Source organism: Aplidium turbinatum, chromosome 17 (assembly GCF_918807975.1).
Source record: "Aplidium turbinatum chromosome 17, kaAplTurb1.1, whole genome shotgun sequence".
Taxonomy (NCBI): Eukaryota; Metazoa; Chordata; class Ascidiacea; order Aplousobranchia; family Polyclinidae; genus Aplidium; species Aplidium turbinatum.
In genome coordinates, this window is record NC_137488.1 from 12,125,123 (window position 1) to 12,244,967 (window position 119,845).

General features: G+C 38.2%; 4 protein-coding genes and 1 pseudogene across 7 annotated transcripts; 3 read left to right on the plus strand and 2 right to left on the minus strand.

Moving 5' to 3' along the window:
- Positions 1-42,516: 42,516 nt before the first annotated feature.
- On the plus strand, positions 42,517-45,669 carry LOC145786578 (DISP complex protein LRCH3-like). The gene has a single exon (XM_082598260.1). The coding sequence runs from the start codon at positions 42,517-42,519 to the stop codon at positions 44,608-44,610; it is 2,094 nt and encodes a 697-aa protein (XP_082454386.1). The 3' UTR covers positions 44,611-45,669.
- Positions 45,670-50,971: 5,302 nt separating this feature from the next.
- On the plus strand, positions 50,972-70,621 carry LOC145786093 (synaptic vesicle glycoprotein 2C-like). 3 transcript variants are annotated; one of them, XM_082597736.1, is made up of 13 exons: positions 50,972-53,996; positions 54,344-54,423; positions 54,768-54,894; positions 55,273-55,435; positions 56,368-56,489; positions 58,172-58,401; positions 59,621-59,715; positions 60,579-60,755; positions 62,298-62,515; positions 63,021-63,085; positions 63,398-63,518; positions 64,286-65,240; positions 69,791-70,621. In XM_082597736.1, the coding sequence occupies exons 1-12, from the start codon at positions 53,894-53,896 to the stop codon at positions 64,441-64,443; spliced, it is 1,659 nt and encodes a 552-aa protein (XP_082453862.1). In that variant the 5' UTR covers positions 50,972-53,893; the 3' UTR covers positions 64,444-65,240; positions 69,791-70,621. The 3 variants fall into 3 exon arrangements, with proteins under 3 accessions (XP_082453862.1, XP_082453864.1, XP_082453865.1); XM_082597738.1 differs by having other exon boundaries at positions 59,621-59,688; XM_082597739.1 differs by lacking the exons at positions 50,972-53,996; positions 54,344-54,423 and having other exon boundaries at positions 54,688-54,894.
- Positions 70,622-71,329: 708 nt separating this feature from the next.
- LOC145786514 (cytochrome P450 3A5 pseudogene) lies at positions 71,330-75,838 on the minus strand (annotated as a pseudogene).
- A 17,589-nt stretch (positions 75,839-93,427) lies between these two features.
- On the plus strand, positions 93,428-97,519 carry LOC145786189 (uncharacterized). The gene is made up of 7 exons (XM_082597835.1): positions 93,428-93,508; positions 93,690-93,775; positions 93,985-94,190; positions 94,623-94,791; positions 96,622-96,796; positions 96,977-97,142; positions 97,368-97,519. The coding sequence occupies exons 1-7, from the start codon at positions 93,428-93,430 to the stop codon at positions 97,517-97,519; spliced, it is 1,035 nt and encodes a 344-aa protein (XP_082453961.1).
- Positions 97,520-98,470: 951 nt separating this feature from the next.
- Positions 98,471-110,686, minus strand: LOC145786596 (uncharacterized). Of its 2 annotated transcripts, XM_082598280.1 has the most exons (13): positions 110,480-110,686; positions 109,614-109,767; positions 109,234-109,406; positions 108,343-108,450; positions 107,593-107,736; positions 107,081-107,248; positions 106,042-106,201; positions 105,553-105,692; positions 105,127-105,234; positions 101,978-102,106; positions 101,570-101,655; positions 100,549-100,597; positions 98,471-99,375 (listed from the first exon to the last, which is right to left on the minus strand). In XM_082598280.1, exons 1-12 carry the CDS (start codon positions 110,651-110,653, stop codon positions 100,567-100,569), a joined length of 1,575 nt encoding a protein of 524 aa, XP_082454406.1. In that variant the 5' UTR covers positions 110,654-110,686; the 3' UTR covers positions 98,471-99,375; positions 100,549-100,566. The 2 variants fall into 2 exon arrangements, with proteins under 2 accessions (XP_082454406.1, XP_082454405.1); XM_082598279.1 differs by lacking the exon at positions 100,549-100,597.
- Between the last annotated feature and the right edge of the window lie 9,159 nt (positions 110,687-119,845).

Consider the following 119,845-nt stretch of genomic DNA (forward strand, 5'->3'; position numbering starts at 1 on the left):
AATGTAAGCTTATATAATGGGGCTGCTACTATTTGGTGAGTCCGATTTGGTGAGAGCCTTTTTCGGAGAGTTCCCTATTCAGTGTTTTTTTGAAATTTTTGTTTGAAAATTATCGGGTACCGTAGCCTAATTATCATTGCCACTTTTACATCGTTTTAACGTCGCAAAACGTTGAAATAAGACCCTAACCCGTAACCCTAAAACGGCAATGATAATTAGGCTACAGTACCCAATAATTTTTAAAAAAAAATCATCAAATAGGGCTCTCACTTTATTTCAGTTTACTAACAGTTTGCGGTTGTACAATGTACAATGGCTGTGACAAGGTCTAAAAATAAAATTTGGCTGGTAGGTAGCAGTTCAGGTCATTTCCTTGAAAATTTCCTTGGAGATTGTCCTTGAAAAAGTTTTCTCTCTGGTAGATGCTGTTTCTACGTCCCCAGTCATCGACTTATTCGCTCGGTTCCGCGACTTCTGGCCAAGTATAGATCAAGCAAACTTCAGCACATCTCTGGACGATCCTGCTGTTTCTGATCAGTTACAACCTGTCTGCGCAGAAATCCTGAAGTTAGCGGCGACAAGCTAGATCTCAATCATCCTCGGGACGATTACACTGAATTATTAGAACTCAGTATCATATTTCTCGGAGGAGTGCCGAGGAGAGGTGTTAAATTCCGTCACCCTGGTGCACTTCATCGAGCCAGATGGATGGCACGAGCGATATATTCCCTTAAAATATGGCTGTTCAGGAAGCAATTCCAACTGGACCTTCGTACCACTGGCCGAAGACAGACGCAGCCCAAAACGTCCAGTCAATTGCTACGCATGTGCTTATTTATTGTGAGTGTTTACATAGGCCACTGGTACAGCTGTGATTCAGCCATACAGGCACCTCTCAACGACCTGAATTTTATGAAGAACTTAACAACGTATGCTGATGGAGAAGTATCTCAATTAGCCTTCAAGGCTGACTCCAGACACCTGTGGTACTTGTCGGAAGGTCTCATTGCCTTTGCACTGTTAGACAGCAGAGTCACTGACATTGATAAGAGGGAAATGGTTCGCAGTATGGCAAACAATCATGGATCCAAAGATCCACCAAACCGGGCCGTGGTACCTACCGATATTGCTGAGAGAAAACTGTCTGATTTCTGCACTACTGCAACTGAACGATTATTCACAATACTTGGTCTAGACAAAAGCTTCTTAACCCTTGATCCTAAATACTGGGCTGAAAATGAGGCCTACCAAAGTGCCAAGGAAACAGTTTCTGCCCTGAGGGTGACAAACGATTTGGCAGAACGAGGAGTGGCGCTTATGACAGCTAGTTCAATTCGACATTGACCAGAGATGAGGGGCAGAAACAGTACGTTCTGCAGGTAGTGGAGCATCATCGAAGAAAATTTCCCGTAGCCAAAAAAAATTAAAAGCCATGTTTGGATGGTCTAGCTCAGATGTATTTAAACAAGAATATTGTACTCAAGTATGATGCAGTCATTGACATATTTGCCAAGCGCAAACTCTAAGTTTAATGTGATGGCTGTCATTGCGAATCGTCGAGAATATTCAAAAGTATTCGTATTCTACAACTTAGCCAAAGGGTATTAGATGGAGAGGGAATGCCGGAGTGGAAGCATAGTATTGTTGTTCCACTGTTCAAGAGAAAAGGGGATGTGAGAAGTTGCAGTGCATATAGACGTGTAAAACTACTAGAGCATGGAATGAAAATTGTGGAGCAAACACTAGAAAAGAGGTTGAGAACATTGGTGAAATTAAATGATATGCAATTTGGATTTATGCCAGGAAAAGGTACAGTGGATGCTCTGTTTATACTGAGAAGAATGCAGGAGGAATACCGAGAGAAGCAGAGAAAACTATATATGTGTTTCGTCGACTTAGAAAGGGCATTTGACAGAGTACCAAGGAAAGTGATGGAATGGGCAATGAGGAAAAGAGGTATACCGGAGGTATTAGTGAGAGCTGTGATGTCTATGTATGGGGATGCAAGAACAAAAGTGAGAGTTGGATCAAATTATTCAAACGAGTTTTCTGTGAAGGTTGGTGTACACCAGGGATCAGTTTTGTCACCTCTGATATTTGCTATTGTGGTCGACGTTGTAACTGAAGGAGTGAGGAGGGCTTATTGAGTGAAATTTTGTATGCAGACGACCTGGTCTTGACAAACTTGTAATAGTATGGAGGGAATGGAGAGAAAGTTTGAGAAATGGAAAGAAGCATTTGAAACCAAGGGTATGAAGGTGAATCTTGAAAAAACAAAAGTGATGGTGAGTGGAGCAGAAGGAACAGTTGTTGAGAGCAAAGTAGATCCCTGTGGAATATGTGGCAAGAGAGTGATGAGAAATTCAATGCAATGCAAGGAATGTGGAAAGTGGGTACATGCAAGATGTGCTAATGTCAAGAGAGCCGCAACAAGATTGGCGAAGTGTTTTGTTTGTGGGAAATGCAGTAAAGGAAGGAATGAAGTGGAAGGCCATGATGATGAGTTCTGCCATGGCATCGAAACAGTGACAGACTTCTGTTATCTGGGTGGTCGGATAAATGGAAGTGGTGGATGTGAAGCAGCGGTGACAACAAGGGCAAGATTGGGCTGGGCAAAGTTCAGGGAATGTGGGGAAATGTTGTATGGCAGAAAATTTTCACTAAGGATGAAAGGAAAAGTATATCAGAGCTGTGTGCGGCCTGCAATGCTATATGGTAGCGAGACATGGGTATTGAGAGAGAGTGAACTGGCAATCCTGAGAAGAACGGAAAGGTCAATGGTGAGAGCAATGTGTGGGGTGAAAACGAGAAGGGAAAAAAGGACTGAAGAATTGTTGGATATGCTAGAGATGAGAGAGACCATAGACCAACTGGCAAGGGCAAATGGAGTAAGATGGTATGGACATGTGATAAGGAGGGAGGAAGGAAGTTTTCTTAGAAAGGCACTAGATCTAAAGGTGGATGGGAAGAGGAAACGCGGTCGTCCAAGAAGAACGTGGAAACAACAAGTGAAGGATGAGTTTAAAAAAGTCGGGCTGAAGGAGGAAGATGCAAGGGACAGGGTGACATGGAGAAAAGGGATTAAAACAATTGCTGCGCGGAAACAATCGGCCACCCCCACTAGTGGGGAACAAACCGACGATGGATTATGATGATGATTCGAGGTCGGAAGGACTAACTTATTGTTTATGTTCCATTATTGTTTATGTTTTGAAGTGTTTGATATCTTTTGTTGGTTCATTGATTGGAACAGTAACTTACTTCTGCGGAATCGCTCTTGATTTAAAGTATGGGGCCGTTCAAATATCATATGACGGTATTTTTGGCGATTCTGGACCGCTACACGGCTGACTGACACAATGTATTGCCCCCCCCCCTAATAAGCTTTCTAAATACGCCACTGCTTCTGATCATCTCGGTTATGGGTGAAACACGGTGTAAAGGTTGTTAGAGGAATAGTTGCTTTGTTGCTATATTTGCTTTGTTATCCTATAAACGTGCCTGAAATGCGTGCATATTAAAAGTACTAAATAAAGCTGGTTATTTGGTTGCGTATTGTAAAGTTGCTTGTTTTATTGATTTTGCGAATTTTTCAACCTCCTTGCGCAAGTTGTAAATGTTGAAATAATTTCTTGAAATTTGAAAGACATTGTTTTCTTACCAATTGTAACAACCTGGTGCCCTGTACAAATCAAACTTACGATATGAGAAAATTAAAAACACCCTAATACACACTATGTTGAGGTGGCCGCTAACTAGATGACCGCTTGGTCTTTTCGCAGTCTCCTCGTCATATGACACACAACAGATTATTGGATATTTTGTAGGCAGTGGCTATTTGACCGACTCCGGTCTTTTAATCTAAAACACTATCAAGAAAAAAAATGAAAAAAAGTGCCTCTATAACTTCTAAATTCAACAATTTTATTCAACTGGGTCAGTGGCGGGTAGCCGCGTAAGACATTTCTCGAGCTGGTGTTCCCGAGGGAATGAGTTCAATGATACTACCCGGAAGTGTTTTTTTTTTTAAGTAAATTTTGACTCGAAGTGCCTCAATCGTTAGGCTGCTGCATTTATGTGGTCAATTTTTAATTTAAGCAGCCTACAGCACAATTTTTTATATCTTTTCAAATGTGAGTAAAAAAGTTAAAGTATTTTTAATTTTCTGGAATTTGAGATTTTCTCTGGGTAAGTTTCCGTTTGTCATAAGAGGATGTGACCATGTTTGCCGAAAGACGCATTACATTTTCACTCTCAACAAGTTAATTTGGTGGCTGTAAAGAGTTACATAACTTCTTTAAAAAAAATGGTTACCGTATTTATCCGTGTATAACTCGCAAAATTTTGCACCAAATCTTGCCAAAAAGGTTGGGGTGCGACTTATACACAAGGTTCTGAACTTCTGACAAACGAATGCTACAGATTGTTAACGCTGCTATTAAGCGTTTGTATTTTGCGTGCGAGGATTGTGAGCATCGCATTAACATGCTCACTGCACAGCATGTATGTGAATTTTAACGCGAACAATGAACATCTTGCATGTGCAACGCGTGTGCGACACGCTTGATTGCAATGAGAAAAAGGCACGTCTCGGCAAGCAAACACGTGGCGACATGAAAGAAATGCCCCAAGAACAATGGGACAAACTATTTGGCATCAGTGAAGACGAAAACGAGTTTAAAGGCTTTTAAAATTTTGATTGTTGTTTTTCAATAAAATTTGCTAAAAAAAATTTTGTACCAATATTTGAGCCAAATTTTAGGGTGTGACTTATACACGAATACGACTTATACACGGATAAATATGGTATGTCAAGTTTACTTTTAGGCAGTGTTTTTAGCAGGCAATTTAGTTTGGAATGAAATGCTTCTGGGCAGTATCGAACTCATACCCTTGGGAATACCAGCCGGAGAAACATTGTACGCGCCACAGATTCAGTTAAATAAAACTATTGAATTTAGAATTTATATATATTATATAGACACTTTTCTCTTCTCCTCTTGTCTTTTTCTTTGAAAGACAAAATAAAAAAAAATACGTCATGACCGGTCAAATAGTGTTTCAGATTAAAAGACTGGAGCCGGTCAAATGGCCACTGCCTATTTTGTATTCTTTTCATTATAAACGCCGACTTCCAGGGGGGCGGCGCCCTCTGTATATTTATGGTTGAGGGGCAACAAAAATGGTTATTACAAGTGATATTTTGAAAGATAAATACTTCGCGAAAAAGATTAAAATCATTTGAACATGACCGTGTTTGCCAAACGATGCATTATTACATTACTGCTCTCAACAAGTTAGTTTGGTGGCTGTAAAAAGTTATATACAATACTTCTTTAAAAAAATGGTTTCATCAATGTCAAGTTTGTCAATGTCAGTGGCGTGTGCGATGTTTCTCGGGTTGGTATCCCCAAGGGTATGAGTTCGATACTGCCCAGAAGCGTTTTATTTTAAACTAAAGTTGCCTTGATGAAACCATTTTTTTAAAGAAGTTTTGTAACTTTTTACAGCCACCAAACTAACTCGTTGAGAGCAGAAATGTAATGCGTTGTTTGGCAAACACAGTCACATCCTCTTTATGACAAACGAAAAATTACCCATAGAAATTCTCAAATTCCTAATACTCTAACTTTATTACTTATATTTGAAAAGACATAAAAAAGCTATTCGAATTAAAAATTAACCACAAAAATACAGCAGCCTAATGATTGAGTTCACTTTGGATCAAAATTTAGTTAAAAAAAGCACTGTGGGGTAGTATCAAACTCATTCACTTGCGAACACCAGCCCGAGAAAGATCGCACGCGCCACGGACTCAGTTGAATAAAATTGTCGAATTTAGAACTTATATAGGCACTTTTTCTTCTCTTGTCTTTTGCTTTGAAAGAAAAAAAGAATATGTCATGACCGGTCAAATAGTGTTTCAGATTAAGAGACCGGAGCCGGTCAAATAGCCACTGCCTTAAAATTATGAGCTAACAATATCAAATTTTTACTGCATACGTAAAACTAGTTGTTTCTAGTTGCAGTTCTAATAAATTCGGTTTGCGACCTAAGTGTCAATATAAACAAGACAGTAAGCTCAATCAAAGACTATTTTAATTGAGTAAAATAGCTTTATGGAACATGACGTCATCATCCAGGGCTGCGATTTTTGCCTTTTTCGGTGACGAGGTCACTCGACACACGCCATCACTATTCGACAAACACCGTGCCTTACGGAAAAAAAAAAACGAAAAAAATGGAAAACAAAAAGGAAAAAAAACTGAGAGAGGACTAAACGTCGTTAGGTCGAGAAACAATCGGGGGGGGGGGCATCACGTGATGCAATCATAAAAGTGCTGACTTGCGTAAACTTTCTTGTGCCAGGTACTTCAAAGCAAGGTCTAAAAGCGACGCTTCACACGAGAAACTCCCAAGGCGTCAACGCCGCCATTTTGAACACTGCAGGAGAATGCTTTGATTGAAGTTCCAACGCCTGGCATCAAACATTTCGCAACACACTTTTTGTGCTATTCGACACAACGGGTTTCTTTTATAGATGAAATAACCTAGGCTACGTTAAGTTGTCAACGTCTATGCCAGTTTGTATATCGCCGTTTGAGCCAATTAACAATATTGATCTGGTAAAATGACTGTTGGATACTTGCTATGAAAGTTTTTCACATGTAGAAAACAGCCTAGTTTGCGACCAGATGTCCAGAAATACAGATGAAAAAAGCCGCCATTTTTATGGAAAGGAGTTCTCTTCCAGAACATTTTGAACACTGCGGGAAAATGCTTTGATCGAAGTTCTAACGCCTGCCATCAAACATTTCGCCACACACGTTTCATGCTATTCGACACAACCGGTTTCTTTTATAGATAAAATAACCGAAGTAGGCTACTTTTAGTTGTCAACGTGTTTGTATTTATGTCTGACTCATGCACTTGTTGTTCCAAGATTGCAGAAATGTTTTGCAATGTGAATAAAGAATAGTAGACAGATAAACACGGTTGCAACTCGACTTCCTTCCACTAAGAGTTTCTGTGATTAAGTAATAGGCAATTTTGCACATTCACAAAAGCACACAACCCAGCTACCAAACCCGTCGTTTTTACATTGATTCAACGTCTGCAGACGATGAGTCACAATGCATGACATGTATAAACAAGTTTGCTGGATGGGAAGTCTGGACATCTGCAGATAATTTGTCTCACACCCAGAGGTGGGCACCCGCTACTTTTAAAGTAGCGCGCTACCCGCTACGGCTACTTGGGCCAAAGTAGCGCGCGCTACCGCTACCAATTTACAAAAGTAGCGCACTACCCGCTACTCGGGCCAAAGTAGCGCGCGCTACCGCTACTTTTGTCTAAAATGACACTAGGAAACACTCAAGTCCCTAATGACGCAAAAATGATCTTGAAAACGAATGTTATCATTCGTTTACGCTGTCATTTTAACTTCGTTATAGAAAACACATTCTAAGGGAAATTTATTGTTACGCACCTTTCAAAAACACGAGCATTTCAAAATGAGAGTCACTAAGTCCTGCCCGCTTTCGCTTAAGCACATCTTTTCCAACAGAGAAAAGTCTCTCCACCGCAGCACTGGAAAGAATGGGGGTGTTGTATTTAATGAACATATGTTTTAACTCGGTATTCGAAAAGCTCAAGGACTTGCTCTTGTCCGAAAAAAAGGCGTCCACAATTGCTGCTTCCTTCTGCACCGACGTTTCACGGGATGGCGCAAACACTCCAAAAAATACATCCTCGGAGTCATGACTGGTGTTGGTGTCACTTTTCTCGGTATCAACCTGGCTTGATGTCTCTCGCAACAGTCGAATTACATCTGTCTTGACTTTTTCTCGCAGTGCGGCAGCATCATCCGTGGAAACGTAGTGCAGAAATTGTAGCCACGACGTCTTGAAGGAGGAATGAAGACATGATGCCATAACGCATTTCATGTTGTTGAAGCACATGTTGAATCGTTTCTTCAGACTTCACCCCTTCAAGGACTATCACTTTCAACTCCTCACAGGTCACAAGATCACTGATCTCGGTCAACTTCTTCCAGCAAATTGTGATGGTTGGAAACAAGACTCCGTTATATGCCTTGGACTCGCCCTGGAGAATGTCTAAAGCCTGGCAGATAGGCTTCATCACATGGAGATATTCGCCGAAGGAGTTGATGTCAGCTAGAAATGACCGAAACTTTGCAACCAAGCTGATTATATAGCTGCTTGACCACACCAGTATTGCAAAAAAAAACAAGCATTTTTTACAATTTAAATTAAAAAGTAGCGGGTAGCGGGAGTGCGACTGAAAAAAAGTAGCGCCTCTCCCGCTACCGCTACTTTGGAAAAAAATAGCGCCGCTACTGCAGCCGCTACTCCAACTAAAAAGTAGCGCCGCTACCGCTACTTTTACCAAAAAAGTAGCGCCGCTAGTAGCGCGCTACAAAAATAGCGCGCTACTGCCCACCTCTGCTCACACCAGGCGAGATGCCATCCTTTGAAAGATTAAAACAATGATGGATTTATGTAGCCAGTGCATGATGATGAAAATAAATTTAAAATTTCCTTTCCGTTATATAACTTAAAGCAGGTGATTGATACAGGAGAAAATAATCGCAGAAGCACACAATAAAAGAACACAATAAAGCCTACTTATTACGCAAGTTTTTTACATCAAGAAAATAGCCTAGTTTCCGACCCGATGTTCAGAATCAGAAACACAGATAAGAAAGGTCGCTATATTAAGAGTTCGCTTCTAGAAGAATAGTAGGCAGTCAATGGGAGTGGACAAGGCAAGGTAATAGACAAGTTGTAAGAACAGCATAGCTTTGCCCAACTACAGATAGGATAGTCTTCAGTTAGTCAGTATCCTATAATGACTAAAAAACAAAAGAATCCTCCAACAACACGGATTGCAAAAGCTTCGGTCGGTCTTACCGAGAAGCGGTTAAGGTTCAGCAAACAGCGAGTGAAGTGCGGGATCTGTTCGAAGGAGTTATCGAGAGAAGCATTGCCACGTCACTTTGGAACTTATCATTCAGGTAAACTTCCGGCTAATAGCGTTTAGTAGCAAAGCATTCTCAATTTTGAACATGTTTAATTTAATAGTGGTAAGCAAAAGCATGCTTAGTAAAATGCGCCTATTACGTTTTCACTTTTCAACAATAAAATTTTATAGATAAACCCGTTCAAGTGCACAAGAAACAACCAAGCCTCGAAACTGAAGGCGGCCATCGCGGCCATGGCCGCGATTAACCTACAAAAACCGACATTTTGTCCGCCGGGTCTCGCCCTTCCGTCGGCCGCATTTGTCCGCCATGAAGTTCCGAGAAAATTTTACGCAAGCGGCCAAGCGCCCTTGTGAATAAAGTACTTTGTCACTTATAATCACAAAGGATTAGAAAGCAGTCAAAGCCCCCGATAAATCACAATACACACTGTCTATGCTTGAATTGTTAACATTATTGATTGACCAAGCAGCTGATGTCTGACGATAAGCAGGATGCAAGTGATATCACAATACTGTTTATTGATGCGATATATTCAGTCTTCGAAATTAGCGTGGGCAATAAAAATGCCGAGGCCACACGAGCGCTTGTAAGGTTAGGGTTAGACCTTCCTCCCAGTCGTTATAGCACAGCCATAGATTTGTTCCTTAGTCAACACCCTGATGGAGCTCTGCGAAAGAGGCGTGTGGATGGGTATCAAAGCCCGAAAGCCGCAAAACGTGGACGCTTGATTGCGAACGGCGAAGACAGTGTAGATTTACAGCCAAGCGATGAGCCTCTTGGTGTGTCCGATTCCAGTGATGGCGCTCAACCTCGTGCTCCGATACAGCATCTGATGATTCCGATTCTGACAGCTAGTTTTTTATCAAACAGACTTTGTGCTGTTTGCAGTATCGCAATTGTGCCGAAATTATGTTAGTGTATACGTAAATCGAGGCAATCTTCTCGCAGGGAGCTATCAATTTGTTACCGGTAGGCTACCTGGTTGAGCAATATCATAGGCACCGACTTTTATTTTTGCACGGGGTGGCGGATAGCACAATATGGCACCCTAAAAACTTTCAAACTGGATGTTTTTGTTTGATTTTTACTAAGCGTGTTTCGTAGATGCAATTGTCTTTTCACACCTGATTTGTAGCTCGATAATTTACAAAGCAACTTTAAAACAAACCACAGGAAGTAGGCGTGAATTTTATTGTTACGTTGCTGCTCTGACACTTATCATTTGGCAAAAGTATTTTTGCGAACAGTCAATGTCAATCCAACTGTTAATCAACTGGTCAAGTTGTAACCGTGAAGCTTCAGCTTGATAAACATTTAAAATTAGGACGTGGTTCAATCGCTGTTGCGTCATGGTAGATCGCAAGTAGGGTTTTATGCGCCTGATTGCCATAAACGATCGCTCCGCCTCGCAGGTGGTGGAAGGCAACCATAAGTATATTTTCACAATGCAGACCACGTTTGGAAGCATTAATGAAATTGTTTCATTGCCTTCAAATAGATCAAGCAGTTGCGACAATCATATGGACTCCATGCTGTAGATTAAAAATTTTCAAAAAAGATTTTTGAGAGAGGCAATGGAAAGATCGTATTTTATTGATTAATAAATCCCATTGTAAACCTAACAAATGTAACAATTATGACTTATGACAAGTAACAAATAAAACGATCGCAACAACAACAAGGAAAAAACTCGTAGCCACGTGTTGCGTAATCTTCACGTAGCTGCTTGATGTTACGCGAGTATCATGCTTGTGACAAAAACAATCATTTTCTTCGCAATACTGCATTGGTTCACCTCTTGCTTTACGTTGACTTGAAGCGAAAACCAATGATCAAAAAAACATTTTAAACGTTCGTTCAAATTACATTTATTTGCAGTAAGTAATGTAACATAAACGGGGTGGCGTGGCCACCCCGTAAGACGGCGCCAGTGGAGCAATTAACGTTATTTTATGATAATTCAACGTTGCTAGATGTCGAATTAATGTAAAACAAACGTAAATTTCTTATTGGGCATTGTTGTTACGCAGTATAACCCGCCGGAAAATTAAATCGATCTGTGCTGACTCGAACGTTGAATCAACCCAAAATTAACTTACTTTTCCGCCCGTGAGTTATTTAACGTGAATCACTGTAACAGCGTGCGACGTGCGTATTTTGTTGCTCGCTTTATCGCTACTTTTGGCATTATTACATCACAACAAATCAAACAGTGCGGTCGTGATAGACTATTCTAGTATATTTTTCGCTTCTCGTTTTACATGTTTTGGTACAATTGTTTCGTAATAAACGTTCACAGCAATGTCGAAGTTTTGATGGCCGCCATGTGCTTGTGATTGGCCGCCGAACAGCTTGCTTCAGTCGGACACGTTTGGCCGCCGGAAAAAAAAAGTTGTTTCGAGGCCTGAACAACGCATCGATAGCCTACATTCTTTTCTCGACGAGACAGTGATGACGTTTCTGAGTTTGCACAAGCAGTTCGGTCGGTGAGCTACCATCTGCAAATACAAGGTCAGGCCCTGGCGATAGCACGGCTTCACTAGATGTTTAAGCTCATCAGGAAGTTGAAACAACCTCTCATGTTGAAGTACCACCAACAATCGAAAGATCTGGGTTTCGGTCTAAAGTTGCAATGTTGTACGAAGGGGCTTGTTTGCCATCTCGGCACACCTTAAACGCTGTAACATTACGCCATTGTTTTGTATTATCGCAGTATTGTTGCGTTTTCTTTTATCTGCAGTTCATTTTTCGCTATATCTTCGCTGTGTTTCTTGGTAACTTGCATATTTCGCTCCTAACTGTGTTTGCGTGCGGGTACGTGCCTAACCATTTACGTACCAAGCGAGATTAAAGAGATGCCAAAGGAAAAATTCTCACAGTAGGCTACGCTAGGTGTATAGCCTAAGGGATTTTTTCTTTTGCGATCCTCAGTTTCGCGTTTACAACAGTTCTCCATGGAGCAAAACAAATAATATACATGTCCAGTAGGTACATAACTTAGCGCTTGATACTCCTTTGCAATCACTCAACCAGCGTGCGATTAAAAACTTAAGTAAGTGACTCTGATACCACACAACTTGTGTGGTAATACGCTTATAATCTGACTCTTATGACGTCATATTACTATTCGACAAACAAACGCAGAATTTTTGGTCGTTCGACAAGAAAGAAAAAAATCGCAGCCCTATCATCATCTTTCTCGACCCCCAAGGTTGTTTGAAAAGTCGGCGCCTATGCTTGGGTTGAATCCATATTACAGGTTAGGGTTAGAAATAGAAACGTTTCTAACCCTAACCAATAAGTTGAATCATTATTAAGGGTTAGAAATAGAAACATTTCTAACCCTAACCTTAACCCTTTACCAATAGGTTGAATCTTTATTAATGTTTCGATTCCTAACCCTGGATTACTAGGGTGGAAACAGCGGAAAAATAAATCTGCGGAAAAATGAAATTGCGGAAAAATATTTGCGGAAACTGCGATCAGCGAGGGTTAGGGTTAGAACATAGATTACTCGACGGTTAGGGTAAAGGTTACCGGAAACTGCGGTTGGCAGAAACTGCGATCAGCGAGGGTTAGAGCATAGATTACTCTATGGTTGGAGTTAGGGTAAAGGTTAGCGGAAACTGCGGAAAAATGTTTGCGGATCTGCGGTCAGCGAGGGTTAGGGTTAGAGCATGGATTACTCTATGGTTAGAGACTTAGAGTTAGGGTTAGTGGAAACTGCGGTTAACGGAAACTACGGAAAAATGTTTGCGGAAACTGCAATCAGCAAAGGTTAGGGTTAGAGCATAGATGATAGATTAGTCTTCGGTTAGGGTTAGCGGAAACTGCGGAAAAATGTTTGTGGAAACTGCGATGAGCAAGGGTTAGGGTTAGCGGAATCTGCGATCAGCGACTTCGGCTTTGTGCTAACTTTCTCTCGATCTTTTCAGGGGGAAAATTTTAAAATGTTTGCGGAAACTGCGATCAGCGAACTTCCGCTTTTTTTCATTTTTTCTCTCGATCTTTTCAGGGTACGAACTGTTCAGGGTACGAACTAGGTTGCATCCGGATTACTAACCCTCAATAAGGATGCAACCTATTTCGTCTCCTGAAAAGATCGAGAGAAATTTTGAAATGTTTGTGGCAACTTCCGATCAGCGACTTTGGCTCTGTTGTATTTTTTATCGATCTTTTCAGGGGACGAATTAGGTTGTACCTCTTGATAACAGTACAAATTGATAGCATATGATGAGTTATTCCCTTAAATTAGGCTAATGAATAATTACATAAAAAACAAAATTTGATAAAGTGAACTGGAGCTAAGAGTTGCATAGTATAAACCGGGCTGCAGAGCCGCTATAAAAGGGGTCTGGCTACTGCTTTAACGCTGTCAGGCTTTACACCAGTGGCTCCAGCTCTGGAGCTGTCAAGCTTTATGCCGGTGGTTCCAGCTACAGCTCCGGAGAGAAAATATGTGTGTTACTAAAATAAGTAAAATTTTCAGAATTAAACGCATTGGAGTTTTAAAAAAAACACCTTTCAAAACAACAACCAGAGATGTACGTATGCGCCGCAAATTCTACGCCGCATACTTGCGGCGTAGAATTTTTGTTTGCGCTAACGCTTGCGGCCACATTTTTTTGGATAGTTTGCGCTTGAGGATGCGCCGTAAAGTTTTCGCGGTTTTTTAGCGCATAGCGTCAACGCATACTTTTTAATGTCTTAGTTGTTGTTTGCAATTTTTTTTGTCAAACTGCGAAATGTTAACGTCTTGCAATTGCCCATTGTTCTAGTGTTGTGTCACAGTGTCATCTATTGTTCAGTCAGCTGGAGTTTGTTTGTATATCGCACTACTGCCTTTGACGCTAGAGTCCCACGTGGAGACTGAAGTCTTGCAGAAAAAAAGAAAAAATTAGTTAAAACAACTTAGGCCTACTGAGAAATTACTTAGTAAATTACGGGTCAGAACAGGAATGTAATGTAAGCAAGCAAGTAGGTAGGTTGGTAATGTCGCTCCATGTAAAATGTAAACAATGACTTGGCTTCGTAGTGTGAAGTTTTTTTAGTCAAGCAGTGTTGAAGGCGTTTGTGAGCACTTTAATTTATATTAGTTAAGTCTTGCATTTTGGGGCAAATTAGAAACTTCTCAGGCAATGAGCAGTGCAGCCTATGTATCTAAACAAACTCAAATATTTGGTCTCCGACCGTGATTGCTTGCATGATGTTGTACTCTTTCTGTATGTTATATGTAGTACATTACTTTGCCTTTGCCGGTTATTCTTGTTGTAGGCTATGTATGTAGCGTAGTAATGTGTAGGCCTACATACAGTAGGCTATCAAGCTAATGTAATTTTTACTTGACAATTTATACATTCTGTTGCGTAAGTATGTAATTATATATGTTTTGTAACTTGATGAGCAGTTTAGCAAAACATGCATCCAGGGGCCAATTGTGAGAGGCTTTTGAGTAGCCTACTGCTAATAACACTAGTACTGCTAACTATCCCTGAATGCTACTAACAAAGAGTTGTGCAGTTCAGAATCTAAACTTGCTTGTGTCTGGCAGTTTTGTCTTCCATTAACCCACTTTTTAAAAAGGCAGTGGCTATTTGACCGGCTCCGGTCTTTGAATCTGAAACACTATTTGACCGGCCATGACGTCACTACATAAGCACTTTTTTTCTTTCAAAGCAAAAGACGATAAGCGCTTTAAGTTTTAAATTCGGCAGTGGCTATTTGACCGGCTCCGGTCTTTGAATCTGAAACACTATTTGACCGGTCAACACGTTTTCTTCAACTAAGTCCGTGGCGCATACGTAACGTCTCGGGCTGCCATTCTAGAGGGAATGAGTTCGATACTATCCGGAAGCGTTCTTTTTTTTTTTTTCTTTTTTTTAACTACAAAAGGATACAAACTGATATGAATGAATCAACAGGTGAATAAAAAAGTTTCAAAACGACTTAAAAAAGTTTTTTCTAGTCTTTATAATTAACAAATTCCTTTCATTTCTTAGCACAAATTCTCTGAAAAAATCACTCCTTCTAATAGGCTGTAAGATTACGTTTCGCTGAAGTCCGAAGTTAAAAATTAAATCCAGTCTCATTGTCGCACAACAATCAGTCAAGTTTCAAATCATCATCTCAACCAACCCTTCAAGACAACTTTCCACTTTCACTTTACTACGCTACGCTGAAGAGGTCGGGAGATCGAAACACTGGCCTTTGTCCGTAGTTGCTTTTCATAATGTCTTTTTAGACATTCTTTTTGGGTCAATAATGTCTTTTTAGATATTACTTTTAAAGAAATAAAAAGGAGTCAAAAGGCATTTCACTCTGTGTGGAGCTACATGTACTTGAGAGGTTAACTGTTATTGTTTTATTCACAAATTAAAAAAACTTAACTTTATTACTCACATTTGGAAAGAAGCTCTACCGAAGCTCTAACATTTGGAAAGATTAAAAAAAATAGGCTGTAGGCTACTCAAATTAAAAATTGACGACAAAAATGCACTTTGGGTCAAAATTTAGTACGCTTCCGGATAGTGTCGAACTCTTTCCCTCTAGAATGGCAGCCCGAGACGTTACGTATGCGCCACGGACTCAGTTGAAGAAAACGTGTTGAATTTAAAACTTAATGCGCTTATCGTCTTTTGAGACTGGATTTAATTTTTAACTTCGGACTTCAGCGAAACGTAATCTTACAGCCTATTAGAAGGAGTGATTTTTTCAGAGAATTTGTGCTAAGAAATGAAAGGAATTTGTTAATTATAAAGACTAGAAAAAACTTTTTTAAGTCGTTTTGAAACTTTTTTATTCACCTGTTGATTCATTCATATCAGTTTGTATCCTTTTGTAGTTAAAAAAAAGAAAAAAAAAAAAAGAACGCTTCCGGATAGTATCGAACTCATTCCCTCTAGAATGGCAGCCCGAGACGTTACGTATGCGCCACGGACTTAGTTGAAGAAAACGTGTTGAATTTAAAACTTAAAGCGCTTATCGTCTTTTGCTTTGAAAGAAAAAAGTGCTTATGTAGTGACGTCATGGCCGGTCAAATAGTGTTTCAGATTCAAAGACCGGAGCCGGTCAAATAGCCACTGCCTTTTAAAAATCTTATCAGAAAAAAGCATAGAGCTTACTGAGAGAATTGTGGCATTAAAAGCAACATTAGTCTTATTCAAACGGAATCATTTTAAAAATAGTGTTTTTTATAATGGATTTTTAGGGAGCGACAGTTAATAGGCTATATTACTAGGAGCGACAGTTAGTATAATACTAGAATTTTTCTTGATAGGCTAATGCTACAGTTTCTTACACTACACTATTGTATTCAGGGAATAACTTACGGTAATACTAATCTCCAAGTGAAATGGAGCATGATAATACAAATCCATGGCCCTACATGGAAAAGTATTTTAAGCTCTCTTCTTCGAAAGACAAAAACTTATATTTTCAATGCCAGATGTGCCTTCCGGCCAATAAGATAATTTCTTGTAACGAGAAATCGCGAAGTGGCTTGAAAAGTGTGTTGTTTCGAGTGGTTTATACCGTGTGAATGTTTGGCACCTAGCAAACAAAATGAGTTTGCGCTAGCGTATGCGCTAACGCTGACGCTGACGCCGCCAACTTTTTTTACAAGTTGCGTTGACGCATGCGGCGTATAGTTTTTCGAACGTTTGCGTTTGCGCTGACGGCGTCAATATTTTTTGTATGCGCGTACATCACTGACAACAACAAATATTAGAAATAAAGACGGTATGGTAATTCGTAACAAATGAGCTTCCTAGCTGCATAGTTTCCATAAATTTCCTTAATGTGCTATGTTTTGAAAGCTATGTCTTTTGAAATCACAGCCACATAAACTTCTCAAACGTTGTGTGACCTCAATCTCATCAAGCTTTGTTCATTTGTCTTGAGATTTTCTCAGTTTACTTCCATCATCCATGCAGAGTTGCCAGAAAAACATGTTATGGTCCATTCAACAAAATTCATAAGCCTATTTGCCAAATCCAACCAAAATTTGAGAAATTTGTTGGGTTGCTTCTAGTTTCTCGATGCACTGCTCATATCATTTAAATTGTAAATGGAATTTTGTGATAAAATTTTTTAAATCAAAAGTTTTTTTTGAACGTATTTCGATTCAGGACCAGGGAAAATTTTCGAAAATTTTATGAATAAACCCTTTAACGTCAAACTTTTTGTCATTACTTTATATTGAGCTCGCAACCAAACAAAAATTTTGAGACTATAGCATTTTGACTGAGATGTTAGACAATCACATGTTTTTTCCTTGTATTTACGGTGTGGTCACAGCGGTAAACCATAATTTCTTCGTGGGAAAATTGTAACTTAAAGTTCCCGGATCCTTTCGTCTGCATATAATGACCGAAGAAACACACACTTGAACTTCTTTTCAAAAAGTGTATTTCTGTAAAAATTAGCCCACGGCTACCGAAAACGAGGGGGTGCAACGCGTACACCACTGAAAACTGTCACTACAGAACAGATTACTTGGTTAAAAGACGGAACCTTTGTCCAGCTAGCAAGCACTAAGCCAACAGTTAAATGTGCGGCCAACTTTCAAACAATCATTTTACGAATGACCAGAATAGATAGCAATATCTCAAATTCACGTATGCAGTACTGTGACGCAATAATGAAAGACAATTATGAAGTCATTCCAACAGGTGTTTAAAGCTGATGTAATATTTCCTGTTTAAACAGGCCCAAACAGGCCCAAACAGGCCCAAACAGGTTTGACACAATTCTTATGAACGCTGGTGCAATTTTGGCTCATGTTTTAGGAATTTCCATGACGTAATATTCAGTAGACTTGAACGGTTTTTATATGACGTTTGATTTGGTGAAAATTGTCGGGAACACGGTGTACCTTCGACATGGATGAAAATTGTGTGTGTATTTGCTGTTGTGACCACCTCCAGGTAGCCATACTATGCCATATTTTGTTTGTTTGTTTGTTTGTTTATCTTTATCCTGCATTGCGGGAAAGCGGACTTGAGCGCTATGCATCGGTGTACGCCTTCCGACATACACCTGACCCACGCTGCAGCCGACGGCAATGTCTGTTTCCGGTTGTCTACTCTACTTAGCCTATGACTTAAATTTGGTACTACCCATTACTCGAAATCGATCACTAGGTAGAGGCAATTATCGTTAAGTTTCTTGCCCAGAGAAACAACAGCAAGTGCGGGTGGCTGGAGTCGAACATGCAGGCTCTCGACTGCGAGCCCAACGCGCTAACCACTCGGCCACTGCTGCCTAAATTTGTTTGATTCAGGAATTAAAAAATAACAAGTTTATAGTTTTTCAAAAAAAATTGTTTCTTTTAGTAGACATTTTGGTACATTTTGGTTTCAAACAAATCCAATCTTGCTTTTGTTTTTTTACCAGCTTTTTTGTTGGAGTAGGCACTGTAGGCTATATCATTCAGTTCAAATAAAATTCATATCTCAAACACAATACGGTATATAAAAACAAGCTATTTTTAACGATTAAAATTGTTTTTTTTTTAACTTTTGATTCATAAGGTTTACGGATTTTTTGCAATTACGTCAAAACATCAACCTGAAATAACGTTTTTCTAAGGCTAGGAGAGAAAAATTGTCACAATTGATAAATTTGACAGCTCTGAAGACTGTCGAAAGTGAATTCTTCCCCGTGTACACCGCCAACCAATCATAAGCTACGTTTTCTATGACATGAAAAACAGCTAAAAGAAGATGATACCGTACAACGCAAATCAAGTGATGGATTTTCTGTCAGCTGGTTGGCTTAGGGCAGTGGTTCTTAACCAGGGTTCGATCGAACCCCTGGGGTTCGACGAAGCTGTTTCAGGGGTTCGACGCGAACGTCCTCTGAAACATTAACACATGGCCTACCGAATGGTAGGGCTACTGTATATCAGCGAATATTTTTGAACCACACTGAAGTACGATGGCTATCAAGGGGGAAATTAAGTGATGAATCGCGTTTTTGCTTTTTGTACAGATTTATTGGAGTTCTTAAAAAGTCACAACCATCGGCATTCAGAACACTTTGAGGACAAGTTTTATCCTTACTTTGGCTTATTTGGCTGACATCTTTATAGTGCTCTCAATCAGTTGAATTACAAAATGCAAGGAGGTACGGTAGTAAAAATGTAGGCCTAATAGAAGCTGAAGAGCAGTGGCGCGGGAACTATTTTTCTCTAGGGGGGGCTGAAGCTGCCATTAGTGTTGTGAGCTCAGTGGTGCCGAAGTAGGGGGGGATGGGGGGATATATCCCCCCCAATATTTTGGCAGCATCCCCCCCAATAATTAAGAAAAAAATATTTGCTATAAAGTTGTAGCCTACTTCGATTTAGTTGTGTGCAATCATCTTGCATTGTTGTTGTTTTTCTTTTATTGATGTTTGATCACAGGTCTAAATTGTCTTAGATTTGACGCTAGCTAATGAAGGACCTTCATTGAAGGTATTAAGGACGAGTTGGACCAGGCCACCGGCCACGGCACTGCAGTAATGCTTATGAGGAGACTCATTGTTTTAATATCCTGTGCAGGCCTTGTGTCGTTGGTATGCAATGGATTAATCTCCTGCGTTTAATCGTAGCTCCTAACTATAGTGTCTGCTGTTCTAATCTAAAAGAGCTTAGCAGTCATTGTCCGAGTTGGAAAAACCTCTCCATTCTCAAATACTTCAGCTGATTAAGATCCTCTTAGTTTGCCTGGTAAGCTCTGCTGCTGCAAGAGGTCATTTTCCAATCTGCATAGATTGAAAACCTTTCTGAGAAATACTTTGGGACAAGAGAGGTTGAATGCTAATATTATTTGCAACATTCACCAAAATATTCTTAATGACATCAGCATAAATGACATTTCTAATGAGTTTTCAATGTGCGCTACCGTAAGACACAACATGTTCGGTTGTAACAAGTTCTTGTTAAGTGTTTGAAAGTTATTATTTTGTCATAAATTTGCAGATGTTCTTCTGTAGTTTCGATTGTTTTCAGTGTCCTGACTAGTGACTTTGTCTTATAGTGCACTTAGTGTAGTGATTCTAGTGAAGGAGAGGACAAGAAGAAAAGTATAACTTCTGTGTTTTTTTGAAAAACTAAGTATTCATTGGAAGGCCATAAGTTCGAATCCTGCTGGAGTTACCAATTTTTCTTTGACTGCTGCAAGAATAAGAAACAAGCATTCACAAGCGCACTGGTAGCAGTTTTATCTCCATGATTTCTTATCTGTACCGTATATTATGCTGTTAGCAGCTAATTTACCCAGGTCCGGTGATTGTTTAATAAATTTAATACCTGTACCACTAAAATTGTGTACAAAAATTTGCATCCCCCCCAATGTTCAAAAATCGTCTAAAATTTGATAAATTGTTGAATTATCCCCCCCAATCCTAAACTAACTTCGGCACCACTGTGTGAGCTTCTGGGGGGCTTCTCACCCCAGACCCCCCTTATGTAGGAGAACGTTTAAAACTGGTAGCAACTTTTATACGTCTCTCCTGTGTGTTAAACGACGCCAACACACACACACATTGTAAGTTGTAAGAAACGAAGAACGGCAACAACAAAGCAGCTGATCAGAAAATTAAAAAGAAAACGAACAAATTAGAAAGCGATGTGAAAACGACAGTTTGTGAAAATGAGTTCTCACACTCTTTCGAAGATCGCTTTTCGCTCAGGTTTTTCTCTATATGAACTGTGTCATGAGCTTTTTGACATCGACAATGTTCAAAATGTTTTGGGACTTTGGGAGACATACATCAACGCAAGATGAGTAGGCTAAGTCTGTATTGTGTCATTGAGCTTCTCAACCACGTTTTTCAGGCGTCTTAGAGCAGAAAAAGAACTTTCTGATGATGCAGCTGAAACCGGGAGGCAAAGGCAGAGCTCCACAACTTTTCACGTTTCTTTGAAAAGATTTAGTCTTCGAGGGTTTAGTTGCGATAATATCTCAGCAACCTTTTGAACGAAGTTTGCGGTTTTTCCACTTATACAGCATCGCTGAGCAAGGTAAGTTCCGTTTTAGGCGATCTTTTCTGATGGCATCCGGTAAGCTGATCTCAGTATCAGATCCTTCACCGTTTGCACAGCTCAGAAGGGCCTTTTCTCTGTTGGCTGCTGTAAGCAGATCCACCTGGTTGAATCTTCGATCAAGCTCAGCTTGAACAAATCAAGGGCTTTGATGTGCCGATTCCACGCTCCTTCTCCCGCGGACGACAAAGCATCCGATTCCTCTGTGTTTCAAAATTTTGCTGGAGTTTTGCTCACTCGGAGATCCTTTGGCGTCTTTAGGTTATTGGCAGACGCTGGGACGTTCGCTGCTTCCACAAGCTTGGAAACGGATTCATCTTTTCTGCGATTTTTGATCCGTTTGTGGGAAATGGTGATGGATCCAAAGCTGAAGAAGCGGAGATCTTCTTGTTTTGGAGCTGTCTAGCGACGGCTTCTGCAGGCTAAAAAACTTCACCTCTCCAGGTAATCGCAAAATAAAGCCGCATCGTGTGTGCTATATTTTACCAAGCTGAATAGGCTATCTTTGCACGTGCGTCTCCTTCCATTCATAGGTGTACGGGAAGCATATTTTTTGGGGGTGCAAAAGAATTCTTGCCCAAATATAATCAACTGGCCTAAACAAAAGTACTAGCCTACACATGTAAGAAAAAGCAATAATATAGCCTTAAAAAAAACAGCATGAGGCATCAACTGACAAGCCTTCTACAAAGCCACTGGTATGATAAGTAGGGGAAGGCGGGGCAAGTTGAGCAGGTTTTTTTAAATCTTTTTTTTTTTATTTCACTAACTTTTTCGAAGACTCAAGTACAGTAGGCTATTGCATTTCAAAAACATGCTAATGAGCCAAGTTTTTAGACAAAAACTGGTTGGTTTTATTTATTATTTTGCACTGTATTCAAGTTTAAGTAACGATTGCACAACTTGCCCCGGATTATTTTTCCGGGGCAAGTTGTGCAGCACCATGGGGTAAGCTGTGTAGCACATGGTGACATGGGGTAAGTTGAGCAACAACAATCGTTCGTTTTGACTAGGGGCAAGTTGAGCAACATATTACGGCCAGCAAAAGTACAGACAATTTAACAAATCAGCTATTTTTACATTCATTCACTAGTCATTTTGTACATTCATCCACGTGGAAGACTTTGAAACTATGTAAAAATGGCTAATAGGCTAGAACATTTGTAAATTAACAAAGGCGGTTTACAGGAACAGTTGCACAACTTGCCCCGTCATCAATTGCACAACTCGCCCCATTCACACTTTTTTTAAAGAACAAAAAATTTCAAGAAAACTAACAAATGTACGAAAAAATTTTACTTGCGAAAATACAACTACATCATATGTCTATTGACCCCTACTGCTAAAGTTTGACTAGTTCTACTGTGCATCCGAAAAATCAAAATTTCGTTTGCATCCAAATTTAGATCCTAAGACCTAAACACCTTATATCGTTGATCAAGCCTAACCTGCCCAAAAAACTGATAACTGCGATTCACGTGCTTCAAAGGCGTTATAGGTAAAATATAATAATGGCGTTAAAGATTCATTACGCTATTTATTTCCTTTCAAACGGGGACTTGCACAACTTGCCCCGGGCCCGTTGCACAACTTGCCCCGCCTTCCCATATGGTATAGGAATTCATCAAAAGACAATTGAAGGGAGTAGGCTAATTGACACTACACTAACGAACCAGTAGAATGCAGTAGCCTACTACCGGTACGCGGTACATGGCTCTAAAACTGCAAAACTAAAACTGCAAACTGAACTAAAAAGTACTGATTAGTGGTAGTCTGGTGGTATAGGCTAGGCCTACACAAATTTAAAAGAAGTATTTGTTTTGCCCACTTCGTTGTCCAAATATATCTACAATGCGATTGACATCCACTTTAATTGTTGTTGGCCTTTCCAAGTGCAACAAAGCTAAGTTTGACAGTCGTGTTTGGCCCATTGTTGATCTCAGATATGTCTTCAATCGTCGTAATCCGGAAAAAGACCTCTCAGCTGAACATGAAGTTGCAGGAACTGTTGCTAGAATTTTTGCTGCTTTGGAAAAGTGGGCATAGTTTTATCTAATCCATTTGAAATTAGGAATTTTGTACATTGTACAGCAGTTTTGATTTCTCTGTTGCGAGTGAGTTGGTGAAAAAGTTGATATTCCGATTCCAGGAAATCCTGTTTCAAGGTGTAGAATTCAGATATCAACTTCAAGCTTTGTTGGTTGGCATTATTTGTATCTTCCGAAAATTCTCCTTTTAAAGAGTAAGGAGAGAATTTGGGCAATTTTTCATATTTGGGCAAGATTTCACACATATCTATTCTCCTTTTAGGATAGATAGGTATAAAATCTTGCCCAAATATGAAAAATTGCCCAAATTCTCGACAGATTGGGGGTGCGATTGCACCCCCTGGACCCCTGGCTCGTACACCTATGCTTCCATTGCACTATCTTCTGTCATGTCGGTCAGACCATAGACTTTACATACGTAGACGAGAAACTTGGCTTTTTTCGTGCTTTATCTCCGTTCCAGTCACGCTTCAGTGGTCCTAACTAACTTCCCTCAGAAGGTTGCGAGATTGGCGGCAGCATATTAAAAAGAACTCTATTGCAGAAAATTAGCGGTTGGTTTGATGGAATGATGCTTGTGTACGGTAATTGAGATGTCCAGTGAGACCTTATCTCATATTATTATTGTTATTATCATATTATAGACCTAGCTTACAGTTGCATTATAAGCATTTCAGCCAGGGCCGGATTAAGGTTTTCATGGACCTGGGGCTATTGGTAATCTGAGGCCTATATTTCATTCCCCTCATTGTACCAATCAGAATTAAAATGAAATAACAAAAATTATACCCGAAGTACAGTATTTACTTATTAAACTCATTCAAATGACATGTTTTCTGGATTTAGACAAAGCAAAGCTGTTAATATAACATCATCGGTGTCTATTTTTTTCCAAAATTTTGTTTTCAATGCAGAGTAGAGCTAAGGAATGCAATCTTTTCTGGTCCATGGATGAACGCAGTTGATTCTTTACTCTTTTAAGCACTGAAAATGAGCGCTCACCTGAACAATTAGAAATCATCAGACAACGATACATTCTTAGTAGCCTACAACAAATACGTCAGGAAATGCATAGCCTACATAAACTCATTTTCATTGATGAATCTAAACATTCGAGTTTTTTTGCTGCATTCGCTGTTAAAATAGTGTTGTTTAAGCAATGCAGAAAAATGAATCATCTCTTCAGGCAGTGATTCTTCCAAAATCTAGATCATCTGGATAATAGTGAAGCAATGTTTTAGCACTCTCTTCAATTTTACAGTTAGACATGGTCAGGGGCGGCGCCAGCCAAAAATGAGTGGGGTGGACAAAAATATTTCGAGGTAATATAGCCTACTAGCGTAAAGTATGGTCACTATTATTACCAATTGCGATGTGATTCACTGCAGCTCGGTTGTGAAATTTATTGAAAAATAAACAAAAGAAATTGCAAGGGGGCAAAAGCTCGTTTTCCATTGAGAGCACTCTGAATTATGAACAATAAAATAGATAAAACGGAAATGATCCGTTTTATAAAGTAGGCCTACGAAGGTATCAAAAGTTACCAAAATCTTGGTGACATATCAAAATTCAGTTTTCTCTGGTTATAACCAGTGTTTTAAGTCGTTTTATGGGACCAAACGCTCCCATACATTTCCTCTGCGGTCCATAGAATTGCCGACTATACGATCTTGATGTTAGCAAGCATGTCGTTATTTCATGTGATAGAGCTGCTGCAATGATAGGCGGCCTCATAAAAATTTATTGGGTGGCCCCTTAAACAGAATTTTAAAAAGCCTCCCAATTACCCAATAATAGCCTACCTATAGCCATAGGTTAAGAATCACTGCGTTAGAGTTTTATTTTGCGCTCGCAGGTCAGTTTAAAAGCTTCCACCAACTTTTGAAGATCAGTGTTATCGGCAATGTCTCACTCCCTGCTGATCTGCACCAGATGTTCAAGTCTTTGTGATGACATGGCAGCTCGCAGATAATTGCTCATTATCTTAACTTTGCTGTGAATACGTTCACAAGATGCCACAGTCACGGGCAAAGTAGCAACAATAGCAATAATTTGAAACAAATCGTTGTACAAATGATTAAGATCGTTTTGTTCAAACAATTTCAAAAGTGAAGGCAAACACAACCACAGGGTCTTACACAACCACGTGGTCAATCCATTTTTGTGCTTTTCAAATTCTAGTTTCCACTTTTGACAATTAGCTGACCTCAAAAAAAAGAAGATATTGCTGCCCAACTTGATTTTCATCGAAATTATAGAATTTGGCTAAATATTCAACTGTAGGCAAATTTGATGGAGACATGTGCGTGGGATAAAATGCAGGTGCATTTGACATTAATTCACAGGGTTGATCTGAGTAACGCTTTGTAAGTTCATTTTGCATTCTGTCAAGAAAGGGATAAAAAAATCTCTTAACTTTTCTGTAATGGATTCAGATTCACTCCATGGAAGACTGTTGCAACCTGTCAATAATGTTTGACCATCTCGGAATTGGCTGGGTAGGTAGCGGCATCGCTCAGCCGACGTAGTGGTTTCTCTGGTAATTTGATTTCGATCCGCAAACATAAAACAAAATGCAGCATCTTTCGAAGTCGAGTACTCCACCCACCCAAACTCTGAATACCATTTCTTTTGAAATCGGTATATCTTTTTGCACTGCTCCGACTGCGGAAAAACTATCAGGGGCTGAATCGGGCCAGATTTAACAACAAATTCGCGATTATCGCCGTGGATCACTTCAGACGCCGGATCCCTTTCAGACATTTCGATAAATAGCAAGACAGCAATATTCCAATTAGGCTACCTCTTCGAGCCAAATAAAATCGACCTTCACTTAAACTTAGCTCATGAATCAGTTCAGTTCAGTTTGTTTTTATTTCTGACCATCACAACGAAAAAACAATATATGACAAACATAGCAGAGGTCTAGAAAAAGGTAGAAGCGACAAAACGCGGACGTTATAACGTGCATGATACCAAAGCAGAACAAGCAGTTTAAAATATGGCACGGTCGCAACACCTTAGTGAATGATTACTGATTTAAGATTTTGACTTCTGAGGGTGGCCATCGACTCTTTCTATTAATTCTATATCTTGATTGTTACGTCAAAATTACGGAACAAAAAAACGTGGTGAACTAGCAAACACCACAAAAGCTTGTGTCTCAGCTGTGACGTGACAAAAGCCATCACCTCAAAATGGTAAAATTAAACTACAATCATCAATCAATACAACAGAGCGATAACAATGAAGTTTCTTCATTTCTTCGTATAAGTCAATGCTGCAAAAGTAATAGTAATAATACGTAAGAAGTTGAAATTAATTTATGACGCTGTCACTAGGCTCCCCTAACCTTCCGCATACACCCCCCAAGTTTTCTCATCGGATCTCGACGAATTACAAAATCGACTCTAAATAGGAGTGGGGTGGACATGTCCACCCCAGTCCACCCCGTGGCGCCACTACTGGACATGGTGTTTAATTCCGCCAGAAACGAAAATCTTATTTGAAGACGATCGTATGCTGCGATGCGGGATTTCATACACAAAATAATTTGGTCAATGATTGGCAAATATGAGTCTACTTTGAATCTGCACGATGGATCAAGTGATGTGTTTTCAGATCCACCTTCGCTATCCAAGCATACTTTTCTTCTCTTCCTTCTTGAAATTTCTTCATTCAATATAATGATGACAGCCACTTAATACTCCCCGCCAGGATTACTCAATTAATTTTAACAAAGGTCCAGTTTAACAAGTTGTCTATTTTTAGCGGTCCGGTGAACAAGTTATTTCACACGCAACCACGAAAGCTAAACTATTTTATCAAACCACTTTCTTAAGTAAAATGTAACTCGAATTAGATTTCTGAGGAAGTATTGGAGAGTTTGGGAGTCGAAGACCCCCAGCAATTAGGATAATCACAGTAGAAATTGCTTCCTTCCAGTAGAAATATGTTTAAAAAAGCCCTGAAACGTGGCAAAGAGGGTATTCTTCCAAAAGCTCAAGGTCCACCATCAACCCCCAGAAGGTCCGGATTCAGACCGCGGTCCGCCAGTTGAGTAGCCCTGCTCTACCCTTTTCTTTGAGCTTTTGAAATTGGGATCTAAATTTTTGAACAAAGTTATGTATACCCTGAAGCAGATTTGTGGCCTTATTCAAAGTAATTTTGCTATCCTGGAGCGCCCGACTAGTTTTATAAAACCGTTCCATTATGCAAGACCATAACTCAATTAAAATAACGGTTTACACAGTTAGCGTTCGTTCTATGATATTCGTCCTTTATTTTTTCGATCCTGATAATAAGCATGTCAGTTGCTCTTAGTAAGTTGTTATCGGTGGGCTTATTTTTTTGGTGGGCCTGGGGCTGCAGCCCCATCAGCCAGTGGCGCCGCCAGACCTTCAACATTGGGGGGGCAAAATATTGACAGTGCAAAAGAGTAGCGTAGTCAAAAATTATAGAAGGAGGGGTGTTGACAGCCGGCGGGCGAAGCCAGATGGCGTGTTCGCCAAAGGCGACACTTAGCGACGGGGGGTCTGGGGGGCCTCCCCCAGAAAATTTTGAAAAACTACTTTCAGTTTGGTGCATTCTGAGAGCATTTTCAACAAAATTGTGGGTATGAATATTTCTGTAAAATGGTGCTGTCCGGTGGCATAGCAAAATGATAAGATCACGTTTTCTTCGGCATTTTTCGGAAATAAAGCTAAGTCTCTATGTTTTCTTGTTGCTAATTCCAGACTGAGATATTTGAATGTTTGGTATTGGCAAAACTCGCTCTTTTAATGCAGTTTCGTTTAAAATTAGGCAAACTTTGTTTTAGAGACATAGGTTGATTGCTTTTTTTTGCGAGATTATTACAGTTTTATTATTTATCAATTTTCTCCTTGGTTGATTCAAAAAGCGATCTTATTCCGGTAAGTCACTAACTTTTATGCTCTGAAGTCAACCCAAAGTTTAGAAAATGTAACGTCATAGAGGTCATACATCTTGATGAGTGTCAAACAAAAAGCTTTGAGACAATGAAGTTACTTTAGGTTATTTCTGATATATTCAAGTTTTGTATAACGAATAGCTGTTTAGATGTTAATCTAGATCGAACAAGCGATCTCAGCAGTTGCAGATGGCTTGCATCCTTGCACAGTTTGACGAGAAATTACATCATAGGCTAAAGCTTTTCTTGTAAACAATGTATTAACATTCGTAAATTCAATTTGAAAGGTTGAAACCCCCGAACCCCCCTCCCTTGGCTACGCCACTGGTGCAAGTTGTATCACTAAAACCACTGAGGCTGCGACTACGAGATTTCTTGACTTTTCCTAACTTTTATTCACCTCTATTGAGCAGAAATGTTGAGCGAATAAAGGTTATAAATTGAAAGATATAAGGCATTTCTCAGCACATCCTCTGAAATATTTCATATTCTATTGTGAAACATTTTCCCACCAGCTGGATGAAAGTAATTAATTTGGCCCATGTCTGGTTAATCCTAACTGTTTCACAGCGTGAAGGGCATTGGCTGTATGTAAAATAAAAAAATTAATCACAACATTACAATGCACGTTCTTCATTACTCTACCAAAAAATAATGTGTAAACTCACGCTACAAATTACACTCATAAGTAACCTCAACATTTCAACGTATATGAGCAGTTCTAAAATTCACATAGTTTTAATTTTCGGATATGCTCAGCGTGAATACTTTTACAAAGTGAATCCCAAATTTTGAAACCGTGCCAAATAACAGAGATATCACTCCTAAAGCATAAGAAGAATCGACAGCCCCCCCCCCCCAAAACTGAGCAAGACTCCAGGAGCCCAACCTTCCAAGGGTTCAAAGTCATGTCGACTTATTCTTGATGCCCCCATTATCGAAAATTGTTCTTTGTAGTACCGCTCTGAAGGTGGATTACGACTATGAACAAAAGAATAAATTTTAAACTTCAATTTGTATTGAAAATACATGACGTATTGTCTTCCAACCTTATCACATTTTTTTCATTACGTAATATTTACCACCACCAAACCACTTTTGACGATCGAATTTGTTAATTTATTACTCGGTAAAATGTTTAGATGATGTCACGTCATTACGGCGATTTGAGATATAATTTCATTCATGACGTCGTATGGATGAAAAACTTTTACAAGTTTTATACTCTGCTGAGATTAAAGAAGAAACATAAATGATAAATATTGGAGAAATTGAGTCTCCTTTACAACTTAAAAATCGAACAACTCAAAACTGCTGAAACAAAACGTTTTGTTTAAGTGAAAGGATCACTGCAAGCAACCAATGCCAAAATGCGCGCGGAAGAAGTCATGGGAGTGTGAGGTATCAAAAATTTAACAGGTAGTTATTTTTCTCCATCAATGTGACGTTAGTTAAAACTTTAAAAAGTCTATATATTTGCTTCTGTAGAAAACCTTTTTATCTACTGTACAATTTAGTCATCAAGGCTTTCCATACTTTTTTTAAAGAGAGAGCTTTTACCCCCCCCCCCCCCCCACCCCTTTGCAACTTGAGTTGACTTACTTGAGGTTGGGATCCAAATATTTAAAAAATAATATTAATATGTATTAATAAAAAAAAAAAAAAATTAAAAAGATGATGCCCAAAACATTGGGGGGGCAGCTGCCCCGCCTGCCCCCCCCTGCCGGCGCCACTGCCATCAGCCCCCGCCTTAATCCGGCCCTGATTTCAGCAATTAAGGTAGGTAGGCCTACACCAAGTGAACCAAACCAGAACTCTGTTAAAAAGTATGAAAACCAGACAATATAAATTTCTCGGCCATGTAATAAGAAAGCAAAAACTGGAGCATCTCTCTTTAACTGGTAAAATTTTTGGAAAGCGGGCACCTGGCAGACAAAGACAAACACATCTGGAACAATTTAACGACAAAACAGAAACAATTATCCATGCAACTTATAATAGGAACATTTGGTCTAATTATTCATCTGAGGCCGTCGATGCCTGGTTCAGGCAAGGCAATTGAAGAAGAAGAAGGTAGGCCCAGATCAAGTTACGGTACTTAGTGGTATAACATTCTGTCATTCCATGGCTCCAAGTTTCTGTTGTGTTCCTGGATGTTCTACCAGGTATAAAAAGGAACACTATGTTTACATTAAGCAAGTGAAAAGTTTAAAGTGTTTGAAGAAAGACATTGATGAATATCAACATCAAGAATTGCTTAATCGTTTGGTATTATCATATCGAAATCCAAATGCAAAAGAAGATAACATAAACTCTCAAATTCATCGTGGGCAATGTGGAATTTGCGAGAAGCATTTCAAAACTTGTGATTTCATCTTGAGTAAGTTCTGTTGAATTTCATCATTGATTGCTGGTATCAGTTGAAAAATCGGTAGGTTTACAGACAGTAGGCCTATCCAGGCGCGGATCTATGGGGGGGGGGCCCCAAGGGGCCCCACCCCCCGAAATTTTGTGAGAAATTGTTGAATGGTTTGATATGCTTCTAAACAGGTGATATTAGTCCCACAGCGGACTTACAACCCCCTTTGGCACGCGTGTGACGTCACGATATTGAGAATGATGCTTTCAGTCTCCATGTCTCTAAAACAAAGCTTGCCTAATTTTAAGCGAAACTGCATTAAAAGAGCGAGTTTTGCCAATACCAAACATTCAAACATCTCAGCCAGGAATTAGCAACAAGAAAACATAGAGACTTAGCTTTATCACCGAAAAAATGCCGAAGAAAACATGATCTTATCTTTTTGCTATGCCACCAGACAGCACCATTTCACAGGAATATTTATACCCATATTTTTGTTGAAAATGCTCTCAGAATGCACCAAATTCAAAGTATTTTTCAAATGTTTCTGGGGGAGGCCCCCCAGAGCCCCCGCCGCTGGGTGTCGCCTGTGGCGAAAACGCTGTCGGGCTTCGCCCGCCGGCCGTCAAACCTCCACAATTCCTGGCTACGCCACTGGTTGTTCATATCTGTTTTTTCTTACTTTTTAATTCATTTTCAAATTTTCTGGCCCCCCCCAAAAAAAAACTCCTACATTCGCGCCTGGGCCTATCGGTATGTTAAATATTCATATTGCGTTAGGTGACAAGCCGAATATCTCAAGACAGCCTCGAAGCCTACTTTGGTCACCAAAGAGCATTGGGGAGAAGGCACCAAAATCCCAATATTCATGAGTTTGGATACCGAAACAACACCATTGTGTTAAAGCGCGAATTACATCACGGTTGTGCAGTTGGTCAACCTTTCAAGAAACGCCGGAAAGAGTAGTGGTCCATTTTTAAATTTGCTTGTGACTGCCTAGTGTTTTATGATAATGTTAATGTTGAGTTTCTGCGAATGAATTATTGATTGATATTCTTTTTGGAAAAAAAAAACAACAAATAACTGGAAATACTTGTATTCAATAAGCGAAAAGAATGCAATTCGTCCTCTACTCTAGTGTAAAGTCATATGAGAAATAACACATGACTTAAAAAGGCAAGCCGAATAACAGATAAAATACAACAATCACAGCCAACAAATAAGAATACGGCACAGAACACAAATAGGAAAAATAAATCACTTACGGTACAGAGTTCAATAGCAAGTTACAGCTTTTTCAAAGAGTTGCGAAGAGACTTACTGTTCTTTGCTGTGGCATTTTCTGCTAATGACTTAGCAAAACGATGGCCCCTAATTTTAAAAAATAAGCGAGCAATTCTGTGGACGCACGAGACGCATGGCCTGGTATCTTCAAGATCCATATGTACACACATTTGTTGTATATGTGCTTGGACATGTGGCAATGCCAGACACTCGTTCATAATAGGCCTATTTAAATCGATACCAGCGAACGACTAGCTCTTTCGAAAGGCTTTTTCGAAAGCAATCAATATGCGAAGAAGGAGGTCTGTTATTTTGAGCAGTGAAGAATCCGAACTTTTTTTAACGCACTTTTGCAAAAAACATTTTTTTATTTCCTTGTTCCAAGATTTGCGTAGCAGATTTTTTATTATATAACCTCCAATATACTTCACTGTTTTTTTTATCCTCGTCATTGATAACAATGTCTGAAGATTGCTGGCAGCAGCTTCATTCTTCCGTTTGCAAAAAATTATTGGAATGACATCTAAACATTTTAGGAGCTCGCCTATCGAAAGACCAATTTCGCAGGACAACCGCTTAGCGTCTTGAGAAAATAGCCGTAGCCTATCAATCGCCCTTCATAACGACTTTTCAAAAACTCTGAAAAAGAAAGCACAACCATCTCAATGTTAGCTACTGTATATCTGTAAAACAGGAATACATTTTACTTTATCAAAAATCAGCCGACCAAAAGCCTTAGGCCTACTCTTACCGCTCTTACAAAAAGTAACAATATTTCTTTTATCATGCACATTGCACACTCTCTAAGGGGGCTGAACTGAATTAAAATCTCGGTAGTAGGACTATTTGACAAGATCAAACTTCAAATGAAATCGGAAACTTGAATGTGGAAACTCCCAAGCAGGTCTGGATCAAATGGTCCTATGCATAACGCCTCCGACGTTTTCCCGTAAATGGAGGATAAAGATGAAGAATTAAAAAAAGCATGCAACATTTTTCACTAGTTGGTTGTTCTTATATCGATTGTTGTCATAAAATTAGCCTACAACTTACCGTCGTAAATGGAAGTCATGACTTCAGCAATAGCTTTTGGAGTAATGTCGGAAGACTTCTTTGACAATCCTGCTGCAACTGCTAGGCACGATCCACGTTGAATTACAGTATTTCCGATAAAGCATTCGATTAGTATCTGGTTGGTGTGTAGCCTATCGATGTATTAAGACTTAAACAGCTTTGTAATCAAAGTCACAAAAAACTATCTCGTAACTTTTAAAACATAAAGCTTACGGGCGGAAGTCGGTATGAGCGGCAAAAGTCTGGGTCACAGACCTTTACGCAGCTCCAAACAATCCCTGGCTCCAAAATAGGCAGTTGTAAAGAGAACCACAACAAACAGTCTCTGTTGAAGTAGATTAACATGTTAAACCATAGATTTTAGACAGACTATATCAACGATAGAGTTGAAGTATTACTAGTAAAAGTTTCGCTGAAATATTTTACTGTCCGAAGCACGGTCTCCATTCACAGTCTCTATATTACTATATTATATTATTAATATAGAAACTGTGCTCCATTATTACCTCCACATGTATTTCCCACTCTTCATCAGAAAGGAATAGGTTTTTACCAGACACTGCCATTGCTATTCCTGCATAAGCAATAAGCATGAAGCTTCCGCTTCCAGAAGTTTGAAATTGTAAGAAAGTGTCATTTTCTGTTTTGCCAATGGAAAGCCAGTTAGATCCAGTCATGCGTGGCAAGGCAGACACATGATTTTAACGCGGCTTTGGTTTGTTGCATTAAAATCGCCTTTTTTCTTTTTTTGCAGTTTCTCGTCTACGTATGTAAAGTCTATGGTCAGACATTGCAACAGGGTAGAGTAGCACTTAACAACACGAGCGAGGGCAGAAGCACGAACGCACCAACGAGTAGGACACAAACCCAGAAAATTGCAGGCAAATTCATCGGAACCAAAAAACGACATGAATAAAGATTTACGTTTAGAAGATTCACAAATTACAACTGCAACACCTTGAACGAAGTTTAAGGCATCGGCAATAAGCCTCATCTCTTTTACAACGTCTTGCAAAATCAAATCGAGAGCATGATTACTGCAGTGAATGTATAACGATCCAAGGCATAATGCGTTTGGCCCGCCCTCCGTTATAACAACCAGATCTCTTGCTGTTCTATGCTGTAAGTGTAAAGTGAATATTGCAGAATGATGTCCAATAAACGATGGAACGACGTGTTAGTAGGGAGGGTGGCTGGAATCGCTACTGCGAGGTATAGTTCCCTATGATTGACGACTCTTTATTTCGAATGATAAGCGCGATCACACGTAATAGGAACTCGATTCATCGTAACAATTATTGCTCGAATAATTTTCTGAAAATATGTTATGTACCATAAATTATCAAAATTTTCTAGGGTAGGCTGAAGCAATTATCCAAAATTCCAGGGGGGGGGCTGAATTAGCTCTAGGGGGGGGAGGGGCTGAAGACCCTTGTGCACCTCTACTTCCCGCGCCTTGCTGAAGAGTAAATGAGTTCTTTTCAGAGGAAATTACAGTTGTGGTGGCAGCGATTGGAAAATAGCAAATTCGCTAAATTTTCACGTTTGGACAAGATAGTAAGTAGGCCTAGTTCCGATACAGCAATTAATGGCGAAGGTTCAGAAGTTCAGAGGCTTTAAGCCAGTATTTACTGAGCATTTGCAGAAGTTGCAAAATTTATTTCAAAACTAATTTCCTAAACAAAACGCAATATCCAGCATGGATACGTCAACCATTTGCTTATGATACCACAACAGCAGATATAAAAAGTTCATACTTGGATGACATTATCGAGCTTCAAGAAAGCGAGATGCAAAAAAGAAACTTAACATAACAAATCTTTAATCGTTTTGGTGCCAACAAATTGAAAGTTATCCTCTCATTACAAAAGTTGCCCTTGAAGTTCTTATGCCATTCGTAACCACTTATTTATGCGAGCATGCGTTTTCTATTCTGGTGGATGTTCAAGCAAAAAAAAAACGATACCGGCTTGCATGCCAAAATGACATGAGAATTGCTGTTTCCGAGACAAAGCCCCGAATCTCACTATTGGTCTCAGACAAACAACAACAGAAGTCTTATTGATTCAATAATGTATTAGGCCTACTATTAAATGTAGATTTTTGTTTTTGTGACTCAGCGAAAATTTGGGGTTCAACGAAAGCTTGCAGATTAGCGTAAGGGTTCGGAAGGTTAGTAAAGGTTAAGAACCACTGGCTTAGGGGGTTAGGGTTAGGGCTAGAAAGTAATTAGATTCCCACCACTGCTATTGCCCTTTTTTCTTCTGTAATTACCAAATAAAGTTCAAAACAAGCATTACCTCTCTTGCTGAGTGCTAGAAAGGTCACAATTGGACGGTAGCCTCTTATAACATGTTCTGATTGGTTGGCGGTTGCATTGTAGTCATTCGCAGTGGCAGAATTTCTACTTGTTAAAGTGGCTACCGTACCTTCTTCCCCAGCCCAAAACAGCAGTGTTATCATATAGAAAACTTTAGAAACTTTTCCTATTCCTATTAGAAACTTTTCCTTTTCCAGCCACCCTCCCAAGCCAACCAATGAAGCGTGATGTGGAAAACGTACCATTTCACGAACTGAATTAAACTCAATTCATTTTTTTCTTTGTCAGAATGCAGAAAAAATGATATTTAAAACAAAAAATACAGCAACAAAACCAACATAAGGAAAGGTGGCAAAACTCTAATGGTTTAAGAAGTGCATGAAAAGATCTAATTCTACAGTAGGCCACTAGGCCTATATGCATCGATAAATATAGTTAAGCACGGCCATCAAACCTGATACTTTAAACAAGTAGATGAATTTGTTAAGAATATTTTCCAGAAGTTTGTTTGGAAATTAATTCGAAAATTTAAAAAAAAAATACATTCCTCACCAACCCCAAAGTTACCCGCATGCCATCAAAACCATGCTCATAATCTTCACTTCCGGTAGGCTACGTTTTTCATCATTTGACCATCACTTTAATATCATGTTCGAATAATAAGTAATGTGAATTCCTGAACCTGTCAGTTATCGATTATTATTTTAAACCTCTTGACGGCTCTCGGCTGCGTAGCGGAGTGGTGAGAACGTCTGCGCGACATTCAGAAGGACGTGGGTTCGACACCGCTCCAGAGCACGCGGCTGTGTCTCAGCAAAAACAGTGGCAAGCCAAAATAAGGGGAGCAGCTGACTCGAAAACTAGCCTATATGTCACTTCGCTGCTTCCTGTCGTCTGTTGTATTGTATCGCATCTGTGATCGCAGTGTACTGTATGTTATCTGGCGCAAATAAAAACACGATTATTATTATTACCATTGTTGTTGCTGTGAACAGTTCACTTCATTTATTTAAAAGCGAAGCACTGTTGCCTACCTACATAGTTTTTTTGTATTATTGACTCAGTAGCCTACCGTGTGTTTATTCTTAATGTTCGTGTTTTTGATTTTTCTTTTTTTTTGTATTGGTTGCAGTAGCGTAGCCAGGAATTTTGAAAGGGGAGGAGGGGTTTTGACGACCCAGCGGCGGGAGGTCTGGGGGGCCTCTCCCAGAAAATTTTGAAAAATTACTTTGAATTTGGTGCATTCTGAGAGCATTTAATTCAACAAAAATGTGGGTATGAATATTCTTGTAAAATGATGCTGTCCGGTGGCATAGCAAAATGATAAGATCATGTTTTCTTCGGCATTTTTCGGAAATAAAGCTAAGTCTCCATGTTTTCTTGTTGCTAATTCCTGGCTGAGATGTTTAAATGTTTGGTATTGGCAAAACTCGTTCTTTTAATGCAGTTTTGTTTAAAAATTGGCAATTTTTTTTAGAGTGAAAGCATCATTCTCAATATCGTGACGTCATACGCGTGCCAAAGGGGGGGTTGTAACCCCCAAAACCCCCCATCCCCCCTTGGCTACGCCACTGATTGGTTGTAAGTTTCAGTCGTCCCCGCCTGACTTTATCAACTGGCACACATCCAGCTGCTTTCTCGTTCTTTCAACCAATTCATCTTATTTAAATTGTTGCGGAAAATTTAATTCTAACTGCTGGAAAGAACTATATGGCTAAAAATCGATTTCGATAACGTAGCCTAATCTTGATTTGGTTTTGAATCTTTATCCTCGGACTGACAAAGCCTTGATAAGTTATTCCTGGTAGCTTCGCATAGCCTACTTGTAGACGCTTTTAATGCAGGGCCGGTTACCGAGATTGACAGAGTGAAATTTCCGATTGCTGAAGTCTTGTTGTAGGGGAATTATTCCATCCAATAGGTGCCGCTGAACTGAATGGAGAGCAGTCCTTAGAATGCCTTGCTCACACGCGCCAACCAACTGAGCTATCGGGCGGACAAGTCCCTATCTTATTCAAATAAAATTGTTTTTGGATTAATTGGCGCTAAAAAAAAATTTGTATTGAAGTTATTTCAACAGTTGTTTTTTCTATTGAACTTCAATTGCTTGCTAGCCCCCAAAAAAACTGTAACAGCTGACCCAAAGGCTAAACTTTGTTGCCGAAATAAAGATGCTGGTGCGACTGCAGGGCTTCCACTTGCAAGATTTTTTTTTATCTGATGATAGCATCCTTCCTATATCACTTAAAATTCATAAACGGGCAAGTTTGAGAGGAAGTGATCAAAATGTAAAAATTAGAACATTTGCAGGAAAAATAAAAACCGAAAAGGATAGGGCGAGCCAACAATATAGGACTGTTTTTCATGCCAAAAATGAATGAACATTAAAGTACAGTTGAAGTTGAACAATTTAATCCGTTCATGCTTGTTGCCTGTTATGGAACCCTATCACTACGGTATGTTATCCAAAACATAACGATTAGGCCATATTATTTAGACAAGAATTACAAAAATAGCTGTCTTGATGGTACTTAAAATTCGCTTCATAAAGTTATTATATTAAGTTCTATGAAAGGGTTATTGGTAGCCTATTCTATCAAAAGCGTTTTTAATGATTTTAACTGCCGTTACACTGTTGTTTGAGTGAAAGAATCTTTGATCTTTATCTTATGACTGAGAGAAAGTTTCTTTTAGAGCTTAATCCTGGCAGTTTTGCATATATAGGTTACTTCTAGAAGCTTTAAACCACTGACACCTAGGGAAGATCACTGAGTTTGACAGAGTGAAGTTTCCGAAGGTTGAAGTGTTGTCTTTGAATTATTCCATCCACTAATAGCCATTGTATAGTGAGCTGTCTTGAAATCACATCTCCTATTTGTTAGACGTTTTGATATTATGATGATCGGTACGTATCCAATTGATGCATTTCACCAATTTTATCAAGAAAAAAGGTTTATTGTGAATGGACTAGCTCCCGTTATTAGTGATTAGGCAATTTTTTTCTTGTACGTCTTTTGTGCATCCTTACCTAATATACGGAATAACAATTTGGGGGTCGTCATACAAAACACATATTGGAAAGCTTGGTGTTTTGCAAAACAAGGCAGTCAAAGCTGTTGTGAAAGGCAAATGGGCTGACCATGTCACACCCTTTTATAAACAACTAAATATCCTAAAGTTAAAAGATCTGTACAACTTTGAAATTGCTAAGTTTATGTATCAGTTTAGTTTTAATTTATTACCCGGCACTTTTCAAAACTACTTTAAAAAATGTAACCAAATTCACAACTTTTCTACTCGAAACTCGACCAACCTAGATTACTATCAGGCCTCGAAACTGAAGGCGGCCATGGCCGCGATTAACCTACAAAAACCGACATTTTGTCCGCCGGGTCTCGCCCTTCCGTCGGCCACATTTGTCCGCCATGAAGTTCCGAGAAAATTTTACGCAAGCGGCCTTGTGAATAAAGTACTTTGCCACTTATAATCGCAAAGGGTTACAAAGCAGCCAAAGCACCCGATAAATCACAATACACACTGTCTATGCTTGAATTGTTAACATTATTGATTGACCAAGCAGCTAATGTCTGATGATAAGCAGGATGCAAGTGACATCACAATACACTTTGTTGATGCGATATATTCAGTCTTCGAAATTAGCGTCGGCAATAAAAATGCCGAGGCCACACGAGCGCTTGTAAGGTTAGGGTTAGACATTCCTCCCAGTCGTTATGGCACAGCCATAAATTTGTTCCTTAGTCAACACCCTGATGGAGCTCTACGAAAAAGAAAGAGGCGTGTGGATTGGTATCAAAGCCGCAAAACGTGGACGCTTCATTGCGAACAGCGAAGACGGTGTAGATTTGCAGCTAAGCGATGAGCCTCTTGATGTGTCTGATTCCAGTGACGATGCGATAACCTCGTGCTCCGATACAGCATCTGATGATTCCGATTCCGACAGCTAGTTCTTTATCAAACAGACTTTGTGTTGTTCGCAGTATCCCAATTGTGCCGATATTATGTTACTGTACACATAAATCGAGGCAATCTTCTCGCAGGGAGCTATTAATTTGTTACCGGTACCTGGTTGAGCAATTAACGTTATTTTATGATCATTCAACGTTGTTAGATGTCGAGTTAACGTAAAACAAACGTAAATTTTTTATTGGGCATTGTTGTTACGCAATATAACCCGCCGGAAAATTAAATCGATTTGTGCTGACTCGAACGTTGAATCAACCCAAAATTAACTTACTTTTCCCCCCGTGAGTTATTTAACGTGAATTACTGTAACAGCGTGCGACGTGCGTATCTTGTTGCTCACTTTATCGCTACTTTTGGTATTATTACATCACAACAAATCAAACAATGCGGTCGTGATAGACTACTCTAGTATATTTTTCGCTTCTCGTTTTACATGTTTTGGAACAATTGTTTCGTAATAAACGTTCACAGCAATTGCCGAGGCAATTTCAACTTTTGTCGTTTGGCCTGGGCAACGTTTCTGCCGAAGTAAAAATGTGCTAATTTTGAAGACTGAATTGATGCGTGTCGAAGTTCTGATGGCCGCCATGTGCATGTGATTGGCCGCCGAACAGCTTGCTTCAGTCGGACACGTTTGGCCGCCGGAAAAAAAAAGTTGTTTCGAGGCCTGACTATTATTATCGATACACAACCACAAAACTACAACGCTCAATAAAATACTCTGGCGCAAAAATTTGGAATAATTTATCAGATGAAATTCGCAAATCCTCATTCACAACTTTTAAAAGAATGTACAAAAAGAAAATTATTGACTCATATTAAACAAATGCTAAATTAACCTACTAATCAGTTTTTTGATTTCTTATCATCTTTGACAGCTTCACCGTTATTTATGTATTATTATCTCTTTGTCTCAATTATTCAATTATAATTATTGATGAGTTAAGGGTGGCTGCTTGACTTGAAGACCTTGAACGGTCACTTCGCAGCCTCCCGCTGCTGTGATGCTACCATCATTTTTTACTCGTTTTTTTTTTATTGTAAACTTTTCAACAGTTTTACTGTACATTGTGTTTTGATTTATTGTACATATTTTTCGCAGCGGCCAATAAACAAACCAATAATAAGACAAGAAGATTAATTAGCATGGGACTAAGATAGCCCGTGACACACCGTACTTTACCCATACGAAAACAGCTCGTACTAAGATAGGGTTAAAAGAATAAGTCAGATAACAGTATATTTGCTTCTAGTTTGCATACTTCATTCATTTAATTGTATTATTTTACCAAAAAGTGAAAAAAGAATGTACGAGGGTCGGGTGCAACCTAATTCGTATCCTAAACAATCCGTACCCTCAGTTAGTACCCTGACAAGATCAAGCGAAAAAATAGCACAAAGCCGAAGTCACTGATCGCAACAAAGGGTACGGTACGAATTAGGTTGCATCCAATGTACGATATCTTGTTTATTTTACATAATTGTTTGCAATGTTCAAAGGTGAGACAGACGCTTGCAATCAAAACAAACCAAAGTGTTTGTAATCACATGCTGTAATCTTATGTGCAAGACATGGCACTGCAAACATACAATTTTTGCACAGTTAGGCTTCGTCGATACAAAAGAAAAGACAAAAGGAATAATCACACTTACCAATAAATAGGATGCAACCTAGTTCGTACCCTGAACAGTTCGTACCCTCAGTTTGTACCCTGAAAAGATCGAGAGAAAAAATTAAAAAAAAGCGGAAGTTGCTGATTGCAGTTTCCGCAAACATTTTAAAATTTTCCCCTTGAAAAGATCGAGAGAAAGAAAGCCGAAGTCGCTGATCGTAGTTTCCGCTAACTCTAACCATAGACTAATCTATGCTCTAACCCTAATCTTTGCTGATCGCAGTTTTCGCAAACATTTTTCTGCACTTTCCGCTAACCCTAACTCTAACCATACAGTAATCTATGCTGTAACCCTAACCCTCGCTAATCGCAGTTTCCGCAAACATTTTTTTGTAGTTTTAACTAACCGCAGCTTCCGCTAACCCTTACCCTAACCTTAGAGTAATCTATGCTCTAACCCTAACCCTCGCTGATCGCAGTTTCTGCAAACATTTTTTTGCAGTTTCCGCTAACCTTTACCGTACCCTAACTCTAACCATAGAGTAATCTATGCTCTAACCCTAACCTTCGCTGATTGCAGTTTCCGCAAACATCTTCCCGCAGTTTCCGCTAATCGCAGCTTCCGCTTACCCTAACCGTCGAGTAATCTATGTTCTAACCCTAACCCTCATTGATCGCAGTTTCCGCAAATATTTTTCCGTAGTTTTTTTTTAACCGCAGTTTCCGCTAACCATAACCCTCGAGTTGTTTGCAGAAACTTCGATCAGCGACTTTGGCTTTGTGCTATTAAACTGCAATCAGCTACTTCGGCTTTTTCAATTTTTTTCTCTCGATTTTTTCAGGGTACGAACTGAGGGTACGAACTGTTCAGGGTACGAACTAGGTTGCACCCCAATAAATATACTTAAGTGCGAAAGAAATAAAATTACTGATTGTAAAATGTTGTGCGTGATTTCATTTGTGCAGTTTCATTCAGTTGAAGAACATTGCAGATTAATTAGCCTATTTTATTATACAGCTCTTAAAAGACTTAAAAAAGTAAACTTTTGCGATTTCAGAGCGGCCTTTTTGTTCACATCTCTATTTTGTAGGCCACATTCATATGCATAGCTAACGGCTATGCAACAGCTACAGAGCTAAAAATAGCATGCTTGAAGCAACAGCTCCAGCAGTCAAAGTTCGCGTTGTTATGTCACAGAGATTGGTAAGACAAAAGTAGTTCAATTGCCGCCTTTTGCAGAAAAATGCTTTGATTGTACATGGTCTGGAACGATCACTGATATATACATAGTTAAAACATGGAAGTCTATAGTTAACACATGCACATTCCTAGCAATTCCGCTCATGTACAATAATCTTTTTTTTAGCAAATTGGTTAAGCGTTAGTCTTCGAGCCAGCTGCTCCCCTTAATTTGGCTTGCCATTAAGTGTCTTTGCCGGACACAGCCGCGTGCTCTGGAGCGGTGTCAAACCCACATTCTTTCGAACGTTGCGCAAACGTTCTCACCACTCCGCTACGCAGCCGGCCAAAACATGATATTAAGCAGTCAGTGTATTTTCTAGTTATTTTGCTTAACACTTTAGGTGCTAAACTTTGTAGATCTAATGTGTGTGAGAAATGGAATGCATTCTGTATGGTGTGGGAGAGCACTTTTTGCTGTACTAGGTACTGACAGGTTTTTTATATTTTGATTGCAAAGCATAAGTGTTTGGCTGCCAGGAAGAAGCTTTGGTAGGCCATGTTTGGTTGCCAGAAAAATAAAGGAGTTTAGATGCATGTATTATGCTTTTTTTCTTTTGATTAACAACAACTTGGGATATGAATTTCAATATTTCAGATTTTTATTAATTATGTGGAATTTTTAAGTTGTGATGATGCTATTGCAATCTGATGGGAAAACTACTAAAAGCCTTGTTGAACAAGCAGAGCTTTCTGGTGAATTACACTTAAAGAATCGGAAAATAAAAGACCTGAAACTTTATATTGTCGATCATGACCTATTCGATGTGACAGTTGTAGATTGCTCTTTTAACAGTCTATCTGAAGTGCCTCAGGATGTGTGTGAGTGGCTTTGCATCAACTCACTCAATTTGTCACATAATTTGATTAAAACCATTCCAGATCTAACTGGTCTATGTTTAATTGAAGTTTTAGATCTTAGCAACAATCTGATCACTCATCTTCCCCCTAACATATGTGAACTGGATGCGCTGACTTCTTTGCACCTCCAAAACAATAAAATTGTGTCTTTACCTAGTATTGTAGGAAAACTTTCTAACTGTCAGTTGTTAGACATTGGTGGAAATGAATTGAACAGTTTGCCCCCTGAAATTGGAAGTATGATGTCTTTGAAGCATCTTGATGTGTCGCGAAATAGTCTAAACTCTTTACCAGAAGAATTGTCTCAGTTAGAGCTTGTGTATTTAGATGCTAGCTGTAACAAAATATCTACCATTCCTGCCAGCTATCAAAATATGAAAATGCTCCAAGTTGCTATATTCGATTACAATCCACTGACATCACCACCTTTGTCAATGATAAAAAAGGGAAGAGTTCATATTTTTAAATCTCTCCAGTCTCAGTCTTCGAAAAAGCAGCAAGAATTGGAACCACAGTTCATGAGAAAAAGGGGACTAAGTAAGAAAATAGACTACAGCTTGGCTGAAGTTATGGAGAGCATGTATACAAAAAATGCAAACAAGCATAATTTGTCATTAGCAAGCAATGACACAATAGAATTTAAAAAACTACCTGTATCTCCATCCAAAGATCATGAGCAAGTGCGTTTTGACAAAGAAAATGTAGTTGAAAAAATGACAGACATGCCTACTGTTAATGGTACCCACACAATTGATGATCGAGTTAATTTTTCAAAAGATGTAGGTGTAGTCTGTGAAGCTCAAAATAAACGAAGTCCTAAAAAATCCGAAACTGAATGTCTGGATAAAGTCATTGATGAAATTTCAGATATTTCTGAAGAAGACATTGATGTTGTGATCAGTTCCAATCCTGAAAGCCCTGTTAAATCTAAAAACAATGATACTGTTGAACCTAAAAACGTAAGTCCTGTTAAATCTAAAGCTGAGAATTTTAGTACATCAAAAAACAATAGCCCTGTCAAATTTAACAATGAAAGCACTGCTAAAAAAGAAAAGAGAATCAAGAGTCCTATTAAATCAAACAAGAAAAGTCCTGTCAAGAATACTGAAATCGCAGGCACTGTCAAAAATAAAAATGCAACTCCAACTTCTGAAGATTTTACACCTAATCATTCTGTTCGTCAACCTAAGATTCCCAATGCCAATCTGAAGCCCAAGCCCATAAGCTTTCCTGGCTATACTCCTGCACCACAAATTAAGCAGAAACCTAAAAAAAGAAATACAGGTCATCTACATCACGACAATGTTGACAAAGCTCATTATCTTGAAGTGATAAAGCCTCGAACTGCTGTGATAAATCGAAGAAAGCATTCGAATTCTGAGAGTGATGTATCATTCACAATGCGACGAAAAACAGAGAAGATTTTCGAAGAGCTTGAGTTGTTAGAGCAATTGCGTAATGCCATTGAAGCTGCACTGAAAATGCCTCTTCCTCAGGACCTACTTCCTGCATTGACAGATGGAGTCTTGCTGTGTCATCTTGCCAACCATGTAAAATCACGGTCCATTCCTACTATTCATGTACCTTCTCCTGCTGTTCCAAAGCTGTCATTAGCAAAGTGTCGAAGAAATGTTGACAATTTTTTGGAGGCTTGCGCCAAACTTGGTGTAGCTAATTCCAAGTTATGTACACCTAATGACATAATGCAAGGCAAAGGACTGTCACGATTAGTGACAACAGTTGACGAGTTATTAAAGCCTGCAAAAAAAAGTTCAGCAAAAGCTGAGCCTTCTTTTTCCACACCTTCTGTTCGAATTGCTCCATCATCAATAGTGAAGCAAAAATCACACTTATATAACAACTAAAATTGGCATTTTTAGTTTGAATTGAGTGATGTCAAATGATTTGAATCATACAGTTAAGTTTTACTTTCACTTGTTGCGTATGTATCATCAGTTGCTGCTTTTGATGTGGTAGTTTATCTCTGTAAACTATTTATATTTATCCAACAATATGCAGATATATATATTTTTGATATGCTTTTGTTTGAAGCCTTTTGCGATGGTAAAAATATCAACTTACATTTCTAATGTTCAATCTACCAATAATTGTAAATCATTTTTTAGTTTTGATTTTGTAATTTTTTTAATTAAATGCAATTCCAGTAATCTTATATGTAGTTGACAATAGCATATCCCCAGTGAGTATAATCTCTGCTCTTGTTTCATTGATTCAGCATTTGCAGACATTGAATCAATTCAAAAAGAATGGATTGTTCTCTGTGCCAGTCATTGCGAGGCGTGAGCGCCAATTCTCCGGATGGTGGTTCAATTTTAACACAAATGCTACTGCATTTATCAAACAACGCTTTAGCTTTGAAAATAACTTGCTCGTTGTTGTTTTAATTTCTTCATTCTAATTTTGCATGTAGTTTACCCAGAAAGCTGTTTTTTTATGAATTCTGTGTAGGTTCATTTTTCTTGTGTTTAAAAATATGTTTTGTCAAATACTGTGAATGCTAATAAATGAATTTGTCACACACGTTTATAGCTGTTTTCTTACCATTATTGTAGCTGCTTATTGATTATTCCTCCTAGTTTGTTTATGGTAATGACTAAACTGTGTGAATAATCAGTAGTTTTCTGGACCAATTATGTCACAATACATCAAACTTTAAAATTGTGAAGATGTGTCAAGAATTCTGCTTCCTCTTTGAATCCAAAACTTTTTTAGAGTTGCAGGTACATTTTGGTTCACTGCATTTATTATAAAAAATCTAAATACAGGATTGAATAGCACAGATTGTGCATTAAGTAAGTGAACCAAAATCTTAAAGCAGTTTAAAATTACCCACCGGTTTTAAGTTAATAGGAATGTCGCAAATGTAAAATGCTCATCAAAATTTGACAGAATAATTGAGCTAATCACCGAATTAATCAAATTGCAAGTTTTTTGTGCGTTTATTATTTAACATTTACAATTTTCTTTGTATGATAATTGTTATGTGTATGTAATGTATGCAGAAATACTATTACAATAGTATGTATTTCATCCATTTGCTACATGCTTTGCAACAGTATGTTGCTAACCTTTTGTATTTTACCAATATGATATGATTTTAATTTCTGATTATGTTGGTTGTTACGTAGTACCAGTAACCATAAATACACAATAGCTTCAGGTTTACTTGTTTCATAAGAAATGGTAGTGCATGAATGAATAAGGTTAAGTGGTTTGATGATGACTTTACTGCATTGGTTAGTGAAGGCTTCATTTAATGTGAACTATATTGAATGGATTGTTGTCTTCCACTAGCTCATAATTTATCTCTTAAAGAAAAACATCATCCTAATTGTGTTACAGTATCAATAAGGAGTTTACACAGATTTATTATAGTACTGGAAAATACACAATGCTTCGCATATTGTAAATATGGCATAGCTAATTACTTAAGTTATATACATTGGGTTAATAAATAAACTTTTAGAACTAGAGTTTACATACATTTTGTGCTTTACAGTAAACTGTTCAAATTTATTATAAAAGTATATATATATCATGAATCCTAACTTTTTTATGTGTAGCCTATGATATGCATTTGAGTGGCATTTTTTTGTAAATTTTTAAGAATTTTTTTTTATAAACCCAGCGGTTTAGGATTTTGCCAATAGTGTATTTGGATTGGATTTAGTATGCTGTACTACTTTTTAAACCAACACGTTTGATGAACCTAGGAAGTCAAAAATAATACACATCTTGATGAATGATGAAGTTTTAACTAAAGTGCCCAGTCATGAAATGGGCATGTTATAACTCAGATCTTGTTGTTGCCAAATTTATCCGTATTGTTTGTGTCATAAGGCATGTGACTGGCACTTGGGCCATTTTTCAAATTAATGTTATCTAAAACATACTTTAAATTCGGAAGTGGTGAAATCTAATAAATCAATAGTTCACATGGTTATCAATTCTGTTGATGGCATGTCAGCGACAGCATTATACATATTTTTGATTAATATTGCTGTTTAATCTTGTACACTGTGGTTCCTTCTTGCCTTTGACCAGCATAGTTTTCAGTTGCTGTATATTCCAGAAGTGTCTTATTTTTTACTTGTGATTGGTAGATCTGTAGAGATAATTTGTGTACAGAAGATCGTTAGTGGTAATGGTGGCAATACATGTCGTGCCTACCAAGCTGTTAATTGAGTTCAGATTTTAGGAATAGAATCAATGCGCACAAAAAATTGTATGGAGTGAGGTTGTATGTTGCATTAATCAATGGCTGTTAAGTGTTGTTAAGTCACTAACAACATCCTTTCTTCATGAAAGGCTTTTGGAGCCAGATGGAACTTTACTTAATCTGTTATCTTTCGCAATTACTTCTACTCGGGATGGATAGGTCGTGTGGCGAGTACGTGTAAGATGATGCTCTACTACTGTTGATACATTTCATATGCACCCTGGCTACAAATTGCAAGCATAATGGTGCGACTTTGTTCGTTATTAAACCTATGGGTTGTTGGTGGAAAACTAAGTTACTCTTCACTCAAGCCTACCACCCGCTTGAATATCGGAATGGCTCGTTTCGGTGAGTCTGATTTGGTGAGTTTCCTATTCGGTGAAAGCCTTTTTTGGAGAGTTCCCTATTCAATGATTTTTTTTAAAAATTATTTTAGGGTTAGGGTCTTATTTCAACGTTTAGCGACGTTAAAACGATGTAAAAGCGGCAATGTTAATTAGGCTACGGTATACGATAATTTTCAAAAAATCACCGAATAGGGAACTCTTTGAAAAATGCTCTCACCGAATCGGACTCACCGAATAGTAGCAGACCCCTTGAATATAGGCTACGGTATATTTTTTACTGATGTTTAGTTGAACTCAGTCATGTTCGGAAACTTGAATAATTTATTGATAAAGCTTTCGCCGACGCAAACCTGGACTAACAACAAATAAATCCCGACTGGGTTTTTTTTTTCGCTGACACTTTTCGGTCATTTGTCCGAAATGACTTAATAAAATTCGGTCATTTTTTATTTATTTTGGTCATTTTTTCTGATGAAAATATTTCCTTTCAAGTAGCTGATACAAACCAAAATTTGCACTTCCTGACTAGCTACAACATAGGCGCCAACTTTTTATGCTGTATTGATACATAAAACAATAGATGAACTAGCGATCGGCAGCAGGACAACATTTTTTAAATGCAAACCGCAACAGCTTTGCGAAAATAATCACTAGAACGAGTAGGATGCTACAATTCCACACCAGACAAAATCTGTCATTTTTACATTGATTTAACGTCTGCAGACGTTAAATCAATGTAAAAATGACTGATTTTGCTGCCTGCGACATAGCAAAAATCTACCATTTTGTGTCGATTTAATGTCATCAGATGTTGAATGCACCCAAAAACAACATAATTTGCTACGTAGACGGAGCGTGCGTTAGGGTGCATCATCTCCCCCTTATTTTTTAAATCAAAGTTGTGCCATTGAGAAATGGTGTCCATTTTAGGTCAGATTCAGCCAAAAAAATTATGGGGGTTGTGGGACCCCCCCTACCACCACCTCCGCAACCCCCCAAATCCGCTTCACTAAAATCGCAATAACTCAAAAACTAAACAAGATAGACATATGGTGTTTGGTATCAACATCATCGCAACTACTTGATTTAATTCAAATCTGCCAAAAAATTTGCAGTTTTATGTGAATTTTAATTTTTGATTTTGTGACAGGGTTCGTATGTTCATGTGTAATACAAAAATATTTGAAAATCAATCAATTTTTGAAATATCATTTGCTATAAAATATCTGATTTTGTGATAACTGGCCTAATAAAGTTAGTTCATAGCCAATTTGTATTATTTTAATGTTGTCATACAAGTTTTTGCATTATTTCCATCTTGGTGTAAAGCAAGCCTGCTGTTATTTGCTGCCATACCCAGTTTCCAATTGAACAGATACAGATACACAACACACACTGATAGAGTGAAATATATCAACACATTGCATATCTTTTCAGCTTTTTGGTGTCCTTGGGTTGTAAAACCAAGCATTTTCTGGCATTATTTGGATCCATCACTTTTTCCGCCTCCATAGATAGCAATGAAAGCTTTATTACATAAATCACTTTAGCCATCCATCGAGCTTTATGAATTTGAATGGCTTGTGTGGGAGGGGGAGGGGGGTTTGAAAACTAAAAAGAAGTAGTTGTAAAAGCTCTTCATAGTCCGCCCTAGGGATATCACTGAGCTATCATTTTTTGTCAGCAGTTGAGTAGCAAGGTCTGTAGCATCTTTTCTTTGTTTATTTAGGAAATCTATTCCACTGGTTGAAATGCACTCGGCTTCACTAAAATAAGGAGGAAAAGATAAATTATCTTGAGAAACATGGCTAAAGAAACTTCGAACGTTTTTAAATATTGTGATCTCTGGAGACTTGGATGTTTCAATTTGCAGTGCATCAAAAACACTGCCAGCAATAAGTTCGCCAATGTGCTTTCTGCAGGCACACCATAACAGTGGTTTGCTTAACCGGTCTTGCAGTTCCACACAACCTCCTGACCATAGACCAGTGTTTGTAGATGTAGTGTCAAACACCATACTTATGGCCCCATCTATAGAGCACTTCCATTCACATAACAAGTCACAAGCGAAGTCACTGATAATGCTACCAGCGGACTGACCAACTTTGGGGCTGAAGGATGGCACATCAAGAAGTTTTGTTTGATGACCATCTGATACTAAAATAGGCATAACTTCAACCTTTTTGTATTTGTTGTTAAATTCTGGAATGAGTTTAGAATCCCAATGTATGTTATACAACAAGGGTGGTGTCCAATTTTCCTTGATGGTTTCCGCTATGTTAGCATTTGTTTTTCTTTTGTATCGATCACAAGAAGCATATGACAGTGTAAATTTTGATAGTAACTGTGTGCCAGTCAATTCTTCTTTCCCACTTCCCAGTGTATGTTGATTCCATTATGATGCTCTGTAGAAAAGCTGAAGCAGATGCTGGAGAAATACCGCACCTTGTCATAGTTTCAACAACTGAATTTCTTGACAGGATATCATAAGGCACCTCAAGCAGTGCACCAGTTTTTGACTTTCTCCTGTGAACCTCTGGTGCTGTGCTACAGCTGGGCACATCGTCTTCAGAGCTTGCACCATCAGTTGATGATGATGAGCATGGAATATTCTCTGATGGGACCATTTCAAACTCGCTTCTTGTTGCAGCAGTTGTAGCATTCTTCCTTTGAACTGGTTTGGCCTCCTTTTGTTGTTTTTGATGAATTTTTACTAAATTTGATCTGTCATAACTTCCAAGTGTTGCTGTTCGATCTCACAACATTGAAGTCAAAAACAGTCTATCTTCTTCATATGTAAATAATTTTGAAAGTGCATCAGGTGTTGTAATAATGAAAGTTTTGTTCAAGAAAGTTTCATGTTGTTTCAAATGATGCTTGAATTTTTCAGTTTTCCGTAATGTTGATTTTGTTTTTCTTGTTGAGTTATCTTTTTTTACATATTGAATTAACTTCTTTTTTGCTGCTAGGTCTGTAATGAGTCTGTCTTCCAAATTTGCTTTGGCGTAATATACTTTCACTTGCTGTAGTACAGCTTCTGCACTTTCCCATTGACTTAGCTTTGTAAACTGCTGGTGGTACTTCATGCATCGAATTACTGGCTTGTTTGTTGAAAGTTAAGCTCCTTTCAAAACTGCATCCTCAAATGATATTTTGCCACCAAGCTTGTTGTTATCATCATATAATGCTCTATTAGAAGTCATACAACTTGCAACAAAATAAACAAAAGTGTGCTCTAGAAATTAACAAGATTGATAGCTGTGCTTAATTACAGTACGGGTACTTATCCCTGTAATAGAATAAGTTCAATAGTGCAAATGTTATGAATTTATTGAGAATGACTGGAATACTTTTGAGCAGTCTTAAATTTAACCAGCCAGAAATCTACAAGCGACTGGAAAAGTCAACATGAAGATTGATTTTCATTTTTTTCGTATTACACATGAACATACAAAACCTGTCACAAAATCGAAAATTAAAATTCACATAAAATTGCAAATTTTTTGGCAGATTTGAATTAAATCAAGTAGTTGCGATGATGTTGATACCAAACACCATTTGTCTATCTTGTTTAGTTTTTGAGTTATTGCGATTTTAGTGAAGCGGATTTGGGGGTTTGCGGAGGTGGTGGAAGGGGGGGTCCCACAACCCCCATAATTTTTTTGGCTGAATCTGACCTAAAATGGACACCATTTCTCAATGGCACAACTTTGATTTAAAAAATAAGGGGGAGATGATGCACCCTAGCGTGCGTTTAGCTTTATGCGCTTGCAAACAGACTCGATGTTGCTTTCGAAAGTCGAAACCTCTACAGTGAATTGTCGCGGCAGTGAATCGCTCGCTGTGAAAATGAACTTGAAGTCTCGGCACGACGTAACCACCAACCAACGCAACAAGGGCTGGTACAAACCGCATTGGAATAATCAACGCAACAACGGACTCGCGCAAACGGCATGGCGCACACACGACCATTGCCATAGAAACCTGATCAAAGGCGGGAATATGCGCATCTTTTGTTTCATCTGCAACACGAAAACAGGTCAATCATAAAGTTGAAAGCAGGTCAGTCATAAGTTGCGAGCGATATTGTAGTGAAAAGGGAGCTATGTCAAGTCGAAAACTTTTAAAATCAAACGTCTCTCCGTAACTATTTTTCAAGAGCTGTTTACGAATGTCAGCAACTTTTAAATTTATTCAAGGTGACGTGCTGTTGAATTGATGTAAACGTGAATAATTTTACTTTCAACAGGTATATTTTCAAGCGTATAATCAAGTTAGTATTTGCATTCCATTTAGGGAACGTTCAAATATTACGTAACGCTTTTTTTCCGAATTTTTGACCCCCCCTCCCCCATGTAACGCCAACGTAACGCTTTTTTCAATCCCCCCTCCCCCATGTAACGCTTTTTCAGTACGAATTCAGCACAAAAAACTACCATTCCGTACTCGAAAGCGTTACGTAACGTTTTGCTTGAACCGCCTCCCCCCCAATGTGACGCTAAGGTAACGCTTTGCATAAACCCCCCCTCCCCCTCGAAGGCGTTATGTAATATTTGAACGTTCCCTTACAGTATACCTTTTACTTTTTAGTAAACCTTTTCATCTCTTGTTTCATGCTAATAAATCTAATTCGTTGCTAAACTTTATGTTGTGCTTAGCTTAAAGAATTGCAGTCCATCAACCGCTAGCCTACGCAGACGCATGGCATGTGTTTGCTTAACCGAAGTGGTCGAGTTTTGTTTATAATAATTGACGGTAGGTCGAACGTAGCGATAACTCCGAGTGTGGCAATAAAAGCAATCCTAGTGTGACGACATAACTATGTCATCCATCTGCGTGACATTTTGCTGAATTTACGTTGCTGCTGATGAAACACGCTTTCGCCCCCACGGCCAAAAAAATAGTTAGGTGCCTATGAACTACAACATTAAGTTTCGCTGAGAAACGTTGTCGTGTTTTATCTGAGAAAAGTTAGAACAGACAAACGTTTCTTCAATGTTCATCAGCGAAACTCAACCTTGCAACACCCAATTTGACTATATATTTTTCGGACATTTTGACCGAATTGACTATATTTTTTTCGGACATGTTGCTAAAAAATCGGTCAATGACCGATAAATGACTGAAAAAAAGAACCCAGAATCCCGAACACGCGTATTAAAAAAACAATATATTTTTCTGTTCAATATAAAATTTTGTGTGAAAGGCATTGCCGGTTTAAGCAGCTTCACTCACGGAAGCCATGACATATTTTTCTTTTCAATATAACATTTTGTGTGAAAAGCATTGCCCTACCTGCCAATCTGATATAATTTGCAGACTTTACTACTTACTAGGAATAGCACCTAAATGACCGGGCGCCACAGTGTGCGTGACTATTTGACCAGCTCCTAATTGTCTGCACCTAAAAGACGTGCTCTCTTACTGAAAGGTACATAGAAAAAGAGTGGTTTGTTGTTACGTTCAAATTGTGTATTTGTTATGGGGTAATGTATTTAGGAACCACTGTCTATTGCATTGCATGGTCGTTATAGTTTCTATGGTTTTATAACAGTTCAACAGTCAGCACATCAGGTGATGATGGCGACATCATGTCCAATAAAAAAATATTTTTTTATAGGAGGATGTTCTGAGCTCAAATGATTGGATGTTTCACCAAGATGCTAAATTTGTTTGAGTTTTATTTTAAAGTGGATGTACTTAACATGCTGTTCTTCTATGTACTATTTTTGGCATAATATTTTATAAGTGTTTGATGGATGGAGAAGCACTAAAAGACGTCGCAAGTTATCAGTGTAAAACCAAGTGCCGAATGCATGAATAAGATCTAAACTCCATTATGCTCAATCAATAAAAAAAATAACGTTTTGTGTCACTGCCATGTATGAGACAATTATTTTTATTGTTTTTAAAACAGGGTAGTTTCCATACAGAAAAAATTCTTGATATATTTTTCCACTTTTAATTTCATTGGATTGATAAACTGTTTTATTGCATTGTGTTAGATATTTTAAGCTAAGAAACAACTTTTTCAGTAAATAAAGGTCTCGTTTTAATATCAAATTTTTTGCTATGTTCAGAAATGTAAAAAAATATATTGTTTTGTGCTTTATATAGGTTTGGATGATTTTGCATCGCTGTATTTGTTATAATTGATCACCCAATGACTGCCTATTACTCGTGTATAACATTTCAGTGCTTTTTACTACCTTCATCTAAAAAGCCTAGCCTATTGTATATTATGACAAATAATTACGGACATTTGGAATTTTTTCATTATGTGTATAATCTGTTACAATCTAATCTCTGTAGCCTACTTGTGATCTTTCATTTAATGTTGACGGATTGTATTGTGTATTTCAATTGCTCAATACATTTCTTCGTGTTGTTTCTATTGCTTGTACCGTACTGTATATTGAAACTCGGTGTAGGATAAAGTGTGTTGATTTGACAATTTTGTTACTTAGGCACTTGCATTTGTAATAGTGTTTTGAAAAGTTTTCAAACAAGCATACATGATAGAGCTTTCGGTTCTAACTAAGTTGTTACTGCATCATCTCCATGCCAAAACATAACAAACTTCCTTGGAAGTCGGACGAGCTGCATGAAGATGATGAAGCTCAAGAAGGTCTTATTCAAGCTACAGAGGATGCTGGACCCAAGGGTATTTTGTTGTAAAGTATTTAATAATTTTGGCACCGTGTTCTAAAGCAATATAACACAAAAAGATTCAATCAATTATCATGTTGTTTTTTTTAATGAGATTTTTAAAGTGTTGACAAATACCAATAAATTTTGCTAAAATCTCTCTAGCCTACTTTTAAAAAAAAATCATTGTATCTCCAAAGCACAATATCAGTTTGAGAGCATTTTGCTTTAAAACAATCCCAGGGTTTTGCTAGCATGACTAACTACTTGCTTTACATCTGATAATAGAAAACCACCCTTTCATACTCTTATTTCACATCTGTCGTATCGTAGTGTTGGTATTTAATGCTGTTTATTTTTCAGAAGCTTCTGGAGTGGGAACATACCAAGAAATTTTTGACGTTGTAGGCTTTGGTTGGTGGCATTTCTTGCTCTTGGCGCAAGTGTGTACTTAAATAAGTAATTTGGAAACTGCTCTCATGCCATTGAATGCATTAATTAGTTTGTTAAAGTAATATTGTGAAGCATTGCAAACAAATATTGATGAGCACATGTTTCTGTGCCTACCGTATTCAATTTTTTCTGACAAAAACAATTGAGTGTACAAAGATGTTGCTGATGGTTGAAAGATTTTTAGCCTACCCTACCGACTGTAATAATTATGTAAAAAATTAGACTTACATTGTCTTTGTCTATAACTTTACTCTACATGTTGTTTGAAACAATACACCGCTTGAGTACAATGTTGTAATGGAAACCACACTGTGAAGAAGTTTGTTTTTTACAGTGTGGCTGGGCGAACGCGAGTGATGCAATTGAAATAATGTGCATTTCATTTACCGTTGATTCCGTGCGTGGTTCTTTGAAGATATCCTCAGCTGAAGCAACGTGGCTTACAGTGGTGTTATTTTTAGGTGAGGCTGTGTGCAAGCAATTTCCTGACTGATACTTAAAATGTTTGTATGAATTTTTTCGTCTTTTAAATTTTATGATACTATTTACTTGCTGCTTTACACGTAGTAAGAGTAAAATCACGTCTTCCATAATATATAGTTGCAACTGTTTCGACCTGTTAAGGTCAAACCCTCAAGTAGATCGAGAAGTATATATTATGTAACTTATAAACTGTTTAAAAAGTGAATCATATTCTCATGACAATTAATTTATAGGGATAACTGTTTTACCATTTTAACTTTTTTATATGATTACAAGCTCTCATTACTTAGCCATTTGACTTGCCACTGAAAGTTGATATGTTTGTGAGTTTGAAATTCTTAGAGTGTTATTTTCAGGAATGATGTTTGGGGGTTATGTATGGGGGTCCCTTGCTGATTTGTGGGGTCGTCGAAAAGTAGTAATATATTCACTTGCCATCAATGGATTGTTTGGAGCAGTTTCCGCTATGGCTAAATCTTATTGGTTGTTACTTTTGCTTCGTTTCATCAGTGGTTTTGGGTGAGTAAACGTGTATGTAAATCATTTCCAGCAATTATGGCTTTAGTTTAGCCTTGCTCCCAATTGCAGTTAACTTTTCAAGCTCAGCTTCCCAGCTGCTAAATCTTTGTTACTAATTTCGAGCACTGTTTAATTTTGAACTTTTGATACTTGTCAATGTATGCTCTTGTTTTTTTGTTTTTTACATGATATCGTTGATGTCTAGCTTTAACGTGCAAGAATAAGTTGACTATACTGCAAGCCTCACATATGAATTGCTATCGACACCTTGCAGCTTGCACCGTGTGCTTGTTTTGCCGACTCTGTACGGTAGACGAGTCGTGGAGCCATTCTTCTCGCTGATTCCAACTAAACAACAGAGTGAACCATTACAAATCAATGTTTATTGGCCCCTAAACTTTTTCACAATATGTTTTCATCGCTAACATAGTGTTTTATACTTACCATTCCAGACAGCAAGTCTACAGACGTTGAATCAATGTAAAAATGACGGATCTTACTGTCTGGGATAACACTACCAGTTGTTTTTTAGTTTAGTTTTAACTTACCAATGATGTCATGTTATCGTCTTATTCTCTAAATAGATGAACGAGTGAATTTGTACGGTGATATGGATTCTCACTCGCTTTAAACAATTTCTACCATGGTGCCGTTCAGAAACAGTTAAAGAAACTGCATAGGCAACTATTTTATTTCCTTCTACTGAAGGATGGCAAAGTTTGGCTGTCAAGCTGTCATGATGACCAAGCAAATTAGTATTGCTGAGTAATGCGGGCTAATATATCAGCGTTGAAACGTTGAGCCAAAGAACTCGTGCTTCAGCGCAAATAAAGAACAAAAAACATCAGGTTTCATTGACCACGTTGGTAAATCATAGCAAAGGTGTGTTATGTTTTCTAAACAAACATGCTCAGCAAAATATTTTTATTTAGCGCCGGCGGTTCCCTACCTGTGGTCTTCTCGTATTTCAGCGAATTTCAGCCAAAAGATAAGCGGGGTGCCATGATTAGTGCTCTCGCAACATCGTGGATGGCTGGAAATATTGTCGCTGCAGGTAATGTCTTCTGAGATTTTGTACTAAGATGCTACTTTTGTATGAGGTTCAGATGGGTTGTTAAGTCACTTGTTATATTTAGTGTGACTCTACGCTTTGAAGTTTGCTTTTATCACAGACAATTTATAAATTCCCAAAGAATTTTTGCATCACTATAAACAAAAACATCAGTTTTTGTGGTCGAACGACCATAACCGAACACCTTACAACAACCGCTCGGGCATTTTGACACCATGCAAAACATGCCATCTTTTTTGTTCACCCTTTCTTCGTACATTGCCAATTGTACCAGGGTATCTGTCCGGGTAGGCTGGCTTAGTATAAAAAGCACGAGTTTTTTTTTGTTGTTGTAAAAATTAGTAAATCTCAAAATTTTTACAAAATACAATCGTGCTTTCGTGCTGTCTGTGTATTGAGTTGTTTTCCCTAAATACAGTTGACTCCTGCTCATAACAAACTTACAAAAGCGACTGTGCCACCTGTGTAAGTAGATACAGTAATAAATAAGTGGACTATTTTTCATGTGTGCTATATGAAAACGTATTCACATTGTATGCATGGAAGTTAGTGAACATAAAGCAACTGAACAAACAGGAAAACAAACGTTGCATTTTTTTAAAGACGATTTTTTTTCCAATTTTTGATTTGCAGTAATTCATTTTTAATAACCCTGATTGCATCTAGTAATTTTTTTTATCCCAACTAAAACACAAACTGAATTTGCAGTAGTCAAATTAATATTTTTTATTCCGTTGGAAAGACTGAAAACAATATGTAATTTTGGATAAAACCAATTGACTGTGCTTGAATACACAGTTACGTATTACGCTTTACAGAACAGCTTTCTAAGTCAAAAGATATTTTTTTGAAGTTGATTTAAAAATCTTTTTTCAGCCTACATTGACGTAAAAAAAAGCTTTTGGAATTAAAGTGATTGTTTGGATGGTGTGACATGTTTCTGTTGTCAACCGTTACTTTATACTTCCGGTATTAACAATGGCCAGGAGTTGCATCACTAAGTACAGTAGCTTAGCTTTCAGAAAATGCTTGCATGCGAGCGTACATGTGTTTGTCTACTCTATTCTTCACGTGACTGTGACAAATAAGGCTAGAACATGCTGTCAATGTGGTTCACCTGCATGGTTGCATTTTAATTTGTTAATTTTATTATACATAAAGACCAGGAAAAGACCAGCGTGTGAACAAGATGGCATACGATACATGTTACGATTGTTACGTACCATCAAACAGTCCAACTTTGCCTGGGTGGACAACCTTGCGTAAAATTTGTGAGTTGAAATCTGACCACAATATGGCAAAGTTGGACTGTGTGACGATATTTTAAAGTAACAACGATATCATACGCACTTTCTCTGTGATGAGTACTGGAAAAAAATGATGCAAATGATGCTATATTTTCTGCTTTTACCGCGATTCGCTCATTTAGTGTTTATGAAAGTAATGCGAATTATGAATGATTAAAGTACTGCATTGTATAGGCTTTTGTAACACACTGAAGAATACTTTGTGATATTTGAATTGATCAAAACAAATGGCACGACAGTTTTTATGTTCTCAAGAGCTTTCCGACTTTTGCGCTCTTTTCAGATACAACAACAAAAACTACTTGTTTGTCTGGTGCTCTGACAATCGTAACCATCAATCACTTTATTTTTGTTTAGGTTTAGCTTGGTTGACAATCCCTGCCTCTGATTTGGCAAAGGCGTCGCCGTTTGGTGACCAGTGGAGATTTTTTATAATTATTTGTGCTATTCCAAGTCTCTCGTCTTCATTATTTTTCTTTCTGATGCCCGAAAGTCCAAAGTTTTTGATGTTAAAAGGAAGAACAGACGAAGCATTTGCAGTGTTGAAGCAAATTTTTAAAAAGAATCGACCGAACGATCTCTTTCCGGTAAGCACGAGCACGTGGACCTGCTTTTATATTTTTAAGGTTCTCTGTCAGCTAACTATTCCAATGAGACTTGTCCTATATTTACGCGATAAATGGTTTGTGAATACAACCACGTCACACCTTTTTGCAGAGAATTGAATCACGGTCACAAGTTTGCTTTCAAAAGTCAACAGTTTGAATATTCCATTAAGCAAAGTTGAATTGAAGTTACTTCCAATAATCTAATCCTTTTTTTCCACTAAACTGTTTATCTTAAAATGCAGCATGAAAAGTATGACAAAGTTGTTACAAGTTTGTGGTAGTCAATGAAATATGAATGGGGATTATAGGCCGAGGTCCGATGTAATTTGCCATCATTACAGTTGTAATTTTTCACTGTAGCTTGATTTTTTGGTTATTATCAATGATAATTTTCGAAATTGCTTTCATTATAACTGCAGATAGGAAAAAACATCAGATATTTGTTTATCAAGTTCGAATGTTTACCTTAAAACTGGCCATATTCAAGTTTCATCACATACTGGTCGTGTCAATTAGCAACTGTAGTACGTCATAACGTTTGTTTGGTTCGAACAATGGAAACAACTTTTTGATCTACGCACGAAACTTGTGTTGAATGTAGTTGTTGCCGCACGACTTCTTCGACACCTCAAGGGCTTTGAAACTACTGCAGCACTGATATTGCTGACTTGAGCAAGGCTGGCCATCATGGGATATTTTGTAAACGTAGTGACATCACTTCCTGCTATTTTCCGTACTGTTGATGCAGCATGGCCTGACTGTATTACTGAGCGTGCTATATGGTTAAATGCATAAGTTTCAGTAAGTAACACCATAACATCTCATACTGTCGCATCACGGAGTTCAGTGCGAAGCAAAACCTTTTTTTAAATAAACCAGTCACTCCGTCAAAGCCGATGTTTATATAACCTTGATTGTATAATGTATTTGTTAAAAAATAACCGTATGTGTCATCATATTTTATGATGGCTAGCCATAAAAACAGTAAATTATTGAGCTATTTATGCGAATTTTTTTTTACGGCCGACTGGTTGTTTTGTTTGTGTGACGAGATAAATGATTCTATTGACGCCGTTATGCATGAAAGATTTTGCAGTTTAGCGCACTGCTAAATTGTCATTGCGCATGTTTTGGAATCATGCGCCTTTCTCGACATTGACGCTTGTTGGAGGTCTGTCACCATGTTCATGTTTTTTAGTTTACTGCTATGAAAGAAAACAGCGATGAACGAATGTTTGGTGCATCTCCAGCTTCTTCAGAATATGGGTCGGTAGCGTATTCACAGCGTAACAGGTTTTTATCTCTGCTGCATTTACACAATGTTTGTTTTTTTATAATAGCGCAGTAATAAAGCGTTTTTACGTTATTTACGTTTACTACGTTTTTACGTTAGAACCGTGGACGTTTCCATAATGTTATTATGCTGTAATACTATTGTAGCGACGTCCACGATTGGAACCATTCAATAAAATGCATATTTCTGCCTCGATTTTTGAGCTAAGTTTATTTATTTATCCCTCCAAAAGGTAAATTATCCCTCAAATGTGTCACTCGTATGATCGCGTTCAAGAAGCTTTGTACTAGAACTCGCAAACAAGAAACCGCCATTCATTTTCATAATCATCGTCCAACATTAGTACTTCCTATATTTTGCTTAATTGATCTCCGAGTTTTCTCCCATGTACAATTTTCCCGCATAGGTGAAGTCATTCTGGGTCAAGATTCTTCTAATAACATTAGCCTTCATTTCCGCCATTCGTGGTGTAGATATTTCAATACCAAAGTTGCAGTATATACTGTATACGTATAGTATACTATATACTGTATATGTACAGTATTATGTGTACGTACTTCTATGCTTGCCGGAAACCATGCATCGTCTTCCTGGTTGATGCACTCTGGCTGTGGCTATATGAAACTCTACATTTTGAATTCAGTTTTGTATCTGTGACAGATCAAAGCTTTGTGTAACCTGACCAATGACCATTTCGAGAACGTTCTTTTTGTGTATTAAACAATTTTATCTCAACACTCTCATGCCATATTCACAAGCATGAATGTAAATTACTCATGTCAATTGTCAATGTTATTTTTGTGCTATAGTTCCGGTATGCCTTCAGGTGTGCTGGCATTATTATAACTTTGCTTGCGTTCAGAATGACCTATCGAATGCCAAGGATTTCGCCAGGAAGGTACGTTCACTGCTGCTGTCGGGTGTTTTCCTCAATTGGGAAATCGATCTTGCATCAATTTAGAACTGTTTGTGGCTCGGGCAGTGAATCCAGAAAGGAATCCATGTTTATGATGGCAGTGTACTTTTCCATTGCCTTCGGGTAAATTTAAATAGCATTTTTAAAACTTTGGCGACTTTTGTTACCAAGTTGGTACCGGTAGTATGAAAGTTGAATGAAACAGTATCCTACACGTAGTGGTGAGATTTGGCCGCTTCACGCGAACCGCTTCCTAAAAATGAAAAAAGTTTGCAGATCTAGTTTCTGACCACCTTTTTCTAGTGGACCTAATGTAATCACTGCCTCTGCGTCATCCTTATGTTCTGTTCTTCTTAAGTGACGTTCTATTCATAGCCGTAGGAGAGTAAAACATTTTTTTTTTTGGGGGGGGGGGGCGAACAAAATTTCCTTAAATTTTGTCTTTGCAAATATAATTTCAAAAACGCATTACTCAAAATCTCTGAGGTGGTGTACAGTCTAATACAGGGGTCAGGAACCTTTTCACGTAAAAGAGCCATGAAAGCCACATTTTTGGAAATGTATTTCCGTAAGAACCATATAATGCTTTAATTAACACTTAATACAACTAACATGTAGTGGCAGATGATTTGTAAAAGTGAGATGAGGTCGTGTGTCTACCGTAGATAAGAAAAACAGCGGGGGGTCTGGGATACCTTCCCCACACAATTTTGAAAAAATGCATTTAATTTGGTGCATTCTGAGCGTATTTTCAGCTTCAAATTGTAATGGAAAGTTAAGATGAAACTTTCTGTGAACCAGATGCCGTCACGAAGAGCCATGTATGGCTGACGAGTCTCGGATTCCCGACCCCTGGTCTAATAACTCCACAGTCATCAACTTGGCAGTGTACGAAAACACAGGCAACCAAACGTTCAACTTAGGTGAACTGAACAAGGCTGACTTAACTTTAATCTAATAAACCATCAAATTGAACCTTTCTTACATCAAACTTGCACCTTTGAACAAAACTACTTTTAGTGTTTGATGTAATATTGCAACGAAATCATAGTCAATGTTCTTTCAGTACCATCGTTACGTTAATAATTGGTAATTTTTGCCCACATGTTTTTACAAATAGCTGCATTAGTAGGATATGGACAAAAAACCTAAACAGGTTTCCGATGCTAAAACAGAAATTGCATAAGGTGACAAGTATCCAGTAAGCTTTCAAAATTGCACCTATGAAGAAATGTAGGCTAGTACCCTTATGGATATCTGAAATAAGCTTGCACCCATTGCATTCTTTTACATTTAATTTTTGCACATACTGACACTGTATCGAAGCTCGTATTCAGCCCAAATTGCAACATCAAAAACAAAAGCTTCCAAAATTAATAATGCTACATTTTACATTGTAAGAAAATTGTTGAGTACAACACAATGCAAAGTTCCTAAAATGTTGAAAACTCATGGCAAATATTGATTTGTCCCAAATAACTGGACATTTTTGCCCAAATTTGCGACGTTTTTTTCAGCGGGGTAGCGACCGCCTCCCCTGCCCCTCATTTTCTACGGCTATGATTTTATTTATTTATCTCGTGTTTTAATTTAATCATTTAAGAAGTTTATTTTCTGTTTCACTTTCAAAAATCATTTATTGAGTTATTTTTTTCAATATTCCAGTGGTTATGGCCTGACTATGTGGCTGCCTTCTCTGATGCAAAGAGCTGAAGAAAATTCTGGATCACCATGCGCAGCCCATAGTCCTAATGCAACGTTAAAACATAATAGCAATAGTACGCAAATGTATGTTGACGTCTTTATCGGTGCCGCTGCACAGTTACCAGCCAATATCATCACCATACTTGTTATTGACCGGATTGGTGGGAAAATTGTTGTAGGTGAGCTGTATTACGTCACATTGTTTCAATTAAAATGGATAAAATACATTATTACCGGCTCGACGACTTAGTATGTCCTCCTCTGAATTAGTAAACACGGTTCGATGCCCTGTCTTGTGATACCTAAGAGTTTTTAAAAGTGGTACTAAATCTTGTTTCTGCTTGGCACTCAGCGAAGGAATAGATTCAGGATAATAATTTATTTGGCTGCGTGCCTGCGTCGCTGTGCAAATGCACTGGCACTGTCTGCTTTGTGAAGCGCTGAAAACAAGGCATATCTGCGAGCTTCATATGAAAACACACATTATTATTTGCGGCTATTATCTGGAAAAATTATTATCTGGTAAAAAGAAGATACATAAACCCACTAGCTGTATCATATCTTAAAAGTGTTGCCTTGGTAAAGTCCAACTCACCAAGTTTTATCATGCAACGTCTTGTTCATCGTAGAAGAGTAACCCAACCTATAGGAAATATTTTAAAATCTATATATTTTTTTATACAGTTGTATCGTTGTTACTGTCTGGACTGAGTGTGCTGTTCTTGTATATCGTCAAGACTAAACTTGAGGTAAGCATTGTCGAGTTTGTTTTTGATTCACCAATCAAGTTGTGAAAAATTTTCACCTCTCACCGCATTTTTCTCTCGGAATGCTCGAAGACTTCAAATTGTTGCAGAATGAGAGCAGCTGAAATTTCCTATAGCTGCACGTTAATTTTGCTCTGAGAATTAGCATATTTGCCTAATGCCTACTATCCAGCCAAACAATGCCTTGTTTGTACATCGGTTCAACGTTTGTGGACATTAACATTTTCTGGCTGACTACCACTTTTAGATGGATTGTAGTTCCTGCAAGTTACAATACAAAGCTCTGCTTCTTAGGTGATATTAGTATCAGCCGCTTTTAATTGCGTTTCCACCATGGTATGGAATGGGTTGGATGTGATTACTCCTGAGATGTACGAAACCTCTGTGCGTGCCGCTGCCTCCGGTCTTCTTACAGGTATGTTCTCGTTCTGTTTTACATGTCCCACCACAGTATAAAATCCAAGAGCTTGTTCACATATCACATGACGCACTTCAGGTCATGTGCGGTCGTCCCTCCAAAAAAATAAAATAAAAATTATTTGCAAGGTTGCATTGAGACATGGTCTTTGGGTGACATTAGTCATTCTTTGTTATAGCACAGGATTGTAATGCATTTTTACTCCTCGTACAGAAGCGACGCCTTGGCCGTTATAAGGTTCCGTTGGTTCAAAATAAAACCATTGTCCCAATGGTCGTTGTCGATGGTCATCATTGTTTTATCTAGCAGTTGGTTGGTGTTGATGGCGGTGCTAACTTGGATAATACACTGCAGCGATGCTTCCTTGAATTACCTTATTTCCTGTGCTGCTACACTTTATGACACATAGCACAATGCCTGTCTTAATGTTTTGTTGACCGAGTGCGTTTTGAAATGGTTTTGCCACGGTAGATTATCTTTTTGTAGGATTTTCTTTGCCTAGCCAATCTTGCTCAGTCTAGTTGATGAGCTGATCTAACAACACATTACACACTCATGTCCCTCACATTGACCACGAACTCTTTCGATAACGCACCAACCACGTCTTACCAACATTGCAATGATCTACCTTGTTTTTGAAGATTAGGGTTCGAAGTTGAAACTCTGCGTTTGGAATAAGCTTATTTATGAATGGAGTGATTGATAGTAGAGCCAGCCATTCCAATTGTTTTGATATCTCCTTTGACATGATTCGTTTTTTCCAGCTTTGTCCAGAGTGGCATCAATCCTTGGCACAGTAATATTTGGAGTTTTCATGGACTCGAATTGCAACATTCCTATTCTCACCGTATCTGCCGTGCTTTTATTTGGTGGTATTGCGTCTATGTTTCTACCAAATACGAGGCGTATAGAACTGCGCTAGCGAATCGTGTTTTATTGCACTTCTACTGTATTTTTGTCGACGATTCAATCAGTTGTATGCAACATAGAATAGACAATATGTGCCTAGTAATGTGGGAGTCGACTACAGTGCTTGTCAACCTGCTTTTAAAATAATATTCACTCTTTTCAGTACGGTACCGGTATAAAGCTGAGTCCTATATTTTAATGCAAGCATCTTATTCAAATTATTCGTAACAACAAGAGCAATGCTTCTGGAGCAAGCATTTTTAACTACGAAATATATATTACAACTTTGGTAGAGGTGACTTTCTTTAACCATAGACAGATAAAACCAAGCAACCACACGGCATTTAACATCACACCATTAGAGAGAACATAAAACTATAAAATACTAACGTTTTCGGCCATACTCAAGTTTCGGCCAAATATACATTAGGTGCATTTTTACCCAGATAAACATCGCCCATGTTGTGTCGCATGTTCAACTTGAGCGTCGCATGTTCAACTTGAGCACTGTTTTCATTATCCGACCTCAACGTGCATTTAAAACTAATATTGCAATACTTATTTGATGGTTATCTTCAATATTGCAAAGTGAACACGCTTTTCCTTGATACCGTATGTATTTTATACGAAGTTGATTACGTAAGGCATTTGACTATTTAACTCACAAATTTGCCTATTTGGAGATGACAGTATACGGGGTACAAATCTTATGCGTGAAAATATTGCGAAAGAGAGCAAGAAAAATGTTCATACAACAGAGTGCAGTTGGGATACAAGTTACTTTTATATTGTTGTTATTCTTGTAGGTGGGTGTTGTAATGTTCATAACTTACGTGTAACGGTAAGTTGATCTTTGTGGGCTCTTCGTAAATCAAGATGAAGGCAGATTCATTTACTCTAAAATCTGGTGACCTACCACAGCTGTAAACATCACATAATAATGAATGGTTTGATCGGCACAGTGCAGTAATCAGTGGAGCGTGTTAAATCCACATGAGGCAGTATTGCTTATCTGTTACACCTCCCTTCTTGCAGGATGTTCTTAAGCATTACTAATGACATTCACAACTGATAACAAATCACAAGCACGGTATAAATAATTCAATCACGATATCTCGCAGGTGTCTTAATATGTCTGCCAGATCGTGTCGTGCGATTAAGAGTATTCTCAACAACCTGCGGAGTAGTTTCATTTGGTGGGGACACTAGGTTGCTCTGTGTGGATGACACTTGAGCATTGTGTGGGAAGCTGGATGAAACTATGTCATCTAAATAATCATAGTTACGTACAGGTGTTGAATTACAAGCTTTGTACAAATCACGCCGGTTTCGTCTAATTTGTCCATGAGAATTCTCAATGACGTACGAACGAGGCTCATCTCTTTCATTATTTACCATAGCTTTTTCCCAATAATTGTTTTTACGATAACGGACTTCATCTCCCTTTTTCAATACAGGCAATGACTTAGTTCCACGGTCATAATAGTGTTTCTGACGACTTTGCCGGTTACACAAATCATCATAAGCGTCAACAATTTGCGGTACAAGCAATTTCGTCGCGATAGGCAATTTTGTACGTAGTCTTCTGCTCATCAACATTTGTGCAGGTGAATACTGCAATCCAGCAATAGGCGAGTTACGATACTCTAACAATGCAATATACAGATCAGTATCATCATCATACGCTTTTTTCATCAAATTTTTGACAGTTTGGACAGTTCTTTCAGCCTGGCCATTACTTTGACTAAAACCAGGGCTAGATGTTGTGGACTTAATACCCCATTTGCTGGCAAATTGTAAAAACTCTTTACTACCAAATGGCATATTATCCGACACAATTTCCTCAGGAATGCCATGACGTGAGAAAATTTGTTTCAATTCATTAACAACACTTTTTGCAGTTTTATCCACAAGTTTCACTACTTCAGGGTACTTGGAGTAATAATCTACTACAACAAGATAATCAACATTGTTAAGAGTCATTATGTCCGTTCCAACTTTAATAAAACGTCCATTCGGAATCACATGAGAGATTAATGGTTCTCTCTGATGACATCTTTGATACTTGCTGCAAGTTTGACAGTTTGCAACAACATCTTCAATGTCTGCACACATTCCAGGCCAATAAAGCAGTTCTCTTGCCCTAGATTTGCATTTTTCACCACCTAAGTGGCTTTCATGAATTAAAGTCAACATTTCAGATTGTAACTTAGAAGGAACAACAATACGTTCATTTGAAAAAACAATGCCTTCAGAGAAGTGCAATGTGTTCTGCATATCCCAAAAACGTCTTGCTTGAGCCGGTACGCTTTTCCGTAGACTTGGCCATCCATTCAAGCAGTAGTTGGATATGGTTTGTAAGGTTGGGTCTTCCCTTGTAGCTTTTCGGAATTCTTCAAGTTTCGGAGAAGAAACAGGTAAATTTGTAATAAGTGAGTGTATAACATACTCAAGCTCTTCATTCAATGCATTGTCTGATGTCTCCGGTAAATATGCTCTCGATAACGTGTCAGCCATATACATGTACTTTCCTGGTACAAATTTTACTCGAAGATCATATGGTTGCAATCTCAGCATCAGTCTTTGAAGTCTCGGTGGAGCCTTGTTTAAAGGTTGCTTCATGATTGTTTCCAGCGGTTTGTGGTCGCTTTCAACAGTCACGTCTTCTTTTCCATACACATACTGATGGAATTTCTCGGTTGCAAACACAATGGCAAGCATTTCCTTTTCAATTTGTGCATAATTCTTTTCGGCTGATGTCATTGTTCTGGACGCATATGCAATAGGCTTACCCTTTTGCAATAAACAAGATCCTAAACCATTCTGTGATGCATCGCACTGAATTGTTACCGGATTGTTTACATCATAAAACGATAAAACTGGCTTACTTGTTAACACAGTTTTCAAGTGTGTCATCGCTTCGTCGTGTTCATCTGTCCATTTCCATTCAGCGTTTTTCTTTAAAAGTTCACGAAGGGGTGCTGTAATCGTTGACTCATTCGGTATGTACTGCGATAAATATTTTGTCATTCCCAAAAATCTTTGCAGAGATGCAATATCGTTTGGTTGAGGCATGTCTGCAATGGCAGATACTTTCTTGTTGTCTGGCTTCAACCCATCTTGTGACACGAAATTTCCCATGTATTCAACAGTACTGACTTTAAATTGAATCTTGTCCTTGTTGAATTTCACACCCTTGTCCTGTGCTCTGTTGAGCACACTTCGAAGAATTTCGTCATGTTGTATTTCATCAGTGGCTGCGATAATCAAGTCGTCAGCAATAACATGTACACCCAGTAAGTCGCCAAACGTTTCTTCGTTTCGTTTCTGCATAACTTCACTGGCGGATGAAATACCGAAGGGCATTCTTAAAAATCTCTTTCGACCCCATGGCGTGTGAAATGTTGTGAGATAGGATGATTCGTCACTCAGCTTCACATGCCAATACGCATTCTTCATATCAATAACAGTGAAAACATTTTTTCCTGATAACTTTGCTTGTACATCTCCTGGCGTCGGGATGTTATGACGTTCGCGCATGATAACCGCATTAAGTGGTTTGGGGTCTAAGCATATACGCAAGTCTTTGTTTTTCTTCTCAACTACCACCAAGTTGCTCACCCATTCTGTTGGAATGTCTACATTCGCAATGATGTCATCCTCTTCAAGCTTGTCCAGGACGCTTTTCAGTTTGGGCTGTATTGCATATGGGACTCTACGGGGTGGTTGAACTACAGGTTGTGCATCAGGCTTTATCTGAATGTGGTACTCCTTTGCATAGGTACCAACGCCGGTGAAAACATTAGCATAATTAGTGTTTACGCTGTCACGTGATAAGGGTTCACTACATACATCCACTCGCTTAACTAAATTAAGTTTCGCACACGATGATTCACCCAATATTGATAAGTTTACAACATCAGTAACATAGCACAATAAATCAAAGTAATCACCGTTCTTATTTGCACATTTAATCACAGTAGTGCCTAAAGGCTTCACATTTAGATTTCCAAAACCACAAAGCTTAGTGTTGGTTTTAGTTAGTACTTGGCCAGTCATGGCACTAAACAATTTCAACGGTATCACGTTGGCTTCGGCTCCTGTGTCTAGTTTAAACAAGACAGAAAATTTGTGATTATCTCCATCAATAACGGTAAGATGAGTTTTCATTCTGGATGTAAACTCTTCGTTACTGTTAATTGATGAGATTCTCAGGAAACCTACATCCTCATTTTGTGCTTCAATTTCATGCACGGGTACATGTCTTGCCGCACTGTCATTTGATCTCCTACAAACACTAGAAAAATGATTACGTCCACCACATTTATGGCACGCTTTGCCGTAAGCTGGGCATTTTCTAGGAGCATGTTTACCACCACAATATTTACACTTAGTAGGGCTATAATCAGTTTTTGCTACTGCACGTTTAAAATTATTGTGCCTAGTATTAGTACTGTGCTTGCTCACAGCATTGATAGCATGTCCGTTTGCAGAATTCATTACTTTCATGTGATCCTTGCTGGCTTCTGCCGCATGACATATGTCCAGTGCTTTAGCTAATGTTAGATCAGGCATTTGCAATAACCTTTCTTTCACATGCGAGTCCTGCACACCAAACACTACTTGATTTCTTAAGTTTCGCTCTTTTTCACGTACAGTCTCAAAATTACATCCTGTGGCAATGGTTCTTAAGTCATTGATCCATGAATCAACGCTTTCTCCTTCCCGCTGTGTGCGCTGCTGGAAGCGATGCGTTTCAAATATTTCGTTCTTTTGTGGCTCACAGTAGGTCTTAAACTTTTTTAGGACATCTTCTAGAATATCTTTCTTGTCTCCCTCTTCATTGGAGAACACGAAATTGTCAAAAATTTCCTGGGCCTCAGCCCCAGCCGCATTCAAAAAATTGGCTATCTGGACTTCCTGTGCCTTTTTGGTGAGTTCAGCTGCTACGTGGTACACTCGATATGCACGCTCGAATTTGCGCCATGCTTCTGCAATATTTGTCACAGAGAAGCTCATTTCCTTTGGTTGCCTTAACTCCGACATGTTTTTTACAATGTACGGATTACTAGCGCAAAACGTACTGGTCACTCCAGTTGGACAACTTCAGTCCAAATTAACGTCTACCAACTTCTTATCTCACTCTGACACCATGTAATGTTCATAACTTACGTGTAACGGTAAGTTGATCTTTGTGGGCTCTTCGTAAATCAAGATGAAGGCAGATTCATTTACTCTAAAATCTGGTGACCTACCACAGCTGTAAACATCACATAATAATGAATGGTTTGATCGGCACAGTGCAGTAATCAGTGGAGCGTGTTAAATCCACATGAGGCAGTATTGCTTATCTGTTACAGGTGTGGTAGCCTTTGCTTTTTTGGCCAGTTTAAATGTTAATAGTGTCATGATGTCAAAAACTGTCCAAATATTACTTCTACACACGATTCAAAAGTTCTTCCACTCAATTGATATTTATAATTTATTGCAAACATTGCTTTACTCACAGTAGCATATGCTTCAGTTCAAATCTCTTGATGTTCAATATGAAAGTGAGCTTTGTGTCGCTTAAAAGTTGTCAGCTGCGTGTAAACTAGAGTTTAAGGTCTGCAGACGTTGATTCAATATCAAAAGACCAATATGCTGGCTAGGAAAGGCTCCGTGTTGTGTTTGAAGGGCACCGTCTGCCATCTGATTTTATACGCTTTGTTAGAGTATTGCAGGAACACTAGAGAACCTAGATGGTGTCCACAAAGTCCAGGCCCGTCCTAGCAAATGAATGATGTTTATTTATCTTAGTACATTGCTTCAAGTTTATCTTCTAATGATGTCGGTAAATTCAATGGTTCAGTGGAACCTCACCAATCCGTGTGCTACTTTGAATAAGGGAACGTTCAAATATTACGTAACGCTTTTTTCCGAATTTTTGACCCCCCCTCCCCCATGTAACGCTTTTTCACTACGAATTCAGCACAAAAAACTACCATTCCGTAACGTTTTGCTTGAACCCCCTCCCTCCCGATGTGACGCTAACGTAACGATTTGCATAACCCCCCCTCCCCCTCGAAGGCGTTACGTAATATTTGAACGTTTCCTAAACTGGAGTGTGTAGTTTATTTACGTTAGTGCTGTCCATACATATTTCGTTTTCTTTTCGCTATTTTTAAAGAGTATATATATACAAAACTTTACGCAAATTTTTAATTTGTACGTTTATATTGACCAACAGGCAGGGACTAAAAGCGGGATTTTTTTTGCAAATGAAAACGCAGTGTGAGGTTTTATTGCTGAAATCCCTTGGAAAACTGCGGTGAGCCACTGTGTAACTGTAAAATAAGGACTAGGTTGGTTTTGAATCTTTATCCTCGGACTGACAAAGCCTTGATAGGTTATTCCTGGTGGTTTCCCGTTCTTGTAGACGATTTTAACGCAGGGCCGGTTACCGAGATTGACAGAGGATATTTCCGGTTGTTGAAGTCTTGTTGCCGGGGAATTATTCCATCCATTAGGTGCCGCTGAATGGAGAGCAGTCCTTAGAATTAGAATGCGTTGCTCAAGCGCACACCCCGAGAGTCGAACCAGCGCCGCTTGATCTTGAAGCTTCTTCATTCACGAAGTCGCGCGCTAACCAACTGAGCTATCCGGGCGGACTAGCCGAATGTCATATGACGTCATCGAGGTTAGAACTGTCATAATAGCAATAAATATATATTTCTAATTATTAGACTTTCCAAATTTATTTCTTTTTTTTATTTGATGCAATTTGCTCTGCTTGGCATTGAGCCCTTTTTGTAGTATTAATACAGTAGTAACTTATGTATTGCGCAATAGATATTTAAATGTCTCACTGCATCTCTGGAACAAAAGAACGACTTCACATATTATAGTGCAGGAAAAAATACCTTTGAATCATTCAATATATTTTCAAACAAATAATTGCTTGCAATTGTACAAACACCTGGCAGCGAGCATTGACCGAAACGATAAATTACAACTCCACTTACAACAAACACTGTTTAAGTGGAGGTTAACTGTCAAGCAGTTTAGCTGTCAAGGCTTTAAATTAAAACAATTAGTGTAGTTAGAAAAACAATATATTTGGCTTTACAGAGGGGTTTTGTTCGTCGTATCCAGACTTACACCCGGTGGTTGAAAATTTAGATTAAGTGGACAGGAAAGCCAATCTTCGTGTCCACCTTCAGGCATGCCTTTAAGTGTCCTGCCAAAGACACAGCCGCATGCTCTTGAGCGGTGTCGAACCGGCGCCCTTTCGATTGCCGTTCCAGGGCTCTCACCACTCGGCTATGCAGGGGTTGTGAAAAAGCAAGAACTGTAACGAGTATTTCAACAGCTGTGTCGTTGCTGTAGGTGTCCGACGTTTTCTTCGTAAACAGTTTTTCGTAAAACAATTGTTCGTAAGCAATTCTTCGTAAAGCAATTCTTCGGGCATGCAATTGACCGTAATACTAATTGTTCGTAAACAAATGTTCATAAAAGTTAGGCTACAGCTTTTTTTTTAAAAAACAGTTACAATTGTTTACGAACAATCAATTAGGGTAGCCTATATGCTAGAGATGTGCTAATTGTGCTTAAACACATAATTGTGCCACTGAAAGAAATCTGCAGCTCCTTGCCCGTTCAAAGCACTGGTATGCTGACGGCACCTTCAAGACAGTGCCTTCACTGTTTGAACAGCTTTACACAATACACGGACTGACGGAAAACACTTCAGTGCCTCTGGTGTATGCCCTGCTGGGGGACAAAAGGAGAGGGACATACATTCATGGAGTTGTTACCTGCTGTTGCTGTTCCAGAGACAATCATGACTGACTTTGAGATGGCCATGGTCAATGCAGTAAGCAGAGAGTACCCACTTTCAACTCACCGTGGCTGGTTCTTCCATTTGTGCCAGTGCATTTGGAGAAAAACGATGGGAATATATTACCAGATGTTGCTCAGCCAGTAATTGACTACTTTGAAGACACTTGGGTTGGGCGCCCAGATCGTCGTCAAGGGCGCCGTCCTTCAATGTTTGCAATTTAAATGTGGAACTGCTATGATGGCGTCCTCAGTGGCCTTCCCAAAACTAATAATAGCATTGAAGGATGGCACAGAGGGTTGATGTTCCAGGTATCTGCAAATCATCCAGATATTTGGAAGTTCATATCTGCAATCAAGCGAGAGCAAAACCTAAATGAGGTTCGCATTGAACAGTATGTCAGTGGCCAGGCAGGACCCCCTCCAAAGAAGAAGTACAAGGACAGTGCAGAAAGACTAACTAGAGTCGTCCGAACCTGGCGTCAAGACTTTCAAGATGATGAAATTTGTGATTAGCCTACTTGCGTGGAATTGCACACAATACTTCATACTAAACTTGGCTTGTGGACAATTTGTACGAAGTTACTTAAAGTAGTATTGGTAGTGTAAGCAAAGAATTGCTAAACACAGACAATTGTTGTATTCCAATAAATAACAAAAAATGCGCTTTTTCATTGTGCTTATTTATGTATGTCTCGTAACTTGGTTATTCAGAAAAATTTGCATTATGCACCTTCATAGGAAATTGCAAGACAAACCTTGCTGTTGCGAAAAATTGTTCACGAACAACTGACCTATCACCTGTTTACGAACAATTCACCTATACGAAGAATTGATGTATACGAAGAATTGCTTTACGAAGAATTGCTTTTACGAACAATTGTTTACGAACAATTGTTTTACGAAAAACTGTTTACGAACAATTCACCTATAACCGTTGCTGTATCTACACACACTGTAATGAACTTCAAATATATATGTTGATTGTTGGAACATGGTAAAAAAAAACGTCACATGACGTTCGCACAACGCCTCAACTCAAGCAAGTAGCCTAAAAAAAACGCAATCTACAGTACATACATATTACATATCTTGTATAGGTAAAGTGCTAAAACAAGATCTCACAGAAAAATCAACAATCACGTTCAAATATTCTTATGTCACTACCAACCGAAAACCTGTAGATTGCTTTTTGTGAATAAGACTTACATAGTATTGGTGGATTTCATAAAATGTTACTGTAATTTAATTAAGTTAACAAAATAAAATTTTTTAACGGCTTCTAAGCTCGAAGTCATTAAAAGACCTTCGAAACTACCGCGCCGGTAGGCCATATTTGGTCGCCGGCTTCCACAAGCCCTTTCTTCATTCCGTTGGTATTCGAAATGTTTTTCTCTTCACTCACTCGCATTAGCAATCTTTTTTCACAAACAAGGCAAAGTATGAGAGTCACTGCCGACCTATAAAAACTCGAAGACCAGCTCTGCACCTACTTGGGAAGCAGTGCATTTAAATACAACTGCAAATATGTTTCATGACCTTGTTTGCGCGGTTCTTTGAGTGAACGCAAAAACACAATATCAATTTCCAGATTTTTAAAAACACAATTTTTTAACGGATGTTTTGTTCAGGCTGCCGGAATAATAAACAAGCTTAAAGGCCTGACAAAATACGCAGCAACACCCAAAACAAATAAAATATTTTTCAAACGAAATGATTTAAGTGCTTTTTTTTCTAAACAATTAACTTCCATCACACAATATAATGTTTGGTTGCGAAATTTCAACATAAATTATTATACAGAACTACATGACATACCAGTATAAAACAATTCAGAAAAAAATCTTTACAGTATAAAGTGCTGTGAAATTGCAACAACAACAAAAAAAAAGTGCATTTTATTGAGCCAACACCTTTGTTGAGACAACATTTTTTTACAGATTGATAGAATTTATGTTTATTTTCTTTAACAACTAAACATTTTTTTCATATGATCTATATTCTTTGTGAAGTATTGTTCAAATCAATCACTAAAACTTTTTTCAGCTGAAGCAGTTTCTCTTGGAATAACCTTGAGATAAATGGTTTCTTTTGGTTTCATATTTGCTTTAAAAGTTAGTTCAAGAGGAGGCTTTGGTGTATCACTGCAAACATCAAAATCAAACTGGGTTAAAAGATGGCAAAACGCCACCTTCATTTCAACCACAGCAAGTCTCATTCCAATACAATTACGTGGACCAGCTCCAAAAGGCTGATATATTATTGGATCTATTTTGTTCATATCTTTCATTCTATCTGGATTGAATTGAAATGGCTCATCCCAATACTCAGGATCATGACTGAAGCCATACAGAGGTGCAATAACTTTTATTCCTTTGGGTATAAAAATCCCGTCAAGCGTAATATCTTTTCCACAAATTCGGCTATTTCTTGGAAGTAGTCCATACAATCGCAAAGACTCATTGATGCACATGCTGAGATATTTCATGTCATTGACAGCTTCATAAGTTAGTCCACATGTCTTTGTTTTTTCCTCAATTTCTTGTCGAACTCTATTTTGGACATCTTTATGAGCAGCTAAATTGTATGCCAGAAATAACATAGCATTGCCAGTCGTTTCGTAACCAGCTAACATCAAAATCAAACTATTACCGACAATCTCCTTTTGTGTTAATCCTTTTTTAACACCTGCTTTTACATCTTGCTCAGAAATCCTAGTCCGCAGCATTTGCTGCATCAAATCAGTTCTGGACATCTCTCCATTGTTTCTTTTTTTTATTAGCACATCCACTAATTTAGAAAAGTAACTGATGGTATCAGCGGGGAAAATGCTGTAATTGTATAAAGCCATTATGTTTTCAATCCAAGGAAACATAAAAACAAGCATAAACAAAGGTGTGCTCGCAGCGTTGAGGCTAAAGTCAAAAGCTTTTTGGGCAAGCTGCACTATTTTTGGTGGTTTTCCATCGTTGTTTTCTTGAGAAAGAACGTTTGTGCTGAACGCAGTCGAACATATTACATCCAACGACAACCTACTAAATATTTCCTTAGCTTGAAATCGACCATCTTTTTCTTGAGCAATCGTATTTAAGCGAGATGCAGTTGCATCAACACATTGTTTAATAATTCCAAACATGTCTTTTAACTTTGAAGAGGAAAAAGATGGTGATAAAGTACTTCGTAGTCGTTTCCATTGCTCACCAGATACTACATTCAAACCATTGTTCATTTCTTTTCCATTGATTTTACAAAATATGTTGTTACGGTCAGAAAATACAGAAAACTCTTTAATAAAAATCTGTTTCAAGATTTTAGGATCAGCAATAGTAATTTGAGGAGTTATTCCCATGTAAGCCCCATATACGTTTCCAAACTTTTTTTTCCTCTTCAAATCTGCATTAAAAATTGAATCAGGGTCTTTTGCAAGATCTCCGAGATTTCCAAGTCCCAGCAATGATGGGGGTTCGTGAGGAACATTTAAATTCTTGAGCACTTGCCATCTTTTATAAATGTAAAGTCGACACAAAACTAATACAGTTAAAACCAAAACCAATGTTTCAATCCAAATCCAATCAAATATGTTAAACATGTTTTTGACAGTCTGCAAAAATAGTACATTTTAGTCATCAAAGAATAATGTTTTCCATGATTTCAAAAGGACTCATCTGGAGATAAAATCTTTAAGCTATTATGAATACTATATATACGATTGAGAGAATGTTGTTTGTTGTTCCATTGTTTTAAAATAAATTTATTATATATATTGGTTTTATTAGAAAAATATTTTGTTTGGCTATCAAAATAAATTCAAAAATTTTTACACAAAATTACGCTTTGTTTTCCATTTCTTGTAAATAACTCATTTTCATGTTTAACTAATTTTTACAGATGATACTTTTTTTTGAAAACCCTTAAGCAACAAAACAACCGTCATTAAGATAGTCTGACACTGACTGAATAGCTCACTTGAGTGAACAAAATTTCACCATAACAACTCAAATTCCAGCCTTTTGATACAGTAGAAACCGGGGTTCCCAACCTTTTTACGATCTTGTACCACTTGGACACTTTGTACTGCCAAACGTACCACTTCTTGCAGAACAACTAATTCGATCGAAACATATTTTATTCAGAAGAATAATATTGGCCTACTAAAATAACACTAAAGCACCACAACTAAATTTAATGAGATTTTTGTTTAGGCTACTGTCCACCAATTGGACGATGCACGGTGTAAATTTGCCAACAGCGCATCAAAAGCCTGATCGAAAGTCATTTCCGGGCGCACCTAGTCGGTTTCGATTTTTGACTTGATATTTATCATGACTGAAAATCCCTGCTCGCATTCCCACGAGGAAGGAAAATCAGTAGCTGTGGAACAGCATGGGAAGCTAGCATTGAATATGAAGAGGTCATGCTGAGTCAGAAGTTTATTGGAGAACATTCCTTGTAACTGTTTTTGAACATTTTATTCCGATCTATTTTTAGCTTACAACTAGCATTATTCAACGCTATTTGTAGCTTAAGCTATAAAACAGTAGATGATATCTATCAACACCAATCATTTGACATAATTAACGCCCACTGTCCCGCAGCGTTGTACGGCTTTTCAAAGCAATTGTTGACAATTGACATGACCTGTATTTTGAAGATCGTAATGATACGAAACAACAGGAATAGTTACGTAACAATAAGAATAGGCTTCGATACTTTTTTATTGTAAACAAAACCAGATAAACAAAATATAAAGTTGTAAATGAAACGGAAGTTACCCGCGCACCACCTGAAACACCTTCGCGTACCACTAGTGGTACGCGTACCACAGGTTGGAAACCCCTGACCTAATTTGACACTGGAAGGGGAATCGAAAAGCCAAGAAACTCAGTTAGGGGCCAAAAGCAGAATGCAATGCAGAGAAAAACGCAATATCCTATATGATTGGCCTTTGATAAAGCCGCGGATTTATTCGCAACATGACGCTCAGTTTGAAGCCACAAATCTATTTACAGCATGACGTTTGGTCGGAACCGGAAATTTATTCACAGCATGACGTTCAGTCGGAAACCGGAAATTTATTCACAGTATGACGTTCAGTTGGAAGCCGAAAATCCCCAATTCAATTAACAGCATGACATTCAGTTTGACATCGAAATCGTCAACTTATACGAAATCCCTTTGGTGGGGACTGTGAAAAAGGTGTCTAATTTGAGAAAAGATCAAAATCTCCGGTGTCGAATTAGCTAGGTTGGCTATGTACGAAACCAATGGCGTTTTGCCGGGACCAGGGAAAAAGCATCGACTTAGGCGGAATGTCGAGTTAGCTGCTGTCGACTTAGGCCAGGGGTTCCCAACCTGTGGTACGCGTACCACTAGTGGTAGGCGAAGGTCTTTCAGGTGGTGCGCGGGTAACTTCCGTTTCTTTCACATTCACAACTTTATATTTCGTTTATCTGGTTTTGTTTACAATAAAAAAGTATCGAAGCCTATTCTTATTGTTACGTAACTATTCCTGTTGTTTCGTATCATTACGATCTTCAAAATACAGGTCATGTCGATTGTCCACAGTTGCTTTGAAAAGCCGTACAACGCTGCGGGACAGTGGGCGTTAATTATGTCAAATGATTGGTCTTGATAGATATAATCTACTGTTTTATAGCTTAAGCTACAAATAGCTAAAATCTCAATTGCTAAGGTAACAGGGATCAGTTGTCAGTAGATGTTACAGAAAATATATTTCGCACTTATTCAGTGCATCGTCAGTTTCGATCAGAACTGAGTCAGTTCTGATCAGAACTGACGATGCACTGAATAAGTGCGAAATATATTTTCTGTAACATCTACTGACAACTGATCCCTGTTACCTTAGCAATTGAGGTTTTAGCTTTCTAGATATGGAACAGGGATCGTTTCAGAATAAGACTAGGTCAGAAAGCGAGGCAGACTCCGACGCAGCTCAGCATCAGCCAAGAGCAGTTAGCTACAAGCTACAAATAGCGTTGAATAATGCTAGTTGTAAGCTCAAAATAGATCGGAATAAAATGTTCAAAAACAGTTACAAGGAATGTTCTCCAATAAACTTCTGACTCAGCATGACCTCTTCATATTCAATGCTAGCTTCCCATGCTGTTCCACAGCTACTGATTTTCCCTTCCTCGTGGGAATGCGAGCAGGGATTTTCAGTCATGATGAATATCAAGTCAAAAAATCGAAACCGACTACGTGCGCCCGGAAATGACTTTCGATGCGCTGTTGGCAAATTTACACTGAGCATCGTCCAATTGGTGGACAGTAGCCTAAACAAAAATCTCATTAAATTTAGTTGTGGTGCTTTAGTGTTATTTTAGTAGGCCAATATTATTCTTCTGAATAAAATATGTTTCGATCGAATTAGTTGTTCTGCAAGAAGTGGTACGCTTGGCAGTACAAAGTGTCCAAGTGGTACGAGATCGTAAAAAGGTTGGGAACCCCTGACTTAGGCGGTTTCTACTGTAGCTCAAATTCTGTATGCCCATCGCCCGATAATTCAGTTAGGTTAAGTTTTCCACACAAAAAAAAATAGCAGGATCAAGTAGCCTTGGTGCTTGAGCAACACATTTCACGGACAGCCACATTTTAGTTGCACCTGGTGGATGAAATAATTCACAAATCCCAGTTCAAGCAGAAACTTCACTTTGCAAATACATACTTAGCAAGTTTTTTTTTAACACATTTGTTCCTATTATTATCCACAATTCAGTTCACATTTATGTGTTTCATTTTTCACTTACTTATTGAAAGTGGTGGTATCAAAACTTTTATCAGTCGATAAACCCCTTTGCAAATTTCATGAACTTGGGTGATCGGCTCAATCAATCACATATCACAACAACAACAACTGTAAAATACAACCACAACTGAATGTCAGTTATATTGTTTTTTGCCTGAACAACCAACACGGGCTTAGGAAGAGAATCACAAAGGCAATCAGCAAATCATGGACTGATGATGTTGAAAAAAAAACGGTAGCCACTTTTGGTTAACAATATTTGTAAAAGCTTGTAAAGCATGAACCAATCAGCTTATTATGACCATTCTAGCACTCAACCAAAGAGAGTTGATCAGTGCTTTGATTTGTTGCTGGGTAATTACAAAAGTAAAAAGAGTTATGACAAGATGGGAATCGAAAGGTATTCCCTAGCTCTAACCCTGTAGAACACGCTGGCTACGGAGGAACCTTCACTTAATTTACTTTCAAGTAAATTGAATCACTATTATCAAAGTAACCTTTACAGCGTGTTTCACCCTTTGCATGATGGTCAGTAGTAGGGACAGTGGAATATCTACTTCTACCATCCCTAGTCAGTAGGTGCTTATTGAAATAGAAATCAGAACTGTTAGCGTTTTTTCGTTGTTTTACCTCTAGCTTCCATTTACGTAATGTCGTCACAGACAACGCAGCTTCTGATTGGTTTATGTTTTACATACAGGCATTTACAAAAGTTGTTATGTTAAAGTGGCTACCAAAAAAATCTGATCCCAAATGTAATCCGGTAGGATTTGAAAAAAGACAGTTCATCATCATCATCATAATCCATCGTCGGTTTGTTCCCCACTAGTGGGGGTGGCCGATTGTTTCCGCGCAGCAATTGTTTTAATCCCTTTTCTCCATTTCACTCTGTCCCTTGCATCTTCCTCCTTCAGTCCGACTTTTTTAAATTCATCCTTTACTTGTTGTTTCCACGTTCTTCTTGGACGACCGCGTTTCCTCTTCCCATCCACCTTTAGATCTAGTGCCTTTCTAAGAAAACTTTCTTCCTCCCTCCTTATCACATGTCCATTGTCCATACCATCTTACTCCATTTGCCCTTGCCAGTTGGTCTATGGTCTCTCTCATCTCTAGCATATCCAACAATTCTTCAGTCCTTTTTTCCCTTCTCGTTTTCACCCCACACATTGCTCTCACCATTGACCTTTCCGTTCTTCTCAGGATTGCCAGTTCACTCTCTCTCAATACCCATGTCTCGCTACCATATAGCATTGCAGGCCGCACACAGCTCCGATATACTTTTCCTTTCATCCTTAGTGAAAAATACAAAAAGGGTGTGATTCACAATTCACACGCTTACCATTTGGTGTTACTAACGGTGTGTCATTTTTTCAACAAATAGTTGACAAACTGATCGAAAAGCATAATTTGACTGACACCTATGCCTATCTTGACAATATAACTGTGTGTGGCAATGATCGATCAGATTATGACGCGAAATTAAACGCCTTGTTTGCTGCAGCTAAAGCTGAGGGCTTAACTTTTAATGAATCGAAATGTGTTTTTGCTCGTAATGAGATTGACTTACTGGGTTATAGACTTTCACACCGTAAAATTAAACCTGACCCCGAACGCCTTCAACCTTTGCTCAAACTTACCTTGCCGAAATCTAAACCTGGATTACAACGGGTTTTGGGAATGTTTTCTTACTATGCCAAATGGGTACCTGATTTCTCTGAAAAGGTTAGACCTTTAGTACAATCCAATCTATCATCTTCTTTTCCTCTACCCTCTGACGCTATTAAAAGCTTCGAAACTTTACGTAAGGATCTTGCATCTGCTTGCCTCAGCAGTGTCAAAGAAGGAATTCCATTTGTAGTGGAGTGCGATGCTTCGGAGCATACCTTAGCTGCCAATTTAAATCAGGGAGGGCAACCTGTTGCCTTTCACTCTAGAACCTTTTCTCGTTGCGAAGCAAACTATTCAACTGTAGAAAAAGAAGCTTTGGCTATCATGGATGCGGTTAGAAAGTGGAGCCATTTATTACATGGCCGCAAGTTTACACTTCTAACAGATCAAAGGGCCGTTTCCTTCATGTTTGACCCAAAACGACTAGGTAAAATTAAAAACAACAAAATCCAGCTGTGGCGTGCCGAATTGGGAAATTTCGATTACGACATCTTGCTTCGACCTGGTAAGAGCAATCTAGTTCCAGATGCGTTATCCAGAGCGTGTATATATGTGTTTTGCATGACAACCCCCAAAATTGGATTAGCCTAATTAAATCTTTGAAGATTGATTAAACTTCATAAATATTGCAAACAAAGTAGATAAAACAAGTGTTTTTTTTTTAATTTCAATTTAAAATGTTAAAAAAAATACTCCAAAAAAACGCCCAAAAATACTAAATTGCCAAACCAAAAAAGCCTGCCAAACGCATAATAGCCAAATTGGCATTAAAAAATCCAACATGGCAACTTTACAACTGACTATGATCAATAAACCAACCAGAACATGTAATTCAACAGCCAAAATAACTGACATTTGAACAAATGTTTATAATGCTCAAATAAAAACAGCAGTGCTCACTGACTGTATTGCAGTGCAGACCATCTTCCAGCATTACAATTGCTTACAAATAGGATAATTATATATTAGTCAAACAGTATAATTTTCAAAAAGAACATAGAAATTTATGTGATAAATATAATTATTGCTATGCTTACAGAAAAGTTGCAACTATTAGTAGATATCTCTAACATATATTATAAAACAGTTGCAACCAAAAGCATATGATACATTTACTGACAAGTATAATACTCTTTTCAAAACTTGTTTTCTAGTACGCAGTCCTCGAAATTAGCGGAGGCACACGGCAATTGCCGTGGTAAATGCTGCCACAAACATCATAATGGCCATTCTGCTACGGCAATAAAAATGCTGTCGCAAAATGAGCACTTAATTTGGACAAAAATTGTTCAAAATTTCTTCCTGTGTTATTTACTTGCAGCGGGAGTTTAATCAGCAGAAACATCGCACCAAGACCTCACCTCGAACTATTTTACTTGCTGTGAACACTCATGCAGTCTTCAAAATTAGCATATTTTTACTTCGCAAAAACGTTGCCGAGGCCAAACGGAAAAAGTTGAAATTGCCTCAGCAATTGCTGTGAACGTTTATTACAAAAACATGTAAAACATGAAGAGAAAAATATAATCGAGTAGGCTAGTCTATCACGACCGCACTGTTTGATTTGTTGTGATGTAATAATACCAAAAGTAGCGATAAAGCGAGCAACGCGATACACACGCTGTTACAGTAATTCACGGGGGAGAAGTAAGTTAATTTTGGGTTGATTTAACGTTTGAGTCAGCACAAATCGATTTAATTTTCCCGGCGGGTGATATTGCGTAACAACAATGCCCAATAAGAAATTTACGTTTGTTTTACATTAATTCGACATCTAGCGACGTTGAATTTTCATAAAAATATTGCTCAACCAGGTAGGCTGCCGGCAACAAATCAACAGCTCCCTACAAGAAGATTGCTTCGATTTACGAATACACTAACATAATTTCGGTACAATTGGGATACTGCGAGCAACACAAAGTCTGTTTGATAAAGAACTAGTCAGAATCGGAATCATCAGATGCTGTATCGGAGGATGAGCAGGGTTCGATCTTAGCACTGGTCCTCTGGCCAATGTCTAGTGCGAGTTCCCCGCGGACCAGTACGAATCGTTTCGCACTGGTCCGACTGTCCAGTGTGAAAATATCATCGTATTATGTCGTTTGATCGTTTAGAGTGCGTGGTTCTCGTTTGCGCTTTTCTTCAAACAACAAAACACGTGATCCGTACGTGCTAAACCGTAAGAAAAAGGCAATCGCAACATCACGTGTTAAATCGTAAGAAAAAAGCAATCGCAACGTCACGTGACGGTGTTAAATCGTAAGAAAAAGGGTAATCGCAACAACACGTGAGCTGTGAGGGCAAGAAGGACCGACACTGGCTATGTGTTTACAAGACCAGACAAACACACATCGGATTCTGATTATGACCCCGTGATCGTCCCGTCATCAGATTCCGATTATGACCCATCATCGGATATCAAGTAGATTGATTGATCCAAGTAGATTGAAGAGTCAACGTAGATTGAATGTCTTGCCTAGATAAACTGTTGTTACTGTTATTGCCGTTGTATATTTCCATGTTATTGCCACCATTCATTATTGTCGTTTTAAGGTGGTTTTCCCTGGTTGGCCTCGTGCTTCCCACGACAATCTTGTTTTTATCAGTAATCGGGACGGACCAGTGCGATCTCGTGCGGACCAGTGCAAATGGTGAGCCACTGGTCCGGTTGGCCAGTGCGAAAAAAAGTTAAGGTCGAACCCTGATGAGGTTGTCGCGTCGTCACTGGAATACTTGAAGACGCAAAACTGCCCGTTTATGAATGCGCGATGCCATATGATCGGAAGCATTACTTTTCTTTACTGCCGAAGAACCATTTATCCAATTTTGTACTACTTTTTATATTCGTAACGACACCGAAAAACAATAGGCTAAGCATTCGATGAAACTTTTGCGTAACAATTAAGAATTAAGCCAGTATTTATATAATAAGGTTGCAAACTTTTTACAGTTCACAAGAGCATTGTCAGCGCATAAAATAGCTTGTGTGATGCTCTGGGCTACCGCCGTATGACACCGGAATGGCCCGTTTCGGTGAGGCCGATTCGGTGAGTCTGATTTGGTGAGTCCGATTCGGTGAGTCCGATCCCTTAACAGGGGATTTTTTCAATTTTTTTTTCAAATTATTGGGTACCGTAGCCTAATTATCATTGCCGTTTTAGGGTTAGGGGTTTGAGGTTAGGGTTAGGGGTTAGAGGTTAGGAACTCACCGAATCAGACTCACCGAATCGGACTCACCGAATAGTAGCAGACTCGTATGACACACGATGAAGAAGAAGCGCATAAAATTTCGTTTAATTAAAACACACAGCAATTGCCGCCGCAATCCAAGGTTTGTTGATTTGGCGACGACAATGTTTTTGCCGTCGTACATGGAAGCTAATTTCGAGGGCTGAGCATGTAATGACAAAAACAAGAAACATAACATATATATGAAATGGTGTGATAATGAATTGAAAGAAATGCATCGAACAAAAGGCATATAAAAAATTTCTTAGAAAACCAACACTAACAAATAAAGCAGCTGAAAATAAGCAAAGAAATACTTATGACAGATTATTAAAATTTCAGAAACAAAGTTATTTCAAAACCCTTGTATAAGCACAAAACTGATTTTAAAAAGACCTGGAGTGTCATGAATACTCTGCTTGGAAGGGAAAAACCTAAAAGTGACTACTACCCCATTAACATTAATGGTCAGGTAGTAAATAATGTTACACAAAAATGCAATCATTTTAATGAACATTTTAAATCTGCAGCAGAAAAATTACTTGAAAAAATTCCCTGCTCTGCTGATCATTTTTCCAAGTATCTTCCAAATTCATCACCCAAATCAATATTTTTAAAACCTGCAAGTTTTGAAGATACTTAAGGATTTATATATTAAATCTTTGAAACCAAAGTTAAGTTGCGGTACTGATGGCAATCCAGGCAAAATTTTAAAGCATACCCCCGATAACATAATAAAAGTACTAACAAATATTTTTAACTTATCTTTGGTACATACATGGTGAATTTATAAAAGCATTTAAAATTGATAAGGTAGTGTAAATCTATAAAAAAGGAGACCCAAGCAATTGCAGTAGGGTCATTTCATTATAATTCGAACGGGCATTGGAACCATGCAATTTTTTTATTGGCTTATTGTATTCCTCTCATTATGCTGAGAAAAATGACACCAATTTTATGAAAATTGGGTCAGCGGTTTTCGAGATATCACGTCATTTATATGCTGTCACTAGGTGTCCTCACGAACATAAGAGTAACACGTTTATGACCATAACTCTAGACCCACTGGTCCAATCTTAAAAATTTTTGTGTCTAACCCCATGTTTTCACTGGTGGGCTTTCCAATAACATTGTGTAAAATGAGCTACACGGAGTAGTTTTCATGATAGACCAGTTTTGACTACCTTTAATCCGCGACTAAAATAACAATGATCTGAGTTTTTTTTTTGAAAAAAAAAATCATCATTAGAAAAAGGAAGGTTACATGTGGGTTATATGCCATTTTTAGATAGTTACTACATCAACTTCGACTTTTACAGTAGCAACAAATTCATGTATTTCAAGTTTTCAGCAAAAATAGAATATATCATTATTGAATATTTTTCGGTTGGCTGTGCCGCTCAATATAAAATTTACAAATATTTTTTTAACCTTTCTTAACATTTCAACAATTTTGGTCTCCGAGTAACCTGGTCGTTTTTTGCGACAAGCCAAGAAAAGTCACCTTGCGATGGTATTGGGGGAACAGTTTAAAGCGAAAGTTGGCCAATGAAAGCTTAAGTCGACCAAGGGGCCAGCAAATTTGAAATGCTTCAGATGCATACGAATATTGCAAGAAAAACATCAAAGCTCAAGGGCATCAGATTTACATTCATGATGAAGTGGACTGTCAAAGAACGTATCTTAACTCCAAGAGATTTCCAAAGGGTTGCACAGTCCCCGATACCAGAAGGTATCATTTTGCTTGCTCTGACTGAGGGAATCGGGTCAGTCAGTTTCAAGCGTCTTTCTGGTGATTTTCAAGTTGCTGGAACACATCAGTTCTTTTCAAAAGCACCTTCACTGGACATTGAAAAAATCAAAGTATCAACATATGCAGCGTGTGTTTATGATGGAAAGGGGTGGTTTGGTATGATTGACCATGTTGATCGAGAACATAATGACATTACTGTTAACTTTATGCATCCTCGTGGACCATCTCCTTCCTTCATTTGGCCTCGTCATGAAGACAAATGTCTTATGGACATTTCATCTATATTCTATACGCATGACATTAAATGCACCAACTACATCAACAGGACGTACGATGTACGTCTTACATATATGATCCCAGATTCCATTGCGAAAGAAATTACCAAGCTCTTATGAACTTTCATGAACAACAACCGAAGCTCTCCTGTACGTTCTAGTTAGAGATTCTTTGACAATGCGGATAAAAAGTATTAGAATTTGCAATGCATGTTGTTAATATGTTTGAAGGAACTGTTCAAAATGCTGAAATGCATGTTATGCATATTTTCTCACATTTTCGATTCTGCCTATTAAACCTGTGTGTAATATGTAGCCTATGCTTGACAGCATTGGTTGTGCCCATAAGCGAGTTTAAAAATGATGATGTGATTGAAAACAGTTAAACAATCGATGCTTAGAATACAGCATATTCTATGCTCAGAAGTTTAAAGTTGCTCTGTGCATATATAAAAAGTGTTAACTACAAGTGTGCAATTGCAGTTAAGTTGCTCAAAATCAATCTATTTCGGCTAAGTGACTGTTACACAGCAGTATTTATCTGTAAACAATAATGCCAACCTTGAAATACAATACTGATCAGGTTTGAGCCTAATGAGTTACAAAATGCTCTTAACTAAAGAGTAACTAGTTGAAAATGATATACAACACACATCAAACCTTCCACTTCCATTTCATAAAAAAAAAATCAAAAAAAAAAATGCAGATCATTGTCATATCTGCCGCGGATAAAATGTAGTCAAAACTAGTCTATCATGAAAACTACTGCCTGTAGCTCATTTTACACAATGTTATTGGAAAGCCCACCAGTGAAAACATGGGGTTAGACACAAAAATTTTTAAGATTGGACCAGTGGGTCTAGAGTTATGGTTATAAACGTGTTGCTCTTCTGTTTGTAAGGACACCTAGTGACAGCATATAAATGCCGTGATATCTCGAAAATTGCTGACCCAATTTTCATAAAATTGGTGTCATTTTTCTCAGCATAATGAGAGGAATAAAATAAGCCAATAAAAAAATTACATGGTTCCAAAAAATCTTAATTTTGTCTGAAATATAATGAAATGACCCAGTAACTATAGACCAGTTAGTCTTCTGTCCTGCTTCTCAAAAATCTTAAAAAAAGTCGTGTACTCAAGATTATACTATTTCCTCAATCAGAGTAACTTCTTTCACACCCAGCATAGAGCTCGACCAACATCACTTTTTCAGGCCGATAACGATATTTATGAAATTTTTAGGCCGATACCGATATATATCGGCCGATATTTGTTATCGGCAAAAATTTGTTACCAACAAAGTTACTAAGCAACAAACTAGTCCAAGAAAGTTTATGCATTGGTTGCTGTAATGGAAAAATCATTCTTAACACTAATCACAAAAAAACACCAACCAAATGCAATATTGTTTTGTTTTCAATTCAATACATATTTAAAGTAGAGGCCAGAGGGCTTTTTAAAATTTCAGCAAAGTCACTCCGAAAGGCTTTCATCGGACCAACGATGTGCGCTTGAAGAGTCAAAGCTCCGTGTAGCTGCTCAATATGCCGCATAACTGAATAATTTCCACCGAACGAGGTCGTGTGGCTTCTTGCATCACAATGCTCTGGGCACGAATCGAAAAACTTCTACTATGACGCTACTATTTTCTTCTGTGCAAAGTTTCACTAGGTTTTTTTCTTTGGGTTTATTTTTGCATGTCATGTGAGCGAAAGTTAATTTTTCCTGGGCCTTTTCTTTCTTACTGTAATACCAAAACTTGACAAATTTTGCTGCATCTTGCCGTGATAGCCTACTCGTATGATCTAATTTTGTAACGAATCTTGCCTTATCAATATCACTCGGAGATCAAAGCCAGACATTGTGATGTAAGACCTGAAATAAGTTGAGCAGGGTTAGTGTAGAAGTACACCAGTACTCCCATCGATTCTTTGCAAAAAATTCACCTTTATTACGCTGATTCAATGTCATCAATCGTTGAAGCAACGTAAAACTCGAAAGTTTTCCTGCTTGAATGGAAGCTAAGGGATACAGTATTAACATTTTCTAGATGCGCGCACTAGAATGGGTGGGAAATTATATGCTCGCAACAATTGTTCGTGCTATGCAAGCACATTTGAGCAACTTGAGTTTCTTTTAAAGGCCGGAATGGCCCGTTTTGGTGAGTCCGATTCGGTGAGTCTGATTCGGTGAGTCCGATCCCTTAACGGGGGATTTTTTCAATTTTTTTTTTAATTATTGGGTACCGTAGCCTAATTATCATTGCCGTTTTAGGGTTAGGGGTTTGGCGTTAGGGGTTAGAGGTTAGGAACTCACCGAATCGGACTCACCGAATAGTAGCAGACCCTTTAAAGGCATGTATGGCTGGTTTTAAGTGTGATTTTGCTGGCCGATGCTTATCGGCGAAAAATAGCCGATACAATATATCGGCTGACCGATCCATCGGTCGAGCTCTAACCCAGCAGTTTGGTTTTAGACACAACCACTCCACGAACCAGGTCACTACACTACTAACCAACAAGATCTATAAAGCAATGGAAAATACAGAAGCAACCCTTGGCATCTTTCTAGATTTATCAAAGGCTTTTGACACAGTAAATCATGAAATACTTTTGGCAAAACTTTATCAATGTGGTATCAGAGGAACTCCACTTCAGTGGTTTCAAAGCTACTTAAATAATCGTTTTCAGTAGAAACTTCTGGTAGTTTCAACTCCATTAGAGACAAAGTGTTGTGCCCCAAGTTCTATCTTAGGCCCCCTATTACTCATAATTGATATAAATAACTTCCCAATTTATTTAAATTGTACTGATTCTATCATTTTTGCGGATGACACAAATATTCTTAAGTCAGGTAAGAGTGTGGATAAATTGCATGAGTCAGCCAATATAGAAATGCAAGAAGTTGTCAAATGGCTTATAGCAAATATATAAATTATCACTCAATGTAAACAAAACAAAAAATACATGGTATTTGACACTAACAATTTACGTGCAACTAAGTGTAAGAAAACCTTATGCATAAATGATCAACCAATTTAGATAGTGCAAAATATTAGTTTCCTGGGCCTGATTCTGAATAAAAGTCTTTCATTGAAGCCACATATATGCAACATTTGCTGCAAAAGCTCAGAAGAATTTTTGGCACAATTACTAAGATTAGACCTTGTCTTAATTTTGTCCAGTTTGCTTATACCATTCATTAATTGAAAACAAAGCAACCTCAGGTATTGCATTACGATTTGGAAATATGGAAACGAAGGACTTATCCAAAAACTTCAAAAAATCTGTGACAAATTTCATCCTATTATACTTACTTTTTAAAAATGCTTACTCAGCATTCAATAGAATTCACAGGTGTGAAAACATGGAACAAATTTCTTTCTTCAATTAGAAAGATTGATACAAAGTCACTTTTTATCCACAAACGAAAACAACATTTATATAAGTGAAACGCATACGCAATAGAAAGACCATGTTGAAAGGCTGTTTTGCAGTCTTGTGAAAATTTCAGTTGAAATTCGAAATAATTTACAAAAGATTAGGCGTATATACCTAAAAATTGTCGACAGCTTGCGCTGTACTTTCATGTTTATAAATATTAACAGCAAACGCAACACTCCATAACTAGCACGACACCATTACAAAAGGAGATGAGAGCTTCATCAACACTACCAGGACACAGGGGCGCCGGAACGGATTTTGACTGGGGGGCAGGATTATGAAAAAAGGGCACTTTTTTTAAAGTTTTAAGATAAGATACCGGTATAGAGATAATGTTGGGCAATTCGTTAATCGTTTCCCCCCCATTAGTCATATCATCGAAATGTGAGACAGATAAAGATAAATGAATAAATATATTGAAATAACTTGAACAAGAAGAAACAAAAGATAAATTTCCCGTTCATAGCATCACAATCTGCTGCAAAGTATAATAAGTGTCCACGAGATAATTTGTATACTTTCGCCTATATAGGCTAGACAAATATCAAACCAATCCAAAATACATTTTACGCGCGTCGGTTACTCGAATGAGCTCATTTGCAACAGCTTCTAAGTCAATGGTGTCCATCACCTGTTTGTGAATAGTCGCTAACATTCGGTTGTTTAAACTGTTGTTCAGTTTGTTTTTATTTCTGACCATCACAACAAAAAAACAATATATGACAAACATAGCACGGTAGTAAAAAGTCGGAAGAATACTACTTGCTACCAGAAAACAAGGTCATGGAGATTCCATTCGCCTCTTTAAAGTTCCACTCTTAAACTTTGAAGCAGACGAATACTTTGAACTGATTGATTGACAGCAAGTATCCTTCAAAATGCGATTGGCTGTTGTCAGCCATCTGGAGTGATTCATCTTTCCTGGATTACGATAGGCAAGCTTGGCATCACAACGCCCTAAACTAATTGCTTTACAGATGTCATACAAGTACTGCTGGTCTGTGCTTAAGTTCACGTCAATTGAAGGCAGTTGAATATCAACAGCCTCAAACTCAGCAACTGGTAAACTGTCACACTCTTCAAGTTTTTTACCAATGGAGCCAGAAAAACTTTGTGGAGCAGACGTAACTCCATCAAGATAATACATTAAGTGCCTCAGTGGTAATTCATTAAAATGCAAGAGACATACAAACTGCTGCAAAGGCTATTTCAGGCCCAGGCACATGAACGATTATGTTGCTTAAATGGACTAATTGAATCGTAACAAATATCCTCTATGATGTCACACGCAATAGTTTTGCTGTGGGAAAATTTTGAAGCAGATCCTGATATTTAATCTGCAAGTCCCTTGTAATCTTGAACTTGCTTGCTGCAGACGTAAACTTTATTTTAAAACGCTGAAATTGCAAAGTTAATTAATCAAGCCACACTACAACTTTTAATCGCTATTACGGATCAAAAATCATGATTTTTTATTTTTCATTCCACCCTACTACACAATAGCTCATTATCGAGTAATAATACCAGAACTACATACCGGTATATAAAGAACAACAGCACGGAAGGGCATAATGCTATGTTATATAATGATGTAGCCTACTGTGATACAGAATTTTGTGTGTGATTGTGAATATTATTTTGAGGCAAAAATGAAAGATTGTATCGTAATTAGGCTAAAAGCGAATTGCAAAAATTGTTATATTGAAAAATGTGCAGTACGTAGCTCACATGACCTTGAAAGGGCACTTTTTTCCCCCATCCAGAGAAAATTTAAGGGCAGGGGGCAATCGCCCCCCTGCGCCCCGCTTCCGCGCCCTTGCCAGGACATCATCATCTTATCTACCAGCTCATCCATTGCACTGCATACGTGCAACTTGTTTTATTTTTGGAAGTGGCTATTTTCCCACACTTAATGCCATGGCAAGCCTTAAAGCAGCCGGCGACCATCGCAGCCATGGCCGCTAAGTAGTGGTTGAATGACCGCCGGTGCTACCTCCTCCGTCAGCCAAGTTTGGCCGCCGGTTTCTTCTAGCCAATTATTTAATTTTGCAATAGAATGATCGTGGATTAAATGACGAAAATATGTAGTATCAAAGAGTGACGCAGAATTAGGTCAGCGCATCATAGTCACTACTGTTGTATTGAATATATACAGCTGCAATCACCAGCGCTGTAAGTCTTGTTTGCAATTCCCGATGTTTATTTTAACGAAGTGTTAATCCGAACTGCTAATTTACATCAGCTGGCAATATTGTTGTTTTCATATCGATTCAATGTTGTCGGACATTGAATGGTTGTTAAAAAGGAGAACTAGGTTAGTTGACATCCGTGGGTAAAACACGTGTCTTCATAGTTGAGAACGCTGTGGGTTAGTGACTTCACGCCCTCTATGGTGACATCATAACGGAATAAATGGTCAGGTTTTATGAAAGGCGGTATGCAGTTGAAACAATTTACTGAGCTGCGAGCAGTGAAAACAATTTAAGGTCGTTAGATGGTCCGCAATACCGGATTACAATCCCGATAAAGCATTTAATGCGTGGTGCAACGATTCTATTGCAGGACGTCGCCCAGACTTCAACAACGCTAAGTGATCATTTTAAATGCAAGTTTAATGCTATTTACTTGTGCTATCATTATTGTATTTTGGCCTCCAAGCACGCAGATTTGGCCGCCGAGAAGGAGCTCTCGGTAGGCCACGATGGCTGCCGTAAAAAAACACCAGTTTTAAGGCCTGCATGGTTACAATCAGGTGTTGCCAGAGTGAGGATTAAAGTTAGGAAGGGTTAGGAATAAGATTAGGGTTTTGATCTTTGCCCAGGACTAAAAAAAAATTCCAAAATATACAAGTTCTTGTTTTCAACACCTTTAAACTTTTCTCAAATTAGGGCATAATTCCTTATCTGGCAACACTATTGAGGCTATTATTACACTAGGCTATATAGTGTAAATATAGCCACAGCCTTTATTTTTGGGGTTTTGTTACCGAGCCAACTACAAACATATGGGCCATGGCCTATGATTTACTATTCAGGCACATTTTAAACCTTTCAAGGTTTTGCCACCTTTTCTCGTTCATTAACGTGCTAGTAGGCGGTTAGGCCTATATCAACTATACCGGTACTATTGTAGTTACTAGGCTAGTATCTTTTTCGTCCCAACATGTTGATGATGAAAAAGAAAATGAATGACTTGCAACTAACCACCGGACTGGATTCGCTGGATGGAAAACAAACTTTTGATTAATTTTTGCAGATAAAATTTCTGTATTTATTCATGTGGAACAGTTTTTACCGCTGTACTTCGTTCAGGCTGCTCAGCCTCAGCACACTACAACTTTCTTCCTAACCTCTTGCAAATTTCAATTTTATAGTAGAGTTGTCTGTTGGTCCAGTGCAGGTCCTATAGTATTTTTTGTAAGCGTTCAGTATTTTGTATTAAAAATGAATGGAAAATCGCTGGCCTGCTGCTTCGTAGTCAGGACTCAGAAGATCCCTACCCTTAATGGAACTCAATAAATGTATTTTTTGTAAGCTCATAAACTTCCATTGAAATTGTTTTTTCGTGTTAAAACAGGTATTGGTTAAAAGCGGTTAAAAGTCTTCTGAAGAAGTGGTTGTGTAACGGGGGTGGATTTTTCATTCAAAATTTGACTGGAAGCAGGTAAAAAATACAAAAAACACATTCCAATACTAATTGTTCTTCAAACATTTCCCGATTTCGTTGTGACAAGGTAAAATTAAGTCAAGTCATTTTATTTTGTTTCAATAACATTTGAAAATAATTTTAACTTTGGCCAGGCTTAGCTCATGGACCGGCATTTTGAATTTCAGCTGTTTTGTAAAAGAAGTGTTGAGGAATCTACCAATAAAATATTGATGCGGATTCTTTACGGGCATAAAAAAATTTCATGAAATATTGATGAATTTCAATGCAACTAAGATTATGCTACGGTAGTACGGTACCTTGGCTAGATGCCACAAATTCTGAAAACTTTCAAAACATTTTCGAATAGTGTGACTCCAGAAATACCGTAGCCTATAGCTATGTCATTTTCTGGACGCGCTCAGTTACCAGCAAATATTTTAAATGATGGTGCAAAATCCAACGGAAAACAGTCGGCGGTGGTAAGTTAGACGTAAGCTATCGTAGCTTTGTAAAACGCCAAACTAGCGATTGATTGTGAGAATATACAAACGTGATTGTAAGAATCTCAAAAGTTGACTAACTTAGGCTACTATAAACTTAGATGAAAGCTAAAATAACTTAGTTTGGAAGAAAGCGTCAATAGCCATCACCTCTTTATAGAACTCAGTCTTAGCTGATCTTCGAAGTGACGTTGATCGATTACGCTTGGAAAACAAGGAATTGGCAAAACAGTTGCATATTGACAGGTGGGGAGCTTGCATATTGGGAGGTGACAATTTTAAAAAGTAGGCCTAGGCTAAACGTAGCCTGGAGTAGTTAGGCTACTTATACTTACCATTAGTTGGGCTATTTATAAGTTAGCATATCATACAGCCCATAGTTGGATCAAACTTGATGCTGCCTGTGACGAAGAAGATAAGTAAAACCACTTAAAATAGTTCAAAAAAACTTTCAGATATGTGTCGAAAAATCGTGCCCATCGCATGATAAACGATCTTCGGACCGACAACGTGCGCTTGTTACGAGAAAATTCAGCTGCGAAGGAGCGTGTCGTCGCTCTGACGCGGCAAGCAGAGGTTGCCGAAGCCGCAGTTCACGCAAAACAGAAGGAAACTGAACAGATAAAAATGATCATAGACAACGTAACATCAAATAACAAAGGTAAGTTTTAAACTAAAGCAATAAAATTAAGCTACAAGCCCTGAATCTTTGGTTTTGAGATAGCTTAAAAACAAAAAAGTTAAGTGCACGACGAAGACGCCATCATTTATTGCTCGATATAGGTGTAATGCCAATCACGAAAAGCGGGTGCACCGGTGCAGGTAGATAAAGCAAACTTGTGTTTGACATTGCCTGAATATGCAAAAAGTAAAGCTCTTAGTGTTGGTATTGGTAAGCAGATTATTAGTAGGCTATATCTTCGCTACATAATTAAATCGTGATGCGCCATTAGAAACAACTAAAGTGGTGGTGTCCAAATAGCCCAATTTACAAAGACGAGAGATTCAGATTGGGACAGCTGTAGACCGTCTTTAGGTTCACCACAAGTTAAACACCATGATCATAAATAAATGTTGAAATTATTGACTGTAGAAATGAAAGCGGCCATAAATCAAACAAAGAATGAAAACGAAAGTGAAGAAGAAGAAATTAGAAAAGCGAAGTTGTCGATCGACGACCTAATGAGCAAAATAAGAGAAACTACCTCCATAAAAGACGAAGAATCTCAACTTGTGGATGAGTTAGAAACGGCAATTGAAAAGTAACTTGTATAAATACTTCATTTACAATTTTTCTTTACCAAGGCATCTTAGCCTATACTTTATACAAGAATTAAACTGCGGCCTGCCGGTATCCCGCGCAAGATATCTTTCCTAGAGTAAAATGTTGATTGACGATGGATTATATCGTAACGATTATAGCCTACTAGTTATAATAATGTCATTCTAGTCTAGTTGATAATCGATTATAGGCCTAATAGTTATTAGGTATTAGCCTAATCATAATCTAATTTAGTTTAACGACGATCCATCTACTAATTTAGTTAATCCTACATCATAACGTAAAATCAACACGTTATAAGTTAGCTTGGTCCAACTGCAGGCCCGCGGACCAAACTTGGCCTGCGAGCTCCATTTTTTTGGCCGCGAACTTGGTGAGCTTTGCTTTAATCTAGCAATATCAATACATTTTTTTCTTTGTTATTGTAATTGACAAAAAAACTTTGTAAATGATCCTTTGTGATGCATAACAATACCACTTTGTTCAAAAAATTTTCCCATGGGCGTAAGAGACTGAGAGTTGGTACACAGCCTCCAGAGCTTCAACTACAATTATGTGAACTTCAAAACGATCCGTTTTTGCTGTCAAAAAAAAAAATCCTGCAAGCTTTTGGAAGTTAGGCTAGTGTCCAAGGAGAAGTTTCCATTTATTTTAAAAGATGCTGTTTTGAACCTGTAGGCCACTCGACGTTTGAAAGTAGCCTACATACATTTGCGAATGTACGTTTTCGCCTTTTCGGCAATGAACAATGTTCAAACCAAAAATCGAAATCAACTTGGAAACGAGGCTCTTTACGCTTGCGTTCGCACGGCCGCAACTACGATTCTCGTGGATACAGGCCCGGATTAAGGTCAAATGGGGCCCTGTGCTAATGCATTTTATGGGGGCCCTTACCAGCTTACGTGGAGCGTAATGGAAGTAAGCTGGTTTCGCTTGCAGAGGAAACCGAGCCTTGCTTAGGTAGCCTAAGTTAGATAACTTTGAAATAGCACGTGATCGATGATTAAATAAGCATGTGCAAATTAAGTCAACAATGTTTACGTTATAATGGATGCAATTATTTGCTGCGGTGTTGCCAAAGAAAAAATACAAAAACCATATTTTTATTTCACGTGAAGGGGGAGATATATTGACAAATGTGTTACTTTTTTTAGACAGAGGGGCCCCACTTTTCTTATTTTTCAGGAAAAATTTGTTATTTTATTTATTTCATTTTTAGGAAAAGTGGGCCCCTCTGTCTGCGGGGCCCCTGTGCTTTAGCACACCTTAGCACAATGGTTAATCCAGGCCTGCGTGGATACCAACGCTATTGCCTAAAATTAAAATCTAAAGTTGATAAAGATGATTCCCCTTTTAGGGTGAAACAAACTGTAGAGGTTTTAGAGATTAGTAGCCTAACTATATGCCAGGCCCAGGCTTTGTATAATTTGCCAGCAAATAGCCTATGAATTGCTATTTAAAAACATTGGCCCGCAAGATAAAAAAAATATATTTTTGGCCCGCGATGACAAGAAGTTGGACCACGCTGAGCTGGACTATTGCCACATGAAAGCAAATTAAATGTTTTTATTTTCGTTTTGTAAGTTTTTAAACTTTTAGAACTGAAATTCATGATTTCTGTATCACGTCACTGTGATCGGGAAAGTGACTACAGGCTATTACCGAGCTTTAATTTACTGAAAAACATAGTCTGGAGACGTTGAATCAATGTAAAAATGACGGATTTTTTTGATGGGAAATTACTGAAAAATAGCCCACTTCGAATACACTACCACTCCGTCACATAGACTGATAACGTAAATTCGTACAGAAGCACAATCGACATTGAAAAACTTCAGCATCGTCACGATACAAAAATAAAAGAAAGTCGAATGTGCCAACATGTGATTGAACAACTCAGCAAGCAACACGACAAAGTGGAAGATGACGTGGAAACACTTAGTGACAAATTGAAGCAGATAGAAAAAGAAATTTCAAATCTCGAGGTAAAAGTTCTCAAGTATCCACTGGCAAATTACGGTGTAGGCTACATTGCAACTTACGCCGGTTAAAACAACGCATTTATTTTCATATTTTGATGAAAAAAAAAAAGAATAAAAGTGACTGTAACTTGAAAAAGTAATGGTTTTAGACTACAATAGTCTGACAGCAAACTTTTGCTGAAGGAGAAAAAGCAGAAAACTGAAGAAGAATGTGGTTTGGTGAAGCAAAGAATCGAGGCTGACTCGGCTAAACAGTCAGTGATTTTTCATGTTCTTCAAGATCAACCAAAGCTTTCAAAAGAAGTGCAAACTGACTCATTTGTGGAAGGAAAATGGTCAACCAGTGCAGGTGCTTCGTAGTAACTACAAATAAAAGCTTCTTTAACCATGCAATTGATAAGCTATATAACTATTAGCTTACACAAAAACTCACAAACATAAATGTTAAGTCAAGTAAAACAGTTTTTGGTGCAAATATCTTGTTGGATTTAAGCCTACTACATTTTACCAATTAGCATATAAGCTTGTTCTGTCAGCAACACAGAAAACCTCGCTATATTTTCTCATGTTTTAGACGGCCAGGAAAAAGCCGGCTATGAACGAGGAAGCATTGTTCGTGTGATGGGAGTAGGAGGAAATACTAAGAGAAAATTCGGAAAAGATTTGGAAGTTCGAGCGACCAGTTATTCTCGTCACGTCAATCTCAATGTCAAACTGAACAAATAAACTCAATGAGAGCGCAAACGGTATGCACAAAACAACCAGGGGTTGGATGAATTTTGAATAAGACAAAAAGACTAAACACTACAGAGCTAATTAACAATTTTCATTAGAAACCAAACAATTTGAAATGTTTAAAAGCGATAAGATTTTTGCAACTGTATTTTGTTTGTAGGCTACCACATACAGATAAAGCCTAGTAACATTACCGGGTTCAATATTGTTCTCAAACACGCACCAAAAAAATACATTCGGCTAAGCATTTACATCAAAAGGTTTCGACAAATGATAATGTACTCATCAAGCATAAAAATTGGTGAAATGTGAAATGCAGACGGCAGCCCACATTATCAAGGATTGCTGGCTATACAGACCACCTCATGGTATGGAAGGCCTAGTTTCTATCGATGACGACACCAGGCAGTGGCTAACCGGCAAACCAACGGATGCCCTGACATATAGCGACAACACGAGAGAAGAAACATAAAAATGATAAAATTCAGCTGCATCCAAAGAACAAATACAGCAAGTAGAGATTGAACTTATCTGAACTAGCACTGTAGACACATGTTGAGCCCTGTTACTTGGTTTTATAAGATTGCAGTGCAAGGCGAACTCTCTACCAAGCTTTATTTTGATTGTGTCTATTGGCTACTCTATCATGTCACGCGCACCTATTGCGTCCATAAGAATAATGTTTTCCTTTCAATTATATTTGTTGATTACCATAGAGCTGTTTTGGTTTGACACAACCACAAGTCCTGCCAAAAGTTGAAGGAGTCTTCACTCTATTGTGCGCGCAGATGAGCATTTGTATGTGCATCGCCAATAGCGCGTTCCGGTTTGAACAGCACTTGTGAGCAATTTCTTTGTGACATTATTTACACGAGTGTTTTTTCACACAGGCTTGCAATAATCTGATTATCTCAGTGAAAAATATAAGTTGATATATTCGGTTCAGTTTTATTATCTGAATATTTTGCAGTGAGTTGCGAATAGGTAACACAGTGTCTGGTTTCAACCAAGTTATTCGAAAATTTCATCAAGATATCGTTTTACAATATTACATTAAAGTAAAATGTGACTTTGATTGAGTAATATCAAAAACGAAGTTTCAAAAAACAGCATGAAGCATGAAGTAATACTGTAAAATGAATAACAAGTTGCATTAAAATCAAAACACTTATTTCTACATGTTTCACATAGTTTTACTTCAAAACATCAGAGCAATCTAAGCACATATTAAGAGTAACACAACTTCAGGAACTTTTTTTTTACAAAACATCACACTTAGGCACATAGGCTTTTGAAGCGTTTTCTAGATAAAGTAGTTTGGTGGTAATTAAGTAGTTTGTACTAGGAGCGAGAAAGATTGTCATAAAAAAAGCCAGAAATCACTTAAGCGACCGTTAGTACGACTTAGGCCTGCACGTGATAAACTACAATCGTAGCAAAATCTAAAATAAAGCCAGTGCAGATGCATGCATGTTGACAACTGAATTATTATCGATCTTTATATAGCTCTGGTGAATGCGGTCAAACGTACACTCTAGGTAACAAGAAAATAAAAAAAAACTTACAGTTAAAAGTAATATAAAAGTTTGCTGTGTATCCAGTCAACACATAAATTATTAAACAGAAAATACTTCGTCGTAACTTACAAATAAAAACTGGAGCAATGATACTGTAAAAAGTAAAGCATTTTCTCTTAGACTTGACATTGTGGTAAGCGTAGAAAAATGGTTAATTCTTTAAATAAGGCAGCAAAATAAGTTTAAAAACCAGATCTTGACTGTGCCATTTCCTGTTCTCTTTTTTGCTTTTCCTTTTGCGTGTGCTCCAAATTTCCAATAACCAGTTCACTAATGATGACAGAATGTATTAGTCGGTGTAGGTGATTTCGTGATTGCAACAATCAATATACGTACTTTGGAAACTTTCACGATATTCAAACTATAGTTGCATTTTGATTTAAGAAATCTTTATTTTTGGGCTAAGAAAGATTCTTTGAGAGCCTAATTCTGGCAGTTTTGCATTTGCATACCTGTAGACCAGAGGCTTTGAAACACTGACGCAGGCCCGGTCGCAAAATTTTTGTTCCCACGACATTTCTGTCTGATTGATTCTAGTCACTCTAAAAGTAAGATTTTCCGAACGTGTTTTGAGAGATTGGTTGATTCAGATTGCGAAATAACTATTTGCCAATGAAATTCTGCAATGATAATAAAATATAAGCTTTCCCTAACCCTCCTGTTTTTGAAAAGCTCTTGTGCATCGCAAAAATTAATTTAAAGAAAAAAAGTTTGACTTCGACGGGCGTCGAACCCTCGTTCTCACGATTACTAAGCAAAGGATGAAACCACTGAACCAACCGTGCCAACGAGAAAACGTGGCATTTACACGGTTTTAATACAAACTTTTAACAAAATATCTAAATGAGACAGAAATGTCGTGGGAAAAAAAAATTCGCGGCCCGGTCAACAAGTTTGACATTTAAAGTGAAGTTATCCGATTGTTGAAATGTTGTTGTCCGCAAATTATTCCATTCACTAGGTTCCACGGAATGGAGAGTAGTCGTTGAAATGTGTTGCTCAAGCTAAAATATTCTTCGTTATGAGTCACTTTAAGCCTATAGATAAAATTTAACTAAAGCATATATTCCAGCAAACTGAACCCGCCATGTCAAACAATGGAAGCAGAAGGAATTTAGCTTCCGTCGAGTCAGAATCGGTGACAGGGTAATAGCTCGTACATAGAAAAGTGCCTACTGCGGTGGAAACCCTTTGATTTTTGCTGCTTAAGTTACCAATGATACAAATAATCTAAAGCTGTTGATGTGTAAAATATCTTAGATTCTGGGTCAGTGCTGAGTTTCCATTTAAAAGTTGAACACTTTAACGCAGACTCTACAACTGACTCGACAAAAATTCAACTCTTTGAAAAACACTTGTTGATTACATTGCCAATAACACATGAGCAGAAAATTAGTAAATAGTTGGAACTAAAAACATTAAAAAGTACAACAAAATTAAAACCTGTTTATCTTTGCAGAATTAAGAGAAAGCAAATAAGGTCACCGTGGCACTGCAAACACAAAACAGCAAAACGCATGCAGTTAATCAAGTGAAAAACGATGATTTGCAATGATGGGCAGCGTATCTCATAAGCTTTGTGTGCTGGAACAGTTTTGAATTAAAAATTTGCAAGAATTAAGTTATAAACTGTTATTGTTATTTTTTCGACCAGTGCTTTGCAAACCAGTGTGCTGTGACACGGTGGTAATAGCCACTAGGTAGGCTACATTGTAGAAAATTTTCGGTTAATCTTATTTAACTTTTCAATTTAGCTATCTACTCTATTTTTACCAGTACCGGTATACTTTCTTTTTGTGTCTGCTCATCAAACAAGAAAAAATATCACAATAATTATGAAGCGTTTTTGGATTTCGTCCATATTTAGCAAATTTCCCAATAAATTTTTGTAAATTACAAGTGAAATGTAATTGAAAAAAAAAAACGTCGCAAAGCACTGACTTAAACATTGCGCAATGTTCATGCAAAACCATTGTTTCAATTTATGGGCGACTTGATTGACAGTTGATCATATTTGTGACAGCAACAAGCCAGCTCATCTACTTTTAAAAGCACAGATGAACAATCAAACAAACCAAGACAATCAATGTGAAACGAAGTTAATGACAACACTGCAGTCTCAAACATTTGTAATTTTTGCGTCGATTTAACGTCATAAAGCTCGTTAAATCCATGTTAAATTGCCAAAACTTAGCTCGTTTAGTCACAATGCATTGATAGTCTTTCAAGTCTAAACTAGTAAAATGTGATAACGCAGGCAACAAAATCTGCCATTTTTACATTGATTCAACATCTGAGACGTCAAATCAATGTAAAATGACGGATTTTGCACAAGATCATCGAAACAAAACATCTTGCTGTGGATTAATCTGTTTTATTTCTGCAAAATTAGCAATACAAAACAGTGTGGGCTCTATACAAACAGGTTTGTGCCTGTCTCACCACACCAATGGCATTATTGTACCTGTAATTAATCTCTCCATCGCCATCTTTATCAAGCTGATCCAACAATGCCATCATCTCGTCTTTTGTCAGCATTATGCCGGCAGTCTACAACATTGGTAAAAAAAAAACTATTAGCAATGATAACAATATCACTACCAATTCGTAACCACATTTAGAAAGTTAGTAATCTCCAAAACGTTCATTGTAAGAAGCCGTAACAAAACTTTCTTCAGAGTTTTATCTTCTTATTTGAAGTCTAGTTCTTAGAGTTTATCTTCTCAAAGAAATAAGGTCAACTAGAATGTAATTATTTTGTTGTTTCACAAAAAAATAACTCAAAAAGATGAGTAATGGTCAAACTGGACCTACACTCTACAGATTGAAAAAGCTATTTTACAAAGTAACATTCATAGATAAGTTGAAGTACCTCGACACCCTGTTGGAATTCTTCTCTAGTCACGCTCATGCTGTGATCTTGGTCAAATTGATTGAAGAAATCCACCAGTCTCAGGTTATTCTCTTCCATGTACATTTGAAGCTTGGTCATCGGATCGACCTAAGGATAAAAAGTGTAAAAAATTAAAAGGGATAAAAGTGTAAAAAATAAAAAGGATAAAAAGCGTAAAAAACAAAAGGAATAAAAAATGTAAGCTCACAAACCAAGAATGATATATCAGACATACTAATTTAAAAGATCTGCTTGTATTTTTTTAATCGCAGTTGCATTAGTTTACTTCTTTAATTGTACAGATCGTTCTTGAGTACGTGTTTGTTTGCTATGTAGGGTGACACAAAAAAAACGTTCATCCATGGCCACCTAAAGATACGGCCTGATTTGTCACATTTTGCAGAAATTTCCAGGTTTTTCTAACTTTGGGCGAACGTTTAAATAAATTTTTCTAAAAATTAGATTTTTACGCTTTCTTTATTCTTTTCCGCAGATGACACAGTAGGTTTTAACATCCTCACATGTTGAAAAACAAAGACAATTTGATTTTGTAAATTTTAGTCAGACTGTTAATTTTTAATAACAGTCTGATTTTGCGTTTTTCAACTTACTTTTTCTCATTTGCTACTGCTTCCCCAAGGCAACAAAAAGTTTTTTGTCATTAGGAAACCGCAAAAAGTAAAAACATCTCAAAAAATGTCAGTCAAGCACTAGCAGTAGCTGTAATCAAAATCTGCAAGATGTGACAAATCAGGCCGCATCTCCAGGTGGCCATGGTTCATCAGTAAAAATCGAATAACTTCCAAAATTTTATTTAGATCAACACACAAATTCAGCTACATTAGGTTAAGTATATGTAGCAGACATCTCCAAAGTTTCAAGTCTATACCACAAAAACTCTTTATTTAACTGGCGCTCACAAAATGTGCTCTAAATGAGCTCCCCGTTGCTGCAAGCACATTTGGATCCGGCGGGCAAAGTTCTCGATGACCCTCCCACATTCTTCCCTTGGGATTGCTTTTATTGTTGCTGTAATTGCTGCCTTTAGATCAGGAATAGTCTGGGGGTTGTTGCCATACACCCTATCCTTAAGGTAGCCCCACAGATAAAAATCTGGGGCGTTCAAGTCCGGTGAATACGGCGACCACTCCGGGTCACACCGGCAGCTGATCAGTCGGTCAGGAAAACGCTGCTGTAGCCATGCCAATGATTCGTTTGATATGTTCAGGTGCTTGGCAAATTCTGGACAGCACTTGGTCGGAGAAGAGGGGTCGTCAGGGACCTCCAGTGGTTCCAGCAGGATGGTGCCACCCCCCACACCTCAAACGAATCATTGGCATGGCTACAGCAGCGTTTTCCTGACCGACTGATCAGCTGCAGGTGTGACCCGGAGTGGTCGCCGTATTCACCGGACTTGAACGCCCCAGATTTTTATCTGTGGGGCTACCTTAAGGATAGGGTGTATGGCAACAACCCCCAGACTATTCCTGATCTAAAGGCAGCAATTACAGCAACAATAAAAGCAATCCCAAGGGAAGAATGTGGGAGGGTCATCGAGAACTTTGCCCGCCGGATCCAAATGTACTTGCAGCAACGGGGAGCTCATTTAGAGTACATTTTTTGAGCGCCAGTTAAACAAAGAGTTTTTGTGGTATAGGCTTGAAACTTTGGAGATGTCTGCTACATGTACTTAACCTAATGTAGCTGAATTTTTGTGTTAATCTAAATAAAATTTTGGAAGTTATTCGATTTTTACTGATGAACGTTTTTTTTGTGTCACCCTGTATATTAGAGAATAGACATTTAGTCATTGAAGTTGAGAATGATGGACATTGAAGTCGCATGGACGGAGGGCTCTTCAATCTTGCTCACTTCCGTGCTAAGTCGAAAACCTCTGCTCATGAAACAATTCATGAGTTACAGTTTGCCGATGACAATGCCACACCTGTTTGGTCTCCTGAATGATGACCTCCAAACGATAGCCACCATCTACAACAACTCTTATGAGCATTCTGGAATGGAAGTTAACACTGATAAAACTAGGATACTCAACCAAACGCCACCTGACCACACCTCCCCAGAGATCAATATCAACGAAAGACCTTTAGGTGAAGTAGACTACTTCTCTTACCTTGGTAGCATACTTTCAACAGCACCAACATGTGCAAAGGATATTGAACAACGTATAAAAGCAGCTCACTGTGCCTATGGAAGACTTAACCATCGTATTTTCCACAACCATGCTATATCTTATCTATCCGCACAAAAATTATGGTCTTTCGGGCAGTCGTTCTATCTACCCTTCTCTATGCTTGTGAAACCTGGACATTATACCGCCGTGACATCAAACGTCTTGAAAATTTCCAGCAGAGGAAACTGAGGCAAATGCTAGGTACTCGTTGGGAAGATTGTCTTACCAACGATGCAACCCTTGATCGCGCTAGGCTGCCCAGTTTAGAAGCCACCATATTGCAACACCGTCTTCGCTGGACAGGGCATGTCATACGAATGGGCCCAACGAGGCTTCCATGAATAATGCTTTATGGTGAACTAGTGACAGGAAAGAGACCCCCAGAAGACCAAAAATGAGATACAAAGATCAATTGAAAGTCTCCCTCAACCATGCAAACATTGATCTGGATTCATGGGAACTACTTGCTAGTGACAGACCACTTTGGAGGAAAAGAATTAGGGAAGGCACGGAAATTTTTGAAAAAAAAACAGGATACAAAAAGCCCAAGAAAAACAAAACACTAGAAAAGAAAATCTAAAACTACCACGTCCCCCACCCTCCATACAATGTGAATTGTGCCCACGTCTTTTCCATCATAGACTGGGCGCCTCCAAAGCCACATACGACATCACCACCAAAACCAAATTCAATTTGAAGACGAAACCAATGCTCGGACACGAGCTGGAGCCGACGATATTAGAGAATAGACATTTAGTCATTGAAGTTGAGAATGATGAAAATACCACAAAAATACAAAAATAATACCAATATGTTATGCTGGCCATGGAAAACTAGCTATACTCGCCCTGTTGTTAAGCTTTTAACTTGATCAGAAGCAAAATTGCAAAGAATTCCATTCATGAAAACCATTCACACAATTTTAAGTATTGCTTACCCTGGGTTTTGGCTTCACTCTTTCGGTTTCAGCCCCACCGTGGTGTATAACCAACTTTGGATGAATCGCTTTGACTTCCTTTTCTAATTCAACAAAGTCTTTGTTCACCTGCACAACAACCGCAAACGTAAAATATTCAACACTGATCAAAAACATGACGACGTTAGAGAGATGCACCTTCATGTCAAAAAGCGACCATTGGAAGTTTTTCTCAAAATAAAAACTATCACTGTTATAAGACTATACAAGCGCGCGAGATTTGAAGTTTAAATAAAGCGCTTTAATGTTGATTAACATCTTTAATTGTAAAAATCTTTCAATCGCGAGGTGAATTACATATTTTTGATGAGTTTCGTCAACTGCAAGCACATTCCTTCAGCTTTTATTATGTTTGAATTCTATTTACGAATTTGAGCAGGTGCATACCACGACGTCGGAGAAGTCCAAAGCTTCCACTATTGATCCGGTATTTTGCCGCAGGGCCGTTAGAATACCGTAACATCCAGCACTCTGGATCGGGTTTTTACCGATCTTTAACAGTCTTAGCGTCTCGTTTGTCAAGAGGCCTAAAAAAAAACAGTATTTTTTAGACAGTAAAATAAATGCAACAACTCTGATCTAACATCAACGCGGTTACACATGAACTTCTGCTGTTCCAAAGGTAAACACGTGAAAGTGTGAAAATAAAATATCAAATTTAGAAATCGAACAAAAAAACAATTTATTAAAGAAAACTTAAAGTTTCTGTGGTTCATAAGCCAGAGCCAACTTAATTTTTTCAAAATATAAAATTTGCTAGTTTTGCAGATCTTAACACAATACTTTTCCTGAGTTTTTTTTTTTTGCAAACAAAGCAGGCAGTAGCCTTGGCACAAAATAAACAAAAAACTTTTGAGTAAGGAACAAAGACAACACCTTTAGCCATTATAACAGCTCCTTCTGTGTTAATTCGGTTGCTGCTGGCATCCAATTCCTCCAGAACATTATTACTGCGCAAGGCGTCACTTAAAAATGTGGCGCCTTCCAAACCAAATCCATTCCACGCCAGATTGACCCGCTTCAAAAATATGTTTGCCTGAACAACAATAACATTTATTTTTAGAAACACAAACAACATGAAAGGACACGTAAATTTGAAATTCCACGACGTTTCTTAAAACGGAGTAAATATGTTGAGGTCACAAATTTCTCGGTGATAATCAGAAGTCTGTCATAAAAATCGATTGAAAAAGTGTTTACAGTATCTTCGAACTAAGTCTTCTTGAAAGCCATTCCTGAGAGATTAACACTGCAGAGGCTTTAGTTTAAACCTTTGTGCAAGCCGAATGTCATACTTGACAGTTTCAAGTCTCTGACTTGTCCTTGTAAAATTGTTGTCTTAAACTACATCCAGATGCTGCTAGATGAAGAGTTGTGTATGGTGGGCTCTAGTGCATACATCCAGAGTGTGATCATAGTTGGTCGAACTTGCCTTTTTTTTTTAATGCGGTTGGATGCTCATGGATCAGGTAATGCTATTAAACAAAACTTGAGGCGCACTATCAGAAAATCATAATTATTAATTAAGTTCTGTTCAAATATCATGTGACAAAATTGTTTAGTTTTACTTCAGCCGTTCATATGACATTTTTCACTAACCCATAAAATTACCGCTATGCACTACCGCTTCTAATATCTTTCAGGCCGTCATATGACGTTTGAACAGTTCTTAGGGTTAGGATTTAACATCAAATGGAGTAATTTAATTTTTAAATAGTAAAGGGTCATACTTTACAAAGACAAACTCATCTGAAACAATTTAACGACAAGACAGAAACAATCATTCATGTAACATATAATGGGAGTACTGTATTTGGTCTAAAATATTTATCTGAAGACGTCGAAGCCTAGTTCAGGCAAGGCAATGGAAGAAGAAGAATGCTGATCAAACAAGAAGCAACAAGTTTCTGCTTACACCAATTCCTTTGGCAATGGCAACAGCTCCGTTACGTCGGAAATGATTCCAACTCAAGTCCAGGTCTTTTATTGAAGTGTTTTCCGCGATCGCTTGCCCAAACAGCTCGCCTGCTTGTCCAGCAAAGTTGTTATGGCTGAGATCTAGCTGCTCCAGCTTTTGCGTGCTCTGCAAAAAACTTACAACTGTTGATCCAAGTATAATGCAATAAAACACGAAAGTAATTTTAAAACATTAACCGATTGATATGTCGTGTAAGTCTGTTCTTCACTAGTAGGCTATGGGTCACCATCGTTCATCTGCAAAGCTCAGAAAGTAATGTTAACAGGTTACAAAATCTACAGAAGTGATATTTATACAATTATCCTTGGCCAAATAGTAATGGTTAAAAAAATGATCAATTTAATGTGATGCTTTTCTGTTGAGTCACAGCATAATGCTGGGTCATCAATACAGTTAATCAAAGCCTTTCTAAAATACAATTTTTGTTTGACCAAATAAACAAAATCTACCGTGATAATTTCTGCTAACGGCACAGCAGCAGCGTCATCAAAATCGTTCCCTGAAAGCGTCACCCTGGTAATCGTTGTATTTTCTTGCAAAGTGGCGCAAATCGCTTGTGCTCCAGCAAGACCAAGATGATTCTCTGACAAAACCTACCTTGCCCACAAAAAAACACAAAAACCATTTTTGAAAAAGATAGTAGAGTTACAGTAACATCATGCTATAAAAAGACAAGATACCTTTTTTGTAATTTAAAAAATCAAGAGCAGAAATTTTACTTTTCCTTGTAAAAATAATTCAGGATTTTTTTTATTCACTTATAAGCTAGGCATCTTCAATCTTCATATTCTTTTTTTTATTTTCTATTGCAAATTGGTGTAAAAAGATAGGCTCTGTGAGGATATACGCGTTGAAATAAAACATAACACTGCAAGTGCATTGCAATAGAGGTTCAGATAAAGCCTGAAAAATAAAATACAAACTTTGGCATAAAAGCATGTTGCAGGGGTGTGTGGGTCAACACAGATTGTTTAACTAAAAAACGTTATGTTGATGACGCTTTCTCAACAATCTTACAGCGCTGATCATTAGTACGATTACAGATCTACACTTTGTCTCCTATCAAAGACCCAGTTTTGTTATTGCTGTGAAGTAATGACACGTTACCAAAGTTTAACATAGTATCATGCAAAAATTACCCCCTCTCCCATAAAAAGTTTTTGCATATGCGACGGAGTGGTTATAACAAAATATTTTACCAATTCAGATATATAGAGGTTCTCTTTCAACATGTCGGCAATCACAATCCCTCCTTGTGGATTTATCCAGTTGTCGGATAAGTCCAGCTTTAAGATTTTTGTATTGGACTGCAAGACAAAAAAGAAGTGCTCGATGAAATGAAACGTGTTGTAGCTCCAGCGAGCTTTGCACACGTTCGCTTTCACGTTTTATGACGTCACTCATGCTTGGGTCCTTTAAAATTCTGGAATCTGCTTAAACCCGCGCGCTCACAGTTCATTTCTGCGATTCTCGCCTCCCTTCACAACCTTTAGGATAAAATTTCACACAAAGCTTGATTTCCCTCTCACATTTCGTTATATACATAGTTGTGCGGTTCCTTACATTGTGCATTTGTATATAGTGATTGCAATGCCCCAAGCGACACACCTCCAATTAAACTAGGGTTCTTTCTTAAGCAGCTGCAACCATAGTGTGCGCTTTACTTTACCGTCATTACTACTATTACACTGGTCGGTTTTTGTTGGTTTAGATGTTAGGTTGGCCGGTTTTGTTCTCTGGATATTGTTCCATATGCTGATATTACTCATTAGGCCACTGTATTGCCTCGCCTTCATGCCTACATTTATAAATAAACCATAAGTGGAAGACCGTGAGTCCTGATCACACCTCGCCACTATCGTTTCAACCTACGACACGCCATGTCCGCTGCAGTGTCATTTTGTGGCTGAAAGAAATACGAATAGGCCACATCACATTCATCTCCTCTGTTTAAGAAATTGAATAGAATTTTGAATACGGTAAACAAAATATACAGAACAAGTTCGACTTCACAATAATTAAGTTGCAATAGGATTGTTTAAACTTTTATAAAATGAAATAAATTTAAGTTCATATAATTAAAAACTCACAACAAGAGAAATAGCTATTGCTTTAGCACCAGCAGAACCAAGACCATGATGTCTCATTATTAGTTCACTGTCTTGCATGTGTCGTAGAAAGTAGGACACAGGAATAACACCACATTGCTTGCAAGCATCTTTGTATGTAGTTTTCCCAGTGGTATCATATTCTTCCTTGCTGTCTGACCAATGTAGAAGAAATTGTAGCTTACTCATTGGAACAATAAAATACATTTAAAAGCAATAAATAAACATACAGTAGTTTAAGGTCAATTTCGAACCTATCCTACTAATAGCCAATTTTGAATCAATTAATCATGTTCAATTATCTCATAATCATATTAACTGCAGCTTAATTGTGTTTGCTAATTTGTCAGAAAGAGCCTCACTTTCTATTTCAAGATCTGTGTCATATCCTGCCTCCTTGTCTTCTTCTTGGACCTGAATGATGTTGTCGTCCTTGTTTGAATCTGGTGTACGAGAAGATAAAGTTGTGGGTGGTCTTGTTACATGAGAATGAGCACTGCCAAGTCGGCTGATAGTCTAAATGCAATTGCTTTTCATTAAAAAAAAACATTACCATAACGCTCAGTTTCTAACTTTTGTAAGCATGTGAAGTTAGTAACATTACAAAATCTGATTTCATAATCTGTGTGAAATAGGTAAGCAATCAACTTTAATATGACTGTACGTACGGCGTACTAATTGCTAACTTGTATACATAAAGTTATGCTTCATGTTAAACTTTTACTACAAATGTATGTGAAAAATTGTTTACATAGATAACTCCTATGTTGTAATGTGTTATTATTGTGTTAACAGTTCCCTAGATTACCACAAGCTAGAGATGCTTCAATTACCGGTAGTAAACAGAGATTGGTTTAAAAAAGCCATGCCAAATCAATTGTAGCTCAGTGGGTACGCGCCTGACTCAAGATCACGCGGCGCTGGTTCGACTCGGGGTGTGACTTGAGCAATGCTTCAGGACTGCTCTCCATTCAGCGACACCCAGTGAATGGATAAATTCCCAGCAACAACACTTCAACAATCGGAAAACTTCACTCTGCCAATCTCGGTAACCAGCCCTGCATCAAAGAGCCTCTACAAGTATGTGAAACTAGAAATAACCTATCAAGGCTCTGTCAGTCCGAGGATAAAGATTCAAAACTAAAACCAAACGTGAAGTAAGCATTTCTGCACCACCTAATACTTTCATAAAAAATTTAAATTGAGTAAATGTGAACTCTTATAGTACCTTACGAGTTGTTGAAATGCTTCCTCTGCTCTGTGGTCTTGCTGTGGGAGAGGCCCTGGTTTCAAAATCATTATCAGGTGGTTCTTCGACAGCATTTTCTTCATCTACTTCAACAATATTTTCCTCCACTTTTGGATTATCATTATCGAGATCAGTCTCACTGGGTTCAGGCATATTTGATTAAAAATAAAAACAACAATAAAAACTAAAAACTGCTTACGTTTTTCACATAAAACAAAAGTAAATTAATTTAAAATGCACATGTACTACACACAGCTGATAATTACAAGAAAAAACTTTCCTAAAATTGTTTACTTTATTGAGATAATGCAAATGACAAAACATAAGCTTTGGAAGGTTGACTAAGAAGCTGGCAATGATTGAACTGAAATCCTGACTGTTTTAACTGTTTGCAGAAGTGAACATGATCTTAATCTTAAAAATCACTTTTACTTTAAATAGTGATCTTGATCTAAGACCACTTTTTTGTGTGTGATTTTGGCCTTGAAGAACAATCAGATCAAGATCACTTTAAAATAGAATTTTACTTACTAAGTATATATATAGGCATCTTTTTAGAGCTAAACAATCGGAGACCTAACTCTGTCAATCTCCGTAACTGACTCTGCAAGTATGCGAAACCAATCAATCAATCAAGTTTATTTTTGGCATAGCTCCACATTCATTTTCAAAGTACACATCAAGAGATATAACAAATAGCTTTTTTTATATGGAAACTACACCATGGAGGCACCGAAAAAACCACGCGGTTATCTAAGTCAAGGTGCCCCCACATGGGATGTTTTACTGGATACAATATATAATTGGATTAATAATACAGAAAAAACAAACAAACACACCTAGTGAATGGATAAATTCCCAGCAACAACACTTCAACAATCGGAAAACTTCACTCTGCCAATCTCGGTAACCAGCCCTGCATCAAAGAGCCTCTACAAGTATGTGAAACTAGAAATAACCTATCAAGGCTTTGTCAGTCCGAGGATAAAGATTCAAAACTAAAACCAAACGTGAAGTAAGCATTTACGCACCACCTAATACTTTCATAAAAAATTTAAATTGAGTAAATGTGAACTCTTATAGTACCTTACGAGTTGTTGAAATGCTTCCTCTGCTCTGTGGTCTTGCTGTGGGAGAGGCTCTGGTTTCAAAATCGGAAAACTACGGATCAGGCAAAACTACCAAGAATAAACTATCAAGGCTTTATCAATCCGAATATAGAGATTCAAAACCAAACCAAACCATTGGAGAACTCAATGTTCATTTACTCAAAGAGACAAATCCTCACGCTATTTAGATCTCAGGTACTGCAGTATAGCAAAGTCCTGCCAGGGATGTCTAAAGAAGGGGATGCAAATGCTTTTATTACATCTGACAACAGAATGGCTTTGCTTTATCATAAAATGATAATTGGCACCGATAGTAACTTAATAAACCTTGTTATGATAACCTGCATTGCTTTTTTTCATCAGGCATGGATATTCACTGAATGCTCATAATTACTTGTTAATTTAACAACCCGTATAGTACTTGCTTTACACCTAGCCTACTGTAAAAACTTTGTTAAGAAAAACAACTTACTGGTAACTTTTCAACTGTCTTTCCAAACAAGTATTCCCTAAATATGCTCTACATAACATTTGCTGACCGTGTTCGACTGTTTGTGCCACCTGCACTACAAACCTCTCTGCAATTTTAACCCATTCATGGCCGGTGTCCTGTTAAAAGGACATTGTTTTGAATGCATCAGTATTGCATCATCTTATTTTGATTGAATCATTTTGGACTTGCTAGTAGTTGTTTAGGGTCTGTTTTGGAAGGTGTTGATAAATATTTGCAAATAACGTACTTTTTCTGAATTTTGTGAAAGTTTGAAAATTGTTGAAAAATGAGAAGAGCCCGATAAAGTGAAGTGAGGAGGAACATGCATGTTTTATTGCCTATTGGTAATAGATATGAATTATGTTTCTTCATAGTTTGACACTCTGTAATATTGTGCTTCCTACTACACTCTAATTTGTGTAAGGTTTTGCTTCTTTTATTTGTTTATTTTGCTTTATATTTATTGTTGCCTTTTAAAAGGACACCGGCCACATGGCCACATTTTTTTGGTTGTTTGTAACACTGTCAAAGAATATTGAACATCGTGTAAAAGCAGCACATTGTGCCTATGGAAGACTTAACCATCGTGTTTTCAACAACCATGCTATATTTATCCGCACAAAAATTATGGTCCTCCGGGCAGTCGTTCTATCCACTCTTCTCGATGCTTGTGAAACCTGGACATTATACCGCCGTTACATCAATCGTCTTGAAAATTCTCAGCAGAGGAAACTGGGTCAAATGCTAGGCACTCGTTGGGAAGATTGTCTCACCAAAGATGCAATCCTTGATCGTGCTAGGTTGCCCAGTTCAGAAGCCACCATATTGCAACACTGCCTTCGGTGGACAGGACATGTCATGAGAAGGAACAACGAGGAGAGACAACTAGTGACAGGAAACCCCCCCTTCAGAAGACCAATAATGAGATACAAAGATCAGCTGAAAGTATCCCTCAACCATGCAAACATTGATCTGAATTCATAGGAAAACCTTGCTAGTGACAGATTACTCTGGAGAAAAAGATCTAAGGAAGGCACGGAAATTTTCGAAAAAAAAGGATACAAAAAGCCCAAGAAAAACGAACACTAGAAAAGTTAAAACTACCACGTCCCTCCCTCCATACAATCTTTACCCCCATACAATGTGACTTTTGCCCACGTCTTTTCCATCATACACTGGCCTCCAAAGCCATATATGACATCACCATTCAAAGCCAAATTCGATTTGATGACAAAACCAATGCTCGGTCACGAGCTGGAGCCGACGACTGTCAGTGGCGTATCGGTATGGTTTGTGCCGCCCGCGGCGGACCATGATTTTGCACCCCTGAACGCGTGAAGTAGGAACCAGCAAATAGAATTCGAGCCAAATCCATTTCAAAAAAGATTTTGACTATGCTTTTTCGTTTACGTTTAAAAATATTCTACTGCCACAAGCTTCCGACCGGGGGGGAGACTGCCAACTGGGGGGACACCCCCCCACTAGCTACGCCGATGGTTACCGTGAATATAATATGTTCATACAATAACTTTGAAACGTCCTTCAAGAAAGATCTGACAAATTTCTATCGAAACAAACACCTTCTTATCTTAAGGTATCGCCAGATTTACATTTGACTATGTGGCCGGTGTCCTTTTAAAAGGCAAACAAAAAAATGCATCAAAAAAGCAAAAATGATCAATTTTTTTTAAACTAATTCAAAAGTTATGGCAATACAACTTTGTGGCTAAAATATTTCCTAAAAAAAGCAACGGGAACTTGTGGCGGCTTTTAATCGGTTAAAAAGAACTGCATGTTTAACAAGGAACCAACTACTGCCCTTCTAGTCTCATTAGAATAAGCATTTGATGTAAGCTTTCGTATCCCCTTCTTCAGATAACCTTGAGTCCAGCAAACAGATTTTGTTGATTCGTGCCACATTGCCACAATTATGTTGCTCAATCTAGCCTAAAGATCTCTAAAGTAGGATGGTTAAACATCAACTCCAAAGAATAGGTTTGGTTTTGAATTTTTATCCTAGGACTGACAAAGCCTTGATAGGTTATTCTTGGAAGTTTTGCATACTTGTAGAGGCTTCTGACGCAGGACCTGTTACCGAGATCAACAAAACAAAGTTTTCCAGTTGTTGAAGTGTTGTTGCTGGGGAATTATTCCATCCATTATGTCGCGCTGAATGGAGAGCAATCCTTAAAATGTGTTGCTGAAGCGCACACCCCGAGTGTCAAACCAGCCCCGCTTGATCTTGAAGCTTCTATCTTCACGGAGTCACACGCTAACCAACTGGCTTTCGGGGCGAAATTATTGTAATTCATCACTATTTGTATGAAGCAGAAAGTTTGTGATCAGTTGAATGGAAGAATTTGGAGCCAATTTTTCATCAGATTATGAAGTTTGTGGAGGCCTGTTATTCTCTTGCGAGTAAATAACATGGAACAACCAAAAATAGTCGGCAGCAGTGGCCGAGTGGTTAGCGCGTTGGGCTCGCAGTCGAGAGCGTGCATGTTCGACTCCAGCCACCCGCACTTGCTGTTGTTTCTCTGGGCAAGAAACTTTACGATAATTGCCTCTACCTAATGATTGATTTCGAGTAATGGGTAGTACCAAATTTAAGTCATAAGTAGAGTAGACAACCGGAAACAGACATTGCCGTCGGCTGCAGCGTGGGTCAGGTGTATGTCGGAAGGCGTACACCGATGCATAGCGCTCAAGTCCGCTTTCCCAATATGCAGGATAAAGATAAACAAACAAACAAAAATGATGGGTAAAACTGCACTTTAGCTGCGCAAATTATTTGCAAACTTTGTTTAACTGCATATCCTGCACTTTAGCTTCCCAAATTATTTTAAACTATTTCTTACTGAATAATAATGTGTATTTTCCACAGAAACGTAAATGTAATTCTTATAATTATATACATAAAAAGGTAATTTCCAACATTGCAATGGCTGGAAGATTGCTGGCTCCGACAACCATTGTCACGCCAAGCGCAATTGTGGGAATGTGTCAATGAGTGAAAAAGTATAGTAGCCTATGTCGTCGCTGCTGGCCGAGATTGGTGATACGGGCACTTGCATATGTTGGCTATCTAAACGGGGATTGATCAGTAACACCTTCATGTGTTCTACTTTCATTCACGTCATACATTTACGAATTCATGTTCTGCAACAAATTCAGGAACGATGACATGTTCTTCCATTTCTTAGCTGCTGTTGCTGACAATTACCTGCTGTGAATTTCCGATTACTAATTTGGGGAGCTAAAATGCAAGAATAAATTGCAAATAATTTGAGCAGCTAAAGTAGCCTACATCATTTTTACCAAATGATCTACAGTAGCCTAGTTGGCTATTTGCTCCATCACCTGCACTGACAAGCAATTAACTAGTTGCTAGGTATGATTTCAGCTGTTTAATAACCTTTTTAAATTTACCTCATCCATCAAACTTTCATTCTATTCACATGTTAAAAGCAAGGTTTTCCAAATGTTCGGTTGCTGTTAAAAATGTGTTGTTTCGTTCCTATTGTATGCCTTTATATGCCTGTCAACTATGGTGCAACTATCTTTCATCCAGTAATAATCGCTTACGTGTTGGATACAATAACTGTTACAGAATGTTGTTTAATCTGCAGAGACGATGCAGCATCACCTCTGCATTCGTTGATAACAATACCACAACCTTTCAAGCTCTCATTCGCAAAAGATTATATCAGTTTATAACCCAATGTAACTTGTCTTCCAATCAATGGATTTATGAACTAATGTGAACAGACTGTTATTATCAATCTTTGTATTTGGTTCATTACGACTCAGCTCTTCGGAGTTGAGTATCTGCTTTGTTTCTACTTTCTTGGCTATGTGTGATTGTGTAATATGGACCATCTTGAGTCTGATGCAAATAAATAAATAAAATAAATTTAGCTCTAATCAAATAGCTTAAGTTTCTTCAATTATTCAGATTTTCTTGCCTGCTCTCAGGTTTCTGTGATCATCCTTTGATTTACTGTAGATAAAAACCTTTGAAGTGCATCGTTTCTATAGTGACATCACAAATCAAGTGGCAGCTGGAAAGTTTCCATTTTATTTCTTCATTTAAAGAATTTTCTTATTCAACTAAAGGATTTTGTATTTATTTCACATATTCATGTCTTTATTTTCACAAGTAAATTTCCGTTTTAAAATTGTATGCACTTAAGGAATGTCTTCAATTAAGTGTCTTTCCGAGACACAATTTTAACTTTCACAGGACACGGAGAAAGATCCCTGTCTATAGCTGAAAGAGAGTTAACAAGAAGTACAAGAGTCAGGCTACTTTTAAATGATATTTTTATCGGCTGAATAAAATAGAATTAGTTAGGCTACAATTTCAGAAAGTTTGCTTTACTTCGGAAAAATCCTGCTTTTGCTGGTCTTTTCTTCCTTGAGAGCCCACTCTATCACGTATGAAGTGTCATTTAATTTTTTTTAGCGGTGTTGTGTTTTGGAGCTCTAGAATATTATTGATACCAATCCCGAATTGACCTTCCCAGGCCCAGCGTAGCCTATTTTTCGACCGGAATTGTACCTCAAGTAAAAGTGGCTTTCCTAAATCTGACAAACTTTGACAGCAGATATCCTCAGCCAGGAGGGTTACCTCAATTAGAGGGATAATTACCCCCTTCCAAAATGTTTTAAATCAAAGTTTCACACTCTGTTACCCCATCATTTGACAAAATTTTGCTATTGATTTAGGCTGAACGTACTCTCAGAATGCGCAATTTTAAGGTAGGCTATTTTTTTAAATTCTCTGGGAGAGGTCTCCCAGACCACCTGTAGGTTGGTCCGTTTTCGATGTCTATCGTATGTCCTATCGTAATAAGTCGGCAGCAGTGGCCGAGTGGTTAGCGCGTTGGGCTCGCAGTCGAGAGCAGGGGCGCCGGAACGGTTTTTGACTGGGGGGGCAGGATTATAAAAAAAGGGCTCTTTTATTGCTGAAAGGCCTTTTTTTTAAGTTTTAAGATAAGATATAGCAATAATGCTCATCCATCAGCTCATCATCGAGTAATGATACAAGTGTCCGGTATACAAAGAACAATGGCACGAGAGGGCATCATGCTATGTTATGATGATGTAGGCTAATTACTTACTGTGATGCAGAATTTTGTGTCGTGAATATTATTTTGAGGCAGAAATGAAAGATTATAGCAGGCCTCGAAATTCACGGCGGACATGTAACATGTGATGTCCGCGGGAAATACCATCAAGATCGGTCATATTTGTCCGCCGAGTAACACAGGAACTAGCGATACAAATAGTCATTGCATAGCACAAACGATTCTTGCGAGAATATAATTTCCCTCGCGTTTAGAAAATGTGAATACTGTACCCCTTAGCTTCCATTCAAGAAGGAAAACATTCGATTTTTACGTTGCTTCAACGATTGATGACATTGAATCAGCGTAACAAAGGTGAATTCTTCGCTAAGAATCGATGGGAATACTGGTACTTCTACACTAATCACGCTCAACTTAGTACAAGTTTTACGTCACAATGTCTGGCTTTGATCTCCAAGTAATATTGATAAGGCAAGGTTGGTTCGTCACCTCCGAGATAACCGTCACCTCCGACTCCGAGTTATCTTGGAGGTGACGGTTGGTTACAGGAGTAGGCTATATTACAGCAAGATGCAGCAAAAATTGTTAAGTTTTGGTATTAGGCTACAGTATGAAAGAAAACGCCCAGGGAAAATTCACTTTCCCTCACATGACACTCAAAAATAAACCTGAAGAAAAAAGCCTAATGAAACTTTGGACAGTCGAAAATAGTTGCGTTAGTGTAGAAGTTTTCCGACTCGTGCCCAGAGCATAGTGAAGTAAGAAGCCACACGACATCGTTTGGTGGAAGTTAATTAGTTATGCGGCGTATTAAGCAGCTACACGGCGCTTTGACTCTTCAAGCGCACGTCGTTGGTCTGATGAAAGCCTTTCAGAGTGACTTCGATGAAATTTAAAAAAGCCTTCTAAGCCGTAGCTATAGTTCTCGAATGGCGAAAAATTATCAAGATAAAGTGATTAAGCATGATGATCGATGTTAAAACTGGTGTGTCCGCCGTGAGACTTAATCTGTCCGCCGAGATAGCTGCTCAGACAGGACACGTTTGTCCCCCATCAACAAAAACGAATTTCGAGGCCTGTTATAGTTAAGCTAAAAGCTAATAGCTGAAATTGTTATATCGTATTGCAAAATGTGCAGTAGCTTACATGACCTTAAAAGGGCATCATTGCCCCCCCTGCCCCCCCATCCACAGAAAAATTGAGGGCAAGGGGGGCATCCGCCCCCCCTGCCCCCCCGCTTCCGGCGCCCCTGGTCGAGAGCCTGCATGTTCGACTCCAGCCACCCGCACTTGCTGTTGTTTCTCTGGGCAAGAAACTTTACGATAATTGCCTCTACCCAGTGATCGATTTCGAGTAGGCCTATTAGTACCAAATTTAAGTCATAAGTAGAGTAGACAACCGGAAACAGACATTGCCGTCGGCTGCAGCTTGGGTCAGGTGTATGTTGGACGGCGTACACCGATGCATAGCGCTCAAGTCCGCTTTCCCGCAATGCAGGATAAAGATAACCAAACAAACCGAACTCACTCACAGGCTATGTGCAAAAAAGCTTATTTGCCCCCACCCCTCGAAGTTTTGTGCTGCTGGCTACCTTCTTGGCTTGTGGAACTGTGATATTTTTCGTAACTTATGATTTAATGTGGCGCTGCTGTCGAAAACTCTCGTTTGGCTTTTTAACATGACATTTAATGACATGCTTCAATCTGAAATCGATCGCCTTATCATGCCTTCTCGTCAGCTTTATTGGAATCTTCAACTTCCTGGCATTAGCCTGGATCGATGTGACCAAAAGCAAAAGGACGTCGTGACTACGAAATGTATGCGCAAACCAGCAATGCTGGGAACATTGGGTTATAACCAGATGAGACTGGAGACAAACGACCAACTCCAATCGAATTTTCAATCGTCTATCCAAACAAGTCTTACGGGTTGAAAGCTCGAAACAACCACGCTTTGTTCCTTCACATTAGCTCCACTGGAGAATGTGCCCATCGAGACAGATATTCGTGCGTCACCATTAATTGTCTTTGTATGGACGTCTTCTGCTAAATTATATTTTTTTTCCTTTCTTCTTGTAATGTAGCCTAATTAAGTAGCTTAGCTCATGGTGCTGTAACAGAAGTGATGTTAAAGCAGATGTCATTGTGACAGAAGTGGTTAAGCTAACATTCTGTATACATAGATCAAGCACTGGCTGGTGACGAATATAAGACAGCAGTCGGTACAGTGCTAACTGCTATAAGAAGCAGACCAAAAACAATATTATCAACGACTGTGGGTTTGCGGTAGTCGCATAGTTTCACTGGTAGTTGAAAAATTAAATTTTTAGGCTTAGCCTACAAGTTAATTCCATCTTGCGTAATTGTATTATTGCAAATAACATTGATGTAAATAAAAATTTAAATGATTTGGATTGTCCATACGGTTAGATCAAAGACAAAATAACTTGTAGCATAGCCTATCTTTTGTGCATTTTAAACGCGCACTATTTGTAATGTTGTAAATGTAACAATCGAAAGATTTGATCTTTATATTTTACATTGGACAAAAATTACAACCAACTTTAGCAAAGAAAATAAAATAACAAGAAGAATATCACTTGACTGGCAAGCCTTCATACTGTATTTAAGTCAAAATTCTCCCTTTTTCTCAA

What these genes read in the sequence shown, in the direction of transcription:
- LOC145786578 (XM_082598260.1), top strand. Translation starts at nt 42,517, where the DNA reads ATGATGCTATTGCAATCTGATGGGAAAACTACTAAAAGCCTTGTTGAA.
- LOC145786596 (XM_082598279.1), bottom strand. Translation starts at nt 110,653, where the DNA reads ATGCCTGAACCCAGTGAGACTGATCTCGATAATGATAATCCAAAAGTG. An exon ending in ACCTCTATATATCTGAATTG is followed by an intron (nt 107,737 to 108,342) that starts GTAAAATATTTT and finishes TGGGCAAGGTAG; the next exon opens with GTTTTGTCAGAGAATCATCT. An exon ending in CCATTGCCAAAGGAATTGGT is followed by an intron (nt 106,202 to 107,080) that starts GTAAGCAGAAAC and finishes ATTGTTGTTCAG; the next exon opens with GCAAACATATTTTTGAAGCG.
- LOC145786189 (XM_082597835.1), top strand. Translation starts at nt 93,428, where the DNA reads ATGTCATTTTCTGGACGCGCTCAGTTACCAGCAAATATTTTAAATGAT. An exon ending in ACGGAAAACAGTCGGCGGTG is followed by an intron (nt 93,509 to 93,689) that starts GTAAGTTAGACG and finishes ACCTCTTTATAG; the next exon opens with AACTCAGTCTTAGCTGATCT. An exon ending in AAACAGTTGCATATTGACAG is followed by an intron (nt 93,776 to 93,984) that starts GTGGGGAGCTTG and finishes AAAAACTTTCAG; the next exon opens with ATATGTGTCGAAAAATCGTG.
- LOC145786093 (XM_082597736.1), top strand. Translation starts at nt 53,894, where the DNA reads ATGCCAAAACATAACAAACTTCCTTGGAAGTCGGACGAGCTGCATGAA. An exon ending in AGAGGATGCTGGACCCAAGG is followed by an intron (nt 53,997 to 54,343) that starts GTATTTTGTTGT and finishes TTTATTTTTCAG; the next exon opens with AAGCTTCTGGAGTGGGAACA. An exon ending in ATTTCTTGCTCTTGGCGCAA is followed by an intron (nt 54,424 to 54,767) that starts GTGTGTACTTAA and finishes TGTTTTTTACAG; the next exon opens with TGTGGCTGGGCGAACGCGAG.